This window comes from Ambystoma mexicanum, chromosome 13, assembly GCF_040938575.1.
Source record: "Ambystoma mexicanum isolate Mex_15411 chromosome 13, UKY_AmexF1_1, whole genome shotgun sequence".
Taxonomy (NCBI): Eukaryota; Metazoa; Chordata; class Amphibia; order Caudata; family Ambystomatidae; genus Ambystoma; species Ambystoma mexicanum.
In genome coordinates this window covers 308,864,039-309,008,217 of record NC_090938.1, presented here as the reverse complement: position 1 = coordinate 309,008,217, position 144,179 = coordinate 308,864,039, and positions in this window count along the sequence as shown.

Here is a 144,179-nt window from a genome sequence, read left to right as displayed (position 1 = left end):
CTCAATGCTTCTAATACCAAACCTGAGATCCTTCCTATAACATGAGATGTGATATCCAATTCCTTCCCATTCCAAACCTGAGACCCTTCCTATTGGATGAGTTGTGATATCCAACTCCTTCCCATTCCAACCCTGAGACCCTTCCTATAGCATGAGATGTGATGTCTCAATGCTTCTAATACCAAACCTGAGATCCTTCCTATAACATGAGATGTGATATCCAACTCCTTCCATTCCAATCCTGAGACCCGTCCTATAGCATGAGATGTGATATCTCAATGCTTATACCAAACCTGAGACCCTTCCTATAGCATGAGATGTGATATCCAACTACTTCCCATTCCAATCCTGAGACCCTTCCTATAGCATGAGATGTGATATCTCAATGCTTCTAATACCAAACCTGAGATCCTTCCTCTAACATGAAATGTGATATCCAACTCCTTCCCTTTCCAAACCTAAGAGCCTATCTATAGCATGAGATGTGATATCCAGGTCCTTCCTATTCCAATCCTTAGACCCTTCCTACAGCATGCAATATGATATCTCAATGATTCTAATAACAAACCTGAGACCCGTCCTATAGCATGAGATATGATATCCAAGTCCTTCCCATTCCAATCCTGAGACCCTTCCTATAACATGAAATGTGATATCCAACTCCTTCCCATTCCAACCTGAGACCCTTCCTATAGCATGAGATGGGATATCCAACTTCTTCCAAATCCAATACTGATACCCTTCCGATAGCATGAGATGTGATATCCCAATGCTTCTACCAAACCTGAGACCCATACTATGGCATGAGATGTGATATCAAACTCCTTCCCATTCCAATCCTGAGACCCTTCCTATAGCTTGAGGTGTGATATCCAACTCCTTCCCATTCCAATTCTGAGACCCTTCTTATACCATGAGACTTGATATCTCAATGCTTCTAATACCAAACCTGAGACCCGTCCTATAACATGAGATGTGATATCCAAATCCTTCCCCTTCCAAACCTTAGACCCTTCCTTTATCATGAGATGTGATATCCAACTCCTTCCCATTCCAAGCCTGAGACCCTTCCGATATCATGAGATTTGTTATCTCAATGCTTCTAATATCAAACTTGAGACCCTCCCTATAGCATGAGATGTGACATCCAAGTCCTTCCCATTCCAATCCTGAGACCCTTCCTATAGCATGAGATGTGATATCTCTATGCTTCTAATACCAAACCTGAGACCCTTCCTATAACATGAGATGGGATATCCAACTCCTTCCCATTCCAATCCTGAGACCTTTCCGATAGCAGAGATGTGATATCTCAATGCTTATACCAAACCTGAGAACCTTCCTATGGCCTGAGATGTGATATACAACTCCTTCCCATTCCAATCCTGAGACCCTTCCTTTAGCATGAGATGTGATATCTCAATGCTTATACCAAATCTGAGACCCTTCCTATAGCATGAGATGTGATATCCAATTCCTTCCCATTCCAATCCTGAGACCCTTCCTATAGCATGAGATGTGATATCTCAATGCTTATACCAAACCTGAGAGCCTACCTATAGCATGAGATGTGATATCCAAGTCCATCCCATTCCAATCCTTAGACCCTTCCTACAGCATGCGATGTGATATCTCAATGATTCTAATACCAAACCAGAGACTCTTCCTATAACATGAGATGTGATATCCAACTCCTTCCCGTTCCAAACCTGAGACACTAACTATAGCATATGTGATATCCAACTCCTTCCCATTCCAAACATGAGACCCTTCCTATAGCAAGAAAGTAATATCCAACTCCTACCCATTCCAATCCTGAGACCCTTCCTATAGCAAGAGATGTGATATCCAAATCCTTCCCATTCCAATCCTGAGACCCTTCCTATAACATGAGATGTGATATCCAACTCCTTCCCATTCCAACCTGAGACACTTCCTATAGCATGAGAAGGGATATCCAACTCCTTCCCAATCCAATCCTGAGACCCTTCCGATAGCAGAGATGTGATATCTCAATGCTTATACCAAACCTGAGACCCTTCCTAAGGCATGTGATGTGATATCCAACTCCTTGCCATTCAAATCCTGAGACCCTTCCTATAGCATGAGAAGGGATATCCAACTCCTTCCCAATCCAATCCTGAGACCCTTCCGATAGCAGAGACGTGATATCTCAATGCTTCTACCAAACCTGAGACCCTTCCTTTAGCATGAGATGTGATATCCAAATCCTTCACATTCCAATCCTGAGACCCTTCCTATAGCATGAGATGTGATATCTCAATGCTTCTAATACCAAACCTGAGATCCTTCCTATAACATGAGATGTGATATCCAATTCCTTCCTATTCCAAACCTGAGACCCTTCCTATTGGATGAGATGTGATATCCAACTCCTTCCCATTCCAACCCTGAGACCCTTCCTATAACATGAGATGTGATGTCTCAATGCTTCTAATACCAAACCTGAGATCCTTCCTATAACATGAGATGTGATATCCAACTCCTTCCATTCCAATCCTGAGACCCGTCCTATAGCATGAGATGTGATATCTCAATGCTTATACCAAACCTGAGACCCTTCCTATAACATGAGATGTGATATCCAAATCCTTCCCGTTCCAAACCTGAGACCCTTCCTTTAGCATGAGATGTGATATCCAGCTCCTTCCCATTCCAATCCTGAGACACTTCCGATAGCATGAGATGTGATATCTCAATGCTTCTAATATCAAAACTGAGACCCTCCCTATAGCATGATATGTGATATCCAACTCCTTCTCATTCCAATCCTGAGACCCTTCCTATAGCATGAGATATGATATCTCAATACTTCTAATACCAAACGTGAGATCCTTCCGATAACATGAGATGTGATATCCAAATCCTTCCCCTTCCAAACCTGAGACCCTCCCTTTAGCATGAGATGTGATATCCAACTCCTTCCTATTCCAATCCTGAGACTCTTCTGATAGCATGAGATGTGATATCTCAATGCTTCTAATACCAAACCTGAGATCCTTCCGATAGCATGAGATGTGATATCTCAATGCTTCTAATACCAAACCTGAGATCCTTCCTATAACATGAGATGTGATATCCAAATCCTTCCCCTTCCAAACCTGAGACCCTCCCTTTAGCATGAGATGTGATATCCAACTCCTTCCCATTCCATTCCTGAGACCCTTCTGATAGCATGAGATGTGATATCTCAATGCCTCTAATACCAAACCTGAGATCCTACCTCTAACATGAAATGTGATATCCAACTCTTTCCCCTTCCAAACCTGAGAGCCTTCCTATAGCATGAGATGTGATATCCAAGTCCTTCCCATTCCAATCCTGAGACCCTTCCTATAGCTTGAGATGTGATATCCAACTCCTTCCCATTCCAATTCTGAGACCCTTCCTATACTATGAGACTTGATATCTCAATACTTCTAATACCAAACCTGAGACCCGTAATATAACATGAGATGTGATATCCAAATCCTTCCCCTTCCAAACCTTAGCCCCTTCCTTTATCATGAGATGTGATATCCAACTCCTTCCCATTCCAATCCTGAGACCCTTCCGATATCATGAGATGTGATATCTCAAAGCTTCTAATATCAAACTTGAGACCCTCCCTATAGCATGAGATGTGATATCCAAGTCCTTCCCATTCCAATCCTGAGACCCTTCCTATAGCATGAGATGTGATATCTCAATGCTTATACCAAACCTGAGACCCTTCCTATAGCATGAGATGTGATATCCAACTGCTTCCCATTCCAATCCTGAGACCCTTCCTATAGCATGAGATGTGATATCTCTATGCTTCTAATACCAAACCTGAGATCCTTCCTCTAACATGAAATGTGATATCCAACTCCTTCCCTTTCCAAACCTAAGAGCCTATCTATAGCATGAGATGTGATATCCAAGTCCTTCACATTCCAACCCTTAGACCCTTCCTACAGCATGCAATATGATATCTCAATGATTCTAATAACAAACCTGAGACCCGTCCTATAACATGAGATGGGATATCCAACTCCTTCCCATTCCAATCCTGAGACTCTTCCGATAGCAGAGATGTGATATCTCAATGCTTATACCAAACCTGAGACCCTTCCTATAACATGAGATGTGATATCCAAATCCTTCCCGTTCCAAACCTGAGACCCTTCCTTTAGCATGAGATGTGATATCCAGCTCCTTCCCATTCCAATCCTGAGACACTTCCGATAGCATGAGATGTGATATCTCAATGCTTCTAATATCAAAACTGAGACCCTCCCTATAGCATGATATGTGATATCTAAGTCCTTCCCATTCCAATCCTGAGACCCTCCCTATAGCATGAGATGTGATATCCAACTCCTTCCCATTCCAATCCTGAGACCCTTCCTATAGCATGAGATATGATATCTCAATACTTCTAATACCAAACGTGAGATCCTTCCGATAACATGAGATGTGATATCCAAATCCTTCCCCTTCCAAACCTGAGACCCTCCCTTTAGCATGAGATGTGATATCCAACTCCTTCCTATTCCAATCCTGAGACTCTTCTGATAGCATGAGATGTGATGTCTCAATGCTTCTAATACCAAACCTGAGATCCTTCCGATAGCATGAGATGTGATGTCTCAATGCTTCTAATACCAAACCTGAGATCCTTCCTATAACATGAGATGTGATATCCAAATCCTTCCCCTTCCAAACCTGAGACCCTCCCTTTAGCATGAGATGTGATATCCAACTCCTTCCCATTCCATTCCTGAGACCCTTCTGATAGCATGAGATGTGATATCTCAATGCAATGCCTCTAATACCAAACCTGAGATCCTACCTCTAACATGAAATGTGATATCCAACTCTTTCCCCTTCCAAACCTGAGAGCCTTCCTATAGCATGAGATGTGATATCCAAGTCCTTCCCATTCCAATCCTGAGACCCTTCCTATAGCTTGAGATGTGATATCCAACTCCTTCCCATTCCAATTCTGAGAACCTTCCTATACTATGAGACTTGATATATCAATGCTTCTAATACCAAACCTGGGACCCGTAATATAACATGAGATGTGATATCCAAATCCTTCCCCTTCCAAACCTTAGACCCTTCCTTTATCATGAGATGTGATATCCAACTCCTTCCCATTCCAATCCTGAGACCCTTCCGATATCATGAGATGTGATATCTCAAAGCTTCTAATATCAAACTTGAGACCCTCCCTATAGCATGAGATGTGATATCCAAGTCCTTCCCATTCCAATCCTGAGACCCTTCCTATAGCATGAGATGTGATATCTCAATGCTTCTAATACCAAACCTTAGACCCTTCCTATAACATGAGATGGGAATATCCAACTCCTTCCCATTCCAATCCTGAGACCCTTCCGATAGCAGAGATGTGATATCTCAATGCTTATACCAAACCTGAGATCCTTCCTATAACATGAGATGTGATATCCAACTCCTTCCCATTCCAATCCTGAGACACTTCCTATAGCATGAGATGTGATATCTCACTGCTTATACCAAACCTGAGACCCTTCCCATAGCATGAGATGTGATATCCAACTCCTTCCCATTCCAATCCTCAGACCCTTCCTATAGCATGAGATGTGACATCTCAATGCTTCTAATATCAAACTTGAGACCCTACCAATAGCATGAGATGTGATATCCAAGTCCTTCCCATTCCAATCCTGAGACACTTCCTATAGCATGAGATGTGATATCTCACTGCTTCTAATACCAAACCTGAGACTCTTCCTATAACATGAGATGGGATATCCAACTCCTTCCCATTCCAATCCTGAGACCCTTTTGATAGCAGAGATGTGATATCTCAATGTTTATACCAAACCTGAGACCCTTCCTACGGCATGAGATGTCATATTCAACTCCTTCCCATTCCAATCCTGAGACCCTTCCTATAGCATGAGATGTGATATCCAACTCCTTCCCATTCCAATCCTGAGACCCTTCCTATAGCATGAGATGTGATGTCTCAATGCTTCTAATACCAAACCTGAGATCCTTCCTATAACATGAGATGTGATATCCAACTCCTTCCATTCCAATCCTGGACCCTTCCTATAGCATGTGATGTGATATCTCAATGCTTATACCAAACCTGAGACCCTTCCTATAGCATGAGATGTGATATCCAACTCCTTCCCATTCCAATCCTGAGACCCTTCCTATAGCCTGAGATGTGATATCTCAATGCCTCTAATACCAAACCTGAGATCCTTCCTCTAACATGAAATGTGATATCCAACTCCTTCACTTTCCAAACCTGAGAGCCTATCTATAGCATGAGATGTGATATCCAAGTCCTTCCCATTCCAATCCTTAGACCCTTCCTACAGCATGCAATATGATATCTCAATGATTCTAATAAAAAACCTGAGACCCGTCCTATAACATGAGATGGGATATCCAACTCCTTCCCATTCCAATCCTGAGACACTTCCGATAGCAGAGATGTGATATCTCAATGTTTATACCAAACCTGAGACCCTTCCTATAACATGAGATGTGATATCCAACTCCTTCCCGTTCCAAACCTGAGACCCTTCCTTTAGCATGAGATGTGATATCCAGCTCCTTCCCATTCCAATCCTGAGACACTTCCGATAGCATGAGATGTGATATCTCAATGCTTCTAATATCAAAACTGAGACCCTCCCTATAGCATGATATGTGATATCTAAGTCCTTCCCATTCCAATCCTGAGACCCTTCCTATAGCATGAGATGTGATATCTCAATGCTTCTACCAAACCTGAGACCCTTCCTTTAGCATGAGATGTGATATCCAACTCCTTCCCATTCCAATCCTGAGACCCTTCCTATAGCATGAGAGGTGATATCTCAATACTTCTAATACCAAACCTGAGATCCTTCCGATAACATGAGATGTGATATCTCAATACTTCTAATACCAAACCTGAGATCCATCCTATAACATGAGATGTGATATCCAAATCCTCCCCCTTCCAAACCTGAGACCCGCCCTTTAGCATGAGATGTGATATCCAACTCCTTCCCATTCCAATCCTGAGACCCTTCTGATAGCATAAGATATGATATCTCAATACTTCTAATACCAAACCTGAGATCCTTCCTATAACATGAGATGTGATATCCAAATCCTTATCTTCCAAACCTGAGACCCTCCCTTTAGCATGAGATGTGATATCCAACTCCTTCCCATTCCAATCCTGAGACTCTTCTGATAGCATAAGATATGATATCTCAATGCTTCTATACCAAACCTGAGATCCTTCTGATAGCATGAGATGTGATATCTCAATACTTCTAATACCAAACCTGAGATCCTACCTCTAACATGAAATGTGATATCCAACTCTTTCCCCTTGCAAACCTGAGAGCCTTCCTATAGCATGAGATGTGATATCCAAGTCCTTCCCATTCCAATCCTGAGACCCTTCCTATAACATGAGATGTGATACCCAACTCCTTCCCATTCCAACCTGAGACCCTTCCTATAGCATGAGATGGGATATCCAACCCCTTCCAAATCCAATCCCGATACCCTTCCGATAGCATGAGATCTGATATCCCAATGCTTCTACCAAACCTGAGACCCATACTATGGCATGAGATGTGATATCAAACTCCTTCCCATTCTAATCCTGAGACCCTTCCTATAGCTTGAGATGTGATATCCAACTCCTTCCCATTCCAATTCTGAGACCCTTCCTATACCATGAGACTTGATATCTCAATGCTTCTAATACCAAACCTGAGACCGGTCCTATAACATGAGATGTGATATCCAAATGCTTCCCCTTCCAAACCTTAGACCCTTCCTTTATCATGAGATGTGATAGCCAACTCCTTCCCATTCCAATCTTGAGACCCTTCCGATATCATGAAATGTGATATCTCAATGCTTCTAATATCAAACTTGAGACCCTCCCTATAACATGAGATGGGAATATCCACCTCCTTCCCATTCCAATCCTGAGACCCTTCCGATAGCAGAGATGTGATATCTCAATGTTTATACCAAACCTGAGACCCTTCCTATAACATGAGATGTGATATCCAACTCCTTCCCGTTCCAAACCTGAGACCCTTCCTTTAGCATGAGATGTGATATCCAGCTCCTTCCCATTCCAATCCTGAGACCCTTCCTATAGCATGAGAGGTGATATCTCAATACTTCTAATACCAAACCTGAGATCCTTCCGATAACATGAGATGTGATATCTCAATACTTCTAATACCAAACCTGAGATCCATCCTATAACATGAGATGTGATATCCAAATCCTTCCCCTTCCAAACCTGAGACCCGCCCTTTAGCATGAGATGTGATATCCAACTCCTTCCCATTCCAATCCTGAGACCCTTCTGATAGCATAAGATATGATATCTCAATGCTTCTATACCAAACCTGAGATCCTTCCGATAGCATGAGATGTGATATCTCAATACTTCTAATACCAAACCTGAGATCCTTCCTATAACATGAGATGTGATATCCAAATCCTTATCTTCCAAACCTGAGACCCTCCCTTTAGCATGAGATGTGATATCCAACTCCTTCCCATTCCAATCCTGAGACTCTTCTGATAGCATAAGATATGATATCTCAATGCTTCTATACCAAACCTGAGATCCTTCTGATAGCATGAGATGTGATATCTCAATACTTCTAATACCAAACCTGAGATCCTACCTCTAACATGAAATGTGATATCCAACTCTTTCCCCTTGCAAACCTGAGAGCCTTCCTATAGCATGAGATGTGATATCCAAGTCCTTCCCATTCCAATCCTGAGACCCTTCCTATAACATGAGATGTGATACCCAACTCCTTCCCATTCCAACCTGAGACCCTTCCTATAGCATGAGATGGGATATCCAACTCCTTCCAAATCCAATCCCGATACGATTCCGATAGCATGAGATCTGATATCCCAATGCTTCTACCAAACCTGAGACCCATACTATGGCATGAGATGTGATATCAAACTCCTTCCCATTCTAATCCTGAGACCCTTCCTATAGCTTGAGATGTGATATCCAACTCCTTCCCATTCCAATTCTGAGACCCTTCCTATACCATGAGACTTGATATCTCAATGCTTCTAATACCAAACCTGAGACCCGTCCTATAACATGAGATGTGATATCCAAATGCTTCCCCTTCCAAACCTTAGACCCTTCCTTTATCATGAGATGTGATAGCCAACTCCTTCCCATTCCAATCTTGAGACCCTTCCGATATCATGAAATGTGATATCTCAATGCTTCTAATATCAAACTTGAGACCCTCCCTATAACATGAGATGGGAATATCCAACTCCTTCCCATTCCAATCCTGAGACCCTTCCGATAGCAGAGATGTGATATCTCAATGCTTATACCAAACCTGAGATCCTTCCTATAACATGAGATGTGATATCCAACTCCTTCCCATTCCAATCCTGAGACCCTTCCTATAGCATGAGATGTGATATCTCAATGCTTCTAATATCAAACTTGAGACCCTCCCTAGCATGAGATGTGATACCCAAGTCCTTCCCATTCCAATCCTGAGACACTTCCTATAGCATGAGATGTGATATCCAACTGCTTCCCATTCCAATCCTGAGACCCTTCCTATAGCATGAGATGTGATATCTCTATGCTTCTAATACCAAACCTGAGATCCTTCCTCTAACATGAAATGTGATATCCAACTCCTTCCCTTTCCAAACCTAAGAGCCTATCTATAGGATGAGATGTGATATCCAAGTCCTTCACATTCCAACCCTTAGACCCTTCCTACAGCATGCAATATGATATCTCAATGATTCTAATAACAAACCTGAGACCCGTCCTATAACATGAGATGGGATATTCAACTCCTTCCCATTCCAATCCTGAGACTCTTCCGATAGCAGAGATGTGATATCTCAATGCTTATACCAAACCTGAGACCCTTCCTATAACATGAGATGTGATATCCAAATCCTTCCCATTCCAATCCTGAGACCCTCCCTATAGCATGAGATGTGATATCCAACTCCTTCCCATTCCAATCCTGAGACCCTTCCTATAGCATGAGATATGATATCTCAATACTTCTAATACCAAACGTGAGATCCTTCCGATAACATGAGATGTGATATCCAAATCCTTCCCCTTCCAAACCTGAGACCCTCCCTTTAGCATGAGATGTGATATCCAACTCCTTCCTATTCCAATCCTGAGACTCTTCTGATAGCATGAGATGTGATATCTCAATGCTTCTAATACCAAACCTGAGATCCTTCCGATAGCATGAGATGTGATATCTCAATGCTTCTAATACCAAACCTGAGATCCTTCCTATAACATGAGATGTGATATCCAAATCCTTCCCCTTCCAAACCTGAGACCCTCCCTTTAGCATGAGATGTGATATCCAACTCCTTCCCATTCCATTCCTGAGACCCTTCTGATAGCATGAGATGTGATATCTCAATGCCTCTAATACCAAACCTGAGATCCTACCTCTAACATGAAATGTGATATCCAACTCTTTCCCCTTCCAAACCTGAGAGCCTTCCTATAGCATGAGATGTGATATCCAAGTCCTTCCCATTCCAATCCTGAGACCCTTCCTATAGCTTGAGATGTGATATCCAACTCCTTCCCATTCCAATTCTGAGACCCTTCCTATACTATGAGACTTGATATCTCAATGCTTCTAATACCAAACCTGAGACCCGTAATATAACATGAGATGTGATATCCAAATCCTTCCCCTTCCAAACCTTAGACCCTTCCTTTATCATGAGATGTGATATCCAACTCCTTCCCATTCCAATCCTGAGACCCTTCCGATACCATGAGATGTGATATCTCAAAGCTTCTAATATCAAACTTGAGACCCTCCCTATAGCATGAGATGTGATATCCAAGTCCTTCCCATTCCAATCCTGAGACCCTTCCTATAGCATGAGATGTGATATCTCAATGCTTATACCAAACCTGAGACCCTTCCTATAGCATGAGATGTGATATCCAACTGCATCCCATTCCAATCCTGAGACCCTTCCTATAGCATGAGATGTGATATCTCTATGCTTCTAATACCAAACCTGAGATCCTTCCTCTAACATGAAATGTGATATCCAACTCCTTCCCTTTCCAAACCTAAGAGCCTATCTATAGCATGAGATGTGATATCCAAGTCCTTCACATTCCAACCCTTAGACCCTTCCTACAGCATGCAATATGATATCTCAATGATTCTAATAACAAACCGGAGACCCGTCCTATAACATGAGATGGGATATCCAACTCCTTCCCATTCCAATCCTGAGACTCTTCCGATAGCAGAGATGTGATATCTCAATGCTTATACCAAACCTGAGACCCTTCCTATAACATGAGATGTGATATCCAAATCCTTCCCGTTCCAAACCTGAGACCCTTCCTTTAGCATGAGATGTGATATCCAGCTCCTTCCCATTCCAATCCTGAGACACTTCCGATAGCATGAGATGTGATATCTCAATGCTTCTAATATCAAAACTGAGACCCTCCCTATAGCATGATATGTGATATCTAAGTCCTTCCCATTCCAATCCTGAGACCCTCCCTATAGCATGAGATGTGATATCCAACTCCTTCCCATTCCAATCCTGAGACCCTTCCTATAGCATGAGATATGATATCTCAATACTTCTAATACCAAACGTGAGATCCTTCCGATAACATGAGATGTGATATCCAAATCCTTCCCCTTCCAAACCTGAGACCCTCCCTTTAGCATGAGATGTGATATCCAACTCCTTCCTATTCCAATCCTGAGACTCTTCTGATAGCATGAGATGTGATATCTCAATGCTTCTAATACCAAACCTGAGATCCTTCCGATAGCATGAGATGTGATATCTCAATGCTTCTAATACCAAACCTGAGATCCTTCCTATAACATGAGATGTGATATCCAAATCCTTCCCCTTCCAAACCTGAGACCCTCCCTTTAGCATGAGATGTGATATCCAACTCCTTCCCATTCCATTCCTGAGACCCTTCTGATAGCATGAGATGTGATATCTCAATGCCTCTAATACCAAACCTGAGATCCTACCTCTAACATGAAATGTGATATCCAACTCTTTCCCCTTCCAAACCTGAGAGCCTTCCTATAGCATGAGATGTGATATCCAAGTCCTTCCCATTCCAATCCTGAGAACCTTCCTATAGCTTGAGATGTGATATCCAACTCCTTCCCATTCCAATTCTGAGACCCTTCCTATACTGTGAGACTTGATATCTCAATGCTTCTAATACCAAACCTGAGACCCGTAATATAACATGAGATGTGATATCCAAATCCTTCCCCTTCCAAACCTTAGACCCTTCCTTTATCATGAGATGTGATATCCAACTCCTTCCCATTCCAATCCTGAGACCCTTCCGATATCATGAGATGTGATATCTCAAAGCTTCTAATATCAAACTTGAGACCCTCCCTATAGCATGAGATGTGATATCCAAGTCCTTCCCATTCCAATCCTGAGACCCTTCCTATAGCATGAGATGTGATATCTCAAAGCTTCTAATACCAAACCTGAGACCCTTCCTATAACATGAGATGGGAATATCCAACTCCTTCCCATTCCAATCCTGAGACCCTTCCGATAGCAGAGTTGTGATATCTCAATGCTTATACCAAACCTGAGATCCTTCCTATAACATGAGATGTGATATCCAACTCCTTCCCATTCCAATCCTGAGACACTTCCTATAGCATGAGATGTGATATCTCACTGCTTATACCAAACCTGAGACCCTTCCCATAGCATGAGATGTGATATCCAACTCCTTCCCATTCCAATCCTCAGACCCTTCCTATAGCATGAGATGTGATATCTCAATGCTTCTAATATCAAACTTGAGACCCTACCTATAGCATGAGATGTGATATCCAAGTCCTTCCCATTCCAATCCTGAGACACTTCCTATACCATGAGATGTGATATCTCAATGCTTCTAATACCAAACCTGAGACTCTTCCTATAACATGAGATGTGATATCCAACTCCTTCCCATTCCAATCCTGAGACCCTTCCTATAGCATGAGATGTGATGTCTCAATGCTTCTAATACCAAACCTGAGATCCTTCCTATAACATGAGATGTGATATCCAACTCCTTCCATTCCAATCCTGGACCCTTCCTATAGCATGAGATGTGATATCTCAATGCTTATACCAAACCTGAGACCCTTCCTATAGCATGAGATGTGATATCCAACTCCTTCCCATTCCAATCCTGAGACCCTTCCTATAGCCTGAGATGTGATATCTCAATGCCTCTAATACCAAACCTGAGATCCTCCCTCTAACATGAAATGTGATATCCAACTCCTTCACTTTCCAAACCTGAGAGCCTATCTATAGCATGAGATGTGATATCCAAGTCCTTCCCATTCCAATCCTTAGACCCTTCCTACAGCATGCAATATGATATCTCAATGATTCTAATAAAAAACCTGAGACCCGTCCTATAACATGAGATGGGATATCCAACTCCTTCCCATTCCAATCCTGAGACACTTCCGATAGCAGAGATGTGATATCTCAATGTTTATACCAAACCTGAGACCCTTCCTATAACATGAGATGTGATATCCAACTCCTTCCCGTTCCAAACCTGAGACCCTTCCTTTAGCATGAGATGTGATATCCAGCTCCTTCCCATTCCAATCCTGAGACACTTCCGATAGCATGAGATGTGATATCTCAATGCTTCTAATATCAAAACTGAGACCCTCCCTATAGCATGATATGTGATATCTAAGTCCTTCCCATTCCAATCCTGAGACCCTTCCTATAGCATGAGATGTGATATCTCAATGCTTCTACCAAACCTGAGACCCTTCCTTTAGCATGAGATGTGATATCCAACTCCTTCCCATTCCAATCCTGAGACCTTTCCTATAGCATGAGAGGTGATATCTCAATACTTCTAATACCAAACCTGAGATCCTTCCGATAACATGAGATGTGATATCTCAATACTTCTAATACCAAACCTGAGATCCATCCTATAACATGAGATGTGATATCCAAATCCTTCCCCTTCCAAACCTGAGACCCTCCCTTTAGCATGAGATGTGATATCCAACTCCTTCCCATTCCAATCCTGAGACCCTTCTGATAGCATAAGATATGATATCTCAATGCTTCTATACCAAACCTGAGATCCTTCCGATAGCATGAGATGTGATATCTCAATACTTCTAATACCAAACCTGAGATCCTTCCTATAACATGAGATGTGATATCCAAATCCTTATCTTCCAAACCTGAGACCCTCCCTTTAGCATGAGATGTGATATCCAACTCCTTCCCATTCCAATCCTGAGACTCTTCTGATAGCATAAGATATGATATCTCAATGCTTCTATACCAAACCTGAGATCCTTCTGATAGCATGAGATGTGATATCTCAATACTTCTAATACCAAACCTGAGATCCTACCTCTAACATGAAATGTGATATCCAACTCTTTCCCCTTGCAAACCTGAGAGCCTTCCTATAGCATGAGATGTGATATCCAAGTCCTTCCCATTCCAATCCTGAGACCCTTCCTATAACATGAGATGTGATATCCAACTCCTTCCCATTCCAACCTGAGACCCTTCCTATAGCATGAGATGGGATATCCAACTCCTTCCAAATCCAATCCCGATACCCTTCCGATAGCATGAGATCTGATATCCCAATGCTTCTACCAAACCTGAGACCCATACTATGGCATGAGATGTGATATCAAACTCCTTCCCATTCTAATCCTGAGACCCTTCCTATAGCTTGAGATGTGATATCCAACTCCTTCCCATTCCAATTCTGAGACCCTTCCTATACCATGAGACTTGATATCTCAATGCTTCTAATACCAAACCTGAGACCCGTCCTATAACATGAGATGTGATATCCAAATCCTTCCCCTTCCAAACCTTAGACCCTTCCTTTATCATGAGATGTGATAGCCAACTCCTTCCCATTCCAATCTTGAGACCCTTCCGATATCATGAAATGTGATATCTCAATGCTTCTAATATCAAACTTGAGACCCTCCCTATAACATGAGATGGGAATATCCAACTCCTTCCCATTCCAATCCTGAGACCCTTCCTATAGCATGAGATATGATATCTCAATACTTCTAATACCAAACGTGAGATCCTTCCGATAACATGAGATGTGATATCCAAATCCTTCCCATTCCAATCCTGAGACCCTTCTGATAGCATGAGATGTGATATCTCAATGCTTCTAATACCAAACCTGAGATCCTTCCGATAGCATGAGATGTGATATCTCAATGCTTCTAATACCAAACCTGAGATCCTTCCTATAACATGAGATGTGATATCCAAATCCTTCCCCTTCCAAACCTGAGACCCTCTCTTTAGCATGAGATGTGATATCCAACTCCTTCCCATTCCATTCCCGAGACCCTTCTGATAGCATGAGATGTGATATCTCAATGCCTCTAATGCCAAACCTGAGATCCTACCTCTAACATGAAATGTGATATCCAACTCTTTCCCCTTCCAAACCTGAGAGCCTTCCTATAGCATGAGATGTGATATCCAAGTCCTTCCCATTCCAATCCTGAGACCCTTCCTATAGCTTGAGATGTGATATCCAACTCCTTCCCATTCCAATTCTGAGACCCTTCCTATACTCTGAGACTTGATATCTCAATGCTTCTAATACCAAACCTGAGACCAGTAATATAACATGAGATGTGATATCCAAATCCTTCCCTTCCAAAACTTAGACCCTTCCTTTATCATGAGATGTGATATCCAACTCCTTCCCATTCCAATCCTGAGACCCTTCCGATATCATGAGATGTGATATCTCAAAGCTTCTAATATCAAACTTGAGACCCTCCCTATAGCATGAGATGTGATATCCAAGTCCTTCCCATTCCAATCCTGAGACCCTTCCTATAGCATGAGATGTGATATCTCAATGCTTCTAATACCAAACCTGAGACCCTTCCTATAACATGAGATGGGAATATCCAACTCCTTCCCATTCCAATCCTGAGACCCTTCCGATAGCAGAGATGTGATATCTCAATGCTTATACCAAACCTGAGACCCTTCCTATGGCATGAGATGTGATATCCAACTCCTTGCCATTCAAATCCTGAGACCCTTCCTATAGCATGAGAAGGGATATCCAACTCCTTCCCAATCCAATCCTGAGACCCTTCCGATAGCAGAGACGTGATATCTCAATGCTTCTACCAAACCTGAGACCCTTCCTTTAGCATGAGATGTGATATCCAAATCCTTCACATTCCAATCCTGAGACCCTTCCTATAGCATGAGATGTGATATCTCAATGCTTCTAATACCAAACCTGATATCCTTCCTATAACATGAGATGTGATATCCAATTCCTTCCCATTCCAAACCTGAGACCCTTCCTATTGGATGAGTTGTGATATCCAACTCCTTCCCATTCCAACCCTGAGACCCTTCCTATAGCATGAGATGTGATGTCTCAATGCTTCTAATACCAAACCTGAGATCCTTCCTATAACATGAGATGTGATATCCAACTCCTTCCATTCCAATCCTGAGACCCGTCCTATAGCATGAGATGTGATATCTCAATGCTTATACCAAACCTGAGACCCTTCCTATAGCATGAGATGTGATATCCAACTACTTCCCATTCCAATCCTGAGACCCTTCCTATAGCATGAGATGTGATATCTCAATGCTTCTAATACCAAACCTGAGATCCTTCCTCTAACATGAAATGTGATATCCAACTCCTTCCCTTTCCAAACCTAAGAGCCTATCTATAGCATGAGATGTGATATCCAGGTCCTTCCCATTCCAATCCTTAGACCCTTCCTACAGCATGCAATATGATATCTCAATGATTCTAATAACAAACCTGAGGCCCGTCCTATAGCATGAGATATGATATCCCAGTCCTTCCCATTCCAATCCTGAGACCCTTCGTATAACATGAAAGGTGATATCCAACTCCTTCCCATTCCAACCTGAGACCCTTCCTATAGCATGAGATGGGATATCCAACTTCTTCCAAATCCAATACTGATACCCTTCCGATAGCATGAGATGTGATATCCCAATGCTTCTACCAAACCTGAGACCCATACTATGGCATGAGATGTGATATCAAACTCCTTCCCATTCCAATCCTGAGACCCTTCCTATAGCTTGAGGTGTGATATCCAACTCCTTCCCATTCCAATTCTGAGACCCTTCTTATACCATGAGACTTGATATCTCAATGCTTCTAATACCAAACCTGAGACCCGTCCTATAACATGAGATGTGATATCCAAATCCTTCCCCTTCCAAACCTTAGACCCTTCCTTTATCATGAGATGTGATATCCAACTCCTTCCCATTCCAATCCTGAGACCCTTCCGATATCATGAGATTTGTTATCTCAATGCTTCTAATATCAACTTGAGACCCTCCCTATAACATGAGATGTGACATCCAAGTCCTTCCCATTCCAATCCTGAGACCCTTCCTATAGCATGAGATGTGATATCTCTATGCTTCTAATACCAAACCTGAGACCCTTCCTATAACATGAGATGGGATATCCAACTCCTTCCCATTCCAATCCTGAGACCTTTCCGATAGCAGAGATGTGATATCTCAATGCTTATACCAAACCTGAGAACCTTCCTATGGCCTGAGATGTGATATACAACTCCTTCCCATTCCAATCCTGAGACCCTTCCTTTAGCATGAGATGTGATATCTCAATGCTTATACCAAATCTGAGACCCTTCCTATAGCATGAGATGTGATATCCAATTCCTTCCCATTCCAATCCTGAGACCCTTCCTATAGCATGAGATGTGATATCTCAATGCTTATACCAAACCTGAGAGCCTACCTATAGCATGAGATGTGATATCCAAGTCCATCCCATTCCAATCCTTAGACCCTTCCTACAGCATGCGATGTGATATCTCAATGATTCTAATACCAAACCAGAGACTCTTCCTATAACATGAGATGGGATATCCAACTCCTTCCCATTCCAATCCTGAGCCGCTTCCGATAGCAGAGATGTGATATCTCAATGCTTATACCAAACCTGAGACCCTTCCTATAACATGAGATGTGATATCCAACTCCTTCCCGTTCCAAACCTGAGACACTAACTATAGCATATGTGATATCCAACTCCTTCCCATTCCAAACATGAGACCCTTCCTATAGCAAGAAAGTAATATCCAACTCCTACCCATTCCAATCCTGAGACCCTTCCTATAGCAAGAGATGTGATATCCAAATCCTTCCCATTCCAATCCTGAGACCCTTCCTATAACATGAGATGTGATATCCAACTCCTTCCCATTCCAACCTGAGACACTTCCTATAGCATGAGAAGGGATATCCAACTCCTTCCCAATCCAATCCTGAGACCCTTCCGATAGCAGAGATGTGATATCTCAATGCTTATACCAAACCTGAGACCCTTCCTATGGCATGAGATGTGATATCCAACTCCTTGCCATTCAAATCCTGAGACCCTTCCTATAGCATGAGAAGGGATATCCAACTCCTTCCCAATCCAATCCTGAGACCCTTCCGATAGCAGAGACGTGATATCTCAATGCTTCTACCAAACCTGAGACCCTTCCTTTAGCATGAGATGTGATATCCAAATCCTTCACATTCCAATCCTGAGACCCTTCCTATAGCATGAGATGTGATATCTCAATGCTTCTAATACCAAACCTGAGATCCTTCCTATAACATGAGATGTGATATCCAATTCCTTCCTATTCCAAACCTGAGATCCTTCCTATTGGATGAGATGTGATATCCAACTCCTTCCCATTCCAACCCTGAGACCCTTCCTATAGCATGAGATGTGATGTCTCAATGCTTCTAATACCAAACCTGAGATCCTTCCTATAACATGAGATGTGATATCCAACTCCTTCCATTCCAATCCTGAGACCCGTCCTATAGCATGAGATGTGATATCTCAATGCTTATACCAAACCTGAGACCCTTCCTATAGCATGAGATGTGATATCCAACTGCTTCCCATTCCAATCCTGAGACCCTTCCTATAGCATGAGATGTGATATCTCAATGCTTCTAATACCAAACCTGAGATCCTTCCTATAACATGAGATGTGATATCCAATTCCTTCCTATTCCAAACCTGAGACCCTTCCTATTGGATGAGATTTGATATCCAACTCCTTCCCATTCCAACCCTGAGACCCTTCCTATAGCATGAGATGTGATGTCTCAATGCTTCTAATACCAAACCTGAGATCCTTCCTATAACATGAGATGTGATATCCAACTCCTTCCATTCCAATCCTGAGACCCTTCCTATAGCATGAGATGTGATATCTCAATGCTTCTAATACCAAACCTGAGATCCTTCCTATAACATGAGATGTGATATCCAACTCCTTCCCGTTCCAAACCTGAGACACTAACTATAGCATATGTGATATCCAACTCCTTCCCATTCCAAACATGAGACCCTTCCTATAGCAAGAAAGTAATATCCAACTCCTACCCATTCCAATCCTGAGACCCTTCCTATAGCAAGAGATGTGATATCCAAATCCTTCCCATTCCAATCCTGAGACCCTTCCTATAACATGAGATGTGATATCCAACTCCTTCCCATTCCAACCTGAGACACTTCCTATAGCATGAGAAGGGATATCCAACTCCTTCCCAATCCAATCCTGAGACCCTTCCGATAGCAGAGATGTGATATCTCAATGCTTATACCAAACCTGAGACCCTTCCTATGGCATGAGATGTGATATCCAACTCCTTGCCATTAAAATCCTGAGACCCTTCCTATAGCATGAGAAGGGATATCCAACTCCTTCCCAATCCAATCCTGAGACCCTTCCGATAGCAGAGACGTGATATCTCAATGCTTCTACCAAACCTGAGACCCTTCCTTTAGCATGAGATGTGATATCCAAATCCTTCACATTCCAATCCTGAGACCCTTCCTATAGCATGAGATGTGATATCTCAATGCTTCTAATACCAAACCTGAGATCCTTCCTATAACATGAGATGTGATATCCAATTCCTTCCTATTCCAAACCTGAGATCCTTCCTATTGGATGAGATGTGATATCCAACTCCTTCCCATTCCAACCCTGAGACCCTTCCTATAGCATGAGATGTGATGTCTCAATGCTTCTAATACCAAACCTGAGATCCTTCCTATAACATGAGATGTGATATCCAACTCCTTCCATTCCAATCCTGAGACCCGTCCTATAGCATGAGATGTGATATATCAATGCTTATACCAAACCTGAGACCCTTCCTATAGCATGAGATGTGATATCCAACTGCTTCCCATTCCAATCCTGAGACCCTTCCTATAGCATGAGATGTGATATCTCAATGCTTCTAATACCAAACCTGAGATCCTTCCTATAACATGAAATGTGATATCCAAATCCTTCCCCTTCCAAACCTGAGACCCTCCCTTTAGCATGAGATGTGATATCCAACTCCTTCCCATTCCATTCCTGAGACCCTTCTGATAGCATGAGATGTGATATCCAAGTCCTTCCCATTCCAATCCTGAGACCCTTCCTATAGCTTGAGATGTGATATCCAACTCCTTCCCATTCCAATTCTGAGACCCTTCCTATACTATGAGACTTGATATCTCAATGCTTCTAATACCAAACCTGAGACCCGTAATATAACATGAGATGTGATATCCAAATCCTTCCCCTTCCAAACCTTAGACCCTTCCTTTATCATGAGATGTGATATCCAACTCCTTCCCATTCCAATCCTGAGACCCTTCCGATATCATGAGATGTGATATCTCAAAGCTTCTAATATCAAACTTGAGACCCTCCCTATAGCATGAGATGTGATATCCAAGTCCTTCCCATTCCAATCCTGAGACCCTTCCTATAGCATGAGATGTGATATCTCAATGCTTATACCAAACCTGAGACCCTTCCTATAGCATGAGATGTGATATCCAACTGCTTCCCATTCCAATCCTGAGACCCTTCCTATAGCATGAGATGTGATATCTCTATGCTTCTAATACCAAACCTGAGATCCTTCCTCTAACATGAAATGTGATATCCAACTCCTTCCCTTTCCAAACCTAAGAGCCTATCTATAGCATGAGATGTGATATCCAAGTCCTTCACATTCCAACCCTTAGACCCTTCCTACAGCATGCAATATGATATCTCAATGATTCTAATAACAAACCTGAGACCCGTCCTATAACATGAGATGGGATATCCAACTCCTTCCCATTCCAATCCTGAGACTCTTCCGATAGCAGAGATGTGATATCTCAATGCTTATACCAAACCTGAGACCCTTCCTATAACATGAGATGTGATATCCAAATCCTTCCCGTTCCAAACCTGAGACCCTTCCTTTAGCATGAGATGTGATATCCAGCTCCTTCCCATTCCAATCCTGAGACACTTCCGATAGCATGAGATGTGATATCTCAATGCATCTAATATCAAAACTGAGACCCTCCCTATAGCATGATATGTGATATCTAAGTCCTTCCCATTCCAATCCTGAGACCCTCCCTATAGCATGAGATGTGATATCCAACTCCTTCCCATTCCAATCCTGAGACCCTTCCTATAGCATGAGATATGATATCTCAATACTTCTAATACCAAACGTGAGATCTTTCCGATAACATGAGATGTGATATCCAAATCCTTCCCCTTCCAAACCTGAGACCCTCCCTTTAGCATGAGATGTGATATCCAACTCCTTCCTATTCCAATCCTGAGACTCTTCTGATAGCATGAGATGTGATATCTCAATGCTTCTAATACCAAACCTGAGATCCTTCCGATAGCATGAGATGTGATATCTCAATGCTTCTAATACCAAACCTGAGATGCTTCCTATAACATGAGATGTGATATCCAAATCCTTCCCCTTCCAAACCTGAGACCCTCCCTTTAGCATGAGATGTGATATCCAACTCCTTCCCATTCCATTCCTGAGACCCTTCTGATAGCATGAGATGTGATATCTCAATGCCTCTAATACCAAACCTGAGATCCTACCTCTAACATGAAATGTGATATCCAACTCTTTCCCCTTCCAAACCTGAGAGCCTTCCTATAGCATGAGATGTGATATCCAAGTCCTTCCCATTCCAATCCTGAGACCCTTCCTATAGCTTGAGATGTGATATCCAACTCCTTCCCATTCCAATTCTGAGACCCTTCCTATACTATGAGACTTGATATCTCAATGCTTCTAATACCAAACCTGAGACCCGTAATATAACATGAGATGTGATATCCAAATCCTTCCCCTTCCAAACCTTAGACCCTTTTTTTATCATGAGATGTGATATCCAACTCCTTCCCATTCCAATCCTGAGACCCTTCCGATATCATGAGATGTGATATCTCAAAGCTTCTAATATCAAACTTGAGACCCTCCCTATAGCATGAGATGTGATATCCAAGTCCTTCCAATTCCAATCCTGAGACCCTTCCTATAGCATGAGATGTGATATCTCAATGCTTCTAATACCAAACCTGAGACCCTTCCTATAACATGAGATGGGAATATCCAACTCCTTCCCATTCCAATCCTGAGACCCTTCCGATAGCAGAGATGTGATATCTCAATGCTTATACCAAACCTGAGATCCTTCCTATAACATGAGATGTGATATCCAACTCCTTCCCATTCCAATCCTGAGACACTTCCTATAGCATGAGATGTGATATCTCACTGCTTATACCAAACCTGAGACCCTTCCCATAGCATGAGATGTGATATCCAACTCCTTCCCATTCCAATCCTCAGACCCTTCCTATAGCATGAGATGTGATATCTCAATGCTTCTAATATCAAACTTGAGACCCTCCCTATAGCATGAGATGTGATATCCAAGTCCTTCCCATTCCAATCCTGAGACCCTTCCTATAGCATGAGATGTGATATCTCAATGCTTCTAATACCAAACCTGAGACTCTTCCTATAACATGAGATGGGATATCCAACTCCTTCCCATTCCAATCCTGAGACCCTTTTGATAGCAGAGATGTGATATCTCAATGTTTATACCAAACCTGAGACCCTTCCTACGGCATGAGATGTCATATTCAACTCCTTCCCATTCCAATCCTGAGACCCTTCCTATAGCATGAGATGTGATATCCAACTCCTTCCCATTCCAATCCTGAGACCCTTCCTATAGCATGAGATGTGATGTCTCAATGCTTCTAATACCAAACCTGAGATCCTTCCTATAACATGAGATGTGATATCCAACTCCTTCCATTCCAATCCTGGACCCTTCCTATAGCATGAGATGTGATATCTCAATGCTTATACCAAACCTGAGACCCTTCCTATAGCATGAGATGTGATATCCAACTCCTTCCCATTCCAATCCTGAGACCCTTCCTATAGCCTGAGATGTGATATCTCAATGCCTCTAATACCAAACCTGAGATCCTTCCTCTAACATGAAATGTGATATCCAACTCCTTCACTTTCCAAACCTGAGAGCCTATCTATAGCATGAGATGTGATATCCAAGTCCTTCCCATTCCAATCCTTAGACCCTTCCTACAGCATGCAATATGATATCTCAATGATTCTAATAAAAAACCTGAGACCCGTCCTATAACATGAGATGGGATATCCAACTCCTTCCCATTCCAATCCTGAGACACTTCCGATAGCAGAGATGTGATATCTCAATGTTTATACCAAACCTGAGACCCTTCCTATAACATGAGATGTGATATCCAACTCGTTCCCGTTCCAAACCTGAGACCCTTCCTTTAGCTTGAGATGTGATATCCAGCTCCTTCCCATTCCAATCCTGAGACACTTCCGATAGCATGAGATGTGATATCTCAATGCTTCTAATATCAAAACTGAGACCCTCCCTATAGCATGATATGTGATATCTAAGTCCTTCCCATTCCAATCCTGAGACCCTTCCTATAGCATGAGATGTGATATCTCAATGCTTCTACCAAACCTGAGACCCTTCCTTTAGCATGAGATGTGATATCCAACTCCTTCCCATTCCAATCCTGAGACCCTTCCTATAGCATGAGAGGTGATATCTCAATACTTCTAATACCAAACCTGAGATCCTTCCGATAACATGAGATGTGATATCTCAATACTTCTAATACCAAACCTGAGATCCATCCTATAACATGAGATGTGATATCCAAATCCTTCCCCTTCCAAACCTGAGACCCGCCCTTTAGCATGAGATGTGATATCCAACTCCTTCCCATTCCAATCCTGAGACCCTTCTGATAGCATAAGATATGATATCTCAATGCTTCTATACCAAACCTGAGATCCTTCCGATAGCATGAGATGTGATATCTCAATACTTCTAATACCAAACCTGAGATCCTTCCTATAACATGAGATGTGATATCCAAATCCTTATCTTCCAAACCAGAGACCCTCCCTTTAGCATGAGATGTGATATCCAACTCCGTCCCATTCCAATCCTGAGACTCTTCTGATAGCATAAGATATGATATCTCAGTGCTTCTATACCAAACCTGAGATCCTTCTGATAGCATGAGATGTGATATCTCAATACTTCTAATACCAAACCTGAGATCCTACCTCTAACATGAAATGTGATATCCAACTCTTTCCCCTTGCAAACCTGAGAGCCTTCCTATAGCATGAGATGTGATATCCAAGTCCTTCCCATTCCAATCCTGAGACCCTTCCTATAACATGAGATGTGATACCCAACTCCTTCCCATTCCAACCTGAGACCCTTCCTATAGCATGAGATGGGATATCCAACTCCGTCCAAATCCAATCCCGATACCCTTCCGATAGCATGAGATCTGATATCCCAATGCTTCTACCAAACCTGAGACCCATACTATGGCATGAGATGTGATATCAAATTCCTTCCTATTCTAATCCTGAGACCCTTCCTATAGCTTGAGATGTGATATCCAACTCCTTCCCATTCCAATTCTGAGACCCTTCCTATACCATGAGACTTGATATCTCAATGCTTCTAATACCAAACCTGAGACACGTCCTATAACATGAGATGTGATATCCAAATGCTTCCCCTTCCAAACCTTAGACCCTTCCTTTATCATGAGATGTGATAGCCAACTCCCTCCCATTCCAATCTTGAGACCCTTCCGATATCATGAAATGTGATATCTCAATGCTTCTAATATCAAACTTGAGACCCTCCCTATAACATGAGATGGGAATATCCAACTCCTTCCCATTCCAATCCTGAGACCCTTCCGATAGCAGAGATGTGATATCTCAATGCTTATACCAAACCTGAGATCCTTCCTATAACATGAGATGTGATATCCAACTCCTTCCCATTCCAATCCTGAGACACTTCCTATAGCATGAGATGTGATATCTCACTGCTTATACCAAACCTGAGACCCTTCCTATAGCATGAGATGTGATATCCAACTCCTTCCCATTCCAATCCTGAGACCCTTCCTATAGCATGAGATGTGATATCTCAATGCTTCTAATATCAAACTTGAGACCCTCCCTATAGCATGAGATGTGATACCCAAGTCCTTCCCATTCCAATCCTGAGACACTTCCTATAGCATGAGATGTGATATCCAACTGCTTCCCATTCCAATCCTGAGACCCTTCCTATAGCATGAGATGTGATATCTCTATGCTTCTAATACCAAACCTGAGATCCTTCCTCTAACATGAAATGTGATATCCAACTCCTTCCCTTTCCAAACCTAAGAGCCTATCTATAGCATGAGATGTGATATCCAAGTCCTTCACATTCCAACCCTTAGACCCTTCCTACAGCATGCAATATGATATCTCAATGATTCTAATAACAAACCTGAGACCCGTCCTATAACATGAGATGGGATATTCAACTCCTTCCCATTCCAATCCTGAGACTCTTCCGATAGCAGAGATGTGATATCTCAATGCTTATACCAAACCTGAGACCCTTCCTATAACATGAGATGTGATATCCAAATCCTTCCCGTTCCAAACCTGAGACCCTTCCTTTAGCATGAGATGTGATATCCAGCTCCTTCCCATTCCAATCCTGAGACACTTCCGATAGCATGAGATGTGATATCTCAATGCTTCTAATATCAAAACTGAGACCCTCCCTATAGCATGATATGTGATATCTAAGTCCTTCCCATTCCAATCCTGAGACCCTCCCTATAGCATGAGATGTGATATCCAACTCCTTCCCATTCCAATCCTGAGACCCTTCCTATAGCATGAGATATGATATCTCAATACTTCTAATACCAAACGTGAGATCCTTCCGATAACATGAGATGTGATATCCAAATCCTTCCCCTTCCAAACCTGAGACCCTCCCTTTAGCATGAGATGTGATATCCAACTCCTTCCTATTCCAATCCTGAGACTCTTCTGATAGCATGAGATGTGATATCTCAATGCTTCTAATACCAAACCTGAGATCCTTCCGATAGCATGAGATGTGATATCTCAATGCTTCTAATACCAAACCTGAGATCCTTCCTATAACATGAGATGTGATATCCAAATCCTTCCCCTTCCAAACCTGAGACCCTCCCTTTAGCATGAGATGTGATATCCAACTCCTTCCCATTCCATTCCTGAGACCCTTCTGATAGGATGAGATGTGATATCTCAATGCCTCTAATACCAAACCTGAGATCCTACCTCTAACATGAAATGTGATATCCAACTCTTTCCCCTTCCAAACCTGAGAGCCTTCCTATAGCATGAGATGTGATATCCAAGTCCTTCCCATTCCAATCCTGAGACCCTTCCTATAGCTTGAGATGTGATATCCAACTCCTTCCCATTCCAATTCTGAGACCCTTCCTATACTATGAGACTTGATATCTCAATGCTTCTAATACCAAACCTGAGACCCGTATTATAACATGAGATGTGATATCCAAATCCTTCCCCTTCCAAACCTTAGACCCTTCCTTTATCATGAGATGTGATATCCAACTCCTTCCCATTCCAATCCTGAGACCCTTCCGATATCATGAGATGTGATATCTCAAAGCTTCTAATATCAAACTTGAGACCCTCCCTATAGCATGAGATGTGATATCCAAGTCCTTCCCATTCCAATCCTGAGACCCTTCCTATAGCATGAGATGTGATATCTCAATGCTTATACCAAACCTGAGACCCTTCCTATAGCATGAGATGTGATATCCAACTGCTTCCCATTCCAATCCTGAGACCCTTCCTATAGCATGAGATGTGATATCTCTATGCTTCTAATACCAAACCTGAGATCCTTCCTCTAACATGAAATGTGATATCCAACTCCTCCCCTTTACAAACCTAAGAGCCTATCTATAGCATGAGATGTGATATCCAAGTCCTTCACATTCCAACCCTTAGACCCTTCCTACAGCATGCAATATGATATCTCAATGATTCTAATAACAAACCTGAGACCCGTCCTATAACATGAGATGGGATATCCAACTCCTTCCCATTCCAATCCTGAGACTCTTCCGATAGCAGAGATGTGATATCTCAATGCTTATACCAAACCTGAGACCCTTCCTATAACATGAGATGTGATATCCAAATCCTTCCCCTTCCAAACCTGAGACCCTTCCTTTAGCATGAGATGTGATATCCAGCTCCTTCCCATTCCAATCCTGAGACACTTCCGATAGCATGAGATGTGATATCTCAATGCTTCTAATATCAAAACTGAGACCCTCCCTATAGCATGATATGTGATATCTAAGTCCTTCCCATTCCAATCCTGAGACCCTCCCTATAGCATGAGATGTGATATCCAACTCCTTCCCATTCCAATCCTGAGACCCTTCCTATAGCATGAGATATGATATCTCAATACTTCTAATACCAAACGTGAGATCCTTCCGATAACATGAGATGTGATATCCAAATCCTTCCCCTTCCAAACCTGAGACCCTCCCTTTAGCATGAGATGTGATATCCAACTCCTTCCTATTCCAATCCTGAGACTCTTCTGATAGCATGAGATGTGATATCTCAATGCTTCTAATACCAAACCTGAGATCCTTCCGATAGCATGAGATGTGATATCTCAATGCTTCTAATACCAAACCTGAGATCCTTCCTATAACATGAGATGTGATATCCAAATCCTTCCCCTTCCAAACCTGAGACCCTCCCTTTAGCATGAGATGTGATATCCAACTCCTTCCCATTCCATTCCTGAGACCCTTCTGATAGCATGAGATGTGATATCTCAATGCCTCTAATACCAAACCTGAGATCCTACCTCTAACATGAAATGTGATATCCAACTCTTTCCCCTTCCAAACCTGAGAGCCTTCCTATAGCATGAGATGTGATATCCAAGTCCTTCCCATTCCAATCCTGAGACCCTTCCTATAGCTTGAGATGTGATATCCAACTCCTTCCCATTCCAATTCTGAGACCCTTCCTATACTATGAGACTTGATATCTCAATGCTTCTAATACCAAACCTGAGACCCGTAATATATCATGAGATGTGATATCCAAATCCTTCCCCTTCCAAACCTTAGACCCTTCCTTTATCATGAGATGTGATATCCAACTCCTTCCCATTCCAATCCTGAGACCCTTCCGATATCATGAGATGTGATATCTCAAAGCTTCTAATATCAAACTTGAGACCCTCCCTATAGCATGAGATGTGATATCCAAGTCCTTCCCATTCCAATCCTGAGACCCTTCCTATAGCATGAGATGTGATATCTCAATGCTTCTAATACCAAACCTGAGACCCTTCCTATAACATGAGATGGGAATATCCAACTCCTTCCCATTCCAATCCTGAGACCCTTCCGATAGCAGAGATGTGATATCTCAATGCTTATACCAAACCTGAGATCCTTCCTATAACATGAGATGTGATATCCAACTCCTTCCCATTCCAATCCTGAGACACTTCCTATAGCATGAGATGTGATATCTCACTGCTTATACCAAACCTGAGACCCTTCCCATAGCATGAGATGTGATATCCAACTCCTTCCCATTCCAATCCTGAGACACTTCCTATAGCATGAGATGTGATATCTCAATGCTTCTAATACCAAACCTGAGACTCTTCCTATAACATGAGATGGGATATCCAATTCCTTCCCATTCCAATCCTGAGACCCTTTTGATAGCAGAGATGTGATATCTCAATGTTTATACCAAACCTGAGACCCTTCCTACGGCATGAGATGTCATATTCAACTCCTTCCCATTCCAATCCTGAGACCCTTCCTATAGCATGAGATGTGATATCCAACTCCTTCCCATTCCAATCCTGAGACCCTTCCTATAGCATGAGATGTGATGTCTCAATGCTTCTAATACCAAACCTGAGATCCTTCCTATAACATGAGATGTGATATCCAACTCCTTCCATTCCAATCCTGGACCCTTCCTATAGCATGAGATGTGATATCTCAATGCTTATACCAAACCTGAGACCCTTCCTATAGCATGAGATGTGATATCCAACTCCTTCCCATTCCAATCCTGAGACCCTTCCTATAGCCTGAGATGTGATATCTGAATGCCTCTAATACCAAACCTGAGATCCTTCCTCTAACATGAAATGTGATATCCAACTCCTTCACTTTCCAAACCTGAGAGCCTATCTATAGCATGAGATGTGATATCCAAGTCCTTCCCATTCCAATCCTTAGACCCTTCCTACAGCATGCAATATGATATCTCAATGATTCTAATAAAAAACCTGAGACCCGTCCTATAACATGAGATGGGATATCCAACTCCTTCCCATTCCAATCCTGAGACACTTCCGATAGCAGAGATGTGATATCTCAATGTTTATACCAAACCTGAGACCCTTCCTATAACATGAGATGTGATATCCAACTCCTTCCCGTTCCAAACCTGAGACCCTTCCTTTAGCATGAGATGTGATATCCAGCTCCTTCCCATTCCAATCCTGAGACACTTCCGATAGCATGAGATGTGATATCTCAATGCGTCTAATATCAAAACTGAGACCCTCCCTATAGCATGATATGTGATATCTAAGTCCTTCCCATTCCAATCCTGAGACCCTTCCTATAGCATGAGATGTGATATCTCAATGCTTCTACCAAACCTGAGACCCTTCCTTTAGCATGAGATGTGATATCCAACTCCTTCCCATTCCAATCCTGAGACCCTTCCTATAGCATGAGAGGTGATATCTCAATACTTCTAATACCAAACCTGAGATCCTTCCGATAACATGAGATGTGATATCTCAATACTTCTAATACCAAACCTGAGATCCATCCTATAACATGAGATGTGATATCCAAATCCTTCCCCTTCCAAACCTGAGACCCTCCCTTTAGCATGAGATGTGATATCCAACTCCTTCCCATTCCAATCCTGAGACCCTTCTGATAGCATAAGATATGATATCTCAATGCTTCTATACCAAACCTGAGATCCTTCCGATAGCATGAGATGTGATATCTCAATACTTCTAATACCAAACCTGAGATCCTTCCTATAACATGAGATGTGATATCCAAATCCTTATCTTCCAAACCTGAGACCCTCCCTTTAGCATGAGATGTGATATCCAACTCCTTCCCATTCCAATCCTGAGACTCTTCTGATAGCATAAGATATGATATCTCAATGCTTCTATACCAAACCTGAGATCCTTCTGATAGCATGAGATGTGATATCTCAATACTTCTAATACCAAACCTGAGATCCTACCTCTAACATGAAATGTGATATCCAACTCTTTACCCTTGCAAACCTGAGAGCCTTCCTATAGCATGAGATGTGATATCCAAGTCCTTCCCATTCCAATCCTGAGACCCTTCCTATAACATGAGATGTGATATCCAACTCCTTCCCATTCCAACCTGAGACCCTTCCTATAGCATGAGATGGGATATACAACTCCTTCCAAATCCAATCCCGATACCCTTCCGATAGCATGAGATCTGATATCCCAATGCTTCTACCAAACCTGAGACCCATACTATGGCATGAGATGTGATATCAAACTCCTTCCCATTCTAATCCTGAGACCCGGCCTATAGCTTGAGATGTGATATCCAACTCCTTCCCATTCCAATTCTGAGACCCTTCCTATACCATGAGACTTGATATCTCAATGCTTCTAATACCAAACCTGAGACCTGTCCTATAACATGAGATGTGATATCCAAATCCTTCCCCTTCCAAACCTTAGACCCTTCCTTTATCATGAGATGTGATAGCCAACTCCTTCCCATTCCAATCTTGAGACCCTTCCGATATCATGAAATGTGATATCTCAATGCTTCTAATATCAAACTTGAGACCCTCCCTATAACATGAGATGGGAATATCCAACTCCTTCCCATTCCAATCCTGAGACCCTTCCGATAGCAGAGATGTGATATCTCAATGCTTATACCAAACCTGAGATCCTTCCTATAACATGAGATGTGATATCCAACTCCTTCCCATTCCAATCCTGAGACACTTCCTATAGCATGAGATGTGATATCTCACTGCTTATACCAAACCTGTGACCCTTCCTATAGCATGAGATGTGATATCCAACTCCTTCCCATTCCAATCCTGAGACCCTTCCTATAGCATGAGATGTGATATCTCAATGCTTCTAATATCAAACTTGAGACCCTCCCTATAGCATGAGATGTGATACCCAAATCCTTCCCATTCCAATCCTGAGACACTTCCTATAGCATGAGATGTGATATCTCTATGCTTCTAATACCAAACCTGAGATCCTTCCTCTAACATGAAATGTGATATCCAACTCCTTCCCTTTCCAAACCTAAGAGCCTATCTATAGCATGAGATGTGATATCCAAGTCCTTCACATTCCAACCCTTAGACCCTTCCTACAGCATGCAATATGATATCTCAATGATTCTAATAACAAACCTGAGACCCGTCCTATAACATGAGATGGGATATTCAACTCCTTCCCATTCCAATCCTGAGACTCTTCCGATAGCAGAGATGTGATATCTCAATGCTTATACCAAACCTGAGACCCTTCCTATAACATGAGATGTGATATCCAAATCCTTCCCGTTCCAAACCTGAGACCCTTCCTTTAGCATGAGATGTGATATCCAGCTCCTTCCCATTCCAATCCTGAGACACTTCCGATAGCATGAGATGTGATATCTCAATACTTCTAATATCAAAACTGAGACCCTCCCTATAGCATGATATGTGATATCTAAGTCCTTCCCATTCCAATCCTGAGACCCTCCCTATAGCATGAGATGTGATATCCAACTCCTTCCGATTCCAATCCTGAGACCCTTCCTATAGCATGAGATATATCTCAATACTTCTAATACCAAACGTGAGATCCTTCCGATAACATGAGATGTGATATCCAAATCCTTCCCCTTCCAAACCTGAGACCCTCCCTTTAGCATGAGATGTGATATCCAACTCCTTCCTATTCCAATCCTGAGACTCTTCTGATAGCATGAGATGCGATATCTCAATGCTTCTAATACCAAACCTGAGATTCTTCCGATAGCATGAGATGTGATATCTCAATGCTTCTAATACCAAACCTGAGATCCTTCCTATAACATGAGATGTGATATCCAAATCCTTCCCCTTCCAAACCTGAGACCCTCCCTTTAGCATGAGATGTGATATCCAACTCCTTCCCATTCCATTCCTGAGACCCTTCTGATAGCATGAGATGTGATATCTCAATGCCTCTAATACCAAACCTGAGATCCTACCTCTAACATGAAATGTGATATCCAACTCTTTCCCCTTCCAAACCTGAGAGCCTTCCTATAGCATGAGATGTGATATCCAAGTCCTTCCCATTCCAATCCTGAGACCCTTCCTATAGCTTGAGATGTGATATCCAACTCCTTCCCATTCCAATTCTGAGACCCTTCCTATACTATGAGACTTGATATCTCAATGCTTCTAATACCAAACCTGAGACCCGTAATATAACATGAGATGTGATATCCAAATCCTTCCCCTTCCAAACCTTAGACCCTTCCTTTATCATGAGATGTGATATCCAACTCCTTCCCATTCCAATCCTGAGACCCTTCCGATATCATGAGATGTGATATCTCAAAGCTTCTAATATCAAACTTGAGACCCTCCCTATAGCATGAGATGTGATATCCAAGTCCTTCCCATTCCAATCCTGAGACCCTTCCTATAGCATGAGATGTGATATCTCAATGCTTCTAATACCAAACCTGAGACCCTTCTTATAACATGAGATGGGAATATCCAACTCCTTCCCATTCCAATCCTGAGACCCTTCCGATAGCAGAGATGTGATATCTCAATGCTTATACCAAACCTGAGATCCTTCCTATAACATGAGATGTGATATCCAACTCCTTCCCATTCCAATCCTGAGACACTTCCTATAGCATGAGATGTGATATCTCACTGCTTATACCAAACCTGAGACCCTTCCCATAGCATGAAATGTGATATCCAACTCCTTCCCATTCCAATCCTCAGACCCTTCCTATAGCATGAGATGTGATATCTCAATGCTTCTAATATCAAACCTGAGACCCTACCTATAGCATGAGATGTGATATCCAAGTCCTTCCCATTCCAATCCTGAGACACTTCCTATAGCATGAGATGTGATATCTCAATGCTTCTAATACCAAACCTGAGACTCTTCCTAAAACATGAGATGGGATATCCAACTCCTTCCCATTCCAATCCTGAGACCCTTTTGATAGCAGAGATGTGATAACTCAATGTTTATACCAAACCTGAGACCCTTCCTACGGCATGAGATGTCATATTCAACTCCTTCCCATTCCAATCCTGAGACCCTTCCTATAGCATGAGATGTGATATCCAACTCCTTCCCATTCCAATCCTGAGACCCTTCCTATAGCATGAGATGTGATGTCTCAATGCTTCTAATACCAAACCTGAGATCCTTCCTATAACATGAGATGTGATATCCAACTCCTTCCATTCCAATCCTGGACCCTTCCTATAGCATGAGATGTGATATCTCAATGCTTCTAATATCAAACTTGAGACCCTCCCTATAGCATGAGATGTGATACCCAAATCCTTCCCATTCCAATCCTGAGACACTTCCTATAGCATGAGATGTGATATCTCTATGCTTCTAATACCAAACCTGAGATCCTTCCTCTAACATGAAATGTGATATCCAACTCCTTCCCTTTCCAAACCTAAGAGCCTATCTATAGCATGAGATGTGATATCCAAGTCCTTCACATTCCAACCCTTAGACCCTTCCTACAGCATGCAATATGATATCTCAATGATTCTAATAACAAACCTGAGACCCGTCCTATAACATGAGATGGGATATTCAACTCCTTCCCATTCCAATCCTGAGACTCTTCCGATAGCAGAGATGTGATATCTCAATGCTTATACCAAACCTGAGACCCTTCCTATAACATGAGATGTGATATCCAAATCCTTCCCGTTCCAAACCTGAGACCCTTCCTTTAGCATGAGATGTGATATCCAGCTCCTTCCCATTCCAATCCTGAGACACTTCCGATAGCATGAGATGTGATATCTCAATACTTCTAATATCAAAACTGAGACCCTCCCTATAGCATGATATGTGATATCTAAGTCCTTCCCATTCCAATCCTGAGACCCTCCCTATAGCATGAGATGTGATATCCAACTCCTTCCGATTCCAATCCTGAGACCCTTCCTATAGCATGAGATATATCTCAATACTTCTAATACCAAACGTGAGATCCTTCCGATAACATGAGATGTGATATCCAAATCCTTCCCCTTCCAAACCTGAGACCCTCCCTTTAGCATGAGATGTGATATCCAACTCCTTCCTATTCCAATCCTGAGACTCTTCTGATAGCATGAGATGCGATATCTCAATGCTTCTAATACCAAACCTGAGATTCTTCCGATAGCATGAGATGTGATATCTCAATGCTTCTAATACCAAACCTGAGATCCTTCCTATAACATGAGATGTGATATCCAAATCCTTCCCCTTCCAAACCTGAGACCCTCCCTTTAGCATGAGATGTGATATCCAACTCCTTCCCATTCCATTCCTGAGACCCTTCTGATAGCATGAGATGTGATATCTCAATGCCTCTAATACCAAACCTGAGATCCTACCTCTAACATGAAATGTGATATCCAACTCTTTCCCCTTCCAAACCTGAGAGCCTTCCTATAGCATGAGATGTGATATCCAAGTCCTTCCCATTCCAATCCTGAGACCCTTCCTATAGCTTGAGATGTGATATCCAACTCCTTCCCATTCCAATTCTGAGACCCTTCCTATACTATGAGACTTGATATCTCAATGCTTCTAATACCAAACCTGAGACCCGTAATATAACATGAGATGTGATATCCAAATCCTTCCCCTTCCAAACCTTAGACCCTTCCTTTATCATGAGATGTGATATCCAACTCCTTCCCATTCCAATCCTGAGACCCTTCCGATATCATGAGATGTGATATCTCAAAGCTTCTAATATCAAACTTGAGACCCTCCCTATAGCATGAGATGTGATATCCAAGTCCTTCCCATTCCAATCCTGAGACCCTTCCTATAGCATGAGATGTGATATCTCAATGCTTCTAATACCAAACCTGAGACCCTTCTTATAACATGAGATGGGAATATCCAACTCCTTCCCATTCCAATCCTGAGACCCTTCCGATAGCAGAGATGTGATATCTCAATGCTTATACCAAACCTGAGATCCTTCCTATAACATGAGATGTGATATCCAACTCCTTCCCATTCCAATCCTGAGACACTTCCTATAGCATGAGATGTGATATCTCACTGCTTATACCAAACCTGAGACCCTTCCCATAGCATGAAATGTGATATCCAACTCCTTCCCATTCCAATCCTCAGACCCTTCCTATAGCATGAGATGTGATATCTCAATGCTTCTAATATCAAACCTGAGACCCTACCTATAGCATGAGATGTGATATCCAAGTCCTTCCCATTCCAATCCTGAGACACTTCCTATAGCATGAGATGTGATATCTCAATGCTTCTAATACCAAACCTGAGACTCTTCCTAAAACATGAGATGGGATATCCAACTCCTTCCCATTCCAATCCTGAGACCCTTTTGATAGCAGAGATGTGATAACTCAATGTTTATACCAAACCTGAGACCCTTCCTACGGCATGAGATGTCATATTCAACTCCTTCCCATTCCAATCCTGAGACCCTTCCTATAGCATGAGATGTGATATCCAACTCCTTCCCATTCCAATCCTGAGACCCTTCCTATAGCATGAGATGTGATGTCTCAATGCTTCTAATACCAAACCTGAGATCCTTCCTATAACATGAGATGTGATATCCAACTCCTTCCATTCCAATCCTGGACCCTTCCTATAGCATGAGATGTGATATCTCAATGCTTCTAATATCAAACTTGAGACCCTCCCTATAGCATGAGATGTGATACCCAAATCCTTCCCATTCCAATCCTGTTACACTTCCTATAGCATGAGATGTGATATCTCTATGCTTCTAATACCAAACCTGAGATCCTTCCTCTAACATGAAATGTGATATCCAACTCCTTCCCTTTCCAAACCTAAGAGCCTATCTATAGCATGAGATGTGATATCTAAGTCCTTCACATTCCAACCCTTAGACCCTTCCTACAGCATGCAATATGATATCTCAATGATTCTAATAACAAACCTGAGACCCGTCCTATAACATGAGATGGGATATTCAACTCCTTCCCATTCCAATCCTGAGACTCTTCCGATAGCAGAGATGTGATATCTCAATGCTTATACCAAACCTGAGACCCTTCCTATAACATGAGATGTGATATCCAAATCCTTCCCGTTCCAAACCTGAGACCCTTCCTTTAGCATGAGATGTGATATCCAGCTCCTTCCCATTCCAATCCTGAGACACTTCCGATAGCATGAGATGTGATATCTCAATACTTCTAATATCAAAACTGAGACCCTCCCTATAGCATGATATGTGATATCTAAGTCCTTCCCATTCCAATCCTGAGACCCTCCCTATAGCATGAGATGTGATATCCAACTCCTTCCGATTCCAATCCTGAGACCCTTCCTATAGCATGAGATATGATATCTCAATACTTCTAATACCAAACGTGAGATCCTTCCGATAACATGAGATGTGATATCCAAATCCTTCCCCTTCCAAACCTGAGACCCTCCCTTTAGCATGAGATGTGATATCCAACTCCTTCCTATTCCAATCCTGAGACTCTTCTGATAGCATGAGATGCGATATCTCAATGCTTCTAATACCAAACCTGAGATCCTTCCGATAGCATGAGATGTGATATCTCAATGCTTCTAATACCAAACCTGAGATCCTTCCTATAACATGAGATGTGATATCCAAATCCTTCCCCTTCCAAACCTGAGACCCTCCCTTTAGCATGAGATGTGATATCCAACTCCTTCCCATTCCATTCCTGAGACCCTTCTGATAGCATGAGATGTGATATCTCAATGCCTCTAATACCAAACCTGAGATCCTACCTCTAACATGAAATGTGATATCCAACTCTTTCCCCTTCCAAACCTGAGAGCCTTCCTATAGCATGAGATGTGATATCCAAGTCCTTCCCATTCCAATCCTGAGACCCTTCCTATAGCTTGAGATGTGATATCCAACTCCTTCCCATTCCAATTCTGAGACCCTTCCTATACTATGAGACTTGATATCTCAATGCTTCTAATACCAAACCTGAGACCCGTAATATAACATGAGATGTGATATCCAAATCCTTCCCCTTCCAAACCTTAGACCCTTCCTTTATCATGAGATGTGATATCCAACTCCTTCCCATTCCAATCCTGAGACCCTTCCGATATCATGAGATGTGATATCTCAAAGCTTCTAATATCAAACTTGAGACCCTCCCTATAGCATGAGATGTGATATCCAAGTCCTTCCCATTCCAATCCTGAGACCCTTCCTATAGCATGAGATGTGATATCTCAATGCTTCTAATACCAAACCTGAGACCCTTCTTATAACATGAGATGGGAATATCCAACTCCTTCCCATTCCAATCCTGAGACCCTTCCGATAGCAGAGATGTGATATCTCAATGCTTATACCAAACCTGAGATCCTTCCTATAACATGAGATGTGATATCCAACTCCTTCCCATTCCAATCCTGAGACACTTCCTATAGCATGAGATGTGATATCTCACTGCTTATACCAAACCTGAGACCCTTCCCATAGCATGAAATGTGATATCCAACTCCTTCCCATTCCAATCCTCAGACCCTTCCTATAGCATGAGATGTGATATCTCAATGCTTCTAATATCAAACTTGAGACCCTACCTATAGCATGAGATGTGATATCCAAGTCCTTCCCATTCCAATCCTGAGACACTTCCTATAGCATGAGATGTGATATCTCAATGCTTCTAATACCAAACCTGAGACTCTTCCTAAAACATGAGATGGGATATCCAACTCCTTCCCATTCCAATCCTGAGACCCTTTTGATAGCAGAGATGTGATAACTCAATGTTTATACCAAACCTGAGACCCTTCCTACGGCATGAGATGTCATATTCAACTCCTTCCCATTCCAATCCTGAGACCCTTCCTATAGCATGAGATGTGATATCCAACTCCTTCCCATTCCAATCCTGAGACCCTTCCTATAGCATGAGATGTGATGTCTCAATGCTTCTAATACCAAACCTGAGATCCTTCCTATAACATGAGATGTGATATCCAACTCCTTCCATTCCAATCCTGGACCCTTCCTATAGCATGAGATGTGATATCTCAATGCTTATACCAAACCTGAGACCCTTCCTATAGCATGAGATGTGATATCCAACTCCTTCCCATTCCAATCCTGAGACCCTTCCTATAGCCTGAGATGTGATATCTGAATGCCTCTAATACCAAACCTGAGATCCTTCCTCTAACATGAAATGTGATATCCAACTCCTTCACTTTCCAAACCTGAGAGCCTATCTATAGCATGAGATGTGATATCCAAGTCCTTCCCATTCCAATCCTTAGACCCTTCCTACAGCATGCAATATGATATCTCAATGATTCTAATAAAAAACCTGAGACCCGTCCTATAACATGAGATGGGATATCCAACTCCTTCCCATTCCAATCCTGAGACACTTCCGATAGCAGAGATGTGATATCTCAATGTTTATACCAAACCTGAGACCCTTCCTATAACATGAGATGTGATATCCAACTCCTTCCCGTTCCAAACCTGAGACCCTTCCTTTAGCATGAGATGTGATATCCAGCTCCTTCCCATTCCAATCCTGAGAAACTTCCGATAGCATGAGATGTGATATCTCAATGCTTCTAATATCAAAACTGAGACCCTCCCTATAGCATGATATGTGATATCTAAGTCCTTCCCATTCCAATCCTGAGACCCTTCCTATAGCATGAGATGTGATATCTCAATGCTTCTACCAAACCTGAGACCCTTCCTTTAGCATGAGATGTGATATCCAACTCCTTCCCATTCCAATCCTGAGACCCTTCCTATAGCATGAGAGGTGATATCTCAATACTTCTAATACCAAACCTGAGATCCTTCCGATAACATGAGATGTGATATCTCAATACTTCTAATACCAAACCTGAGATCCATCCTATAACATGAGATGTGATATCCAAATCCTTCCCCTTCCAAACCTGAGACCCTCCCTTTAGCATGAGATGTGATATCCAAATCCTTCCCATTCCAATCCTGAGACCCTTCTGATAGCATAAGATATGATATCTCAATGTTTCTATACCAAACCTGAGATCCTTCCGATAGCATGAGATGTGATATCTCAATACTTCTAATACCAAACCTGAGATCCTTCCTATAACATGAGATGTGATATCCAAATCCTTATCTTCCAAACCTGAGACCCTCCCTTTAGCATGAGATGTGATATCCAACTCCTTCCCATTCCAATCCTGAGACTCTTCTGATAGCATAAGATATGATATCTCAATGCTTCTATACCAAACCTGAGATCCTTCTGATAGCATGAGATGTGATATCTCAATACTTCTAATACCAAACCTGAGATCCTACCTCTAACATGAAATGTGATATCCAACTCTTCCCCTTGCAAACCTGAGAGCCTTCCTATAGCATGAGATGTGATATCCAAGTCCTTCCCATTCCAATCCTGAGACCCTTCCTATAACATGAGATTTGATATCCAACTCCTTCCCATTCCAACCTGAGACCCTTCCTATAGCATGAGATGGGATATCCAACTCCTTCCAAATCCAATCCCGATACCCTTCCGATAGCATGAGATCTGATATCCCAATGCTTCTACCAAACCTGAGACCCATACTATGGCATGAGATGTGATATCAAACTCCTTCCCATTCTAATCCTGAGACCCTTCCTATAGCTTGAGATGTGATATCCAACTCCTTCCCATTCCAATTCTGAGACCCTTCCTATACCATGAGACTTGAAATCTCAATGCTTCTAATACCAAACCTGAGACCCGTCCTATAACATGAGATGTGATATCCAAATCCTCCCCCTTCCAAACCTTAGACCCTTCCGATAGCAGAGATGTGATATCTCAATGCTTATACCAAACCTGAGATCCTTCCTATAACATGAGATGTGATATCCAACTCCTTCCCATTCCAATCCTGAGACACTTCCTATAGCATGAGATGTGATATCTCACTGCTTATACCAAACCTGAGACCCTTCCTATAGCATGAGATGTGATATCCAACTCCTTCCCATTCCAATCCTGAGACCCTTCCTATAGCATGAGATGTTATATCTCAATGCTTCTAATATCAAACTTGAGACCCTCCCTATAGCATGAGATGTGATACCCAAGTCCTTCCCATTCCAATCCTGAGACACTTCCTATAGCATGAGATGTGATATCTCAATGCTTCTAATACCAAACCTGAGACTCTTCCTATAACATGAGATGGGATATCCAACTCCTTTCCATTCCAATCCTGAGACCCTTTCGATAGCAGAGATGTGATATCTCAATGTTTATACCAAACCTGAGACCCTTCCTACGGCATGAGATGTCATATTCAACTCCTTCCCATTCCAATCCTGAGACCCTTCCTATAGCATGAGATGTGATATCCAACTCCTTCCCATTCCAATCCTGAGACCCTTCCTATAGCATGAGATGTGATGTCTCAATGCTTCTAATACCAAACCTGAGATATTCCTATAACATGAGATGTGATATCCAACTCCTTCCATTCCAATCCTGGACCCTTCCTATAGCATGAGATGTGATATCTCAATGCTTATACCAAACCTGAGACCCTTCCTATAGCATGAGATGTGATATCCAACTCCTTCCCATTCCAATCCTGAGACCCTTCCTATAGCCTGAGATGTGATATCTCAATGCCTCTAATACCAAACCTGAGATCCTTCCTCTAACATGAAATGTGATATCCAACTCCTTCACTTTCCAAACCTGAGAGCCTATCTATAGCATGAGATGTGGTATCCAAGTCCTTCCCATTCCAATCCTTAGACCCTTCCTACAGCATGCAATATGATATCTCAATGATTCTAATAAAAAACCTGAGACCCGTCCTATAACATGAGATGTGATATCCAACTCCTTCCCATTCCAATTCTGAGACATTTCCGATAGCAGAGATGTGATATCTCAATGTTTATACCAAACCTGAGACCCTTCCTTTAGCATGAGATGTGATATCCAGCTCCTTCCCATTCCAATCCTGAGACACTTCCGATAGCATGAGATGTGATATCTCAATGCTTCTAATATCAAAACTGAGACCCTCCCTATAGCATGATATGTGATATCTAAGTCCTTCCCATTCCAATCCTGAGACCCTTCCTATAGCATGAGATGTGATATCTCAATGCTTCTACCAAACCTGAGACCCTTCCTTTAGCATGAGATGTGATATCCAACTCCTTCCCATTCCAATCCTGAGACCCTTCCTATAGCATGAGAGGTGATATCTCAATACTTCTAATACCAAACCTGAGATCCTTCCGATAACATGAGATGTGATATCTCAATACTTCTAATACCAAACCTGAGATCCATCCTATAACATGAGATGTGATATCCAAATCCTTCCCCTTCCAAACCTGAGACCCTCCCTTTAGCATGAGATGTGATATCCAACTCCTTCCCATTCCAATCCTGAGACTCTTCTGATAGCATAAGATATGATATCTCAATGCTTCTATACCAAACCTGAGATCCTTCTGATAGCATGAGATGTGATATCTCAATACTTCTAATACCAAACCTGAGATCCTACCTCTAACATGAAATGTGATATCCAACTCTTTCCCCTTGCAAACCTGAGAGCCTTCCTATAGCATGAGATGTGATATCCAAGTCCTTCCCATTCCAATCCTGAGACCCTTCCTATAACATGAGATGTGATATCCAACTCCTTCCCATTCCAACCTGAGACCCTTCCTATAGCATGAGATGGGATCTCCAACTCCTTCCAAATCCAATCCCGATACCCTTCCGATAGCATGAGATCTGATATCCCAATGCTTCTACCAAACCTGAGACCCATACTATGGCATGAGATGTGATATCAAACTCCTTCCCATTCTAATCCTGAGACCCTTCCTATAGCTTGAGATGTGATATCCAACTCCTTCCCATTCCAATTCTGAGACCCTTCCTATACCATGAGACTTGATATCTCAATGCTTCTAATACCAAACCTGAGACCCGTCCTATAACATGAGATGTGATATCCAAATCCTTCCCCTTCCAAACCTTAGACCCTTCCTTTATCATGAGATGTGATAGCCAACTCCTTCCCATTCCAATCTTGAGACCCTTCCGATATCATGAAATGTGATATCTCAATGCTTCTAATATCAAACTTGAGACCCTCCCTATAACATGAGATGTGAATATCCAACTCCTTCCCATTCCAATCCTGAGACACTTCCGATAGCAGAGATGTGATATCTCAATGTTTATACCAAATCTGAGACCCTTCCTATAACATGAGATGTGATACCCAAATCCTTCCCATTCCAATCCTGAGACACTTCCTATAGCATGAGATGTGATATCCAACTGCTTCCCATTCCAATCCTGAGACCCTTCCTATAGCATGAGATGTGATATCTCTATGCTTCTAATACCAAACCTGAGATCCTTCCTCTAACATGAAATGTGATATCCAACTCCTTCCCTTTCCAAACCTAAGAGCCTATCTATAGCATGAGATGTGATATCCAAGTCCTTCACATTCCAACCCTTAGACCCTTCCTACAGCATGCAATATGATATCTCAATGATTCTAATAACAAACCTGAGACCCGTCCTATAACATGAGATGGGATATTCAACTCCTTCCCATTCCAATCCTGAGACTCTTCCGATAGCAGAGATGTGATATCTCAATGCTTATACCAAACCTGAGACCCTTCCTATAACATGAGATGTGATATCCAAATCCTTCCCGTTCCAAACCTGAGACCCTTCCTTTAGCATGAGATGTGATATCCAGCTCATTCCCATTCCAATCCTGAGACACTTCCGATAGCATGAGATGTGATATCTCAATACTTCTAATATCAAAACTGAGACCCTCCCTATAGCATGATATGTGATATCTAAGTCCTTCCCATTCCAATCCTGAGACCCTCCCTATAGCATGAGATGTGATATCCAACTCCTTCCCATTCCAATCCTGAGACCCTTCCTATAGCATGAGATATGATATCTCAATACTTCTAATACCAAACGTGAGATCCTTCCGATAACATGAGATGTGATATCCAAATCCTTCCCCTTCCAAACCTGAGACCCTCCCTTTAGCATGAGATGTGATATCCAACTCCTTCCTATTCCAATCCTGAGACTCTTCTGATAGCATGAGATGTGATATCTCAATGCTTCTAATACCAAACCTGAGATCCTTCCGATAGCATGAGATGTGATATCTCAATGCTTCTAATACCAAACCTGAGATCCTTCCTATAACATGAGATGTGATATCCAAATCCTTCCCCTTCCAAACCTGAGACCCTCCCTTTAGCATGAGATGTGATATCCAACTCCTTCCCATTCCATTCCTGAGACCCTTCTGATAGCATGAGATGTGATATCTCAATGCCTCTAATACCAAACCTGAGATCCTACCTCTAACATGAAATGTGATATCCAACTCTTTCCCCTTCCAAACCTGAGAGCCTTCCTATAGCATGAGATGTGATATCCAAGTCCTTCCCATTCCAATCCTGAGACCCTTCCTATAGCTTGAGATGTGATATCCAACTCCTTCCCATTCCAATTCTGAGACCCTTCCTATACTATGAGACTTGATATCTCAATGCTTCTAATACCAAACCTGAGACCCGTAATATAACATGAGATGTGATATCCAAATCCTTCCCCTTCCAAACCTTAGACCCTTCCTTTATCATGAGATGTGATATCCAACTCCTTCCCATTCCAATCCTGAGACCCTTCCGATATCATGAGATGTGATATCTCAAAGCTTCTAATATCAAACTTGAGACCCTCCCTATAGCATGAGATGTGATATCCAAGTCCTTCCCATTCCAATCCTGAGACCCTTCCTATAGCATGAGATGTGATATCTCAATGCTTCTAATACCAAACCTGAGACCCTTCTTATAACATGAGATGGGAATATCCAACTCCTTCCCATTCCAATCCTGAGACCCTTCCGATAGCAGAGATGTGATATCTCAATGCTTATACCAAACCTGAGATCCTTCCTATAACATGAGATGTGATATCCAACTCCTTCCCATTCCAATCCTGAGACACTTCCTATAGCATGAGATGTGATGTCTCACTGCTTATACCAAACCTGAGACCCTTCCCATAGCATGAAATGTGATATCCAACTCCTTCCCATTCCAATCCTCAGACCCTTCCTATAGCATGAGATGTGATATCTCAATGCTTCTAATATCAAACTTGAGACCCTACCTATAGCATGAGATGTGATATCCAAGTCCTTCCCATTCCAATCCTGAGACACTTCCTACAGCATGAGATGTGATATCTCAATGCTTCTAATACCAAACCTGAGACTCTTCCTAAAACATGAGATGGGATATCCAACTCCTTCCCATTCCAATCCTGAGACCCTTTTGATAGCAGAGATGTGATAACTCAATGTTTATACCAAACCTGAGACCCTTCCTACGCCATGAGATGTCATATTCAACTCCTCCCATTCCAATCCTGAGACCCTTCCTATAGCATGAGATGTGATATCCAACTCCTTCCCATTCCAATCCTGAGACCCTTCCTATAGCATGAGATGTGATGTCTCAATGCTTCTAATACCAAACCTGAGATCCTTCCTATAACATGAGATGTGATATCCAACTCCTTCCATTCCAATCCTGGACCCTTCCTATAGCATGAGATGTGATATCTCAATGCTTATACCAAACCTGAGACCCTTCCTATAGCATGAGATGTGATATCCAACTCCTTCCCATTCCAATCCTGAGACCCTTCCTATAGCCTGAGATGTGATATCTGAATGCCTCTAATACCAAACCTGAGATCCTTCCTCTAACATGAAATGTGATATCCAACTCCTTCACTTTCCAAACCTGAGAGCCTATCTATAGCATGAGATGTGATATCCAAGTCCTTCCCATTCCAATCCTTAGACCCTTCCTACAGCATGCAATATGATATCTCAATGATTCTAATAAAAAACCTGAGACCCGTCCTATAACATGAGATGGGATATCCAACTCCTTCCCATTCCAATCCTGAGACACTTCCGATAGCAGAGATGTGATATCTCAATGTTTATACCAAACCTGAGACCCTTCCTATAACATGAGATGTGATATCCAACTCCTTCCCGTTCCAAACCTGAGACCCTTCCTTTAGCATGAGATGTGATATCCAGCTCCTTCCCATTCCAATCCTGAGAAACTTCCGATAGCATGAGATGTGATATCTCAATGCTTCTAATATCAAAACTGAGACCCTCCCTATAGCATGATATGTGATATCTAAGTCCTTCCCATTCCAATCCTGAGACCCTTCCTATAGCATGAGATGTGATATCTCAATGCTTCTACCAAACCTGAGACCCTTCCTTTAGCATGAGATGTGATATCCAACTCCTTCCCATTCCAATCCTGAGACCCTTCCTATAGCATGAGAGGTGATATCTCAATACTTCTAATACCAAACCTGAGATCCTTCCGATAACATGAGATGTGATATCTCAATACTTCTAATACCAAACCTGAGATCCGTCCTATAACATGAGATGTGATATCCAAATCCTTCCCCTTCCAAACCTGAGACCCTCCCTTTAGCATGAGATGTGATATCCAAATCCTTCCCATTCCAATCCTGAGACCCTTCTGATAGCATAAGATATGATATCTCAATGTTTCTATACCAAACCTGAGATCCTTCCGATAGCATGAGATGTGATATCTCAATACTTCTAATACCAAACCTGAGATCCTTCCTATAACATGAGATGTGATATCCAAATCCTTATCTTCCAAACCTGAGAGCCTTCCTATAGCATGAGATGTGATATCCAAGTCCTTCCCATTCCAATCCTGAGACCCTTCCTATAACATGAGATGTGATATCCAACTCCTTCCCATTCCAACCTGAGACCCTTCCTATAGCATGAGATGGGATATCCAACCCCTTCCAAATCCAATCCCGATACCCTTCCGATAGCATGAGATCTGATATCCCAATGCTTCTACCAAACCTGAGACCCATACTATGGCATGAGATGTGATATCAAACTCCTTCCCATTCTAATCCTGAGACCCTTCCTATAGCTTGAGATGTGATATCCAACTCCTTCCCATTCCAATTCTGAGACCCTTCCTATACCATGAGACTTGAAATCTCAATGCTTCTAATACCAAACCTGAGACCCGTCCTATAACATGAGATGTGATATCCAAATCCTTCCCCTTCCAAACCTTAGACCCTTCCGATAGCAGAGATGTGATATCTCAATGCTTATACCAAACCTGAGATCCTTCCTATAACATGAGATGTGATATCCAACTCCTTCCCATTCCAATCCTGAGACACTTCCTATAGCATGAGATGTGATATCTCACTGCTTATACCAAACCTGAGACCCTTCCTATAGCATGAGATGTGATATCCAACTCCTTCCCATTCCAATCCTGAGACCCTTCCTATAGCATGAGATGTTATATCTCAATGCTTCTAATATCAAACTTGAGACCCTCCCTATAGCATGAGATGTGATACCCAAGTCCTTCCCATTCCAATCCTGAGACACTTCCTATAGCATGAGATGTGATATCTCAATGCTTCTAATACCAAACCTGAGACTCTTCCTATAACATGAGATGGGATATCCAACTCCTTTCCATTCCAATCCTGAGACCCTTTCGATAGCAGAGATGTGATATCTCAATGTTTATACCAAACCTGAGACCCTTCCTACGGCATGAGATGTCATATTCAACTCCTTCCCATTCCAATCCTGAGACCCTTCCTATAGCATGAGATGTGATATCCAACTCCTTCCCATTCCAATCCTGAGACCCTTCCTATAGCATGAGATGTGATGTCTCAATGCTTCTAATACCAAACCTGAGATCCTTCCTATAACATGAGATGTGATATCCAACTCCTTCCATTCCAATCCTGGACCCTTCCTATAGCATGAGATGTGATATCTCAATGCTTATACCAAACCTGAGACCCTTCCTATAGCATGAGATGTGATATCCAACTCCTTCCCATTCCAATCCTGAGACCCTTCCTATAGCCTGAGATGTGATATCTCAATGCCTCTAATACCAAACCTGAGATCCTTCCTCTAACATGAAATGTGATATCCAACTCCTTCACTTTCCAAACCTGAGAGCCTATCTATAGCATGAGATGTGATATCCAAGTCCTTCCCATTCCAATCCTTAGACCCTTCCTACAGCATGCAATATGATATCTCAATGATTCTAATAAAAAACCTGAGACCCGTCCTATAACATGAGATGTGATATCCAACTCCTTCCCATTCCAATTCTGAGACACTTCCGATAGCAGAGATGTGATATCTCAATGTTTATACCAAACCTGAGACCCTTCCTTTAGCATGAGATGTGATATCCAGCTCCTTCCCATTCCAATCCTGAGACACTTCCGATAGCATGAGATGTGATATCTCAATGCTTCTAATATCAAAACTGAGACCCTCCCTATAGCATGATATGTGATATCTAAGTCCTTCCCATTCCAATCCTGAGACCCTTCCTATAGCATGAGAGGTGATATCTCAATACTTCTAATACCAAACCTGAGATCCTTCCGATAACATGAGATGTGATATCTCAATACTTCTAATACCAAACCTGAGATCCATCCTATAACATGAGATGTGATATCCAAATCCTTCCCCTTCCAAACCTGAGACCCTCCCTTTAGCATGAGATGTGATATCCAACTCCTTCCCATTCCAATTCTGAGACCCTTCTGATAGCATAAGATATGATATCTCAATGCTTCTATACCAAACCTGAGATCCTTCCGATAGCATGAGATGTGATATCTCAATACTTCTAATACCAAACCTGAGATCCTTCCTATAACATGAGATGTGATATCCAAATCCTTATCTTCCAAACCTGAGACCCTCCCTTTAGCATGAGATGTGATATCCAACTCCTTCCCATTCCAATCCTGAGACTCTTCTGATAGCATAAGATATGATATCTCAATGCTTCTATACCAAACCTGAGATCCTTCTGATAGCATGAGATGTGATATCTCAATACTTCTAATACCAAACCTGAGATCCTACCTCTAACATGAAATGTGATATCCAACTCTTTCCCCTTGCAAACCTGAGAGCCTTCCTATAGCATGAGATGTGATATCCAAGTCCTTCCCATTCCAATCCTGAGACCCTTCCTATAACATGAGATGTGATATCCAACTCCTTCCCATTCCAACCTGAGACCCTTCCTATAGCATGAGATGGGATATCCAACTCCTACCAAATCCAATCCCGATACCCTTCCGATAGCATGAGATCTGATATCCCAATGCTTCTACCAAACCTGAGACCCATACTATGGCATGAGATGTGATATCAAACTCCTTCCCATTCTAATCCTGAGACCCTTCCTATAGCTTGAGATGTGATATCCAACTCCTTCCCATTCCAATTCTGAGACCCTTCCTATACCATGAGACTTGATATCTCAATGCTTCTAATACCAAACCTGAGACCCGTCCTATAACATGAGATGTGATATCCAAATCCTTCCCCTTCCAAACCTTAGACCCTTCCGATATCATGAAATGTGATATCTCAATGCTTCTAATATCAAACTTGAGACCCTCCCTATAACATGAGATGGGAATATCCAACTCCTTCCCATTCCAATCCTGAGACCCTTCCGATAGCAGAGATGTGATATCTCAATGCTTATACCAAACCTGAGATCCTTCCTATAACATGAGATGTGATATCCAACTCCTTCCCATTCCAATCCTGAGACACTTCCTATAGCATGAGATGTGATATCTCACTGCTTATACCAAACCTGAGACCCTTCCTATAGCATGAGATGTGATATCCAACTCCTTCCCATTCCAATCCTGAGACCCTTCCTATAGCATGAGATGTGATATCTCAATGCTTCTAATATCAAACTTGAGACCCTCCCTATAGCATGAGATGTGATACCCAAGTCCTTCCCATTCCAATCCTGAGACACTTCCTATAGCATGAGATGTGATATCCAACTGCTTCCCATTCCAATCCTGAGACCCTTCCTATAGCATGAGATGTGATATCTCTATGCTTCTAATACCACACCTGAGATCCTTCCTCTAACATGAAATGTGATATCCAACTCCTTCCCTTTCCAAACCTAAGAGCCTATCTATAGCATGAGATGTGATATCCAAGTCCTTCACATTCCAACCCTTAGACCCTTCCTACAGCATGCAATATGATATCTCAATGATTCTAATAACAAACCTGAGACCCGTCCTATAACATGAGATGGGATATTCAACTCCTTCCCATTCCAATCCTGAGACTCTTCCGATAGCAGAGATGTGATATCTCAATGCTTATACCAAACCTGAGACCCTTCCTATAACATGAGATGTGATATCCAAATCCTTCCCGTTCCAAACCTGAGACCCTTCCTTTAGCATGAGATGTGATATCCAGCTCCTTCCCATTCCAATCCTGAGACACTTCCAATAGCATGAGATGTGATATCTCAATGCTTCTAATATCAAAACTGAGACCCTCCCTATAGCATGATATGTGATATCTAAGTCCTTCCCATTCCAATCCTGAGACCCTCCCTATAGCATGAGATGTGATATCCAACTCCTTCCCATTCCAATCCTGAGACCCTTCCTATAGCATGAGATATGATATCTCAATACTTCTAATACCAAACGTGAGATCCTTCCGATAACATGAGATGTGATATCCAAATCCTTCCCCTTCCAAACCTGAGACCCTCCCTTTAGCATGAGATGTGATATCCAACTCCTTCCTATTCCAATCCTGAGACTCTTCTGATAGCATGAGATGTGATATCTCAATGCTTCTAATACCAAACCTGAGATCCTTCCGATAGCATGAGATGTGATATCTCAATGCTTCTAATACCAAACCTGAGATCCTTCCTATAACATGAGATGTGATATCCAAATCCTTCCCCTTCCAAACCTGAGACCCTCCCTTTAGCATGAGATGTGATATCCAACTCCTTCCCATTCCAATCCTGAGACCCTTCCTATAGCATGAGATGTGATATCTCAATGCTTCTAATATCAAACTTGAGACCCTCCCTATAGCATGAGATGTGATACCCAAGTCCTTCCCATTCCAATCCTGAGACACTTCCTATAGCATGAGATGTGATATCCAACTGCTTCCCATTCCAATCCTGAGACCCTTCCTATAGCATGAGATGTGATATCTCTATGCTTCTAATACCAAACCTGAGATCCTTCCTCTAACATGAAATGTGATATCCAACTCCTTCCCTTTCCAAACCTAAGAGCCTATCTATAGCATGAGATGTGATATCCAAGTCCTTCACATTCCAACCCTTAGACCCTTCCTACAGCATGCAATATGATATCTCAATGATTCTAATAACAAACCTGAGACCCGTCCTATAACATGAGATGGGATATTCAACTCCTTCCCATTCCAATCCTGAGACTCTTCCGATAGCAGAGATGTGATATCTCAATGCTTATACCAAACCTGAGACCCTTCCTATAACATGAGATGTGATATCCAAATCCTTCCCGTTCCAAACCTGAGACCCTTCCTTTAGCATGAGATGTGATATCCAGCTCCTTCCCATTCCAATCCTGAGACACTTCCAATAGCATGAGATGTGATATCTCAATGCTTCTAATATCAAAACTGAGACCCTCCCTATAGCATGATATGTGATATCTAAGTCCTTCCCATTCCAATCCTGAGACCCTCCCTATAGCATGAGATGTGATATCCAACTCCTTCCCATTCCAATCCTGAGACCCTTCCTATAGCATGAGATATGATATCTCAATACTTCTAATACCAAACGTGAGATCCTTCCGATAACATGAGATGTGATATCCAAATCCTTCCCCTTCCAAACCTGAGACCCTCCCTTTAGCATGAGATGTGATATCCAACTCCTTCCTATTCCAATCCTGAGACTCTTCTGATAGCATGAGATGTGATATCTCAATGCTTCTAATACCAAACCTGAGATCCTTCCGATAGCATGAGATGTGATATCTCAATGCTTCTAATACCAAACCTGAGATCCTTCCTATAACATGACATGTGATATCCAAATACTTCCCCTTCCAAACCTGAGACCCTCCCTTTAGCATGAGATGTGATATCCAACTCCTTCCCATTCCATTCCTGAGACCCTTCTGATAGCATGAGATGTGATATCTCAATGCCTCTAATACCAAACCTGAGATCCTACCTCTAACATGAAATGTGATATCCAACTCTTTCCCCTTCCAAACCTGAGAGCCTTCCTATAGCATGAGATGTGATATCCAAGTCCTTCCCATTCCAATCCTGAGACCCTTCCTATAGCTTGAGATGTGATATCCAACTCCTTCCCATTCCAATTCTGAGACCCTTCCTATACTATGAGACTTGATATCTCAATGCTTCTAATACCAAACCTGAGACCCGTAATATAACATGAGATGTGATATCCAAATCCTTCCCCTTCCAAACCTTAGACCCTTCCTTTATCATGAGATGTGATATCCAACTCCTTCCCATTCCAATCCTGAGACCCTTCCGATATCATGAGATGTGATATCTCAAAGCTTCTAATATCAAACTTGAGACCCTCCCTATAGCATGAGATGCGATATCCAAGTCCTTCCCATTCCAATCCTGAGACCCTTCCTATAGCATGAGATGTGATATCCAACTCCTTCCCATTCCAATCCTGAGACCCTTCCTATAGCCTGAGATGTGATATCTGAATGCCTCTAATACCAAACCTGAGATCCTTCCTCTAACATGAAATGTGATATCCAACTCCTTCACTTTCCAAACCTGAGAGCCTATCTATAGCATGAGATGTGATATCCAAGTCCTTCCCATTCCAATCCTTAGACCCTTCCTACAGCATGCAATATGATATCTCAATGATTCTAATAAAAAACCTGAGACCCGTCCTATAACATGAGATGGGATATCCAACTCCTTCCCATTCCAATCCTGAGACACTTCCGATAGCAGAGATGTGATATCTCAATGTTTATACCAAACCTGAGACCCTTCCTATAACATGAGATGTGATATCCAACTCCTTCCCGTTCCAAACCTGAGACCCTTCCTTTAGCATGAGATGTGATATCCAGCTCCTTCCCATTCCAATCCTGAGACACTTCCGATAGCATGAGATGTGATATCTCAATGCTTCTAATATCAAAACTGAGACCCTCCCTATAGCATGATATGTGATATCTAAGTCCTTCCCATTCCAATCCTGAGACCCTTCCTATAGCATGAGATGTGATATCTCAATGCTTCTACCAAACCTGAGACCCTTCCTTTAGCATGAGATGTGATATCCAACTCCTTCCCATTCCAATCCTGAGACCCTTCCTATAGCATGAGAGGTGATATCTCAATACTTCTAATACCAAACCTGAGATCCTTCCGATAACATGAGATGTGATATCTCAATACTTCTAATACCAAACCTGAGATCCATCCTATAACATGAGATGTGATATCCAAATCCTTCCCCTTCCAAACCTGAGACACTCCCTTTAGCATGAGATGTGATATCCAAATCCTTCCCATTCCAATCCTGAGACCCTTCTGATAGCATAAGATATGATATCTCAATGCTTCTATACCAAACCTGAGATCCTTCCGATAGCATGAGATGTGATATCTCAATACTTCTAATACCAAACCTGAGATCCTTCCTATAACATGAGATGTGATATCCAAATCCTTATCTTCCAAACCTGAGACCCTCCCTTTAGCATGAGATGTGATATCCAACTCCTTCCCATTCCAATCCTGAGACTCTTCTGATAGCATAAGATATGATATCTCAATGCTTCTATACCAAACCTGAGATCCTTCTGATAGCATGAGATGTGATATCTCAATACTTCTAATACCAAACCTGAGATCCTACCTCTAACATGAAATGTGATATCCAACTCTTTCCCCTTGCAAACCTGAGAGCCTTCCTATAGCATGAGATTTGATATCCAAGTCCTTCCCATTCCAATCCTGAGACCCTTCCTATAACATGAGATGTGATATCCAACTCCTTCCCATTCCAACCTGAGACCCTTCGTATAGCATGAGATGGGATATCCAACTCCTTCCAAATCCAATCCTGATACCCTTCCGATAGCATGAGATCTGATATCCCAATGCTTCTACCAAACCTGAGACCCATACTATGGCATGAGATGTGATATCAAACTCCTTCCCATTCTAATCCTGAGACCCTTCCTATAGCTTGAGATGTGATATCCAACTCCTTCCCATTCCAATTCTGAGACCCTTCCTATACCATGAGACTTGATATCTCAATGCTTCTAATACCAAACCTGAGACCCGTCCTATAACATGAGATGTGATATCCAAATCCTTCCCCTTCCAAACCTTAGACCCTTCCTTTATCATGAGATGTGATAGCCAACTCCTTCCCATTCCAATCTTGAGACCCTTCCGATATCATGAAATGTGATACCTCAATGCTTCTAATATCAAACTTGAGACCCTCCCTATAACATGAGATGTGAATATCCAACTCCTTCCCATTCCAATCCTGAGACCCTTCCGATAGCAGAGATGTGATATCTCAATGTTTATACCAAATCTGAGACCCTTCCTATAACATGAGATGTGATACCCAAATCCTTCCCATTCCAATCCTGAGACACTTCCTATAGCATGAGATGTGATATCCAACTGCTTCCCATTCCAATCCTGAGACCCTTCCTATAGCATGAGATGTGATATCTCTATGCTTCTAATACCAAACCTGAGATCCTTCCTCTAACATGAAATGTGATATCCAACTCCTTCACTTTCCAAACCTGAGAGCCTATCTATAGCATGAGATGTGATATCCAAGTCCTTCCCATTCCAATCCTTAGACCCTTCCTACAGCATGCAATATGATATCTCAATGATTCTAATAAAAAACCTGAGACCCGTCCTATAACATGAGATGTGATATCCAACTCCTTCCCATTCCAATTCTGAGACACTTCCGATAGCAGAGATGTGATATCTCAATGTTTATACCAAACCTGAGACCCTTCCTTTAGCATGAGATGTGATATCCAGCTCCTTCCCATTCCAATCCTGAGACACTTCCGATAGCATGAGATGTGATATCTCAATGCTTCTAATATCAAAACTGAGACCCTCCCTATAGCATGATATGTGATATCTAAGTCCTTCCCATTCCAATCCTGAGACCCTTCCTATAGCATGAGAGGTGATATCTCAATACTTCTAATACCAAACCTGAGATCCTTCCGATAACATGAGATGTGATATCTCAATACTTCTAATACCAAACCTGAGATCCATCCTATAACATGAGATGTGATATCCAAATCCTTCCCCTTCCAAACCTGAGACCCTCCCTTTAGCATGAGATGTGATATCCAACTCCTTCCCATTCCAATTCTGAGACCCTTCTGATAGCATAAGATATGATATCTCAATGCTTCTATACCAAACCTGAGATCCTTCCGATAGCATGAGATGTGATATCTCAATACTTCTAATACCAAACCTGAGATCCTTCCTATAACATGAGATGTGATATCCAAATCCTTATCTTCCAAACCTGAGACCCTCCCTTTAGCATGAGATGTGATATCCAACTCCTTCCCATTCCAATCCTGAGACTCTTCTGATAGCATAAGATATGATATCTCAATGCTTCTATACCAAACCTGAGATCCTTCTGATAGCATGAGATGTGATATCTCAATACTTCTAATACCAAACCTGAGATCCTACCTCTAACATGAAATGTGATATCCAACTCTTTCCCCTTGCAAACCTGAGAGCCTTCCTATAGCATGAGATGTGATATCCAAGTCCTTCCCATTCCAATCCTGAGACCCTTCCTATAACATGAGATGTGATATCCAACTCCTTCCCATTCCAACCTGAGACCCTTCCTATAGCATGAGATGGGATATCCAACTCCTACCAAATCCAATCCCGATACCCTTCCGATAGCATGAGATCTGATATCCCAATGCTTCTACCAAACCTGAGACCCATACTATGGCATGAGATGTGATATCAAACTCCTTCCCATTCTAATCCTGAGACCCTTCCTATAGCTTGAGATGTGATATCCAACTCCTTCCCATTCCAATTCTGAGACCCTTCCTATACCATGAGACTTGATATCTCAATGCTTCTAATACCAAACCTGAGACCCGTCCTATAACATGAGATGTGATATCCAAATCCTTCCCCTTCCAAACCTTAGACCCTTCCTTTATCATGAGATGTGATAGCCAACTCCTTCCCATTCCAATCTTGAGACCCTTCCGATATCATGAAATGTGATATCTCAATGCTTCTAATATCAAACTTGAGACCCTCCCTATAACATGAGATGGGAATATCCAACTCCTTCCCATTCCAATCCTGAGACCCTTCCGATAGCAGAGATGTGATATCTCAATGCTTATACCAAACCTGAGATCCTTCCTATAACATGAGATGTGATATCCAACTCCTTCCCATTCCAATCCTGAGACACTTCCTATAGCATGAGATGTGATATCTCACTGCTTATACCAAACCTGAGACCCTTCCTATAGCATGAGATGTGATATCCAACTCCTTCCCATTCCAATCCTGAGACCCTTCCTATAGCATGAGATGTGATATCTCAATGCTTCTAATATCAAACTTGAGACCCTCCCTATAGCATGAGATGTGATACCCAAGTCCTTCCCATTCCAATCCTGAGACACTTCCTATAGCATGAGATGTGATATCCAACTGCTTCCCATTCCAATCCTGAGACCCTTCCTATAGCATGAGATGTGATATCTCTATGCTTCTAATACCAAACCTGAGATCCTTCCTCTAACATGAAATGTGATATCCAACTCCTTCCCTTTCCAAACCTAAGAGCCTATCTATAGCATGAGATGTGATATCCAAGTCCTTCACATTCCAACCCTTAGACCCTTCCTACAGCATGCAATATGATATCTCAATGATTCTAATAACAAACCTGAGACCCGTCCTATAACATGAGATGGGATATTCAACTCCTTCCCATTCCAATCCTGAGACTCTTCCGATAGCAGAGATGTGATATCTCAATGCTTATACCAAACCTGAGACCCTTCCTATAACATGAGATGTGATATCCAAATCCTTCCCGTTCCAAACCTGAGACCCTTCCTTTAGCATGAGATGTGATATCCAGCTCCTTCCCATTCCAATCCTGAGACACTTCCAATAGCATGAGATGTGATATCTCAATGCTTCTAATATCAAAACTGAGACCCTCCCTATAGCATGATATGTGATATCTAAGTCCTTCCCATTCCAATCCTGAGACCCTCCCTATAGCATGAGATGTGATATCCAACTCCTTCCCATTCCAATCCTGAGACCCTTCCTATAGCATGAGATATGATATCTCAATACTTCTAATACCAAACGTGAGATCCTTCCGATAACATGAGATGTGATATCCAAATCCTTCCCCTTCCAAACCTGAGACCCTCCCTTTAGCATGAGATGTGATATCCAACTCCTTCCTATTCCAATCCTGAGACTCTTCTGATAGCATGAGATGTGATATCTCAATGCTTCTAATACCAAACCTGAGATCCTTCCGATAGCATGAGATGTGATATCTCAATGCTTCTAATACCAAACCTGAGATCCTTCCTATAACATGAGATGTGATATCCAAATCCTTCCCCTTCCAAACCTGAGACCCTCCCTTTAGCATGAGATGTGATATCCAACTCCTTCCCATTCCAATCCTGAGACCCTTCCTATAGCATGAGATGTGATATCTCAATGCTTCTAATATCAAACTTGAGACCCTCCCTATAGCATGAGATGTGATACCCAAGTCCTTCCCATTCCAATCCTGAGACACTTCCTATAGCATGAGATGTGATATCCAACTGCTTCCCATTCCAATCCTGAGACCCTTCCTATAGCATGAGATGTGATATCTCTATGCTTCTAATACCAAACCTGAGATCCTTCCTCTAACATGAAATGTGATATCCAACTCCTTCCCTTTCCAAACCTAAGAGCCTATCTATAGCATGAGATGTGATATCCAAGTCCTTCACATTCCAACCCTTAGACCCTTCCTACAGCATGCAATATGATATCTCAATGATTCTAATAACAAACCTGAGACCCGTCCTATAACATGAGATGGGATATTCAACTCCTTCCCATTCCAATCCTGAGACTCTTCCGATAGCAGAGATGTGATATCTCAATGCTTATACCAAACCTGAGACCCTTCCTATAACATGAGATGTGATATCCAAATCCTTCCCGTTCCAAACCTGAGACCCTTCCTTTAGCATGAGATGTGATATCCAGCTCCTTCCCATTCCAATCCTGAGACACTTCCAATAGCATGAGATGTGATATCTCAATGCTTCTAATATCAAAACTGAGACCCTCCCTATAGCATGATATGTGATATCTAAGTCCTTCCCATTCCAATCCTGAGACCCTCCCTATAGCATGAGATGTGATATCCAACTCCTTCCCATTCCAATCCTGAGACCCTTCCTATAGCATGAGATATGATATCTCAATACTTCTAATACCAAACGTGAGATCCTTCCGATAACATGAGATGTGATATCCAAATCCTTCCCCTTCCAAACCTGAGACCCTCCCTTTAGCATGAGATGTGATATCCAACTCCTTCCTATTCCAATCCTGAGACTCTTCTGATAGCATGAGATGTGATATCTCAATGCTTCTAATACCAAACCTGAGATCCTTCCGATAGCATGAGATGTGATATCTCAATGCTTCTAATACCAAACCTGAGATCCTTCCTATAACATGAGATGTGATATCCAAATCCTTCCCCTTCCAAACCTGAGACCCTCCCTTTAGCATGAGATGTGATATCCAACTCCTTCCCATTCCATTCCTGAGACCCTTCTGATAGCATGAGATGTGATATCTCAATGCCTCTAATACCAAACCTGAGATCCTACCTCTAACATGAAATGTGATATCCAACTCTTTCCCCTTCCAAACCTGAGAGCCTTCCTATAGCATGAGATGTGATATCCAAGTCCTTCCCATTCCAATCCTGAGACCCTTCCTATAGCTTGAGATGTGATATCCAACTCCTTCCCATTCCAATTCTGAGACCCTTCCTATACTATGAGACTTGATATCTCAATGCTTCTAATACCAAACCTGAGACCCGTAATATAACGAGATGTGATATCCAAATCCTTCCCCTTCCAAACCTTAGACCCTTCCTTTATCATGAGATGTGATATCCAACTCCTTCCCATTCCAATCCTGAGACCCTTCCGATATCATGAGATGTGATATCTCAAAGCTTCTAATATCAAACTTGAGACCCTCCCTATAGCATGAGATGCGATATCCAAGTCCTTCCCATTCCAATCCTGAGACCCTTCCTATAGCATGAGATGTGATATCCAACTCCTTCCCATTCCAATCCTGAGACCCTTCCTATAGCCTGAGATGTGATATCTGAATGCCTCTAATACCAAACCTGAGATCCTTCCTCTAACATGAAATGTGATATCCAACTCCTTCACTTTCCAAACCTGAGAGCCTATCTATAGCATGAGATGTGATATCCAAGTCCTTCCCATTCCAATCCTTAGACCCTTCCTACAGCATGCAATATGATATCTCAATGATTCTAATAAAAAACCTGAGACCCGTCCTATAACATGAGATGGGATATCCAACTCCTTCCCATTCCAATCCTGAGACACTTCCGATAGCAGAGATGTGATATCTCAATGTTTATACCAAACCTGAGACCCTTCCTATAACATGAGATGTGATATCCAACTCCTTCCCGTTCCAAACCTGAGACCCTTCCTTTAGCATGAGATGTGATATCCAGCTCCTTCCCATTCCAATCCTGAGACACTTCCGATAGCATGAGATGTGATATCTCAATGCTTCTAATATCAAAACTGAGACCCTCCCTATAGCATGATATGTGATATCTAAGTCCTTCCCATTCCAATCCTGAGACCCTTCCTATAGCATGAGATGTGATATCTCAATGCTTCTACCAAACCTGAGACCCTTCCTTTAGCATGAGATGTGATATCCAACTCCTTCCCATTCCAATCCTGAGACCCTTCCTATAGCATGAGAGGTGATATCTCAATACTTCTAATACCAAACCTGAGATCCTTCCGATAACATGAGATGTGATATCTCAATACTTCTAATACCAAACCTGAGATCCATCCTATAACATGAGATGTGATATCCAAATCCTTCCCCTTCCAAACCTGAGACACTCCCTTTAGCATGAGATGTGATATCCAAATCCTTCCCATTCCAATCCTGAGACCCTTCTGATAGCATAAGATATGATATCTCAATGCTTCTATACCAAACCTGAGATCCTTCCGATAGCATGAGATGTGATATCTCAATACTTCTAATACCAAACCTGAGATCCTTCCTATAACATGAGATGTGATATCCAAATCCTTATCTTCCAAACCTGAGACCCTCCCTTTAGCATGAGATGTGATATCCAACTCCTTCCCATTCCAATCCTGAGACTCTTCTGATAGCATAAGATATGATATCTCAATGCTTCTATACCAAACCTGAGATCCTTCTGATAGCATGAGATGTGATATCTCAATACTTCTAATACCAAACCTGAGATCCTACCTCTAACATGAAATGTGATATCCAACTCTTTCCCCTTGCAAACCTGAGAGCCTTCCTATAGCATGAGATTTGATATCCAAGTCCTTCCCATTCCAATCCTGAGACGCTTCCTATAACATGAGATGTGATATCCAACTCCTTCCCATTCCAACCTGAGACCCTTCCTATAGCATGAGATGGGATATCCAACTCCTTCCAAATCCAATCCCGATACCCTTCCGATAGCATGAGATCTGATATCCCAATGCTTCTACCAAACCTGAGACCCATACTATGGCATGAGATGTGATATCAAACTCCTTCCCATTCTAATCCTGAGACCCTTCCTATAGCTTGAGATGTGATATCCAACTCCTTCCCATTCCAATTCTGAGACCCTTCCTATACCATGAGACTTGATATCTCAATGCTTCTAATACCAAACCTGAGACCCGTCCTATAACATGAGATGTGATATCCAAATCCTTCCCCTTCCAAACCTTAGACCCTTCCTTTATCATGAGATGTGATAGCCAACTCCTTCCCATTCCAATCTTGAGACCCTTCCGATATCATGAAATGTGATATCTCAATGCTTCTAATATCAAACTTGAGACCCTCCCTATAACATGAGATGTGAATATCCAACTCCTTCCCATTCCAATCCTGAGACCCTTCCGATAGCAGAGATGTGATATCTCAATGTTTATACCAAATCTGAGACCCTTCCTATAACATGAGATGTGATACCCAAATCCTTCCCATTCCAATCCTGAGACACTTCCTATAGCATGAGATGTGATATCCAACTGCTTCCCATTCCAATCCTGAGACCCTTCCTATAGCATGAGATGTGATATCTCTATGCTTCTAATACCAAACCTGAGATCCTTCCTCTAACATGAAATGTGATATCCAACTCCTTCCCTTTCCAAACCTAAGAGCCTATCTATAGCATGAGATGTGATATCCAAGTCCTTCACATTCCAACCCTTAGACCCTTCCTACAGCATGCAATATGATATCTCAATGATTCTAATAACAAACCTGAGACCCGTCCTATAACATGAGATGGGATATTCAACTCCTTCCCATTCCAATCCTGAGACTCTTCCGATAGCAGAGATGTGATATCTCAATGCTTATACCAAACCTGAGACCCTTCCTATAACATGAGATGTGATATCCAAATCCTTCCCGTTCCAAACCTGAGACCCTTCCTTTAGCATGAGATGTGATATCCAGCTCCTTCCCATTCCAATCCTGAGACACTTCCGATAGCATGAGATGTGATATCTCAATACTTCTAATATCAAAACTGAGACCCTCCCTATAGCATGATATGTGATATCTAAGTCCTTCCCATTCCAATCCTGAGACCCTCCCTATAGCATGAGATGTGATATCCAACTCCTTCCCATTCCAATCCTGAGACCCTTCCTATAGCATGAGATATGATATCTCAATACTTCTAATACCAAACGTGAGATCCTTCCGATAACATGAGATGTGATATCCAAATCCTTCCCCTTCCAAACCTGAGACCCTCCCTTTAGCATGAGATGTGATATCCAACTCCTTCCTATTCCAATCCTGAGACTCTTCTGATAGCATGAGATGTGATATCTCAATGCTTCTAATACCAAACCTGAGATCCTTCCGATAGCATGAGATGTGATATCTCAATGCTTCTAATACCAAACCTGAGATCCTTCCTATAACATGAGATGTGATATCCAAATCCTTCCCCTTCCAAACCTGAGACCCTCCCTTTAGCATGAGATGTGATATCCAACTCCTTCCCATTCCATTCCTGAGACCCTTCTGATAGCATGAGATGTGATATCTCAATGCCTCTAATACCAAACCTGAGATCCTACCTCTAACATGAAATGTGATATCCAACTCTTTCCCCTTCCAAACCTGAGAGCCTTCCTATAGCATGAGATGTGATATCCAAGTCCTTCCCATTCCAATCCTGAGACCCTTCCTATAGCTTGAGATGTGATATCCAACTCCTTCCCATTCCAATTCTGAGACCCTTCCTATACTATGAGACTTGATATCTCAATGCGTCTAATACCAAACCTGAGACCCGTAATATAACATGAGATGTGATATCCAAATCCTTCCCCTTCCAAACCTTAGACCCTTCCTTTATCATGAGATGTGATATCCAACTCCTTCCCATTCCAATCCTGAGACCCTTCCGATATCATGAGATGTGATATCTCAAAGCTTCTAATATCAAACTTGAGACCCTCCCTATAGCATGAGATGTGATATCCAAGTCCTTCCCATTCCAATCCTGAGACCCTTCCTATAGCATGAGATGTGATATCTCAATGCTTCTAATACCAAACCTGAGACCCTTCTTATAACATGAGATGGGAATATCCAACTCCTTCCCATTCCAATCCTGAGACCCTTCCGATAGCAGAGATGTGATATCTCAATGCTTATACCAAACCTGAGATCCTTCCTATAACATGAGATGTGATATCCAACTCCTTCCCATTCCAATCCTGAGACACTTCCTATAGCATGAGATGTGATATCTCACTGCTTATACCAAACCTGAGACCCTTCCCATAGCATGAAATGTGATATCCAACTCCTTCCCATTCCAATCCTCAGACCCTTCCTATAGCATGAGATGTGATATCTCAATGCTTCTAATATCAAACTTGAGACCCTACCTATAGCATGAGATGTGATATCCAAGTCCTTCCCATTCCAATCCTGAGACACTTCCTATAGCATGAGATGTGATATCTCAATGCTTCTAATACCAAACCTGAGACTCTTCCTAAAACATGAGATGGGATATCCAACTCCTTCCCATTCCAATCCTGAGACCCTTTTGATAGCAGAGATGTGATAACTCAATGTTTATACCAAACCTGAGACCCTTCCTACGCCATGAGATGTCATATTCAACTCCTTCCCATTCCAATCCTGAGACCCTTCCTATAGCATGAGATGTGATATCCAACTCCTTCCCATTCCAATCCTGAGACCCTTCCTATAGCATGAGATGTGATGTCTCAATGCTTCTAATACCAAACCTGAGATCCTTCCTATAACATGAGATGTGATATCCAACTCCTTCCATTCCAATCCTGGACCCTTCCTATAGCATGAGATGTGATATCTCAATGCTTATACCAAACCTGAGACCCTTCCTATAGCATGAGATGTGATATCCAACTCCTTCCCATTCCAATCCTGAGACCCTTCCTATAGCCTGAGATGTGATATCTGAATGCCTCTAATACCAAACCTGAGATCCTTCCTCTAACATGAAATGTGATATCCAACTCCTTCACTTTCCAAACCTGAGAGCCTATCTATAGCATGAGATGTGATATCCAAGTCCTTCCCATTCCAATCCTTAGACCCTTCCTACAGCATGCAATATGATATCTCAATGATTCTAATAAAAAACCTGAGACCCGTCCTATAACATGAGATGGGATATCCAACTCCTTCCCATTCCAATCCTGAGACACTTCCGATAGCAGAGATGTGATATCTCAATGTTTATACCAAACCTGAGACCCTTCCTATAACATGAGATGTGATATCCAACTCCTTCCCGTTCCAAACCTGAGACCCTTCCTTTAGCATGAGATGTGATATCCAGCTCCTTCCCATTCCAATCCTGAGAAACTTCCGATAGCATGAGATGTGATATCTCAATGCTTCTAATATCAAAACTGAGACCCTCCCTATAGCATGATATGTGATATCTAAGTCCTTCCCATTCCAATCCTGAGACCCTTCCTATAGCATGAGATGTGATATCTCAATGCTTCTACCAAACCTGAGACCCTTCCTTTAGCATGAGATGTGATATCCAACTCCTTCCCATTCCAATCCTGAGACCCTTCCTATAGCATGAGAGGTGATATCTCAATACTTCTAATACCAAACCTGAGATCCTTCCGATAACATGAGATGTGATATCTCAATACTTCTAATACCAAACCTGAGATCCATCCTATAACATGAGATGTGATATCCAAACCCTTCCCCTTCCAAACCTGAGACCCTCCCTTTAGCATGAGATGTGATATCCAAATCCTTCCCATTCCAATCCTGAGACCCTTCTGATAGCATAAGATATGATATCTCAATGTTTCTATACCAAACCTGAGATCCTTCCGATAGCATGAGATGTGATATCTCAATACTTCTAATACCAAACCTGAGATCCTTCCTATAACATGAGATGTGATATCCAAATCCTTATCTTCCAAACCTGAGACCCTCCCTTTAGCATGAGATGTGATATCCAACTCCTTCCCATTCCAATCCTGAGACTCTTCTGATAGCATAAGATATGATATCTCAATGCTTCTATACCAAACCTGAGATCCTTCTGATAGCATGAGATGTGATATCTCAATACTTCTAATACCAAACCTGAGATCCTACCTCTAACATGAAATGTGATATCCAACTCTTCCCCTTGCAAACCTGAGAGCCTTCCTATAGCATGAGATGTGATATCCAAGTCCTTCCCATTCCAATCCTGAGACCCTTCCTATAACATGAGATGTGATATCCAACTCCTTCCCATTCCAACCTGAGACCCTTCCTATAGCATGAGATGGGATATCCAACTCCTTCCAAATCCAATCCCGATACCCTTCCGATAGCATGAGATCTGATATCCCAATGCTTCTACCAAACCTGAGACCCATACTATGGCATGAGATGTGATATCAAACTCCTTCCCATTCTAATCCTGAGACCCTTCCTATAGCTTGAGATGTGATATCCAACTCCTTCCCATTCCAATTCTGAGACCCTTCCTATACCATGAGACTTGAAATCTCAATGCTTCTAATACCAAACCTGAGACCCGTCCTATAACATGAGATGTGATATCCAAATCCTTCCCCTTCCAAACCTTAGACCCTTCCGATAGCAGAGATGTGATATCTCAATGCTTATACCAAACCTGAGATCCTTCCTATAACATGAGATGTGATATCCAACTCCTTCCCATTCCAATCCTGAGACACTTCCTATAGCATGAGATGTGATATCTCACTGCTTATACCAAACCTGAGACCCTTCCTATAGCATGAGATGTGATATCCAACTCCTTCCCATTCCAATCCTGAGACCCTTCCTATAGCATGAGATGTTATATCTCAATGCTTCTAATATCAAACTTGAGACCCTCCCTATAGCATGAGATGTGATACCCAAGTCCTTCCCATTCCAATCCTGAGACACTTCCTATAGCATGAGATGTGATATCTCAATGCTTCTAATACCAAACCTGAGACTCTTCCTATAACATGAGATGGGATATCCAACTCCTTTCCATTCCAATCCTGAGACCCTTTCGATAGCAGAGATGTGATATCTCAATGTTTATACCAAACCTGAGACCCTTCCTACGGCATGAGATGTCATATTCAACTCCTTCCCATTCCAATCCTGAGACCCTTCCTATAGCATGAGATGTGATATCCAACTCCTTCCCATTCCAATCCTGAGACCCTTCCTATAGCATGAGATGTGATGTCTCAATGCTTCTAATACCAAACCTGAGATCCTTCCTATAACATGAGATGTGATATCCAACTCCTTCCATTCCAATCCTGGACCCTTCCTATAGCATGAGATGTGATATCTCAATGCTTATACCAAACCTGAGACCCTTCCTATAGCATGAGATGTGATATCCAACTCCTTCCCATTCCAATCCTGAGACCCTTCCTATAGCCTGAGATGTGATATCTCAATGCCTCTAATACCAAACCTGAGATCCTTCCTCTAACATGAAATGTGATATCCAACTCCTTCACTTTCCAAACCTGAGAGCCTATCTATAGCATGAGATGTGATATCCAAGTCCTTCCCATTCCAATCCTTAGACCCTTCCTACAGCATGCAATATGATATCTCAATGATTCTAATAAAAAACCTGAGACCCGTCCTATAACATGAGATGTGATATCCAACTCCTTCCCATTCCAATTCTGAGACACTTCCGATAGCAGAGATGTGATATCTCAATGTTTATACCAAACCTGAGACCCTTCCTTTAGCATGAGATGTGATATCCAGCTCCTTCCCATTCCAATCCTGAGACACTTCCGATAGCATGAGATGTGATATCTCAATGCTTCTAATATCAAAACTGAGACCCTCCCTATAGCATGATATGTGATATCTAAGTCCTTCCCATTCCAATCCTGAGACCCTTCCTATAGCATGAGAGGTGATATCTCAATACTTCTAATACCAAACCTGAGATCCTTCCGATAACATGAGATGTGATATCTCAATACTTCTAATACCAAACCTGAGATCCATCCTATAACATGAGATGTGATATCCAAATCCTTCCCCTTCCAAACCTGAGACCCTCCCTTTAGCATGAGATGTGATATCCAACTCCTTCCCATTCCAATTCTGAGACCCTTCTGATAGCATAAGATATGATATCTCAATGCTTCTATACCAAACCTGAGATCCTTCCGATAGCATGAGATGTGATATCTCAATACTTCTAATACCAAACCTGAGATCCTTCCTATAACATGAGATGTGATATCCAAATCCTTATCTTCCAAACCTGAGACCCTCCCTTTAGCATGAGATGTGATATCCAACTCCTTCCCATTCCAATCCTGAGACTCTTCTGATAGCATAAGATATGATATCTCAATGCTTCTATACCAAACCTGAGATCCTTCTGATAGCATGAGATGTGATATCTCAATACTTCTAATACCAAACCTGAGATCCTACCTCTAACATGAAATGTGATATCCAACTCTTTCCCCTTGCAAACCTGAGAGCCTTCCTATAGCATGAGATGTGATATCCAAGTCCTTCCCATTCCAATCCTGAGACCCTTCCTATAACATGAGATGTGATATCCAACTCCTTCCCATTCCAACCTGAGACCCTTCCTATAGCATGAGATGGGATATCCAACTCCTACCAAATCCAATCCCGATACCCTTCCGATAGCATGAGATCTGATATCCCAATGCTTCTACCAAACCTGAGACCCATACTATGGCATGAGATGTGATATCAAACTCCTTCCCATTCTAATCCTGAGACCCTTCCTATAGCTTGAGATGTGATATCCAACTCCTTCCCATTCCAATTCTGAGACCCTTCCTATACCATGAGACTTGATATCTCAATGCTTCTAATACCAAACCTGAGACCCGTCCTATAACATGAGATGTGATATCCAAATCCTTCCCCTTCCAAACCTTAGACCCTTCCTTTATCATGAGATGTGATAGCCAACTCCTTCCCATTCCAATCTTGAGACCCTTCCGATATCATGAAATGTGATATCTCAATGCTTCTAATATCAAACTTGAGACCCTCCCTATAACATGAGATGGGAATATCCAACTCCTTCCCATTCCAATCCTGAGACCCTTCCGATAGCAGAGATGTGATATCTCAATGCTTATACCAAACCTGAGATCCTTCCTATAACATGAGATGTGATATCCAACTCCTTCCCATTCCAATCCTGAGACACTTCCTATAGCATGAGATGTGATATCTCACTGCTTATACCAAACCTGAGACCCTTCCTATAGCATGAGATGTGATATCCAACTCCTTCCCATTCCAATCCTGAGACCCTTCCTATAGCATGAGATGTGATATCTCAATGCTTCTAATATCAAACTTGAGACCCTCCCTATAGCATGAGATGTGATACCCAAGTCCTTCCCATTCCAATCCTGAGACACTTCCTATAGCATGAGATGTGATATCCAACTGCTTCCCATTCCAATCCTGAGACCCTTCCTATAGCATGAGATGTGATATCTCTATGCTTCTAATACCAAACCTGAGATCCTTCCTCTAACATGAAATGTGATATCCAACTCCTTCCCTTTCCAAACCTAAGAGCCTATCTATAGCATGAGATGTGATATCCAAGTCCTTCACATTCCAACCCTTAGACCCTTCCTACAGCATGCAATATGATATCTCAATGATTCTAATAACAAACCTGAGACCTGTCCTATAACATGAGATGGGATATTCAACTCCTTCCCATTCCAATCCTGAGACTCTTCCGATAGCAGAGATGTGATATCTCAATGCTTATACCAAACCTGAGACCCTTCCTATAACATGAGATGTGATATCCAAATCCTTCCCGTTCCAAACCTGAGACCCTTCCTTTAGCATGAGATGTGATATCCAGCTCCTTCCCATTCCAATCCTGAGACACTTCCAATAGCATGAGATGTGATATCTCAATGCTTCTAATATCAAAACTGAGACCCTCCCTATAGCATGATATGTGATATCTAAGTCCTTCCCATTCCAATCCTGAGACCCTCCCTATAGCATGAGATGTGATATCCAACTCCTTCCCATTCCAATCCTGAGACCCTTCCTATAGCATGAGATATGATATCTCAATACTTCTAATACCAAACGTGAGATCCTTCCGATAACATGAGATGTGATATCCAAATCCTTCCCCTTCCAAACCTGAGACCCTCCCTTTAGCATGAGATGTGATATCCAACTCCTTCCTATTCCAATCCTGAGACTCTTCTGATAGCATGAGATGTGATATCTCAATGCTTCTAATACCAAACCTGAGATCCTTCCGATAGCATGAGATGTGATATCTCAATGCTTCTAATACCAAACCTGAGATCCTTCCTATAACATGAGATGTGATATCCAAATCCTTCCCCTTCCAAACCTGAGACCCTCCCTTTAGCATGAGATGTGATATCCAACTCCTTCCCATTCCATTCCTGAGACCCTTCTGATAGCATGAGATGTGATATCTCAATGCCTCTAATACCAAACCTGAGAGCCTACCTCTAACATGAAATGTGATATCCAACTCTTTCCCCTTCCAAACCTGAGAGCCTTCCTATAGCATGAGATGTGATATCCAAGTCCTTCCCATTCCAATCCTGAGACCCTTCCTATAGCTTGAGATGTGATATCCAACTCCTTCCCATTCCAATTCTGAGACCCTTCCTATACTATGAGACTTGATATCTCAATGCTTCTAATACCAAACCTGAGACCCGTAATATAACATGAGATGTGATATCCAAATCCTTCCCCTTCCAAACCTTAGACCCTTCCTTTATCATGAGATGTGATATCCAACTCCTTCCCATTCCAATCCTGAGACCCTTCCGATATCATGAGATGTGATATCTCAAAGCTTCTAATATCAAACTTGAGACCCTCCCTATAGCATGAGATGCGATATCCAAGTCCTTCCCATTCCAATCCTGAGACCCTTCCTATAGCATGAGATGTGATATCCAACTCCTTCCCATTCCAATCCTGAGACCCTTCCTATAGCCTGAGATGTGATATCTGAATGCCTCTAATACCAAACCTGAGATCCTTCCTCTAACATGAAATGTGATATCCAACTCCTTCACTTTCCAAACCTGAGAGCCTATCTATAGCATGAGATGTGATATCCAAGTCCTTCCCATTCCAATCCTTAGACCCTTCCTACAGCATGCAATATGATATCTCAATGATTCTAATAAAAAACCTGAGACCCGTCCTATAACATGAGATGGGATATCCAACTCCTTCCCATTCCAATCCTGAGACACTTCCGATAGCAGAGATGTGATATCTCAATGTTTATACCAAACCTGAGACCCTTCCTATAACATGAGATGTGATATCCAACTCCTTCCCGTTCCAAACCTGAGACCCTTCCTTTAGCATGAGATGTGATATCCAGCTCCTTCCCATTCCAATCCTGAGACACTTCCGATAGCATGAGATGTGATATCTCAATGCTTCTAATATCAAAACTGAGACCCTCCCTATAGCATGATATGTGATATCTAAGTCCTTCCCATTCCAATCCTGAGACCCTTCCTATAGCATGAGATGTGATATCTCAATGCTTCTACCAAACCTGAGACCCTTCCTTTAGCATGAGATGTGATATCCAACTCCTTCCCATTCCAATCCTGAGACCCTTCCTATAGCATGAGAGGTGATATCTCAATACTTCTAATACCAAACCTGAGATCCTTCCGATAACATGAGATGTGATATCTCAATACTTCTAATACCAAACCTGAGATCCATCCTATAACATGAGATGTGATATCCAAACCCTTCCCCTTCCAAACCTGAGACCCTCCCTTTAGCATGAGATGTGATATCCAAATCCTTCCCATTCCAATCCTGAGACCCTTCTGATAGCATAAGATATGATATCTCAATGTTTCTATACCAAACCTGAGATCCTTCCGATAGCATGAGATGTGATATCTCAATACTTCTAATACCAAACCTGAGATCCTTCCTATAACATGAGATGTGATATCCAAATCCTTATCTTCCAAACCTGAGACCCTCCCTTTAGCATGAGATGTGATATCCAACTCCTTCCCATTCCAATCCTGAGACTCTTCTGATAGCATAAGATATGATATCTCAATGCTTCTATACCAAACCTGAGATCCTTCTGATAGCATGAGATGTGATATCTCAATACTTCTAATACCAAACCTGAGATCCTACCTCTAACATGAAATGTGATATCCAACTCTTCCCCTTGCAAACCTGAGAGCCTTCCTATAGCATGAGATGTGATATCCAAGTCCTTCCCATTCCAATCCTGAGACCCTTCCTATAACATGAGATGTGATATCCAACTCCTTCCCATTCCAACCTGAGACCCTTCCTATAGCATGAGATGGGATATCCAACTCCTTCCAAATCCAATCCCGATACCCTTCCGATAGCATGAGATCTGATATCCCAATGCTTCTACCAAACCTGAGACCCATACTATGGCATGAGATGTGATATCAAACTCCTTCCCATTCTAATCCTGAGACCCTTCCTATAGCTTGAGATGTGATATCCAACTCCTTCCCATTCCAATTCTGAGACCCTTCCTATACCATGAGACTTGAAATCTCAATGCTTCTAATACCAAACCTGAGACCCGTCCTATAACATGAGATGTGATATCCAAATCCTTCCCCTTCCAAACCTTAGACCCTTCCGATAGCAGAGATGTGATATCTCAATGCTTATACCAAACCTGAGATCCTTCCTATAACATGAGATGTGATATCCAACTCCTTCCCATTCCAATCCTGAGACACTTCCTATAGCATGAGATGTGATATCTCACTGCTTATACCAAACCTGAGACCCTTCCTATAGCATGAGATGTGATATCCAACTCCTTCCCATTCCAATCCTGAGACCCTTCCTATAGCATGAGATGTTATATCTCAATGCTTCTAATATCAAACTTGAGACCCTCCCTATAGCATGAGATGTGATACCCAAGTCCTTCCCATTCCAATCCTGAGACACTTCCTATAGCATGAGATGTGATATCTCAATGCTTCTAATACCAAACCTGAGACTCTTCCTATAACATGAGATGGGATATCCAACTCCTTTCCATTCCAATCCTGAGACCCTTTCGATAGCAGAGATGTGATATCTCAATGTTTATACCAAACCTGAGACCCTTCCTACGGCATGAGATGTCATATTCAACTCCTTCCCATTCCAATCCTGAGACCCTTCCTATAGCATGAGATGTGATATCCAACTCCTTCCCATTCCAATCCTGAGACCCTTCCTATAGCATGAGATGTGATGTCTCAATGCTTCTAATACCAAACCTGAGATCCTTCCTATAACATGAGATGTGATATCCAACTCCTTCCATTCCAATCCTGGACCCTTCCTATAGCATGAGATGTGATATCTCAATGCTTATACCAAACCTGAGACCCTTCCTATAGCATGAGATGTGATATCCAACTCCTTCCCATTCCAATCCTGAGACCCTTCCTATAGCCTGAGATGTGATATCTCAATGCCTCTAATACCAAACCTGAGATCCTTCCTCTAACATGAAATGTGATATCCAACTCCTTCACTTTCCAAACCTGAGAGCCTATCTATAGCATGAGATGTGATATCCAAGTCCTTCCCATTCCAATCCTTAGACCCTTCCTACAGCATGCAATATGATATCTCAATGATTCTAATAAAAAACCTGAGACCCGTCCTATAACATGAGATGTGATATCCAACTCCTTCCCATTCCAATTCTGAGACACTTCCGATAGCAGAGATGTGATATCTCAATGTTTATACCAAACCTGAGACCCTTCCTTTAGCATGAGATGTGATATCCAGCTCCTTCCCATTCCAATCCTGAGACACTTCCGATAGCATGAGATGTGATATCTCAATGCTTCTAATATCAAAACTGAGACCCTCCCTATAGCATGATATGTGATATCTAAGTCCTTCCCATTCCAATCCTGAGACCCTTCCTATAGCATGAGAGGTGATATCTCAATACTTCTAATACCAAACCTGAGATCCTTCCGATAACATGAGATGTGATATCTCAATACTTCTAATACCAAACCTGAGATCCATCCTATAACATGAGATGTGATATCCAAATCCTTCCCCTTCCAAACCTGAGACCCTCCCTTTAGCATGAGATGTGATATCCAACTCCTTCCCATTCCAATTCTGAGACCCTTCTGATAGCATAAGATATGATATCTCAATGCTTCTATACCAAACCTGAGATCCTTCCGATAGCATGAGATGTGATATCTCAATACTTCTAATACCAAACCTGAGATCCTTCCTATAACATGAGATGTGATATCCAAATCCTTATCTTCCAAACCTGAGACCCTCCCTTTAGCATGAGATGTGATATCCAACTCCTTCCCATTCCAATCCTGAGACTCTTCTGATAGCATAAGATATGATATCTCAATGCTTCTATACCAAACCTGAGATCCTTCTGATAGCATGAGATGTGATATCTCAATACTTCTAATACCAAACCTGAGATCCTACCTCTAACATGAAATGTGATATCCAACTCTTTCCCCTTGCAAACCTGAGAGCCTTCCTATAGCATGAGATGTGATATCCAAGTCCTTCCCATTCCAATCCTGAGACCCTTCCTATAACATGAGATGTGATATCCAACTCCTTCCCATTCCAACCTGAGACCCTTCCTATAGCATGAGATGGGATATCCAACTCCTACCAAATCCAATCCCGATACCCTTCCGATAGCATGAGATCTGATATCCCAATGCTTCTACCAAACCTGAGACCCATACTATGGCATGAGATGTGATATCAAACTCCTTCCCATTCTAATCCTGAGACCCTTCCTATAGCTTGAGATGTGATATCCAACTCCTTCCCATTCCAATTCTGAGACCCTTCCTATACCATGAGACTTGATATCTCAATGCTTCTAATACCAAACCTGAGACCCGTCCTATAACATGAGATGTGATATCCAAATCCTTCCCCTTCCAAACCTTAGACCCTTCCTTTATCATGAGATGTGATAGCCAACTCCTTCCCATTCCAATCTTGAGACCCTTCCGATATCATGAAATGTGATATCTCAATGCTTCTAATATCAAACTTGAGACCCTCCCTATAACATGAGATGGGAATATCCAACTCCTTCCCATTCCAATCCTGAGACCCTTCCGATAGCAGAGATGTGATATCTCAATGCTTATACCAAACCTGAGATCCTTCCTATAACATGAGATGTGATATCCAACTCCTTCCCATTCCAATCCTGAGACACTTCCTATAGCATGAGATGTGATATCTCACTGCTTATACCAAACCTGAGACCCTTCCTATAGCATGAGATGTGATATCCAACTCCTTCCCATTCCAATCCTGAGACCCTTCCTATAGCATGAGATGTGATATCTCAATGCTTCTAATATCAAACTTGAGACCCTCCCTATAGCATGAGATGTGATACCCAAGTCCTTCCCATTCCAATCCTGAGACACTTCCTATAGCATGAGATGTGATATCCAACTGCTTCCCATTCCAATCCTGAGACCCTTCCTATAGCATGAGATGTGATATCTCTATGCTTCTAATACCAAACCTGAGATCCTTCCTCTAACATGAAATGTGATATCCAACTCCTTCCCTTTCCAAACCTAAGAGCCTATCTATAGCATGAGATGTGATATCCAAGTCCTTCACATTCCAACCCTTAGACCCTTCCTACAGCATGCAATATGATATCTCAATGATTCTAATAACAAACCTGAGACCTGTCCTATAACATGAGATGGGATATTCAACTCCTTCCCATTCCAATCCTGAGACTCTTCCGATAGCAGAGATGTGATATCTCAATGCTTATACCAAACCTGAGACCCTTCCTATAACATGAGATGTGATATCCAAATCCTTCCCGTTCCAAACCTGAGACCCTTCCTTTAGCATGAGATGTGATATCCAGCTCCTTCCCATTCCAATCCTGAGACACTTCCAATAGCATGAGATGTGATATCTCAATGCTTCTAATATCAAAACTGAGACCCTCCCTATAGCATGATATGTGATATCTAAGTCCTTCCCATTCCAATCCTGAGACCCTCCCTATAGCATGAGATGTGATATCCAACTCCTTCCCATTCCAATCCTGAGACCCTTCCTATAGCATGAGATATGATATCTCAATACTTCTAATACCAAACGTGAGATCCTTCCGATAACATGAGATGTGATATCCAAATCCTTCCCCTTCCAAACCTGAGACCCTCCCTTTAGCATGAGATGTGATATCCAACTCCTTCCTATTCCAATCCTGAGACTCTTCTGATAGCATGAGATGTGATATCTCAATGCTTCTAATACCAAACCTGAGATCCTTCCGATAGCATGAGATGTGATATCTCAATGCTTCTAATACCAAACCTGAGATCCTTCCTATAACATGAGATGTGATATCCAAATCCTTCCCCTTCCAAACCTGAGACCCTCCCTTTAGCATGAGATGTGATATCCAACTCCTTCCCATTCCATTCCTGAGACCCTTCTGATAGCATGAGATGTGATATCTCAATGCCTCTAATACCAAACCTGAGAGCCTACCTCTAACATGAAATGTGATATCCAACTCTTTCCCCTTCCAAACCTGAGAGCCTTCCTATAGCATGAGATGTGATATCCAAGTCCTTCCCATTCCAATCCTGAGACCCTTCCTATAGCTTGAGATGTGATATCCAACTCCTTCCCATTCCAATTCTGAGACCCTTCCTATACTATGAGACTTGATATCTCAATGCTTCTAATACCAAACCTGAGACCCGTAATATAACATGAGATGTGATATCCAAATCCTTCCCCTTCCAAACCTTAGACCCTTCCTTTATCATGAGATGTGATATCCAACTCCTTCCCATTCCAATCCTGAGACCCTTCCGATATCATGAGATGTGATATCTCAAAGCTTCTAATATCAAACTTGAGACCCTCCCTATAGCATGAGATGCGATATCCAAGTCCTTCCCATTCCAATCCTGAGACCCTTCCTATAGCATGAGATGTGATATCCAACTCCTTCCCATTCCAATCCTGAGACCCTTCCTATAGCCTGAGATGTGATATCTGAATGCCTCTAATACCAAACCTGAGATCCTTCCTCTAACATGAAATGTGATATCCAACTCCTTCACTTTCCAAACCTGAGAGCCTATCTATAGCATGAGATGTGATATCCAAGTCCTTCCCATTCCAATCCTTAGACCCTTCCTACAGCATGCAATATGATATCTCAATGATTCTAATAAAAAACCTGAGACCCGTCCTATAACATGAGATGGGATATCCAACTCCTTCCCATTCCAATCCTGAGACACTTCCGATAGCAGAGATGTGATATCTCAATGTTTATACCAAACCTGAGACCCTTCCTATAACATGAGATGTGATATCCAACTCCTTCCCGTTCCAAACCTGAGACCCTTCCTTTAGCATGAGATGTGATATCCAGCTCCTTCCCATTCCAATCCTGAGACACTTCCGATAGCATGAGATGTGATATCTCAATGCTTCTAATATCAAAACTGAGACCCTCCCTATAGCATGATATGTGATATCTAAGTCCTTCCCATTCCAATCCTGAGACCCTTCCTATAGCATGAGATGTGATATCTCAATGCTTCTACCAAACCTGAGACCCTTCCTTTAGCATGAGATGTGATATCCAACTCCTTCCCATTCCAATCCTGAGACCCTTCCTATAGCATGAGAGGTGATATCTCAATACTTCTAATACCAAACCTGAGATCCTTCCGATAACATGAGATGTGATATCTCAATACTTCTAATACCAAACCTGAGATCCATCCTATAACATGAGATGTGATATCCAAATCCTTCCCCTTCCAAACCTGAGACCCTCCCTTTAGCATGAGATGTGATATCCAAATCCTTCCCATTCCAATCCTGAGACCCTTCTGATAGCATAAGATATGATATCTCAATGCTTCTATACCAAACCTGAGATCCTTCCGATAGCATGAGATGTGATATCTCAATACTTCTAATACCAAACCTGAGATCCTTCCTATAACATGAGATGTGATATCCAAATCCTTATCTTCCAAACCTGAGACCCTCCCTTTAGCATGAGATGTGATATCCAACTCCTTCCCATTCCAATCCTGAGACTCTTCTGATAGCATAAGATATGATATCTCAATGCTTCTATACCAAACCTGAGATCCTTCTGATAGCATGAGATGTGATATCTCAATACTTCTAATACCAAACCTGAGATCCTACCTCTAACATGAAATGTGATATCCAACTCTTTCCCCTTGCAAACCTGAGAGCCTTCCTATAGCATGAGATTTGATATCCAAGTCCTTCCCATTCCAATCCTGAGACCCTTCCTATAACATGAGATGTGATATCCAACTCCTTCCCATTCCAACCTGAGACCCTTCCTATAGCATGAGATGGGATATCCAACTCCTTCCAAATCCAATCCCGATACCCTTCCGATAGCATGAGATCTGATATCCCAATGCTTCTACCAAACCTGAGACCCATACTATGGCATGAGATGTGATATCAAACTCCTTCCCATTCTAATCCTGAGACCCTTCCTATAGCTTGAGATGTGATATCCAACTCCTTCCCATTCCAATTCTGAGACCCTTCCTATACCATGAGACTTGATATCTCAATGCTTCTAATACCAAACCTGAGACCCGTCCTATAACATGAGATGTGATATCCAAATCCTTCCCCTTCCAAACCTTAGACCCTTCCGATAGCAGAGATGTGATATCTCAATGCTTATACCAAACCTGAGATCCTTCCTATAACATGAGATGTGATATCCAACTCCTTCCCATTCCAATCCTGAGACACTTCCTATAGCATGAGATGTGATATCTCACTGCTTATACCAAACCTGAGACCCTTCCTATAGCATGAGATGTGATATCCAACTCCTTCCCATTCCAATCCTGAGACCCTTCCTATAGCATGAGATGTGATATCTCAATGCTTCTAATATCAAACTTGAGACCCTCCCTATAGCATGAGATGTGATACCCAAGTCCTTCCCATTCCAATCCTGAGACACTTCCTATAGCATGAGATGTGATATCTCAATGCTTCTAATACCAAACCTGAGACTCTTCCTATAACATGAGATGGGATATCCAACTCCTTTCCATTCCAATCCTGAGACCCTTTCGATAGCAGAGATGTGATATCTCAATGTTTATACCAAACCTGAGACCCTCCCTACGGCATGAGATGTCATATACAACTCCTTCCCATTCCAATCCTGAGACCCTTCCTATAGCATGAGATGTGATATCCAACTCCTTCCCATTCCAATCCTGAGACCCTTCCTATAGCATGAGATGTGATGTCTCAATGCTTCTAATACCAAACCTGAGATCCTTCCTATAACATGAGATGTGATATCCAACTCCTTCCATTCCAATCCTGAGACCCTTCCTATAGCATGAGATGTGATATCTCAAGACCCTTCCTATAGCATGAGATGTGATATCCAACTCCTTCCCATTCCAATCCTGAGACCCTTCCTATAGCCTGAGATGTGATATCTGAATGCCTCTAATACCAAACCTGAGATCCTTCCTCTAACATGAAATGTGATATCCAACTCCTTCACTTTCCAAACCTGAGAGCCTATCTATAGCATGAGATGTGATATCCAAGTCCTTCCCATTCCAATCCTTAGACCCTTCCTACAGCATGCAATATGATATCTCAATGATTCTAATAAAAAACCTGAGACCCGTCCTATAACATGAGATGGGATATCCAACTCCTTCCCATTCCAATCCTGAGACACTTCCGATAGCAGAGATGTGATATCTCAATGTTTATACCAAACCTGAGACCCTTTCTATAACATGAGATGTGATATCCAACTCCTTCCCTTTCCAAACCTGAGACCCTTCCTTTAGCATGAGATGTGATATCCAGCTCCTTCCCATTCCAATCCTGAGACACTTCCGATAGCATGAGATGTGATATCTCAATGCTTCTAATATCAAAACTGAGACCCTCCCTATAGCATGATATGTGATATCTAAGTCCTTCCCATTCCAATCCTGAGACCCTTCCTATAGCATGAGATGTGATATCTCAATGCTTCTACCAAACCTGAGACCCTTCCTTTAGCATGAGATGTGATATCCAACTCCTTCCCATTCCAATCCTGAGACCCTTCCTATAGCATGAGAGGTGATATCTCAATACTTCTAATACCAAACCTGAGATCCTTCCGATAACATGAGATGTGATATCTCAATACTTCTAATACCAAACCTGAGATCCATCCTATAACATGAGATGTGATATCCAAATCCTTCCCCTTCCAAACCTGAGACCCTCCCTTTAGCATGAGATGTGATATCCAAATCCTTCCCATTCCAATCCTGAGACCCTTCTGATAGCATAAGATATGATATCTCAATGCTTCTATACCAAACCTGAGATCCTTCCGATAGCATGAGATGTGATATCTCAATACTTCTAATACCAAACCTGAGATCCTTCCTATAGCATGAGATGTGATATCTCAATGCTTCTACCAAACCTGAGACCCTTCCTTTAGCATGAGATGTGATATCCAACTCCTTCCCATTCCAATCCTGAGACCCTTCCTATAGCATGAGAGGTGATATCTCAATACTTCTAATACCAAACCTGAGATCCTTCCGATAACATGAGATGTGATATCTCAATACTTCTAATACCAAACCTGAGATCCATCCTATAACATGAGATGTGATATCCAAATCCTTCCCATTCCAATCCTGAGACCCTTCTGATAGCATAAGATATGATATCTCAATGCTTCTATACCAAACCTGAGATCCTTCCGATAGCATGAGATGTGATATCTCAATACTTCTAATACCAAACCTGAGATCCTTCCTATAACATGAGATGTGATATCCAAATCCTTATCTTCCAAACCTGAGACCCTCCCTTTAGCATGAGATGTGATATCCAACTCCTTCCCATTCCAATCCTGAGACTCTTCTGATAGCATAAGATATGATATCTCAATGCTTCTATACCAAACCTGAGATCCTTCTGATAGCATGAGATGTGATATCTCAATACTTCTAATACCAAACCTGAGATCCTACCTCTAACATGAAATGTGATATCCAACTCTTTCCCCTTGCAAACCTGAGAGCCTTCCTATAGCATGAGATGTGATATCCAAGTCCTTCCCATTCCAATCCTGAGACCCTTCCTATAACATGAGATGTGATATCCAACTCCTTCCCATTCCAACCTGAGACCCTTCCTATAGCATGAGATGGGATATCCAACTCCTTCCAAATCCAATCCCGATACCCTTCCGATAGCATGAGATCTGATATCCCAATGCTTCTACCAAACCTGAGACCCATACTATGGCATGAGATGTGATATCAAACTCCTTCCCATTCTAATCCTGAGACCCTTCCTATAGCTTGAGATGTGATATCCAACTCCTTCCCATTCCAATTCTGAGACCCTTCCTATACCATGAGACTTGATATCTCAATGATTCTAATACCAAACCTGAGACCCGTCCTATAACATGAGATGTGATATCCAAATCCTTCCCCTTCCAAACCTTAGACCCTTCCGATAGCAGAGATGTGATGTCTCAATGCTTATACCAAACCTGAGATCCTTCCTATAACATGAGATGTGATATCCAACTCCTTCCCATTCCAATCCTGAGACACTTCCTATAGCATGAGATGTGATATCTCACTGCTTATACCAAACCTGAGACCCTTCCTATAGCATGAGATGTGATATCCAACTCCTTCCCATTCCAATCCTGAGACCCCTCCTATAGCATGAGATGTGATATCTCAATGCTTCTAATATCAAACTTGAGACCCTCCCTATAGCATGAGATGTGATACCCAAGTCCTTCCCATTCCAATCCTGAGACACTTCCTATAGCATGAGATGTGATATCTCAATGCTTCTAATACCAAACCTGAGACTCTTCCTATAACATGAGATGGGATATCCAACTCCTTTCCATTCCAATCCTGAGACCCTTTCGATAGCAGAGATGTGATATCTCAATGTTTATACCAAACCTGAGACCCTCCCTACGGCATGATATGTCATATACAACTCCTTCCCATTCCAATCCTGAGACCCTTCCTATAGCATGAGATGTGATATCCAACTCCTTCCCATTCCAATCCTGAGACCCTTCCTATAGCATGAGATGTGATGTCTCAATGCTTCTAATACCAAACCTGAGATCCTTCCTATAACATGAGATGTGATATCCAACTCCTTCCATTCCAATCCTGAGACCCTTCCTATAGCATGAGATGTGATATCTCAAGACCCTTCCTATAGCATGAGATGTGATATCCAACTCCTTCCCATTCCAATCCTGAGACCCTTCCTATAGCCTGAGATGTGATATCTGAATGCCTCTAATACCAAACCTGAGATCCTTCCTCTAACATGAAATGTGATATCCAACTCCTTCACTTTCCAAACCTGAGAGCCTATCTATAGCATGAGATGTGATATCCAAGTCCTTCCCATTCCAATCCTTAGACCCTTCCTACAGCATGCAATATAATATCTCAATGATTTTAATAAAAAACCTGAGACCCGTCCTATAACATGAGATGGGATATCCAACTCCTTCCCATTCCAATCCTGAGACACTTCCGATAGCAGAGATGTGATATCTCAATGTTTATACGAAACCTGAGACCCTTCCTATAACATGAGATGTGATATCCAACTCCTTCCCGTTCCAAACCTGAGACCCTTCCTTTAGCATGAGATGTGATATCCAGCTCCTTCCCATTCCAATCCTGAGACACTTCCGATAGCATGAGATGTGATATCGCAATGCTTCTAATATCAAAACTGAGACCCTCCCTATAGCATATGTGATATCTAAGTCCTTCCCATTCCAATCCTGAGACCCTTCCTATAGCATGAGATGTGATATCCAACTCCTTCCCGTTCCAAACCTGAGACCCTTCCTTTAGCATGAGATGTGATATCCAGCTCCTTCCCATTCCAATCCTGAGACACTTCCGATAGCATGAGATGTGATATCTCAATGCTTCTAATATCAAAACTGAGACCCTCCCTATAGCATATGTGATATCTAAGTCCTTCCCATTCCAATCCTGAGACCCTTCCTATAGCATGAGATGTGATATCTCAATGCTTATCCTTGATTCCTGTAGTAAATTGCTTTCCTTTGCAGGCCGACTCCTCTCACGAATGCCTTGTCTGCATGCATTCTCTCCTGGCCATTCTCTCACCGTGGCTATTTGCCTACCCCCTTCCTCTCTCAGTGGATGGACTTCTCCATCCCAGCCTCCTACCACTCAACTCCGCCTACTTGGAGAATTCAACATGAACCTGTATGCTTCCTGACCTGGACTTTTACGAGATCTGCAACTCTTCATGTCGCTGGCCCTACACACTGCAGGGAATACTCAGGATTTTCTGATCTCAGACCTCCCCCTCTGTAACCCTCTCAACAATCCTCTCCCGTGGTGATCAAGTTCTCATCTCCAAAGAAGGCTAACTGCCAGCTGTTCCTCCTCAGAGGAGTTCTCCCTTTCTGTCCCTGCTCCCTGCGCGTTGCAAACACTCGCTTCCCTGCTCTCTGGTTTAGACTCTTTTCCTTCTCAGAGGCCTTCTTCCTTTCTGCCCTTTTCGCGTTGCAAGTACTCGCTTCCCAGCTCTCTGGTTTAGACGCGTGTTCCCTGCCTTCTCTCCTCTTCCCGCTGCCTTCAAATCAAAAAATGAGCTCCAAAAGATACACAGTGCTCAGAATGCTCTATAACACCCATTATTCAACATATAGCCGTAACCCGCTAGACGTATTGAAACGTGCTGTAAACTAGCAAAAACAGCTAGAAAATGTACTTTCCTCGCGTTTTTGTAAATGCTAATTCTGATGGGTTCCCATGTATGTACTGTCCGTGCGTTTGTTGTCGAATCCTGAAGTTTTTAACCACTGTTCTCCCATACAAGGGGTGGGTCAACGTCTACTGCTGTTCACAGGCTGAATGTATACGGTTGAAATCTTCAAGGCATTATCAGCTTTCCTGACTGTTTTGGAACGTGTATTTGCCATCTGTTAATGCAGTCGCCCTGTGTTCATCGTCCCTTCTACTTTACAGGCTGCACTCCCCTGGTGATCACATTCTCCTCTCTCCAGAGCAGGCTGACTACCAGCTGCTCCTCCTCATAGGCGTTCATCCTTTCTGTCCCTGCTCCCTGCACCGTTTCGCGTTGCATGTACTCGCTTCCCAGCTCTCTGGTTTAGATGCGTGTTCCCTGCCTTCTCTCCTCTTCCTACAGCCTTCCAATGAGCTCCACAAGATACAGTGTTCAGAATGCTTTATAACACCCATTATTCAACATATAGCTGTAACCCGCTAGACGTATTGAAACGTGCTAAAAACGAGCAGAAACAGCTAGAAAATGTACTTTCCTCGCGTTTTGGTAAATGCGAAATTCTGGTGGATTCTCATTTTGTACTCTGTTCGTGCGTTTGTTCAGTCGAATCCTGGTCTTTCGAACCACTCTTCTCCCATACAAGGGAGGGTCAAAATGTGTTGTTCACAGGCTGAATTTATACTGCTGAAATGCTCGCTTGCCTGCTCTCTGGTTTAGACGCGTGTACCCTGCATTTACCAAAACGCGAGGGAAGTACATTTTCTAGCTGTTTTTGCTAGTTTTTAGCACGTTTCAATACGTCTAGCTGGTTACAGCTATATGTTGAATAATGGGTGTTATAAAGCATTCTGAACACTGTATCTTGTGGAGCAAATTGGAAGGCTGTAGCAAGAGGAGAGAAGGCAGGGAACACGCATCTCAACCAGAGAGCTGGGAAGCGAGTACATGCAACGCGAAACGGTGCAGGGAGCAGGGACAGAAAGGATGAACACCTATGAGGAGGAGCAGCTGGTAGTTAGCCTGCATAGGAGAGAAGAATGTGATCACTAGGGGAGTGCAGCCTGTAAACTAGAAGGAACGATGAACAAAGGGCGACTGCATTAACAGATGGCAAATACACGTTCCAAAACAGGAAAGCTGATAATGCCTTGAAGATTTCAGCCGTATACATTCAGCCTGTGAACAGCAGTAGATGTTGACCCCCCCCCCCTAGTATGGGAGAACAGTGGTTAAAAACTTCAGGATTCGACACAAACGCACGGACACAGTACATACAACATGGGAACCCACCAGAATTCGCATTTACAAAAACGCGAGGGAAGTACATTTTCTCGCTATTTTTGCTAGTTTTTAGCACGTTTCAAATCAATACGTCTAGCGGGTTACAGCTATATGTTGAATAATGGGGTTATAAAGCATTCTGAACACTATCTTGTGGAGCTCATTGGAAGGCTGTAGGAAGAGGAGAGAAGGCAGGGAACACGCATCTAAACCAGAGAGCTGGGAAGCGAGTACATGCAACGCGAAACGGTGCAGAGAGCAGGGACAGAAAGGGAGAAAGGTGGAACGCCTCTGAGGAGGAGCAGCTGGTAGTTAGCCTGCTCTGGAGAGGAGAATGTGATCACCACGGGAGTGCAGCCTTGAAACAAGAAGGGACGATGAAAACATGCTGACTGGAATAACAGATGGCAAATACACTTTCCAGAACAGTCGGTTTACCCGATAATGCATTGACGATTTCAGCCGTATACATTCAGCCTGTGAACAGTAGATTTTGATCCCCCCCTTGCATGGGTGACGAGTGGTTAAAAACATCAGGATTCGACTGAACAAATGCACGAACAGAGTACAAAATGGGAATCCACCAGAATTCGTATTTACCAAAACGCGAGGAAAGAACATTTTCTAGCTAGTTTTGGTAGTTTTTAGCACTTTTCAATACGTCTAGCGGGTTACAGCTATATCTTGAATAATGGGTGTTATAAAGCATTCTGAGCACCGTGTATCTTTTGAAGCTCATTTGTTGATTTGAAGGCAGCGGGAAGAGAGAAGGCCGGGAACACACGTCTAAACCAGAGAGCTGGGAAGCGAGTTGTTCTCTGCAACGCGAAACGATGCAGAGAACAAGCACAGAAAGGAAGAAGGAAAAGCGTCTAAACCAGAGAGCAGGGAAGCGAGTGTTTGCAACGCGAAACGGTGCAGAGAGCAGGGACAGAAAGGGAGAACTCCACTGAGGAGGAACAGCTGGTAGTTAGCCTTCTTTGGAGATGAGAACTTGATCACCACGGGAGAGGATTGTTGAGAGGGTTACATAGGGGGATGTCTGAGATCAGAAAATCCTGAGTATTCCCTGCAGTGTGTAGGGCCAGAGACAGGAAGAGTTGCAGATCTCGTAAAAGTCCAGGTCAGGAAGCATACAGGTTCATTTTGAATTCTCCAAGTAGGCGGAGTTGAGTGGTAGGAGGCTAGGATGGAGAAGTCCATCCACTGAGAGAGGAAGGGGGTAGGCAAATAGCCACGGTGAGAGAATGGCCAGGAAAGAGAGAATGCATGCAGACAAGGCATTCGTGAGAGGAGTCGGCCTGCAAAGGAAAGCAATTTACTACAGGAATCAAGGATACTCCCCCTCAAGAATGGTTGGATCTGGGCATGGAGAGGAACTTGTCATCAGGGAGGAAAGTGTCAGAGCTCGAGACAGCGCTGGCCGTCATCCATGTCTCGGTTAGACCAAGGACATCAAGGTCGGGTTCTTCCAGGAAATGGCAGATGTCAGATGAGTGTTAACTGAGTGAGAGTTGAGAGTGGGGAGGGGTACAAATCAGTAATCCTTGCGGAGGTGTAGAAGGAGCCTGACCTAGGGCACTGTTAAGACGGATTTCTGAACTCTGTCCTGGTGGCGCAGAAGTTCAGGAGGCCAACCTAATTACTTGGAACAGGGTAACCTCTGGACAAGCCAGACCAATCAAGGTAGCGATCGCGGCGGTCAAGACTAGGTCTCAAGAGGGGTGAGGGTGACTGAAAGCCCGCAATGAGCACACAAAGCAAGAGCGCTTACAAACTACTCCAAACAGTTGTTTATATCAAAAATAGATACACATTTATTATAAGGCCTTGAAACTAATAACCACAGTAAAAGCAGCAATATACAACGATATTAAACCAACACATACACTATCCACCCAATATATATACAGAATACACAGTTTCACAGCATTAGCAGCACGAAATATGTTATCCACCTGTAGGGGAAGGAAAACAGGCAGTGCGAACCAATGCGTGTGATATGTCCGCCTTCTGAGGCCCCTAACTAGATGGTAGTCCAATCCCTACGAAGAGTGGAGCCTAGCGCTCAAAAGTACCTGCACACGCCGGTGCCAATGGGCAGAAGGTGAAGCTCTTCGGAGGACGTTGGACAGCTCTGTAGGGTGCCCTAATGAAGGAGAACACGGTCCGCGACTCTAGCGCAGCCTCCACTGTGAGGCAGAAGTAGGGCGCGAGTACGGACAAGGGGAGCTGTATTTACAGCGGGGAAAAGCAAGGGGCACTGCAGGAGGGCGACCGGATCCTAGCTAATCTACTCACCGGTCCCCGAAGCAAGCAGGCCCGAGCTTCTCCTCGATAGATGCAGCTTCTGGCAGGTTCTGAAGAGCAGGGAACGTCTCGTCGTCGTGCAGAGTAAAAAGACGTCCCGATCGAAGAATCCTGCACAGTTTTGTCGCCACGGCAGGGCAACGGAACGGCCGGGTGTATTCAAGCCAAACGAGCACCGTTCACCTCTAGCTTAGGGTTGCTAAGCAAACGAAGCGTGTGAGCGTGCCCCGGACTCAGAATACCACCCAACCTGTCGGCGATTACAGAGCAGGACTCCTTAGTAAGCTGGTCAGTCAACTGGATGGCCCAGAGACACTTCCGAAGGCTTACGGCAGGAGTTGATGAAGGTGCCGGGAATAGCTGGTCCTGCTATTCCAATAGGTCGAAGCGCCAGTACAGGCCTTCTTGTTCGATCTTAGGTGGAAAGGGCTTCAACGGACGACAGCAATGAGGAGCAGAAGTTCTTCAGGGGGTCACCAGCGATTCCTCGGTCCAGCCTCGTGTTCGCAGGATACTTGGCTCCTGTATCCCTGGGTTTGTAAGAACTCAGGAGATCGACATGGTAGTGGTGTTTCCAGCTCCCTCTTATCCACGGTTCCCTTCGCGCCAAAACGGAGGGGAGCCAATGGGAGATCCGCTCATCAACACACATACCATACGTGGACCAATCACGGACCACAGTGGTCCCAGGCATTCACACCACCCTAGACTCTCTGGCACCCAGGATGTGTATTGGGACCAGACAGCCCAGCCCACATCCTGGGGGCACTCAAACGACATGTAGAAGCCCGCGAAAGCAACCGTGTTTCGCGGGAAACTACATGCCCAAATAAGGAAGGCCCCGGGTCGCCTGACCCGGGGGGAAGGTAAAGGGAGCAAGACGGACAGTGGACGAGACAAAGGAGCCTCGTGGTCCGGCCATTTTGGGTAGCCGGGCCACCCTTTTGTGTTCGCGGCAAAAAGGTGCTCAGAACGGCAAAAGGAGCTCAAAATAAACCAAATGATCGCTGCCACCAGCCCAGTCCCTGAATGACTTGCACCGATCCAAAAACCATCCTACAAGAGTGTCTAGGGTCTGTAGAAGGCTAGAGACCCAAGAGAGCTGTAAGTTAGCTTACAGTGCCCTCTTGTGTCGTGTTGCACTAAAATGGCGACACGATAAAAGAAACTACGGGAAACAGCGTTCCCCGGTACTGACTGTCTTAAGGGCATGTCAGTTTCCCCGTAAGAAAGGAGCGAAAGCCCAGAGGAGTACGGCAGAAGGCTGCACTTCTCTGGCAAAGTCAAGAAAACAGGTTGAAAACAATAGCAAAAAGTTTAGGGGTTGCCACATGGAAGGAAAGTTCCCTACAATAACGAAATCTTTCCTAACACTCGCCCCTCCCAGACTATGGACAGGGGGAACTAATCCACCCCTGGATGAGTCTCTTGTTCAGGTCGGTAAAACATTCTGGACAACCCATCAGCATTGCTATGTTGGACACCTGGCCTATGCTCAATAGTGAAGTCGAAGCCTTGTAGACTTATGGACCACCTAAGCAACTTTGGATTCTCCCCCTTCATGTTCATTAGCCACTTTAACGGCTTATGGTCAGTCTGCACAGTGAAGTGGGTCCCATAGAGGTAGGGCCGCAGCTTCCTTAGGGCCCACACAACAGAGAAACATTCTTTCTCTACCGTGGACCATCTGAGCTCTCTGTCCTTAAGCTGGCGACTAATAAAACCGATAGGGTGTTCCTTACCCTTCTCATCTACTTGTGATAGTACAGCTCCTATCCCAGTGTCAGAGGCATCCGTCTGCACGATAAAAGGTCTTTGATAATCAGGGGCCCTGAGCACAGGGGCCTGGCACAAGGAGTCTTTCAAGCCATTGAAGGCCTTCTCACACTCGTCAGTCCAAGTTACCTTCTTGGGTTTCTTCGGAGTTGTGAGGGCAGTCAGAGGAGCAGCTATGGTGCCATAGTCTGCCATAAAATTGCGGTAATAACCCGTGAGTCCTAAGAAGGCTCTCACTTGGGTTTGTGTAGTGGGGGTAGGCCAGTCTTGTACTACTTGTACTTTACTGGGGAGAGGCTGTATCCTTCCTCCACCTACTTCATGCCCAAGGTAAACCACTGAGCCTTGTCCAATCTGGCATTTACTCGCCTTGATGGTCAAGTGGGCTTTCTGAAGAGCCTGGAGCACAATCCCGAGGTGTTTCACATGGTCTTCCCAGGTGGCACTGAAAACTGCTATATCGTCCAGATATGCAAGACAGAATTCGTCCAACCCATTCAACACATGATTCACAAGCCTCTGGAAAGTGGCAGGTGCATTCTTCAATCCGAACGGCATTACCCGGAATTGGTAAAGCCCGTCGGGAGTTGAAAATGCTGTCTTCTCCTTGGCATGTTCTGCTAAAGCTATTTGCCAATAGCCCGCAGTCAGGTCAAACGTGCTGAGGTACTTGGAGGCACCCAAGGTATCCACCAGCTCGTCAGTTCGAGGCAAGGGGTGAGCGTCTGTCTTGGTGACAGCATTCAGAGCCCTGTAATCCACGCAGAACCTCAATTCAGAGGTGCCTGCCTTTGGAACCAATACCACAGGACTGGACCAAGGACTACTAGAGGGTTCAATCACCCCAAGGTCTAACATCTTGTTGACCTCGGTCTTAATATAAGACCGTACTTTATCCGACATCCTGTATCCCCTACTTTTGGTAGGTACACTGTCTCCTGTGTCAATGTTATGTTTGCACCAAGGTGTCAAACCAGGCGACTGTGAAAACAGGGGGGAAAACTGCCTAAGCAAACTTTTCACCTCAGCCTGCTGATCAGAAGTCAGGTGAGGGGCCACTCGGACACCCTCAACGGAGCTATCTGAAGGACCGCTTTGGAACAGGTCGGGAAGAGGTTCTGACTCCTCTTCCTCAACGTCTGACGCCAGTAGCAGTGCTGCGATTTCGACTCTTGGGACGAAAGCCTTCAGCCTATTTACGTGGAACACTTTTGGAGCCTGTCCAGGCCTTCCAAGGTCCACTAAATAGTTCACCTCACTGTTAGGAAAGATTTCGTTATTGTAGGGAACTTTCCTTCCATGTGGCAACCCCTAAACTTTTTGCTATTGTTTTCAACCTGTTTTCTTGACTTTGCCAGAGAAGTGCAGCCTTCTGCTGTACTTCTCTGGGCTTTCGCTCCTTTCTTACGGGGAAACTGACATGCCCTTAAGACAGTCAGTACCGGGGAACGCTGTTTCCCGTAGTTTCTTTTATCGTGTCGCCATTTTAGTGCAACACGACACAAGAGGGCACTGTAAGCTAAGTTACAGCTCTCTTGGGTCTCTAGCCTTCTACAGACCCTAGACACTCTTGTAGGATGGTTTTTGGATCGGTGCAAGTCATTCAGGGACTGGGCTGGTGGCAGCGATCATTTGGTTTATTTTGAGCTCCTTTTGCCGTTCTGAGCACGTTTTTGCCGCGAACACAAAAGGGTGGCCCGGCTACACAAAATGGCCGGACCACGAGGCTCCTTTGTCTAGTCCACTGTCCGTCTTGCTCCCTTTACCTTCCCCCAGGTCAGGCGACCCGGGGCCTTCCTTATTTGGGCATGTAGTTTCCCGCGAAACACGGTTGCTTTCGCGGGCTTCTACATGTCGTTTGAGTGCCCCCAGGATGTGGGCTGGGCTGTCTGGTCCCAATACACATCCTGGGTGCCAGAGAGTCTAGGGTGGTGTGAATGCCTGGGACCACTGTGGTCCGTGATTGGTCCACGTATGGTATGTGTGTTGATGAGCGGATCTCCCATTGGCTCCCCTCCGTTTTGGCGCGAAGGGAACCGTGGATAAGAGGGAGCTGGAAACACCACTGCCATGTCGATCTCCTGAGTTCTTACGAACCCAGGGATACAGGAGCCAAGTATCCTGCGAACACGAGGCTGGACCGAGGAATCACTGGTGACCCCCTGAAGAACTTCTGCTCCTCATTGCTGTCGTCCGGTGAAGCCCTTTCCACCTAAGATCGAACAAGAAGGCCTGTACTGGCGCTTCGACCTATTGGAATAGCAGGACCAGCTATTCCCGGCACCTTCATCAACTCCTGCTGTAAGCCTTCGGAAGTGTCTCTGGGCCATCCAGTTGACTGACCAGCTTACTAAGGAGGTCTGCTCTGTAATCGCTGACAGGTTGGGTGGTATTCTGAGTCCGGGGCATGCTCACACGCTTCGTTTGCTTAGCAGTCCTAAGCTAGAGGTGAGCGGTGCTCGTTTGGCTTGAATACACCCGGCCGTTCCGTTGCCCTGCTGTGGCGACAAAACTGTGCTTGTTTCTTCGATCGGGACGTCTTTTTACTCTGCACGACGACGAGACGTTCCCTGCTCTTCAGAACCTGCCAGAAGCTGCATCTATCGAGGAGAAGCTCGGGCCTGCTTGCTTCGGGGACCGGTGAGTAGATTAGCTAGGATCTGGTCGCCCTCCTGCAGTGCCCCTTGCTTTTCCCCGCTGTGAATACAGCACCCCTTGTCCGTACTCGCGCCCTGCTTCTGCCTCACAGTGGAGGCTGCGCTAGAGTCGCGGACCGTGTTCTCCTTCATTAGAGCTCCCTACAGAGCTGTTCAACGTCCTCCGAAGAGCTTCACCTTCTGCCCATTGGCACCGGCGTGTGCAGGTACTTTTGAGCGCTAGGCTCCACTCTTCGTAGGGATTGGACTACCATCTAGTTAGGGGCCTCAGAAGGCGGACATATCACACGCATTGGTTCGCACTGCCTGTTTTCCTTCCCCTGCAGGTGGATAACATATTTCGTGCTGCTAATGCTGTGAAACTGTGTATTCTGTATATATATTGGGTGGATAGTGTATGTGTTGGTTTAATATCGTTGTATATTGCTGCTTTTACTGTGGTTATTAGTTTCAAGGCCTTATAATAAATGTGTATCTATTTTTGATATAAACAACTGTTTGGAGTAGTTTGTAAGCGCTCTTGCTTTGTGTGCTCACTGTGGGCTTTCAGTCACCCTCACCCCTCTTGAGACCTAGTCTTGACCGCCGCGATCGCTACCTTGATTGGTCTGGCTTGTCCAGAGGTTACCCTGTTCCAAGTAATTAGGTTGGCCTTCTGAACTTCTGCGCCACCAGGACAGAGTTCAGAAATCCGTCTTAACAAATTGGTGTACAGCGGTGGGATACGACTGAAGGTATCCAGTGTTGCGCTCGAACTAAGGCATTTCAGGTTATTCCAACCAGGACACGCAGTAAAGTATTGAATATAACGTTAAAAAGGCCATAGTCCTATCAACAGTATGGAAACGAATACTTTATTAACCTTAAATGCTTCGAAATCTGAAACATTGAAGAAGATGTGTGCGGAGAGAGGGGTTTCCTCTCAAGGCACTAAATTGGAAATGATCCAGAGAATCGTGGCGTGGCAAGAAGCGCAGCTTGACGCTATAACTTCCGAGGACAGTGCAGAAGGTGGTGGGGCTGCTCTCACTGGCAGAACCGACGGTTCTGCCGCTGCACTGATCCATCACGACCACGAGGACAGGGAGGATGTAATGTCTAACGTTTCCTCTGCCAGTGTTGATGGGGAGGCTATGCTTGAATTCAAGAAGCAAGAGCTGCGGTTTAGGCAGCAGGAGCTTGAATTCAGCATAGCCAAACTGAAAATCGACCAGGCAGAAAAACAAAAAGACAGGGATCACCAGTTGGAACTGGCCAAGCTTCAGTTCGCAAATGGGTCCAAGGGTCCTGGACATGGTTCTGGGGCTTCCTCTCATCCACGGTTTCCAAAAGATCTGCTCAGTGTGTATGAGGAACGAAATGACATTATGGACTGGTTAAATGCGTTTGAGTATGCATGCGAGGTTCAAGAGGTTGATAATGCGGATAAGATTGCATGGTTACTCAGCAGACTGCCCCATTCTGGTTGCAGTGCCATTATGGAAATGTCGAAGGCTGAGCGCGCTGATTTTGCAATGTTGAAGCAGACTCTCATTTTAAAGTTTGGGAAGACTCCGACCCAATATTTAAAAAGGTTTAGAGAGTATAAGAAAAAGGAAGGTGGTACTTGGGTGTCGTATGTAGCTGAGTCCCTGAAAAACTTGACTGGCTGGGTTGAAGGTTATAAGGTTTCTACCTTCGAAGGCATGATCAATCTGGTCATGCTGGAACACATTTTTGCTTCTTCTTCCCCGGAGCTTAAGCAGCATTTGGCCGATTCGAAGGAGATAGATCCTAAGAAGCTGGCCATTGCAGCAGACTTATGGGTGTCACATCGAGTGTCCCATAAGGACAAAACTCATCCTGGTAAGCAGGAGGAAGGGAAAAAGACCAAAGATATGGAGGGTGGGGAATCTGCTAAATCATCTTCCCATAAGGGCCACAAAAAGAAAAATAAGGGTAAGCCATCCGAGAACTCACAGGGTAGTGGAGGTTCGCCTCCGAAACAGAACTCTGGTTATAATAAGCCTCCCTACGTAAACAGACCCAATGGGGCTTGTTTTTCTTGTGGAGCAACTGACCATGTGAAGGGGGATCCCCGTTGTAAGGTTAGACCTTTGGGGGTCCACTCCGCTAATCTGGCCTTCTCCTCCTACGAGGAAGAAGAGATTACAGGAGCATCCTTCTCCTCAGACTCATTTCCCAGCGGAATAGAGGCTGAGGTAGTTTTAGTGTCCCTGGGTTCCTGGGAGCCTAAAGTCGCAGAGGCGTATGCTAGGATTCCGGATAATACCAAGCACTACTTTAAAGACAGTGTGCTGATCAATGGAGTGGATACTCCAGCTCTTAGGGATAGTGGGTGCAGTCGAACTGTAGTGGATTCTACCTTGGTAGACTCAGAGGAAGTTGCCAGAGCTACTCTGATGCCCACTAAGTTGGCTGACGGCCCCCTCCGTATGTTTCCCGTGATCCCTGTTAATCTAACTTTAAATGGTACAGCAGTTAGGATTCCAGTGAGCATTCAGAGAAACGTCCCGGGAAAGGTCTTGTTGGGCAATGATCTCAGAGCTCTAGGGCTCGTAGGAGACACTGCCGAAAGACCCTACACACGGTCTCAAGCACGGGCAGCATTGGCCAAGTCCAATACGCCGCCCCAGCCGAAGGGGAAACCCAAGGCGAAAGGAGTCAACAAGTCCCGACGGGGGAAAGAGAATATTCCCCCGAGCTCGCCTACCACTGCGGTGGAGGGAGTTGGTCAATCGCCCGAGCCTGACGAGGAGGTGGCGATGCCTGAAGTGTTCGACCCCAACGACCATCCTGAACTAAAAGACTTGTTAGTTGAAGGAGGTCCTGATAGGGACGACTTCAGTAAGGGCCAACGTGAGTGCCCATCTCTGGAAGGCCTAAGGAGACAGGCCTGCTCCCAGCTTGAGGGTGAACCTCCTGGGAAGCATCGGATTTATTGGGAAGGTGGACTCCTGTACAGTGAGCCCACAGAGTCTACAGAAGGAGACCATAGGAGGTTGGTGGTTCCCCTTGCTGTTAGACCCTTCCTCCTGCAGTTGGCGCATGAAGTTCCCCTTGCTGGTCACCTTGGAATGAAGAGGACCAAGCAAAGGTTATCTATGCACTTCTACTGGCCCAAGATGGGGGTGCAAGTAGAAAGTCACTGCAGGAGTTGTGCCTCCTGCCAGTTGTCTGGTAAGGTTGGCGCGACAATCCAAGCTCCGTTGGTACCGCTCCCAGTTGTGGGGGTACCATTTGAAAGGGTAGGGATCGACATCGTTGGTCCCCTTGACCCGCAAACATCCTCAGGCAATAGGTTTATCCTGGTGCTGGTCGACCATGCAACCAGGTATCCTGAGGCCATCCCATTAAAGACTGTAACTGCCAAGTCAGTTGCAAAAGCTTTACTCGGCATATTTACTAGGGTTGGCTTCCCTAAAGAAGTTGTGTCAGATCGTGGCAGCAACTTTATGTCGAAGTATATGCAGGCTATGTGGAAAGAATGTGGGGTCACCTACAAGTTCTCTTCTGCATACCACCCCCAGACCAATGGTCTGGTGGAGCGTTTCAACAGAACGCTAAAGAGCATGATTGGGGCTCTGGAGGAGCCCCAGAGGAGGAAATGGGACCTTCTTTTACCATGCTTGTTGTTTGCCTACAGAGAGGTACCACAGGAGGGTGTTGGCTTCAGCCCCTTCGAACTTCTGTTCGGTCATCCCGTACGGGGACCCTTAGCCATCGTCAAAGAGGGATGGGAGATGCCCACTCCCCCTGTTACTACCAATGTAGTTGACTATGTGCTAGGGCTCAGAAAACGGATGGTACTCCTGATGGGCTTGGCTAGTGAAAAGTTGAAGGCAGGACAAGCGCTGGTGAAACATTGGTACGACCAGAAAGCTTCCTTAATTCACTTTACCCCTGGTCAGCAAGTCCTGATCATGAACCCTATAAGGCCTCGCGCTTTACAGGACAAATGGTCAGGCCCTTACACAGTGGTGGAGCCCCTGGGTGAGGTGAACTATTTAGTGGACCTTGGAAGGCCTGGACAGGCTCCAAAAGTGTTCCACGTAAATAGGCTGAAGGCTTTCGTCCCAAGAGTCGAAATCGCAGCACTGCTACTGGCGTCAGACGTTGAGGAAGAGGAGTCAGAACCTCTTCCCGACCTGTTCCAAAGCGGTCCTTCAGATAGCTCCGTTGAGGGTGTCCGAGTGGCCCCTCACCTGACTTCTGATCAGCAGGCTGAGGTGAAAAGTTTGCTTAGGCAGTTTTCCCCCCTGTTTTCACAGTCGCCTGGTTTGACACCTTGGTGCAAACATAACATTGACACAGGAGACAGTGTACCTACCAAAAGTAGGGGATACAGGATGTCGGATAAAGTACGGTCTTATATTAAGACCGAGGTCAACAAGATGTTAGACCTTGGGGTGATTGAACCCTCTAGTAGTCCTTGGTCCAGTCCTGTGGTTCTGGTTCCAAAAGCAGGCACTTCTGAATTGAGGTTCTGCGTGGATTACAGGGCTCTGAATGCTGTCACCAAGACAGACGCTCACCCCTTGCCTCGAACTGACGAGCTGGTGGATACCTTGGGTGCCTCCAAGTACCTCAGCACGTTTGACCTGACTGCGGGCTATTGGCAAATAGCTTTAGCAGAACATGCCAAGGAGAAGACAGCATTTTCAACTCCCGACGGGCTTTACCAATTCCGGGTAATGCCGTTCGGATTGAAGAATGCACCTGCCACTTTCCAGAGGCTTGTGAATCATGTGTTGAATGGGTTGGACGAATTCTGTCTTGCATATCTAGACGATATAGCAGTTTTCAGTGCCACCTGGGAAGACCATGTGAAACACCTCGGGATTGTGCTCCAGGCTCTTCGGAAAGCCCACTTGACCATAAAGGCGAGTAAATGCCAGATTGGACACGGCTCAGTGGTTTACCTTGGGCATGAAGTAGGTGGAGGAAGGATACAGCCTCTCCCCAGTAAAGTACAAGCAGTACAAGACTGGCCTACCCCCACTACACAAACCCAAGTGAGAGCCTTCTTAGGACTCACGGGTTATTACCGCAATTTTATGGCAGACTATGGCACCATAGCTGCTCCTCTGACTGCCCTCACAACTCCGAAGAAACCCAAGAAGGTAACTTGGACTGACGAGTGTGAGAAGGCCTTCAATGGCTTGAAAGACTCCTTGTGCCAGGCCCCTGTGCTCAGGGCCCCTGATTATCAAAGACCTTTTATCGTGCAGACGGATGCCTCTGACACTGGGATAGGAGCTGTACTATCACAAGTAGATGAGAAGGGTAAGGAACACCCTATCGGTTTTATTAGTCGCCAGCTTAAGGACAGAGAGCTCAGATGGTCCACGGTAGAGAAAGAATGTTTCTCTGTTGTGTGGGCCCTAAGGAAGCTGCGGCCCTACCTCTATGGGACCCACTTCACTGTGCAGACTGACCATAAGCCGTTAAAGTGGCTAATGAACATGAAGGGGGAGAATCCAAAGTTGCTTAGGTGGTCCATAAGTCTACAAGGCTTCGACTTCACTATTGAGCATAGGCCAGGTGTCCAACATAGCAATGCTGATGGGTTGTCCAGAATGTTTTACCGACCTGAACAAGAGACTCATCCAGGGGTGGATTAGTTCCCCCTGTCCATAGTCTGGGAGGGGCGAGTGTTAGGAAAGATTTCGTTATTGTAGGGAACTTTCCTTCCATGTGGCAACCCCTAAACTTTTTGCTATTGTTTTCAACCTGTTTTCTTGACTTTGCCAGAGAAGTGCAGCCTTCTGCTGTACTTCTCTGGGCTTTCGCTCCTTTCTTACGGGGAAACTGACATGCCCTTAAGACAGTCAGTACCGGGGAACGCTGTTTCCCGTAGTTTCTTTTATCGTGTCGCCATTTTAGTGCAACACGACACAAGAGGGCACTGTAAGCTAAGTTACAGCTCTCTTGGGTCTCTAGCCTTCTACAGACCCTAGACACTCTTGTAGGATGGTTTTTGGATCGGTGCAAGTCATTCAGGGACTGGGCTGGTGGCAGCGATCATTTGGTTTATTTTGAGCTCCTTTTGCCGTTCTGAGCACGTTTTTGCCGCGAACACAAAAGGGTGGCCCGGCTACACAAAATGGCCGGACCACGAGGCTCCTTTGTCTAGTCCACTGTCCGTCTTGCTCCCTTTACCTTCCCCCAGGTCAGGCGACCCGGGGCCTTCCTTATTTGGGCATGTAGTTTCCCGCGAAACACGGTTGCTTTCGCGGGCTTCTACATGTCGTTTGAGTGCCCCCAGGATGTGGGCTGGGCTGTCTGGTCCCAATACACATCCTGGGTGCCAGAGAGTCTAGGGTGGTGTGAATGCCTGGGACCACTGTGGTCCGTGATTGGTCCACGTATGGTATGTGTGTTGATGAGCGGATCTCCCATTGGCTCCCCTCCGTTTTGGCGCGAAGGGAACCGTGGATAAGAGGGAGCTGGAAACACCACTGCCATGTCGATCTCCTGAGTTCTTACGAACCCAGGGATACAGGAGCCAAGTATCCTGCGAACACGAGGCTGGACCGAGGAATCACTGGTGACCCCCTGAAGAACTTCTGCTCCTCATTGCTGTCGTCCGGTGAAGCCCTTTCCACCTAAGATCGAACAAGAAGGCCTGTACTGGCGCTTCGACCTATTGGAATAGCAGGACCAGCTATTCCCGGCACCTTCATCAACTCCTGCTGTAAGCCTTCGGAAGTGTCTCTGGGCCATCCAGTTGACTGACCAGCTTACTAAGGAGGTCTGCTCTGTAATCGCTGACAGGTTGGGTGGTATTCTGAGTCCGGGGCATGCTCACACGCTTCGTTTGCTTAGCAGTCCTAAGCTAGAGGTGAGCGGTGCTCGTTTGGCTTGAATACACCCGGCCGTTCCGTTGCCCTGCTGTGGCGACAAAACTGTGCTTGTTTCTTCGATCGGGACGTCTTTTTACTCTGCACGACGACGAGACGTTCCCTGCTCTTCAGAACCTGCCAGAAGCTGCATCTATCGAGGAGAAGCTCGGGCCTGCTTGCTTCGGGGACCGGTGAGTAGATTAGCTAGGATCTGGTCGCCCTCCTGCAGTGCCCCTTGCTTTTCCCCGCTGTGAATACAGCACCCCTTGTCCGTACTCGCGCCCTGCTTCTGCCTCACAGTGGAGGCTGCGCTAGAGTCGCGGACCGTGTTCTCCTTCATTAGAGCTCCCTACAGAGCTGTTCAACGTCCTCCGAAGAGCTTCACCTTCTGCCCATTGGCACCGGCGTGTGCAGGTACTTTTGAGCGCTAGGCTCCACTCTTCGTAGGGATTGGACTACCATCTAGTTAGGGGCCTCAGAAGGCGGACATATCACACGCATTGGTTCGCACTGCCTGTTTTCCTTCCCCTGCAGGTGGATAACATATTTCGTGCTGCTAATGCTGTGAAACTGTGTATTCTGTATATATATTGGGTGGATAGTGTATGTGTTGGTTTAATATCGTTGTATATTGCTGCTTTTACTGTGGTTATTAGTTTCAAGGCCTTATAATAAATGTGTATCTATTTTTGATATAAACAACTGTTTGGAGTAGTTTGTAAGCGCTCTTGCTTTGTGTGCTCACTGTGGGCTTTCAGTCACCCTCACCCCTCTTGAGACCTAGTCTTGACCGCCGCGATCGCTACCTTGATTGGTCTGGCTTGTCCAGAGGTTACCCTGTTCCAAGTAATTAGGTTGGCCTTCTGAACTTCTGCGCCACCAGGACAGAGTTCAGAAATCCGTCTTAACACTCACCCAGGGGCTCCACCACTGTGTAAGGGCCTGACCATTTGTCCTGTAAAGCGCGAGGCCTTATAGGGTTCATGATCAGGACTTGCTGACCAGGGGTAAAGTGAATTAAGGAAGCTTTCTGGTCGTACCAATGTTTCACCAGCGCTTGTCCTGCCTTCAACTTTTCACTAGCCAAGCCCATCAGGAGTACCATCCGTTTTCTGAGCCCTAGCACATAGTCAACTACATTGGTAGTAACAGGGGGAGTGGGCATCTCCCATCCCTCTTTGACGATGGCTAAGGGTCCCCGTACGGGATGACCGAACAGAAGTTCGAAGGGGCTGAAGCCAACACCCTCCTGGGGTACCTCTCTGTAGGCAAACAGCAAGCATGGTAAAAGAAGATCCCATTTTCTTCTCTGGGGCTCCTCCAGAGCCCCAATCATGCTCTTTAACGTTCTGTTGAAACGTTCCACCAGACCATTGGTCTGGGGGTGATATGCAGAAGAGAACTTGTAGGTGACCCCACATTCTTTCCACATAGCCTGCATATACTTCGACATAAAGTTGCTGCCACGATCTGACACAACTTCTTTAGGGAAGCCAACCCTAGTAAATATGCCGAGTAAAGCTTTTGCAACCGACTTGGCAGTTACAGTTTTCAATGGGATGGCCTCAGGATACCTGGTTGCATGGTCGACCAGCACCAGGATAAACCTATTGCCTGAGGATGTTTGCGGGTCAAGGGGACCAACGATGTCGATCCCTACCCGTTCAAATGGTACCCCCACAACTGGGAGCGGTACCAACGGAGCTTGGATTGTCGCGCCAACCTTACCAGACAACTGGCAGGAGGCACAACTCCTGCAGTGACTTTCTACTTGCACCCCCATCTTGGGCCAGTAGAAGTGCATGGATAACCTTTGCTTGGTCCTCTTCATTCCAAGGTGACCAGCAAGGGGAACTTCATGCGCCAACTGCAGGAGGAAGGGTCTAACAGAAAGGGGAACCACCAACCTCCTATGGTCTCCTTCTGTAGACTCTGTGGGCTCACTGTACAGGAGTCCACCTTCCCAATAAATCCGATGCTTCCCAGGAGGTTCACCCTCAAGCTGGGAGCAGGCCTGTCTCCTTAGGCCTTCCAGAGATGGGCACTCACGTTGGCCCTTACTGAAGTCGTCCCTATCAGGACCTCCTTCAACTAACAAGTCTTTTAGTTCAGGATGGTCGTTGGGGTCGAACACTTCAGGCATCGCCACCTCCTCGTCAGGCTCGGGCGATTGACCAACTCCCTCCACCGCAGTGGTAGGCGAGCTCGGGGGAATATTCTCTTTCCCCCGTCGGGACTTGTTGACTCCTTTCGCCTTGGGTTTCCCCTTCGGCTGGGGCGGCGTATTGGACTTGGCCAATGCTGCCCGTGCTTGAGACCGTGTGTAGGGTCTTTCGGCAGTGTCTCCTACGAGCCCTAGAGCTCTGAGATCATTGCCCAACAAGACCTTTCCCGGGACGTTTCTCTGAATGCTCACTGGAATCCTAACTGCTGTACCATTTAAAGTTAGATTAACAGGGATCACGGGAAACATACGGAGGGGGCCGTCAGCCAATTTAGTGGGCATCAGAGGAGCTCTGGCAACTTCCTCTGAGTCTACCAAGGTAGAATCCACTACAGTTCGACTGCACCCACTATCCCTAAGAGCTGGAGTATCCACTCCATTGATCAGCACACTGTCTTTAAAGTAGTGCTTGGTATTATCCGGAATCCTAGCATACGCCTCTGCGACTTTAGGCTCCCAGGAACCCAGGGACACTAAAACTACCTCAGCCTCTATTCCGCTGGGAAATGAGTCTGAGGAGAAGGATGCTCCTGTAATCTCTTCTTCCTCGTAGGAGGAGAAGGCCAGATTAGCGGAGTGGACCCCCAAAGGTCTAACCTTACAACGGGGATCCCCCTTCACATGGTCAGTTGCTCCACAAGAAAAACAAGCCCCATTGGGTCTGTTTACGTAGGGAGGCTTATTATAACCAGAGTTCTGTTTCGGAGGCGAACCTCCACTACCCTGTGAGTTCTCGTATGGCTTACCCTTATTTTTCTTTTTGTGGCCCTTATGGGAAGAAGATTTAGCAGATTCCCCACCCTCCATATCTTTGGACTTTTTCCCTTCCTCCTGCTTACCAGGATGAGTTTTGTCCTTATGGGACACTCGATGTGACACCCATAAGTCTGCTGCAATGGCCAGCTTCTTAGGATCTATCTCCTTCGAATCGGCCAAATGCTGCTTAAGCTCCGGGGAAGAAGAAGCAAAAATGTGTTCCAGCATGACCAGATTGATCATGCCTTCGAAGGTAGAAACCTTATAACCTTCAACCCAGCCAGTTAAGTTTTTCAGGGACTCAGCTACATACGACACCCAAGTACCACCTTCCTTTTTCTTATACTCTCTAAACCTTTTCAAGTATTGGGTCGGAGTCTTCCCAAACTTTAAAATGAGAGTCTGCTTCAACATTGCAAAATCAGCGCGCTCAGCCTTCGACATTTCCATAATGGCACTGCAACCAGAATGGGGCAGTCTGCTGAGTAACCATGCAATCTTATCCGCATTATCAACCTCTTGAACCTCGCATGCATACTCAAACGCATTTAACCAGTCCATAATGTCATTTCGTTCCTCATACACACTGAGCAGATCTTTTGGAAACCGTGGATGAGAGGAAGCCCCAGAACCATGTCCAGGACCCTTGGACCCATTTGCGAACTGAAGCTTGGCCAGTTCCAACTGGTGATCCCTGTCTTTTTGTTTTTCTGCCTGGTCGATTTTCAGTTTGGCTATGCTGAATTCAAGCTCCTGCTGCCTAAACCGCAGCTCTTGCTTCTTGAATTCAAGCATAGCCTCCCCATCAACACTGGCAGAGGAAACGTTAGACGTTACATCCTCCCTGTCCTCGTGGTCGTGATGGATCAGTGCAGCGGCAGAACCGTCGGTTCTGCCAGTGAGAGCAGCCCCACCACCTTCTGCACTGTCCTCGGAAGTTATAGCGTCAAGCTGCGCTTCTTGCCACGCCACGATTCTCTGGATCATTTCCAATTTAGTGCCTTGAGAGGAAACCCCTCTCTCCGCACACATCTTCTTCAATGTTTCAGATTTCGAAGCATTTAAGGTTAATAAAGTATTCGTTTCCATACTGTTGATAGGACTATGGCCTTTTTAACGTTATATTCAATACTTTACTGCGTGTCCTGGTTGGAATAACCTGAAAACGCCTTAGCTCGTGCGCAACACTGGATACCTTCAGTCGTATCCCACCGCTGTACACCAATTTGTTAAGACGGATTTCTGAACTCTGTCCTGGTGGCGCAGAAGTTCAGGAGGCCAACCTAATTACTTGGAACAGGGTAACCTCTGGACAAGCCAGACCAATCAAGGTAGCGATCGCGGCGGTCAAGACTAGGTCTCAAGAGGGGTGAGGGTGACTGAAAGCCCGCAATGAGCACACAAAGCAAGAGCGCTTACAAACTACTCCAAACAGTTGTTTATATCAAAAATAGATACACATTTATTATAAGGCCTTGAAACTAATAACCACAGTAAAAGCAGCAATATACAACGATATTAAACCAACACATACACTATCCACCCAATATATATACAGAATACACAGTTTCACAGCATTAGCAGCACGAAATATGTTATCCACCTGTAGGGGAAGGAAAACAGGCAGTGCGAACCAATGCGTGTGATATGTCCGCCTTCTGAGGCCCCTAACTAGATGGTAGTCCAATCCCTACGAAGAGTGGAGCCTAGCGCTCAAAAGTACCTGCACACGCCGGTGCCAATGGGCAGAAGGTGAAGCTCTTCGGAGGACGTTGGACAGCTCTGTAGGGTGCCCTAATGAAGGAGAACACGGTCCGCGACTCTAGCGCAGCCTCCACTGTGAGGCAGAAGTAGGGCGCGAGTACGGACAAGGGGAGCTGTATTTACAGCGGGGAAAAGCAAGGGGCACTGCAGGAGGGCGACCGGATCCTAGCTAATCTACTCACCGGTCCCCGAAGCAAGCAGGCCCGAGCTTCTCCTCGATAGATGCAGCTTCTGGCAGGTTCTGAAGAGCAGGGAACGTCTCGTCGTCGTGCAGAGTAAAAAGACGTCCCGATCGAAGAATCCTGCACAGTTTTGTCGCCACGGCAGGGCAACGGAACGGCCGGGTGTATTCAAGCCAAACGAGCACCGTTCACCTCTAGCTTAGGGTTGCTAAGCAAACGAAGCGTGTGAGCGTGCCCCGGACTCAGAATACCACCCAACCTGTCGGCGATTACAGAGCAGGACTCCTTAGTAAGCTGGTCAGTCAACTGGATGGCCCAGAGACACTTCCGAAGGCTTACGGCAGGAGTTGATGAAGGTGCCGGGAATAGCTGGTCCTGCTATTCCAATAGGTCGAAGCGCCAGTACAGGCCTTCTTGTTCGATCTTAGGTGGAAAGGGCTTCACCGGACGACAGCAATGAGGAGCAGAAGTTCTTCAGGGGGTCACCAGCGATTCCTCGGTCCAGCCTCGTGTTCGCAGGATACTTGGCTCCTGTATCCCTGGGTTCGTAAGAACTCAGGAGATCGACATGGTAGTGGTGTTTCCAGCTCCCTCTTATCCACGGTTCCCTTCGCGCCAAAACGGAGGGGAGCCAATGGGAGATCCGCTCATCAACACACATACCATACGTGGACCAATCACGGACCACAGTGGTCCCAGGCATTCACACCACCCTAGACTCTCTGGCACCCAGGATGTGTATTGGGACCAGACAGCCCAGCCCACATCCTGGGGGCACTCAAACGACATGTAGAAGCCCGCGAAAGCAACCGTGTTTCGCGGGAAACTACATGCCCAAATAAGGAAGGCCCCGGGTCGCCTGACCCGGGGGGAAGGTAAAGGGAGCAAGACGGACAGTGGACGAGACAAAGGAGCCTCGTGGTCCGGCCATTTTGGGTAGCCGGGCCACCCTTTTGTGTTCGCGGCAAAAAGGTGCTCAGAACGGCAAAAGGAGCTCAAAATAAACCAAATGATCGCTGCCACCAGCCCAGTCCCTGAATGACTTGCACCGATCCAAAAACCATCCTACAAGAGTGTCTAGGGTCTGTAGAAGGCTAGAGACCCAAGAGAGCTGTAAGTTAGCTTACAGTGCCCTCTTGTGTCGTGTTGCACTAAAATGGCGACACGATAAAAGAAACTACGGGAAACAGCGTTCCCCGGTACTGACTGTCTTAAGGGCATGTCAGTTTCCCCGTAAGAAAGGAGCGAAAGCCCAGAGGAGTACGGCAGAAGGCTGCACTTCTCTGGCAAAGTCAAGAAAACAGGTTGAAAACAATAGCAAAAAGTTTAGGGGTTGCCACATGGAAGGAAAGTTCCCTACAATAACGAAATCTTTCCTAACAGGCACATGAGGAAGGAGAGAGGAAAGGAAGCAGAAGAAGGGAGAGAAGACACAGCAGGAGTGCATTATCAATCCGGGAGCTAGGAGTGGTGAGGTTAGACGGGGAGGTCTGAGTCTCAGGATTTGAATGGGAAGTTCGATATCACATGTCATGCTATAGGAAGAGTCTCAGGATTGGAATGGGAAGGAGTTGGATATGATATCTCTTGTTATAGGGAGGATCTCAGGTTTGGTATTAGAAGCACTGAGATATCAAATCACATCCTATCGGAAGGGTCTCGGGTTTGGTATTGGAAGAAATGAGATTTCAAATCTCAGGCTGTGGGAATGGTCTAGGCTAGGGTATGGTATTGGAAGGGGTGAAAAATCACATTTCATGCTACAGGAAGGGTCACAAGTTTGGAATGGGAAGGAGTTGGATTTCACATATACTACGGGAAGGGCCTCAGGTTTGGTATTAGAAGCATAGAGATATCACATCTCATGTTATAGGAAGGGTCTCGATTGGAATGGGAAGGAGTTGGATATCACATCTCATGTTATAGGGAGGGTCTCAGTTTTGATATTAGAAGCATTGAGATATCACATATGCTATTGGAAGGGTCTCAGTATTGGAATGGGAAGGAGTTGGATATCACATCTCATGTTAGAGGGAGGGTCTCAGTTTTGATATTAGAAGCATTGAGATATCACATATGCTATTGGAAGGGTCTCAGTATTGGAATTGGAAGGAGTTGGATATCACATATGCTAAAGGAAAGGTCTCAGGTTTGGAATGGGAAGGAGTTGGATATCACGTCTCATGTTATAGGAAGGGTCTCAGGTTTGGAATGGGAAGGAGTTGAATATCACATCTCATGCTAAAGGAAGGGTCATCAGGTTCGGTATAAGCATTGAGATATCACATCTCTGCTATCGGAAGGGTCTCAGGATAGGAATGGGAAGGACTTAGAATTCACATCTCATACTATAGGGAGGGTCTCAGTTTTGATATTAGAAGCATTGAGCTATCACATCTCATGCTATCGGAAGGGTCTCAGGATTGGAATGGGATGGAGTTGGATATCACATCTCAAGCTATCTCAGGATTGGAATGGGAAGGAGTTTGATATTTCATCTCAAGCTATAGGAAGGGTCTCAGGTTTGGAAAGGGAAGGATTTGGATATCACATCTCATTCTATAGGAAGGCTCTCAGGGTTGGAAGGGGAAGGAGTTGGATATCACATTTCATGTTAGAGGTAGGATCTCAGGTTTGGTTTTAGAGGCATTGAGATATCACATCTCATGCCATCAGAAGGGTCTCAGGATTTGAATGGGAAGGAGTTGGATATCAAATCTCATGCTAAAGGGATGGTCTAAGGTTTGGAAGGGGTTGGATTTGGACATCATATCTCATGTTATTGGAAGGATCTCAGGTTTGGTATTAGAAGCATTGAGATATCACATCTCATGCTATCGGAACGGTCTTAGGTTTGGTATAAGCATTGAGATATCACATCTCTGCTATCGGAAGGGTCTCAGGATTGGAATGGGAAGGATTTGGATATCACAATTCATGTTATAGGAAGGGTCTCAGGTTTGGTATTAGAAGCATTGAGATATCACATCTCATGCTATAGGAAGGGTCTCAGGATTGGAATGGGAAGGACTTGGATATCACATCTCATGTTATAGGAAGGGTCTCAGGTTTGGTATTAGAAGCATTGAGATATCACATCTCATGCTATAGGAAGGGTCTCAGGAATGGAATGGGAAGGACTTGGATATCACATCTCATGATAAAGGAAGGGTCTAAGGTTTGGAAGGGGAAGGATTTGGATATCACATCTCATGTTATTGGACCGGTCTCAGGTTTGGTATTAGAAGCATTGAGATATCAAGTCTCATGGTATAGGACGGGAGTTTGATATCACATCTCATGCCATGGTATGGGTCTCAGGTTTTGTAGAAGCATTTGGATATCACATCTCATGCTATCGGAAGGGTATCAGGATTGGATTTGGAAGGAGTTGGATATCCCATCTCATGCTATAGGAAGGGTCTCAGGTTGGAATAGAAGGAGTTGGATATCACATCTCATGTTATAGGAAGGATCTCAGGATTGGAATGGGAAGGACTTGGATATCACATCTCATGCTGTAGGAAGGGTCTCAGGTTTGGAAAAGGAAGGAGTTGGATATCACATTTCATGTTAGAGGTAGGATCTCAGGTTTGGTATTAGAGGCATTGAGATATCACATCTCATGCTATCAGAAGGGTATCAGGATTGGAATGGGAAGGAGTTGGATATCACATCTCATGCTAAAGGGAGGGTCTCAGGTTTGGAATGGGAAGGATTTGGATATCACATCTCATGTTATAGGAAGGACCTTAGGTTTGGTATTAGAAGCATTGAGATATCACATCTCATGCTATAGGAAGGGTCTCGGGATTGGAATGGGAAGGAGTTGGATATCACATCTCATGTTATAGGAAGGATCTCAGGTTTGGTATTAGAAGCATTGAGATATCACATCTCATGCTATAGGAAGGGTCTCAGGATTGGAATGGGAAGGAGTTGGATATCACATCTCATGCTATGGGAAGGGTCTCAGGTTTGGTATAAGCATTGAAATATCACATCTCTGCTATCGGAAGGGTCTCAGGATTGGAATGGGAGGAGCTGAATATCACATCTCATGCCTGCTATGGGAAGGGTCTCAGGTTTGGTATAAGCATTGAAATATCACATCTCTGCTATCGGAAGGGTCTCAGGATTGGAATGGGAGGAGCTGGATATCACATCTCATGCTAAAGGAAGGGTCTCAGGTTTGGAAGGGGAAGGAGTTGGATATCACATCTCATGCTAAAGGGAGGGTCTCAGGTTTGGAATGGGAAGGATTTGGATATCACATCTCATGTTATAGGAAGGACCTTAGGTTTGGTATTAGAAGCATTGAGATATCACATCTCATGCTATAGGAAGGGTCTCGGGATTGGAATGGGAAGGAGTTGGATATCACATCTCATGTTATTGGAAGGATCTCAGGTTTGGTATTAGAAGCATTGAGATATCACATCTCATGCTATCGGAAGGGTCTTAGGTTTGGTATAAGCATTGAGATATCACATCTCTGCTATCGGAAGGGTCTCAGGATTGGAATGGGAAGGATTTGGATATCATAATTCATGTTATAGGAAGGGTCTCAGGTTTGGTATTAGAAGCATTGAGATATCACATCTCATGCTATAGGAAGGGTCTCAGGATTGGAATGGGAAGGACTTGGATATCACATCTCATGTTATAGGAAGGGTCTCAGGTTTGGTATTAGAAGCATTGAGATATCACATCTCATGCTATAGGAAGGGTCTCAGGAATGGAATGGGAAGGACTTGGATATCACATCTCATGATAAAGGAAGGGTCTAAGGTTTGGAAGGGGAAGGATTTGGATATCACATCTCATGTTATTGGACCGGTCTCAGGTTTGGTATTAGAAGCATTGAGATATCAAGTCTCATGGTATAGGACGGGAGTTTGATATCACATCTCATGCCATGGTATGGGTCTCAGGTTTTGTAGAAGCATTGGTATATCACATCTCATGCTATCGGAAGGGTATCAGGATTGGATTTGGAAGGAGTTGGATATCCCATCTCATGCTATAGGAAGGGTCTCAGGTTGGAATAGAAGGAGTTGGATATCACATCTCATGTTATAGGAAGGGTCTCAGGATTGGAATGGGAAGGACTTGGATATCACATCTCATGCTGTAGGAAGGGTCTCAGGTTTGGAAAAGGAAGGAGTTGGATATCACATTTCATGTTAGAGGTAGGATCTCAGGTTTGGTATTAGAGGCATTGAGATATCAGATCTCATGCTATCAGAAGGGTATCAGGATTGGAATGGGAAGGAGTTGGATATCACATCTCATGCTAAAGGGAGGGTCTCAGGTTTGGAATGGGAAGGATTTGGATATCACATCTCATGTTATAGGAAGGACCTTAGGTTTGGTATTAGAAGCATTGAGATATCACATCTCATGCTATAGGAAGGGTCTCGGGATTGGAATGGGAAGGAGTTGGATATCACATCTCATGTTATAGGAAGGATCTCAGGTTTGGTATTAGAAGCATTGAGATATCACATCTCCTGCTATAGGAAGGGTCTCAGGATTGGAATGGGAAGGAGTTGGATATCACATCTCATGCTATGGGAAGGGTCTCAGGTTTGGTATAAGCATTGAAATATCACATCTCTGCTATCGGAAGGGTCTCAGGATTGGAATGGGAGGAGCTATATATCACATCTCATGCTAAAGGAAGGGTCTCAGGTTTGGAAGGGGAAGGATTTGGATATCACATCTCATGTTATAGGACGGGTCTCAGGTTTGGTATTAGAAGCATTGTGATATCACATCTCATGCTATAGGATGTGTCTCAGGATTGGAATGGGAAGGAGTTGGATATCACATCTCATGCTATAGGAAGGGTTTCAGGTTTGGTAGAAGCATTGAGATATCACATCTCATGCTATAGGAAGAGTCTCAGGTTTGGGAAGGGAAGGATTTGGATTTCACATCTCATGTTATAGGATGGTTCTCATGTTTGGTTTTTGAAGCATTGAGATATCACATCTCATGCTATCGGAAGGGTCTCAGGTTTGGAATGGGAAGGAGTTGGATATCAGATCTCATGTTATAGGAAGGGTCTCAGGTTTGGAATGGGAAGGAGTTGGATATGACATCTCTTGTTATAGGGAGGGTCTCAGGATTTGAATGGTAAGGAGTTGGATATCACATCTCATGCTATAGGAAGGGTCTCAGGTTGGAATGGGAAGGAGTTGGATATCACATCTCATGTTATATACAGGAAGGGTCTCAGGATTGGAATGGGAAGGATTTGGATATCACATCTCTTGCTATAGGAAGGGTCTCAGGTTTTTTATTAGAAACATTGAGATATCACATCTCATGCTATAGGAAGGGTTTTAGGATTGGAATGGGAAGTATTTGGATATCACATCTCATGCTAAAGGAAGAGTCTCAGGTTTGGAAGGGGAAGGATTTGGATATCACATCTCATCCAATAGGAAGGGTCTCAGGTTTGGAATGGGAAGGAATTGGATATCACATCTCATGTTATAGGAAGGGTCTCAGGTTTTTTATTAGAAACATTGAGATATCGCATCTCATGTTATAGGACGGTTCCCAGGTTTGGTATTAGAAGCATTGAGATATCACATATCATGGTATAGGAAGGGTCTCAGGGTTGGAATGGGAAGGAGTTGGATATCACATCTCATCCAATAGGAAGGGTCTCAGGTTTGGAATGGGAAGGAATTGGATATCACATCTCATGTTATAGGAAGGATCTCAGGTTTGGTATTAGAAGCATTGAGATATCACATCTCATGCTATATGAAGGGTCTCAGGATTGGAATGTGAAGGATTTGGATATCACATCTCATGCTAAAGGAAGGGTCTCAGGTTTGGTAGAAGCATTGAGATATCACATCTCATGCTATAGGAAGGGTCTCAGGATTTGAATGGCAAGGAGTTGGATATCACATCTCATGCCATAGGAAGCGTCTCAGGTTTGGTATAAGCATTGAGATATCACATCTCTGCTATCGGAAGGTTCTCAGGATTGGATTGGGAAGGAGTTGGATATCCCTTCCCATGCTATAGGAAGTGTCTCAGGTTGGAATGGGAAGGAGTTGAATATCACATCTCATGTTATAGGAAGGGTCTAAGGATTGGAATGGGAAGGATTTGGATATCACATCTCTTGCTATAGGAAGGGTCTCAGGATTGGAATGGGAAGGATTTGGATATCACATCTCATGTCATAGGAAGGATCTCAGGTTTGGTATTAGAAGCATTGATATATCACATCTCATGCTATAGGAATGGTCTCAGGATTGGAATGGGTAGGAGTTGGATATTACATTCTTGCTATAGTAAGGGTCTCATGTTTGGAATGGGAAGGAGTTGGATATCACATATGCTATAGGAAGTGTCTCAGGTTTGGAACGGGAAGGAGTTGGATATCACATCTCATGTTATAGGAAGGGTCTCAGGTTTGGTATAAGCATTGAGATATCACATCTCTGCTATCAGGAGTGGCTCAGGATTGGAATGGGAAGGAGTTGGATATCCCATCTCATGTTAAAGGACGGGTCTCTGGTTTGGTATTAGAATCATTGAGATATCACATCGCATGCTGTAGGAAGGGTCTAAGGATTGGAATGGGATGGACTTGGATATCACATCTCATGCTATAGGTAGGCTCTCAGGTTTGGTATAAGCATTGAGATATCACATCTCATGCTATAGGAAGGGTCTCAGGATTGGAATGGGAAGGATTTGGATATCACATCTCATGCTATAGGAAGGGTCTCAGATTTGGTATAAGCATTGAGATATCACATCTCATGCTATAGGAAGGGTCTCAGGATTGGAATGGGAAGGAGTTGTATATGACATCTCAAGCCTTAGGAAGGGTCTCAGGTTTGGTATAAGCATTGAGATATCACATCTCTGCTATCGGAAGGGTCTCAGGATTGGAATGGGAAGGAGTTGGATATCCCATCTCATGTTATAGGAAGGGTCTCAGGTTTGGTATTAGAAGCATTGAGATATCACATCTCATGCTATAGGAAGGGTCTCAGGATTGGAATGGGAAGGACTTGGATGTCACATCTCATGCTATAGGGAGGGTCTCAAGTTTGATATTAGAAGCATTGAGATAACAAATCTCATGATATCGGAAGGGTCTCAGGATTGGAATGGGAAGGAGTTGGATATCACATCTCATTATAAAGGAAGGGTCTAAGGTTTGGAAGGGGAAGGATTTGGATATCACATCTCATGTTATAGGACGGGTCTCAGGTTTGGTATTAGAAGCATTGAGATATCAAGTCTCATGGTATAAGAAGGGTCTCAGAATTGGAATGGGAAGGAGTTGGATATCACATCTCAAGCTATAGGAAGCGTCTCAGGATTGGAATGGGAAGGCGTTTGATATCAGATCTCATGCCATAGTATGGGTCTCAGGTTTGGTAGAAGCATTGGGATATCACATCTCATGCTATAGGAAGGGTCTCAGGATTGGAATGGGAAGAAGTTGGATATCACATCTCAAGCTATAGGAAGGGTCTCAGGTTTGGTATAAGCATTGAGATATCACATCTCATGCTATAGGAAGGGTCTCAGGGTTGGAATGGGAAGGAGTTGTATATGACATCTCATGCCATAGGAAGGGTCTCAGGTTTGGTATAAGCATTGAGATATCACATCACATGCTATAGGAAGGGTCTCAGGATTGGAATGGGAAGGACTTGGATATCACATCACATGCTATAGGAAGGGTCTCAGGATTGGAAGGGGAAGGACTTGGATATCACATCTCATGCTATAGGCAGGGTCTCAGGTTTGGAAAGGGAAGGAGATGGATATCACATTTCATGTTAGAGGTAGGATCTCAGGTTTGGTATTAGAGGCAATGAGATATCACATCTCATGCTATCAGAAGGGTCTCAGGATTGGAATGGGAAGGAGTTGGATATCACATTTCATGCTAAAGGGAGGGTCTCAGGTTTGGAAGGGGAAGGATTTGGAAATCACATCTCATATTATAGGAAGGATCTCAGGTTTGGTATTAGAAGCATTGAGATATCACATCTCATGCTATCGGAAGGATCTCAGGTTTGGTATAAGAGGCATTGAGATATCACATCTCATGCTATCATAAGGGTCTCAGGATTGGAATGGGAAGGAGTTGGATATCACATCTCATGATATAGGAAGGATCTCAGGTTTGGTATTAGAAGCATTGAGACATCACATCTCATGCTATAGGAAGGGTCTCAGGATTGGAATGGGAAGGAGTTGGATATCACATCTCATGCTATAGGAAGGGTCTCAGGTTTGGTATAAGCATTGAGATATCACATCTCATGCTATAGGAAGGGTCTCAGGATTGGAATGGGAAGGATTTGGATATCACATCTTATGCTATAGGAAGGGTCTCAGGTTTGGTATAAGCACTGAGATAACACATCTCATGCTATAGGAAGGGTCTCAGGATTGGAATGGGAAGAAGTTGGATATCACATCTCATGCTATAGGAAGGGTCTCAGGTTTGGTATAAGCATTGAGATATCACATCTCATGCTATAGGAAGGGTCTCAGGGTTGGAATTGGAAGGAGTTGTATATGACATCTCATGCCATAGGAAGGGTCTCAGGTTTGGTATAAGCATTGAGATATCACATCACATGCTATAGGAAGGGTCTCACGATTGGAATGGGAAGGACTTGGATATCACATCTCATGCTATAGGCAGGGTCTCAGGTTTGGAAAGGGAAGGAGATGGATATCACATTTCATGTTAGAGGTAGGATCTCAGGTTTGGTATTAGAGGCATTGAGATATCACATCTCATGCTATCAGAAGGGTCTCAGGATTGGAATGGGGAGGAGTTGGATATCACATTTCATGCTAAAGGGAGGGTCTCAGGTTTGGAAGGGGAAGGATTTGGAAATCACATCTCATATTATAGGAAGGATCTCAGGTTTGGTATTAGAAGCATTGAGATATCACATCTCATGCTATCGGAAGGATCTCAGGTTTGGTATAAGAGGCATTGAGATATCACATCTCATGCTATCATAAGGGTCTCAGGATTGGAATGGGAAGGAATTGGATATCACATCTCATGTTATAGGAAGGATCTCAGGTTTGGTATTAGAAGCATTGAGACATCACATCTCATGCTATAGGAAGGGTCTCAGGATTGGAATGGGAAGGAGTTGGATATCACATCTCATGCTATAGGAAGGGTCTCAGGTTGGAATGGGAAGGAGTTGGATATCACATTTCATGTTATAGGAAGGGTCTCAGGATTGGAATGGGAAGGACTTGGATATCATATCTCATGCTATAGGAAGGCTCTCAGGTTTGGAAGGGGAAGGAGTTGGATATTACATTTCATGTTAGAGGAAGGATCTCAGGTTTGGTATTAGAGGCCTTGAGATATCACATCTCATGCTATAGGAAGGGTCTCAGGATTGGAATGGGAAGGAGTTGGATATCACATCTCAAGCTATAGGAAGGGTCTCAGGTTTGGTATAAGCATTGAGATATCACATCTCATGCTATAGGAAGGGTCTCCTGATTGGAATGGGAGGAAGTTGGATATCACATCTCATGCTATAGGAAGGGTCTCAGGTTTGGTATAAGCATTGAGATATCACATCTCATGTTATAGGAAGGGTCTCAGGATTGGAATGGGAAGGAGTTGTATATGCCATCTCATGCCATAGGAAGGGTCTCAGGTTTGGTATAAGCATTGAGATATCACATCACATGCTATAGGAAGGGTCTCAGGATTGGAATGGGAAGGACTTGGATATCACATATCATGCTATAGGCAGGGTCTCAGGTTTGGAAAGGGAAGGAGATGGATATCACATTTCATGTTAGAGGTAGGATCTCAGGTTTGGTATTAGAGGCATTGAGAAATCACATCTCATGCTATCAGAAGGGTCTCAGGATTGGAATGGGAAGGAGTTGGATATCACATCTCATGCTAAAGGGAGGGTCTCAGGTTTGGAAGGGGAAGGATTTGGAAATCACATCTCATATTATAGGAAGGATCTCAGGTTTGGTATTAGAAGCATTGAGATATCACATCTCATGCTATCGGAAGGATCTCAGGTTTGGTATAAGAGGCATTGAGATATCACACCTCATGCTATCATAAGGGTCTCAGGATTGGAATGGGAAGGAGTTGGATATCACATCTCATGTTATAGGAAGGATCTCAGGTTTGGTATTGGAAGCATTGAGACATCACATCTCATGCTATAGGAATGGTCTCAGGATTAGAATGGGTAGGAGTTGGATATTACATTCTTGCTATAGGAAGGGTCTCATGTTTGGAATGGGAAGGAGTTGGATATCACATATGCTATAGGAAGTGTCTCAGGTTTGGAACGGGAAGGAGTTGGATATCACATCTCATGTTATAGGAAGGGTCTCAGGTTTGGTATAAGCATTGAGATATCACATCTCTGCTATCAGGAGTGGCTCAGGATTGGAATGGGAAGGAGTTGGATATCCCATCTCATGTTAAAGGACGGGTCTCTGGTTTGGTATTAGAATCATTGAGATATCACATCGCATGCTGTAGGAAGGGTCTAAGGATTGGAATGGGATGGATTTGGATATCACATCTCATGCTATAGGTAGGCTCTCAGGTTTGGTATAAGCATTGAGATATCACATCTCATGCTATAAGAAGGGTCTCAGGATTGGAATGGGAAGGATTTGGATATCACATCTCATGCTATAGGAAGGGTCTCAGGTTTGGTATAAGCATGGAGATATCACTTCTCATGCTATAGGAAGGGTCTCAGGATTGGAATGGGAAGGTGTTGGATATCACATCTCATGCTATAGGAAGGGTCTCAGATTTTGTATAAGCATTGAGATATCACATCTCATGCTCTAGGAAGGGTCTCAGGATTGCAATGGGAAGGAGTTGTATATGACATCTCAGGCCTTAGGAAGGGTCTCAGGTTTGGTATAAGCATTGAGATATCACATCTCTGCTATCGGAAGGGTCTCAGGATTGGAATGGGAAGGAGTTGGATATCCCATCTCATGTTATAGGAAGGATCTCAGGTTTGGTATTAGAAGCATTGAGATATCACATCTCCTGCTATAGGAAGGGTCTCAGGATTGGAATGGGAAGGAGTTGGATATCACATCTCATGCTATGGGAAGGGTCTCAGGTTTGGTATAAGCATTGAAATATCACATCTCTGCTATCGGAAGGGTCTCAGGATTGGAATGGGAGGAGCTATATATCACATCTCATGCTAAAGGAAGGGTCTCAGGTTTGGAAGGGGAAGGATTTGGATATCACATCTCATGTTATAGGACGGGTCTCAGGTTTGGTATTAGAAGCATTGTGATATCACATCTCATGCTATAGGATGTGTCTCAGGATTGGAATGGGAAGGAGTTGGATATCACATCTCATGCTATAGGAAGGGTTTCAGGTTTGGTAGAAGCATTGAGATATCACATCTCATGCTATAGGAAGAGTCTCAGGTTTGGGAAGGGAAGGATTTGGATTTCACATCTCATGTTATAGGATGGTTCTCATGTTTGGTTTTTGAAGCATTGAGATATCACATCTCATGCTATCGGAAGGGTCTCAGGTTTGGAATGGGAAGGAGTTGGATATCAGATCTCATGTTATAGGAAGGGTCTCAGGTTTGGAATGGGAAGGAGTTGGATATGACATCTCTTGTTATAGGGAGGGTCTCAGGATTTGAATGGTAAGGAGTTGGATATCACATCTCATGCTATAGGAAGGGTCTCAGGTTGGAATGGGAAGGAGTTGGATATCACATCTCATGTTATATACAGGAAGGGTCTCAGGATTGGAATGGGAAGGATTTGGATATCACATCTCTTGCTATAGGAAGGGTCTCAGGTTTTTTATTAGAAACATTGAGATATCACATCTCATGCTATAGGAAGGGTTTTAGGATTGGAATGGGAAGTATTTGGATATCACATCTCATGCTAAAGGAAGAGTCTCAGGTTTGGAAGGGGAAGGATTTGGATATCACATCTCATCCAATAGGAAGGGTCTCAGGTTTGGAATGGGAAGGAATTGGATATCACATCTCATGTTATAGGAAGGGTCTCAGGTTTTTTATTAGAAACATTGAGATATCGCATCTCATGTTATAGGACGGTTCCCAGGTTTGGTATTAGAAGCATTGAGATATCACATCTCATGGTATAGGAAGGGTCTCAGGGTTGGAATGGGAAGGAGTTGGATATCACATCTCATCCAATAGGAAGGGTCTCAGGTTTGGAATGGGAAGGAATTGGATATCACATCTCATGTTATAGGAAGGATCTCAGGTTTGGTATTAGAAGCATTGAGATATCACATCTCATGCTATATGAAGGGTCTCAGGATTGGAATGTGAAGGATTTGGATATCACATCTCATGCTAAAGGAAGGGTCTCAGGTTTGGTAGAAGCATTGAGATATCACATCTCATGCTATAGGAAGGGTCTCAGGATTTGAATGGCAAGGAGTTGGATATCACATCTCATGCCATAGGAAGCGTCTCAGGTTTGGTATAAGCATTGAGATATCACATCTCTGCTATCGGAAGGTTCTCAGGATTGGATTGGGAAGGAGTTGGATATCCCTTCCCATGCTATAGGAAGTGTCTCAGGTTGGAATGGGAAGGAGTTGAATATCACATCTCATGTTATAGGAAGGGTCTAAGGATTGGAATGGGAAGGATTTGGATATCACATCTCTTGCTATAGGAAGGGTCTCAGGATTGGAATGGGAAGGATTTGGATATCACATCTCATGTCATAGGAAGGATCTCAGGTTTGGTATTAGAAGCATTGATATATCACATCTCATGCTATAGGAATGGTCTCAGGATTGGAATGGGTAGGAGTTGGATATTACATTCTTGCTATAGTAAGGGTCTCATGTTTGGAATGGGAAGGAGTTGGATATCACATATGCTATAGGAAGTGTCTCAGGTTTGGAACGGGAAGGAGTTGGATATCACATCTCATGTTATAGGAAGGGTCTCAGGTTTGGTATAAGCATTGAGATATCACATCTCTGCTATCAGGAGTGGCTCAGGATTGGAATGGGAAGGAGTTGGATATCCCATCTCATGTTAAAGGACGGGTCTCTGGTTTGGTATTAGAATCATTGAGATATCACATCGCATGCTGTAGGAAGGGTCTAAGGATTGGAATGGGATGGACTTGGATATCACATCTCATGCTATAGGTAGGCTCTCAGGTTTGGTATAAGCATTGAGATATCACATCTCATGCTATAGGAAGGGTCTCAGGATTGGAATGGGAAGGATTTGGATATCACATCTCATGCTATAGGAAGGGTCTCAGATTTGGTATAAGCATTGAGATATCACATCTCATGCTATAGGAAGGGTCTCAGGATTGGAATGGGAAGGAGTTGTATATGACATCTCAAGCCTTAGGAAGGGTCTCAGGTTTGGTATAAGCATTGAGATATCACATCTCTGCTATCGGAAGGGTCTCAGGATTGGAATGGGAAGGAGTTGGATATCCCATCTCATGTTATAGGAAGGGTCTCAGGTTTGGTATTAGAAGCATTGAGATATCACATCTCATGCTATAGGAAGGGTCTCAGGATTGGAATGGGAAGGACTTGGATGTCACATCTCATGCTATAGGGAGGGTCTCAAGTTTGATATTAGAAGCATTGAGATAACAAATCTCATGATATCGGAAGGGTCTCAGGATTGGAATGGGAAGGAGTTGGATATCACATCTCATTATAAAGGAAGGGTCTAAGGTTTGGAAGGGGAAGGATTTGGATATCACATCTCATGTTATAGGACGGGTCTCAGGTTTGGTATTAGAAGCATTGAGATATCAAGTCTCATGGTATAAGAAGGGTCTCAGAATTGGAATGGGAAGGAGTTGGATATCACATCTCAAGCTATAGGAAGCGTCTCAGGATTGGAATGGGAAGGCGTTTGATATCAGATCTCATGCCATAGTATGGGTCTCAGGTTTGGTAGAAGCATTGGGATATCACATCTCATGCTATAGGAAGGGTCTCAGGATTGGAATGGGAAGAAGTTGGATATCACATCTCAAGCTATAGGAAGGGTCTCAGGTTTGGTATAAGCATTGAGATATCACATCTCATGCTATAGGAAGGGTCTCAGGGTTGGAATGGGAAGGAGTTGTATATGACATCTCATGCCATAGGAAGGGTCTCAGGTTTGGTATAAGCATTGAGATATCACATCACATGCTATAGGAAGGGTCTCAGGATTGGAATGGGAAGGACTTGGATATCACATCACATGCTATAGGAAGGGTCTCAGGATTGGAATGGGAAGGACTTGGATATCACATCTCATGCTATAGGCAGGGTCTCAGGTTTGGAAAGGGAAGGAGATGGATATCACATTTCATGTTAGAGGTAGGATCTCAGGTTTGGTATTAGAGGCAATGAGATATCACATCTCATGCTATCAGAAGGGTCTCAGGATTGGAATGGGAAGGAGTTGGATATCACATTTCATGCTAAAGGGAGGGTCTCAGGTTTGGAAGGGGAAGGATTTGGAAATCACATCTCATATTATAGGAAGGATCTCAGGTTTGGTATTAGAAGCATTGAGATATCACATCTCATGCTATCGGAAGGATCTCAGGTTTGGTATAAGAGGCATTGAGATATCACATCTCATGCTATCATAAGGGTCTCAGGATTGGAATGGGAAGGAGTTGGATATCACATCTCATGATATAGGAAGGATCTCAGGTTTGGTATTAGAAGCATTGAGACATCACATCTCATGCTATAGGAAGGGTCTCAGGATTGGAATGGGAAGGAGTTGGATATCACATCTCATGCTATAGGAAGGGTCTCAGGTTTGGTATAAGCATTGAGATATCACATCTCATGCTATAGGAAGGGTCTCAGGATTGGAATGGGAAGGATTTGGATATCACATCTTATGCTATAGGAAGGGTCTCAGGTTTGGTATAAGCACTGAGATATCACATCTCATGCTATAGGAAGGGTCTCAGGATTGGAATGGGAAGAAGTTGGATATCACATCTCATGCTATAGGAAGGGTCTCAGGTTTGGTATAAGCATTGAGATATCACATCTCATGCTATAGGAAGGGTCTCAGGGTTGGAATTGGAAGGAGTTGTATATGACATCTCATGCCATAGGAAGGGTCTCAGGTTTGGTATAAGCATTGAGATATCACATCACATGCTATAGGAAGGGTCTCACGATTGGAATGGGAAGGACTTGGATATCACATCTCATGCTATAGGCAGGGTCTCAGGTTTGGAAAGGGAAGGAGATGGATATCACATTTCATGTTAGAGGTAGGATCTCAGGTTTGGTATTAGAGGCATTGAGATATCACATCTCATGCTATCAGAAGGGTCTCAGGATTGGAATGGGGAGGAGTTGGATATCACATTTCATGCTAAAGGGAGGGTCTCAGGTTTGGAAGGGGAAGGATTTGGAAATCACATCTCATATTATAGGAAGGATCTCAGGTTTGGTATTAGAAGCATTGAGATATCACATCTCATGCTATCGGAAGGATCTCAGGTTTGGTATAAGAGGCATTGAGATATCACATCTCATGCTATCATAAGGGTCTCAGGATTGGAATGGGAAGGAATTGGATATCACATCTCATGTTATAGGAAGGATCTCAGGTTTGGTATTAGAAGCATTGAGACATCACATCTCATGCTATAGGAAGGGTCTCAGGATTGGAATGGGAAGGAGTTGGATATCACATCTCATGCTATAGGAAGGGTCTCAGGTTGGAATGGGAAGGAGTTGGATATCACATTTCATGTTATAGGAAGGGTCTCAGGATTGGAATGGGAAGGACTTGGATATCATATCTCATGCTATAGGAAGGCTCTCAGGTTTGGAAGGGGAAGGAGTTGGATATTACATTTCATGTTAGAGGAAGGATCTCAGGTTTGGTATTAGAGGCCTTGAGATATCACATCTCATGCTATAGGAAGGGTCTCAGGATTGGAATGGGAAGGAGTTGGATATCACATCTCAAGCTATAGGAAGGGTCTCAGGTTTGGTATAAGCATTGAGATATCACATCTCATGCTATAGGAAGGGTCTCCTGATTGGAATGGGAGGAAGTTGGATATCACATCTCATGCTATAGGAAGGGTCTCAGGTTTGGTATAAGCATTGAGATATCACATCTCATGTTATAGGAAGGGTCTCAGGATTGGAATGGGAAGGAGTTGTATATGCCATCTCATGCCATAGGAAGGGTCTCAGGTTTGGTATAAGCATTGAGATATCACATCACATGCTATAGGAAGGGTCTCAGGATTGGAATGGGAAGGACTTGGATATCACATATCATGCTATAGGCAGGGTCTCAGGTTTGGAAAGGGAAGGAGATGGATATCACATTTCATGTTAGAGGTAGGATCTCAGGTTTGGTATTAGAGGCATTGAGAAATCACATCTCATGCTATCAGAAGGGTCTCAGGATTGGAATGGGAAGGAGTTGGATATCACATCTCATGCTAAAGGGAGGGTCTCAGGTTTGGAAGGGGAAGGATTTGGAAATCACATCTCATATTATAGGAAGGATCTCAGGTTTGGTATTAGAAGCATTGAGATATCACATCTCATGCTATCGGAAGGATCTCAGGTTTGGTATAAGAGGCATTGAGATATCACACCTCATGCTATCATAAGGGTCTCAGGATTGGAATGGGAAGGAGTTGGATATCACATCTCATGTTATAGGAAGGATCTCAGGTTTGGTATTGGAAGCATTGAGACATCACATCTCATGCTATAGGAATGGTCTCAGGATTAGAATGGGTAGGAGTTGGATATTACATTCTTGCTATAGGAAGGGTCTCATGTTTGGAATGGGAAGGAGTTGGATATCACATATGCTATAGGAAGTGTCTCAGGTTTGGAACGGGAAGGAGTTGGATATCACATCTCATGTTATAGGAAGGGTCTCAGGTTTGGTATAAGCATTGAGATATCACATCTCTGCTATCAGGAGTGGCTCAGGATTGGAATGGGAAGGAGTTGGATATCCCATCTCATGTTAAAGGACGGGTCTCTGGTTTGGTATTAGAATCATTGAGATATCACATCGCATGCTGTAGGAAGGGTCTAAGGATTGGAATGGGATGGATTTGGATATCACATCTCATGCTATAGGTAGGCTCTCAGGTTTGGTATAAGCATTGAGATATCACATCTCATGCTATAAGAAGGGTCTCAGGATTGGAATGGGAAGGATTTGGATATCACATCTCATGCTATAGGAAGGGTCTCAGGTTTGGTATAAGCATGGAGATATCACTTCTCATGCTATAGGAAGGGTCTCAGGATTGGAATGGGAAGGTGTTGGATATCACATCTCATGCTATAGGAAGGGTCTCAGATTTTGTATAAGCATTGAGATATCACATCTCATGCTCTAGGAAGGGTCTCAGGATTGCAATGGGAAGGAGTTGTATATGACATCTCAGGCCTTAGGAAGGGTCTCAGGTTTGGTATAAGCATTGAGATATCACATCTCTGCTATCGGAAGGGTCTCAGGATTGGAATGGGAAGGAGTTGGATATCCCATCTCATGTTATAGGAAGGGTCTCAGGTTTGGTATTAGAAGCATTGAGATATCACATCTCATGCTATAGGAAGGGTCTCAGGATTGGAATGGGAAGGACTTGGATGTCACATCTCATGCTATAGGGAGGGTCTCAAGTTTGATATTAGAAGCATTGAGATAACAAATCTCATGATATCGGAAGGGTCTCAGGATTGGAATGGGAAGGAGTTGGATATCACATCTCATTATAAAGGAAGGGTCTAACGTTTGGAAGGGGATGGATTTGGATATCACATCTCATGTTATAGGACGGGTCTCAGGTTTGGTATTAGAAGCATTGAGATATCAAGTGTCATGGTATAAGAAGGGTCTCAGAATTGGAATGGGAAGGAGTTGGATATCACATCTCAAGCTATAGGAAGCGTCTCAGGATTGGAATGGGAAGGAGTTTGATATCACATCTCATGCCATAGTATGGGTCTCAGGTTTGGTAGAAGCATTGGGATATCACATCTCATGCTATCGGAAGGGTATCAGTATTGGATTTGGAAGGAGTTGGATATCCCATCTCATGCTATAGGAAGGGTCTCAGGTTAGAATGGGAAGGAGTTGGATATCACATTTCATGTTATAGGAAGGGTCTCAGGATTGGAATGGGAAGGACTTGGATATCATATCTCATGCTATAGGAAGGCTCTCAGGTTTGGAAGGGGAAGGAGTTGGATATCACATTTCATGTTAGAGGAAGGATCTCGGGTTTGGTATTAGAGGCCTTGAGATATCACATCTCATGCTATAGGAAGGGTCTCAGGATTGGAATGGGAAGGAGTTGGATATCACATCTCAAGCTATAGGAAGGGTCTCAGGTTTGGTATAAGCATTGAGATATCACATCTCATGCTATAGGAAGGGTCTCAGGATTGGAATGGGAAGAAGTTGGATATCACATCTCATGCTATAGGAAGGGTCTCAGGTTTGGTATAAGCATTGAGATATCACATCTCATGCTATAGGAAGGGTCTCAGGGTTGGAATGGGAAGGAGTTGTATATGACATCTCATGCCATAGGAAGGGTCTCAGGTTTGGTATAAGTATTGAGATATCACATCACATGCTATAGGAAGGGTCTCAGGATTGGAATGGGAAGGACTTGGATATCACATCTCATGCTATAGGCAGGGTCTCAGGTTTGGAAAGGGAAGGAGATGGATATCACATTTCATGTTAGAGGTAGGATCTCAGGTTTGGTATTAGAGGCATTGAGATATCACATCTCATGCTATCAGAAGGGTCTCAGGATTGGAATGGGAAGGAGTTGGATATCAAATCTCATGCTAAAGGGATGGTCTAAGGTTTGGAAGGGGAGGGATTTGGACATCATATCTCATGTTATTGGAAGGATCTCAGGTTTGGTATTAGAAGCATTGAGATATCACATCTCATGCTATCGGAAGGGTCTTAGGTTTGGTATAAGCATTGAGATATCACATCTCTGCTATCGGAAGGGTCTCAGGATTGGAATGGGAAGGATTTGGATATCACAATTCATGTTATAGGGAGGGTCTCAGTTTTCATATTAGAAGCATTGAGAAATCACATATGCTATTGGAAGGGTCTCAGTATTGGAATGGGAAGGAGTTGGATATCACATCTCATGTTATAGGGAGGGTCTCAGTTTTGATATTAGAAGCATTGAGATATCACATATGCTATTGGAAGGGTCTCAGTATTGGAATTGGAAGGAGTTGGATATCACATATGCTAAAGGAAAGGTCTCAGGTTTGGAATGGGAAGGAGTTGAATATCACATCTCATGCTAAAGGAAGGGTCATCAGGTTCGGTATAAGCATTGAGATATCACATCTCTGCTATCGGAAGGGTCTCAGGATAGGAATGGGAAGGACGTAGATTTCACATCTCATACTATAGGGAGGGTCTCAGTTTTGATATTAGAAGCATTGAGCTATCACATCTCATGCTATCGGAAGGGTCTCAGGATTGGAATGGGATGGAGTTGGATATCACATCTCAAGCTATCTCAGGATTGTAATGGGAAGGAGTTTGATATCACATATCAAGCTATAGGAAGGGTCTCAGGTTTGGAAGGGGAAGGATTTGGATCTCACATCTCAAGCTATCTCAGGATTGGAATGGGAAGGAGTTTGATATTTCATCTCAAGCTATAGGAAGGGTCTCAGGTTTGGAAAGGGAAGGATTTGGATTTCACATCTCATGTTATAGGATGGTTCTCATGTTTGGTTTTAGAAGCATTGAGATATCACATCTCATACTATGGGAAGGGTCTCAGGTTTGGAATGGGAAGGAGTTGGTTATCACATCTCATGCTAAAGGAAAGGTCTCAGGTCTGGAAGGGGAAGGATTTGGATCTCACATCTCATGTTTTAGGACGGGTCTCAGGTTTGGTATTAGAAGCATTGAACTATCGCATCTCATGGTATAGGAAGTGTCCCAGGATTGGAATGGGAAGGAGTTGGATATCACATTGAATCGGAAGGAGTTTGACATCACATCTCAAGCTATAGGAAGGGCCTCATGTTTGGAATGGGAATGATTTGGATTTCACATCTCATGTTATAGGATGGTTCTCATGTTTGGTTTTAGAAGCATTGAAATATCACATCTCATGCTATCTGAAGGGTCTCAGGTTTGGAATGGGAAGGAGTTTGATATCACATCTCATGTTAGAGGTAGGATCTCAGGTTTGGTATTAGAGGCATTGAGATATGACATCTCATGCCATCAGAAGGGTCTCAGGATTGGAATGGGAAGGAGTTGGATATCACATCTCATGCTAAAGGGAGGGTCTAAGGTTTGGAAGGGGAAGTATTTGGACATCACATCTCATGTTATTGGAAGGATCTGAGGTTTGGTATTAGAAGCATTGAGATATCACATCTCATGCTATCGGAAGGGTCTCAGGTTTGGTATAAGCATTGAGATATCACATCTCTGCTATCGGAAGGGTCTCAGGATTGGAATGGGAAGGATTTGGATATCACATCTCATGTTATATAGGAAGGGTCTCAGGTTTGGTATTAGAAGCATTGAGATATCACATCTCATGCTATATTAAGGGTCTCAGGAATGGAATGGGAATGACTTGGATATCACATCTCATGATAAAGGAAGGGTCTAAGGTTTGGAAGGGGAAGGATTTGGATATCACATCTCATGTTATTGGACCGGTCTCAGGTTTGGTATTAGAAGCATTGAGATATCAAGTCTCATGGTATAGGACGGGAGTTTGATATCACATCTCATGCCATGGTATGGGTCTCAGGTTTTGTAGAAGCATTGGGATATCACATCTCATGCTATTGGAAGGGTATCAGGATTGGATTTGGAAGGAATTGGATATCCCATCTCATGCTATAGGAAGGGTCTCAGGTTGGAGTAGAAGGAGTTGGATATCACATCTCATGTTATAGGAAGGGTCTCAGGATTGGAATGGGAAGGACTTGGATATCACATCTCATGTTATAGGAAGGATCTCAGGTTTTGTATTAGAATCATTGAGATATCACATCTCATGCTATAGGAAGGGTCTCAGGATTGGAATGTGAAGCATTTGGATATCACATCTCATGCTAAAGGAAGGGTCTCAGGTTTGGTATAAGCATTGAGATATCACATCTCTGCTATCGGAAGGGTCTAAGGATTGGATTGGGAAGGAATTGGATATCCCTTCTCATGCTATAGGAAGGGTCTCAGGTTGGAATGGGTAGGAGTTGGATATCACATCTCATGTTATAGGAAGGGTCTCAAGATTGAAATGGGAAGGATTTGGATATCACATCTCTTGCTATAGGAAGGGTCTCAGGTTTTCTATTAGAAACATTGAGATATGACATCTCATGCTATAGGAAGGGTTTCAGTATTGGAATGGGAAGGATTTGGATATCACATCTCATGCTAAAGGAAGGGTCTCAGGTTTGGAAGGGGAAGGATTTGGATATCATATCTCATGTTATAGGACATATCTCATGTTATAGGACGGGTCCCAGGTTTGGTATTAGAAGTATTGAGATATCACATCTCATGGTATAGGAAGGGTCTCAGGATTGGAATGGGAAGGAGTTGGATCTCCCTTCTCATGCTACAGGAAGGGTCTCAGGTTGGAATGGGAAGGAGTTGGATATCACATCTCGTTATAGGAAGGGTCTCAGGATTGCAATGGGAAGGAATTGGATATCACATCTCTTGCTATAGGAATGGTCTCAGGTTTGGAAGGGGAAGGATTTGGATATCATATCTCATGTTATAGGACCGGTCCCAGGTCTGGTATTAGAAGCATTGAGATATCACATCTCATGCTATAGGAGGAGTCTCAGGATTGGAATGGGAAGGAGTTGGATATCACGTCTCATGATATAGGAAGGGTCTCAGGATTGGAATGGGAAGGAGTTGGATATCACATCTAATGCCATAGGAAGGGTCATCAGGTTTGGTATAAGCATTGAGATATCACATCTCTGCTATCGGAAGGGTCTCAGGATAGGAATGGTAAGGACTTAGAATTCACATCTCATACTATAGGGAGGGTCTCAGTTTTGATATTAGAAGCATTGAGCTATCACATCTCATGCTATCGGAAGGGTCTCAGGATTGGAATGGGATGGAGTTGGATATCACATCTCAAGCTATCTCAGGATTGGAATGGGAAGGAGTTTGATATTTCATCTCAAGCTATAGGAAGGGTCTCAGGTTTGGAAAGGGAAGGATTTGGATTTCACATCTCATGTTATAGGATGGTTCTCATGTTTGGTTTTAGAAGCATTGAGATATCACATCTCATGCTATCGGAAGGGTCTCAGGTTTGGAAAGGGAAGGATTTGGATTTCACATGTTATAGGATGGTTCTCAGGTTTGGTTTTAGAAGCATTAAATTATAACATCTCATGCTATGGGAAGGGTCTCAGGTTTGGAATGGGAAGGAGTTGGATATCACATCTCTGCTATCTGAAGGGTCTCAGGATTGGAATGGGAAGGAGTTGGATATCCCATCTCGTTATAGGAAGGGTCTCAGGTTTGGTATTAGAAGCAATGAGATATCACATCTCATGCTATAGGAAGGGTCTAAGGTTTGGAAGGGGACGGATTTGGGTATCACATCTCATGTTATAGGACCGGTCTCAGGTTTGGTATTTGAAGCATTGAGATATCAAGTCTCATGGTATAGGACGGGTCTCAGAATTGGAATGAGAAGGAGTTGGATATCACATCTCAAGCTATAGGAAGGGTCTCATGATTGGAATGGGAAGGAGTTGGATATCACATCTCATGTTATAGGAAGGGTCTCAGGATTGGAATGGGAAGGACTTGGATATCACATCTCATTCTATAGGAAGGCTCTCAGGTTTGGAAGGGGAAGGAGTTGGATATCACATTTCATGTTAGAGGTAGGATCTCAGGTTTGGTTTTAGAGGCATTGAGATATCACATCTCATGCCATCAGAAGGGTCTCAGGATTGGAATGGGAAGGAGTTGGATATCAAATCTCATGCTAAAGGGATGGTCTAAGGTTTGGAAGGGGAGGGATTTGGACATCATATCTCATGTTATTGGAAGGATCTCAGGTTTGGTATTAGAAGCATTGAGATATCACATCTCATGCTATCGGAAGGGTCTTAGGTTTGGTATAAGCATTGAGATATCACATCTCTGCTATCGGAAGGGTCTCAGGATTGGAATGGGAAGGATTTGGATATCACAATTCATGTTATAGGAAGGGTCTCAGGTTTGGCATTAGAAGCATTGAGATATCACATCTCATGCTATAGGAAGGGTCTCAGGATTGGAATGGGAAGGACTTGGATATCACATCTCATGTTATAGGAAGGGTCTCAGGTTTGGTATTAGAAGCATTGAGATATCACATCTCATGCTATAGGAAGGGTCTCAGGAATGGAATGGGAAGGACTTGGATATCACATCTCATGATAAAGGAAGGGTCTAAGCTTTGGAAGGGGAAGGATTTGGATATCACATCTCATGTTATTGGACCGGTCTCAGGTTTGGTATTAGAAGCATTGAGATATCAAGTCTCATGGTATAGGACGGGAGTTTGATATCACATCTCATGCCATGGTATGGGTCTCAGGTTTTGTAGAAGCATTGGGATATCACATCTCATGCTATCGGAAGGGTATCAGGATTGGATTTGGAAGGAGTTGGATATCCCATCTCATGCTATAGGAAGGGTCTCAGGTTGGAATAGAAGGAGTTGGATATCACATCTCATGTTATAGGAAGAGTCTCAGGATTGGAATGGGAAGGACTTGGATATCACATCTCATGCTGTAGGAAGGGTCTCAGGTTTGGAAAAGGAAGGAGTTGGATATCACATTTCATGTTAGAGGTAGGATCTCAGGTTTGGTATTAGAGGCATTGAGATATCACATCTCATGCTATCAGAAGGGTATCAGGATTGGAATGGGAAGGAGTTGGATATCACATCTCATGCTAAAGGGAAGGTCTCAGGTTTGGAATGGGAAGGATTTGGATATCACATCTCATGTTATAGGAAGGACCTTAGGTTTGGTATTAGAAGCATTGAGATATCACATCTCATGCTATAGGAAGGGTCTCGGGATTGGAATGGGAAGGAGTTGGATATCACATCTCATGTTATAGGAAGGATCTCAGGTTTGGTATTAGAAGCATTGAGATATCACATCTCATGCTATAGGAAGGGTCTCAGGATTGGAATGGGAAGGAGTTGGATATCACATCTCATGCTATGGGAAGGGTCTCAGGTTTGGTATAAGCATTGAAATATCACATCTCTGCTATCGGAAGGGTCTCAGGATTGGAATGGGAGGAGCTGGATATCACATCTCATGCTATGGGAAGGGTCTCAGGTTTGGTATAAGCATTGAAATATCACATCTCTGCTATCGGAAGGGTCTCAGGATTGGAATGGGAGGAGCTGGATATCACATCTCATGCTAAAGGAAGGGTCTCAGGTTTGGAAGGGGAAGGAGTTGGATATCACATCTCATGCTAAAGGGAGGGTCTCAGGTTTGGAATGGGAAGGATTTGGATATCACATCTCATGTTATAGGAAGGACCTTAGGTTTGGTATTAGAAGCATTGAGATATCACATCTCATGCTATAGGAAGGGTCTCGGGATTGGAATGGGAAGGAGTTGGATATCACATCTCATGTTATTGGAAGGATCTCAGGTTTGGTATTAGAAGCATTGAGATATCACATCTCATGCTATCGGAAGGGTCTTAGGTTTGGTATAAGCATTGAGATATCACATCTCTGCTATCGGAAGGGTCTCAGGATTGGAATGGGAAGGATTTGGATATCATAATTCATGTTATAGGAAGGGTCTCAGGTTTGGTATTAGAAGCATTGAGATATCACATCTCATGCTATAGGAAGGGTCTCAGGATTGGAATGGGAAGGACTTGGATATCACATCTCATGTTATAGGAAGGGTCTCAGGTTTGGTATTAGAAGCATTGAGATATCACATCTCATGCTATAGGAAGGGTCTCAGGAATGGAATGGGAAGGACTTGGATATCACATCTCATGATAAAGGAAGGGTCTAAGGTTTGGAAGGGGAAGGATTTGGATATCACATCTCATGTTATTGGACCGGTCTCAGGTTTGGTATTAGAAGCATTGAGATATCAAGTCTCATGGTATAGGACGGGAGTTTGATATCACATCTCATGCCATGGTATGGGTCTCAGGTTTTGTAGAAGCATTGGTATATCACATCTCATGCTATCGGAAGGGTATCAGGATTGGATTTGGAAGGAGTTGGATATCCCATCTCATGCTATAGGAAGGGTCTCAGGTTGGAATAGAAGGAGTTGGATATCACATCTCATGTTATAGGAAGGGTCTCAGGATTGGAATGGGAAGGACTTGGATATCACATCTCATGCTGTAGGAAGGGTCTCAGGTTTGGAAAAGGAAGGAGTTGGATATCACATTTCATGTTAGAGGTAGGATCTCAGGTTTGGTATTAGAGGCATTGAGATATCAGATTTCATGCTATCAGAAGGGTATCAGGATTGGAATGGGAAGGAGTTGGATATCACATCTCATGCTAAAGGGAGGGTCTCAGGTTTGGAATGGGAAGGATTTGGATATCACATCTCATGTTATAGGAAGGACCTTAGGTTTGGTATTAGAAGCATTGAGATATCACATCTCATGCTATAGGAAGGGTCTCGGGATTGGAATGGGAAGGAGTTGGATATCACATCTCATGTTATAGGAAGGATCTCAGGTTTGGTATTAGAAGCATTGAGATATCACATCTCATGCTATAGGAAGGGTCTCAGGATTGGAATGGGAAGGAGTTGGATATCACATCTCATGCTATGGGAAGGGTCTCAGGTTTGGTATAAGCATTGAAATATCACATCTCTGCTATCGGAAGGGTCTCAGGATTGGAATGGGAGGAGCTATATATCACATCTCATGCTAAAGGAAGGTTCTCAGGTTTGGAAGGGGAAGGATTTGGATATCACATCTCATGTTATAGGACGGGTCTCAGGTTTGGTATTAGAAGCATTGTGATATCACATCTCATGCTATACGATGTGTCTCAGGATTGGAATGGGAAGGAGTTGAATATCACATCTCATGCTATAGGAAGGGTTTCAGGTTTGGTAGAAGCATTGAGATATCACATCTCATGCTATAGGAAGAGTCTCAGGTTTGGGAAGGGAAGGATTTGGATTTCACATCTCATGTTATAGGATGGTTCTCATGTTTGGTTTTTGAAGCATTGAGATATCACATCTCATGCTATCGGAAGGGTCTCAGGTTTGGAATGGGAAGAAGTTGGATATCACATCTCATGCTATAGGAAGGGTCTCAGGTTGGAATGGGAAGGAGTTGGATATCACATCTCATGTTATATACAGGAAGGGTCTCAGGATTGGAATGGGAAGGATTTGGATATCACATCTCTTGCTATAGGAAGGGTCTCAGGTTTTTTATTAGAAACATTGAGATATCACATCTCATGCTATAGGAAGGGTTTTAGGATTGGAATGGGAAGTATTTGGATATCACATCTCATGCTAAAGGAAGGGTCTCAGGTTTGGAAGGGGAAGGATTTGGATATCACATCTCATCCAATAGGAAGGGTCTCAGGTTTGGAATGGGAAGGAATTGGATATCACATCTCATGTTATAGGAAGGGTCTCAGGTTTTTTATTAGAAACATTGAGATATCACATCTCATGTTATAGGACGGTTCCCAGGTTTGGTATTAGAAGCATTGAGATATCACATCTCATGGTATAGGAAGGGTCTCAGGGTTGGAATGGGAAGGAGTTGGATATCACATCTCATCCAATAGGAAGGGTCTCAGGTTTGGAATGGGAAGGAATTGGATATCACATCTCATGTTATAGGAAGGATCTCAGGTTTGGTATTAGAAGCATTGAGATATCACATCTCATGCTATAGGAAGGGTCTCAGGATTGGAATGTGAAGGATTTGGATATCACATCTCATGCTAAAGGAAGGGTCTCAGGTTTGGTAGAAGCATTGAGATATCACATCTCATGCTATAGGAAGGGTCTCAGGATTTGAATGGCAAGGAGTTGGATATCACATCTCATGCCATAGGAAGGGTCTCAGGTTTGGTATAAGCATTGAGATATCACATCTCTGCTATCGGAAGGTTCTCAGGATTGGATTGGGAAGGAGTTGGATATCCCTTCCCATGCTATAGGAAGTGTCTCAGGTTGGAATGGGAAGGAGTTGAATATCACATCTCATGTTATAGGAAGGGTCTCAGGATTGGAATGGGAAGGATTTGGATATCACATCTCTTGCTATAGGAAGGGTCTCAGGATTGGAATGGGAAGGATTTGGATATCACATCTCATGTCATAGGAAGGATCTCAGGTTTGGTATTAGAAGCATTGATATATCACATCTCATGCTATAGGAATGGTCTCAGGATTGGAATGGGTAGGAGTTGGATATTACATTCTTGCTATAGTAAGGGTCTCATGTTTGGAATGGGAAGGAGTTGGATATCACATATGCTATAGGAAGTGTCTCAGGTTTGGAACGGGAAGGAGTTGGATATCACATCTCATGTTATAGGAAGGGTCTCAGGTTTGGTATAAGCATTGAGATATCACATCTCTGCTATCAGGAGTGGCTCAGGATTGGAATGGGAAGGAGTTGGATATCCCATCTCATGTTAAAGGACGGGTCTCTGTTTTTGGTATTAGAATCATTGAGATATCACATCGCATGCTGTAGGAAGGGTCTAAGGATTGGAATGGGATGGACTTGGATATCACATCTCATGCTATAGGTAGGCTCTCAGGTTTGGTATAAGCATTGAGATATCACATCTCATGCTATAGGAAGGGTCTCAGGATTGGAATGGGAAGGATTTGGATATCACATCTCATGCTATAGGAAGGGTCTCAGATTTGGTATAAGCATTGAGATATCACATCTCATGCTATAGGAAGGGTCTCAGGATTGGAATGGGAAGGAGTTGTATATGACATCTCAAGCCTTAGGAAGGGTCTCAGGTTTGGTATAAGCATTGAGATATCACATCTCTGCTATCGGAAGGGTCTCAGGATTGGAATGGGAAGGAGTTGGATATCCCATCTCATGTTATAGGAAGGGTCTCAGGTTTGGTATTAGAAGCATTGAGATATCACATCTCATGCTATAGGAAGGGTCTCAGGATTGGAATGGGAAGGACTTGGATGTCACATCTCATGCTATAGGGAGGGTCTCAAGTTTGATATTAGAAGCATTGAGATAACAAATCTCATGATATCGGAAGGGTCTCAGGATTGGAATGGGAAGGAGTTGGATATCACATCTCATTATAAAGGAAGGGTCTAAGGTTTGGAAGGGGAAGGATTTGGATATCACATCTCATGTTATAGGACGGGTCTCAGGTTTGGTATTAGAAGCATTGAGATATCAAGTCTCATGGTATAAGAAGGGTCTCAGAATTGGAATGGGAAGGAGTTGGATATCACATCTCAAGCTATAGGAAGCGTCTCAGGATTGGAATGGGAAGGAGTTTGATATCACATCTCATGCCATAGTATGGGTCTCAGGTTTGGTAGAAGCATTGGGATATCACATCTCATGCTATAGGAAGGGTCTCAGGATTGGAATGGGAAGAAGTTGTATATCACATCTCAAGCTATAGGAAGGGTCTCAGGTTTGGTATAAGCATTGAGATATCACATCTCATGCTATAGGAAGGGTCTCAGGGTTGGAATGGGAAGGAGTTGTATATGACATCTCATGCCATTGGAAGGGTCTCAGGTTTGGTATAAGCATTGAGATATTACATCACATGCTATAGGAAGGGTCTCAGGATTGGAATGGGAAGGACTTGGATATCACATCACATGCTATAGGAAGGGTCTCAGGATTGGAATGGGAAGGACTTGGATATCACATCTCATGCTATAGGCAGGGTCTCAGGTTTGGAAAGGGAAGGAGATGGATATCACATTTCATGTTAGAGGTAGGATCTCAGGTTTGGTATTAGAGGCAATGAGATATCACATCTCATGCTATCAGAAGGGTCTCAGGATTGGAATGGGAAGGACTTGGATATCACATTTCATGCTAAAGGGAGGGTCTCAGGTTTGGAAGGGGAAGGATTTGGAAATCACATCTCATATTATAGGAAGGATCTCAGGTTTGGTATTAGAAGCATTGAGATATCACATCTCATGCTATCGGAAGGATCTCAGGTTTGGTATAAGAGGCATTGAGATATCACATCTCATGCTATCATAAGGGTCTCAGGATTGGAATGGGAAGGAGTTGGATATCACATCTCATGTTATAGGAAGGATCCCAGGTTTGGTATTAGAAGCATCGAGACATCACATCTCATGCTATAGGAAGGGTCTCAGGATTGGAATGGGAAGGAGTTGGATATCACATCTCATGCTATAGGAAGGGTCTCAGGTTTGGTATAAGCATTGAGATATCACATCTCATGCTATAGGAAGGGTCTCAGGATTGGAATGGGAAGGATTTGGATATCACATCTTATGCTATAGGAAGGGTCTCAGGTTTGGTATAAGCACTGAGATATCACATCTCATGCTATAGGAAGGGTCTCAGGATTGGAATGGGAAGAAGTTGGATATCACATCTCATGCTATAGGAAGGGTCTCAGGTTTGGTATAAGCATTGAGATATCACATCTCATACTATAGGAAGGGTCTCAGGGTTGGAATGGGAAGGAGTTGTATATGACATCTCATGCCATAGGAAGGGTCTCAGGTTTGGTATAAGCATTGAGATATCACATCACATGCTATAGGAAGGGTCTCACGATTGGAATGGGAAGGACTTGGATATCACATCTCATGCTATAGGCAGGGTCTCAGGTTTGGAAAGGGAAGGAGATGGATATCACATTTCATGTTAGAGGTAGGATCTCAGGTTTGGTATTAGAGGCATTGAGATATCACATCTCATGCTATCAGAAGGGTCTCAGGATTGGAATGGGAAGGAGTTGGATATCACGTTTCATGCTAAAGGGAGGGTCTCAGGTTTGGAAGGGGAAGGATTTGGAAATCACATCTCATATTATAGGAAGGATCTCAGGTTTGGTATTAGAAGCATTGAGATATCACATCTCATGCTATCGGAAGGATCTCAGGTTTGGTATAAGAGGCATTGAGATATCACATCTCATGCTATCATAAGGGTCTCAGGATTGGAATGGGAAGGAGTTGGATATCACATCTCATGTTATAGGAAGGATCTCAGGTTTGGTATTAGAAGCATTGAGACATCACATCTCATGTTATAGGAAGGGTCTCAGGATTGGAATGGGAAGGAGTTGGATATCACATCTCATGCTATAGGAAGGGTCTCAGGTTTGGTATAAGCATTGAGATATCACATCTCATGCTATAGGAAGGGTCTCAGGATTGGAAAGGGAAGGATTTGGATATCACATCTTATGCTATAGGAAGGGTCTCAGGTTTGGTATAAGCATGGAGATATCACTTCTCATGCTATAGGAAGGGTCTCAGGATTGGAATGGGAAGGAGTTGGATATCACATCTCATGCTATAGGAAGGGTCTCAGATTTGGTATAAGCATTGAGATATCACATCTCATGCTATAGGAAGGGTCTCAGGATTGGAATGGGAAGGAGTTGTATATGACATCTCAGGCCATAGGGAGGGTCTCAGATTTGGTATAAGCATTGAGATATCACATCTCATGATATCGGAAGGGTCTCAGGATTGGAATGGGAAGGAGTTGGATATCACATTTCATGATAAAAGAAGGGTCTAAGGTTTGGAAGGGGAAGGATTTGGATATCACATCTCATGTTATAGGACGGGTCTCAGGTTTGGTATTAGAAGCATTGAGATATCAAGTCTCATGGTATAAGAAGGGTCTCAGGATTGGAATGGGAAGGAGTTTGATATCACATCTCATGCCATAGTATGGGTCTCAGGTTTGGTAGAAGCATTGGGATATCACATCTCATGCTATCGGAAGGGTATCAGTATTGGATTTGGAAGGAGTTGGATATCCCATCTCATGCTATAGGAAGGGTCTCAGGTTGGAATGGGAAGGAGTTGGATATCACATTTCATGTTATAGGAAGGGTCTCAGGATTGGAATGGGAAGGACTTGGATATCATATCTCATGCTATAGGAAGGCTCTCAGGTTTGGAAGGGGAAGGAGTTGGATATCACATTTCATGTTAGAGGAAGGATCTCAGGTTTGGTATTAGAGGCCTTGAGATATCACATCTCATGCTATAGGAAGGGTCTCAGGATTGGAATGGGAAGGAGTTGGATATCAGATCTCAAGCTATAGGAAGGGTCTCAGGTTTGGTATAAGCATTGAGATATCACATCTCATGCTATAGGAAGGGTCTCCTGATTGGAATGGGAAGAAGATGGATATCACATCTCATGCTATAGGAAGGGTCTCAGGTTTGGTATAAGCATTGAGATATCACATCTCATGCTATAGGAAGGGTCTCAGGATTGGAATGGGAAGGAGTTGTATATGCCATCTCATGCCATAGGAAGGGTCTCAGGTTTGGTATAAGCATTGAGATATCACATCACATGCTATAGGAAGGGTCTCAGGATTGGAATGGGAAGGACTTGGATATCACATATCATGCTATAGGCAGGGTCTCAGGTTTGGAAAGGGAAGGAGATGGATATCACATTTCATGTTAGAGGTAGGATCTCAGGTTTGGTATTAGAGGCATTGAGAAATCACATCTCATGCTATCAGAAGGGTCTCAGGATTGGAATGGGAAGGAGTTGGATATCACATCTCATGCTAAAGGGAGGGTCTCAGGTTTGGAAGGGGAAGGATTTGGAAATCACATCTCATATTATAGGAAGGATCTCAGGTTTGGTATTAGAAGCATTGAGATATCACATCTCATGCTATCGGAAGGATCTCAGGTTTGGTATAAGAGGCATTGAGATATCACATCTCATGCTATCATAAGGGTCTCAGGATTGGAATGGGAAGGAGTTGGATATCACATCTCATGTTATAGGAAGGATCTCAGGTTTGGTATTGGAAGCATTGAGACATCACATCTCATGCTATAGGAATGGTCTCAGGATTGGAATGGGTAGGAGTTGGATATTACATTCTTGCTATAGGAAGGGTCTCATGTTTGGAATGGGAAGGAGTTGGATATCACATATGCTATAGGAAGTGTCTCAGGTTTGGAACGGGAAGGAGTTGGATATCACATCTCATGTTATAGGAAGGGTCTCAGGTTTGGTATAAGCATTGAGATATCACATCTCTGCTATCAGGAGTGGCTCAGGATTGGAATGGGAAGGAGTTGGATATCCCATCTCATGTTAAAGGACGGGTCTCTGGTTTGGTATTAGAATCATTGAGATATCACATCGCATGCTGTAGGAAGGGTCTAAGGATTGGAATGGGATGGACTTGGATATCACATCTCATGCTATAGGTAGGCTCTCAGATTTGGTATAAGCATTGAGATATCACATCTCATGCTATAGGAAGGGTCTCAGGATTGGAATGGGAAGGATTTGGACATCACATCTCATGCTATAGGAAGGGTCTCAGGTTTGGTATAAGCATGGAGATATCACTTCTCATGCTATAGGAAGGGTCTCAGGATTGGAATGGGAAGGTGTTGGATATCACATCTCATGCTATAGGAAGGGTCTCAGATTTGGTATAAGCATTGAGATATCACATCTCATGCTCTAGGAAGGGTCTCAGGATTGCAATGGGAAGGAGTTGTATATGACATCTCAGGCCTTAGGAAGGGTCTCAGGTTTGGTATAAGCATTGAGATATCACATCTCTGCTATCGGAAGGGTCTCAGGATTGGAATGGGAAGGAGTTGGATATCCCATCTCATGTTATAGGAAGGGTCTCAGGTTTGGTATTAGAAGCATTGAGATATCACATCTCATGCTATAGGAAGGGTCTCAGGATTGGAATGGGAAGGACTTGGATGTCACATCTCATGCTATAGGGAGGGTCTCAAGTTTGATATTAGAAGCATTGAGATAACAAATCTCATGATATCGGAAGGGTCTCAGGATTGGAATGGGAAGGAGTTGGATATCACATCTCATTATAAAGGAAGGGTCTAAGGTTTGGAAGGGGAAGGATTTGGATATCACATCTCATGTTATAGGACGGGTCTCAGGATTGGTATTAGAAGCATTGAGATATCAAGTGTCATGGTATAAGAAGGGTCTCAGAATTGGAATGGGAAGGAGTTGGATATCACATCTCAAGCTATAGGAAGCGTCTCAGGATTAGAATGGGAAGGAGTTTGATATCACATCTCATGCCATAGTATGGGTCTCAGGTTTGGTAGAAGCATTGGGATATCACATCTCATGCTATCGGAAGGGTATCAGTATAGGATTTGGAAGGAGTTGGATATCCCATCTCATGCTATAGGAAGGGTCTCAGGTTAGAATGGGAAGGAGTTGGATATCACATTTCATGTTATAGGAAGGGTCTCAGGATTGGAATGGGAAGGACTTGGATATCATATCTCATGCTATAGGAAGGCTCTCAGGTTTGGAAGGGGAAGGAGTTGGATATCACATTTCATGTTAGAGGAAGGATCTCAGGTTTGGTATTAGAGGCCTTGAGATATCACATCTCATGCTATAGGAAGGGTCTCAGGATTGGAATGGGAAGGAGTTGGATATCACATCTCAAGCTATAGGAAGGGTCTCAGGTTTGGTATAAGCATTGAGATATCACATCTCATGCTATAGGAAGGGTCTCAGGATTGGAATGGGAAGAAGTTGGATATCACATCTCATGCTATAGGAAGGGTCTCAGGTTTGGTATAAGCATTGAGATATCACATCTCATGCTATAGGAAGGGTCTCAGGTTTGGAATGGGAAGGAGTTGTATATGACATCTCATGCCATAGGAAGGGTCTCAGGTTTGGTATAAGCATTGAGATATCACATCACATGCTATAGGAAGGGTCTCAGGATTGGAATGGGAAGGACTTGGATATCACATCTCATGCTATAGGCAGGGTCTCAGGTTTGGAAAGGGAAGGAGATGGATATCACATTTCATGTTAGAGGTAGGATCTCAGGTTTGGTATTAGAGGCATTGAGATATCACATCTCATGCTATCAGAAGGGTCTCAGGATTGGAATGGGAAGGAGTTGGATATCAAATCTCATGCTAAAGGGATGGTCTAAGGTTTGGAAGGGGAGGGATTTGGACATCATATCTCATGTTATTGGAAGGATCTCAGGTTTGGTATTAGAAGCATTGAGATATCACATCTCATGCTATCGGAAGGGTCTTAGGTTTGGTATAAGCATTGAGATATCACATCTCTGCTATCGGAAGGGTCTCAGGATTGGAATGGGAAGGATTTGGATATCACAATTCATGTTATAGGAAGGATCTCAGGTTTTGTATTAGAAGCATTGAGATATCACATCTCATGCTATAGGAAGGGTCTCAGGATTGGAATGCGAAGGATTTGGATATCACATCTCATGCTAAAGGAAGGGTCTCAGGTTTGGTATAAGCATTGAGATATCACATCTCTGCTATCGGAAGGGTCTCAGGATTGGAATGGGAAGGATTTGGATATCACAATTCATGTTATAGGAAGGATCTCAGGTTTTGTATTAGAAGCATTGAGATATCACATCACATGCTATAGGAAGGGTCTCAGGATTGGAATGGGAAGGACTTGGATATCACATCTCATGCTATAGGCAGGGTCTCAGGTTTGGAAAGGGAAGGAGATGGATATCACATTTCATGTTAGAGGTAGGATCTCAGGTTTGGTATTAGAGGCATTGAGATATCACATCTCATGCTATCAGAAGGGTCTCAGGATTGGAATGGGAAGGAGTTGGATATCAAATCTCATGCTAAAGGGATGGTCTAAGGTTTGGAAGGGGAGGGATTTGGACATCATATCTCATGTTATTGGAAGGATCTCAGGTTTGGTATTAGAAGCATTGAGATATCACATCTCATGCTATCGGAAGGGTCTTAGGTTTGGTATAAGCATTGAGATATCACATCTCTGCTATCGGAAGGGTCTCAGGATTGGAATGGGAAGGACTTGGATATCACATCTCATGTTATAGGAAGGATCTCAGGTTTTGTATTAGAAGCATTGAGATATCACATCTCATGCTATAGGAAGGGTCTCAGGATTGGAATGCGAAGGATTTGGATATCACATCTCATGCTAAAGGAAGGGTCTCAGGTTTGGTATAAGCATTGAGATATCACATCTCTGCTATCGGAAGGGTCTAAGGATTGGATTGGGAAGGAATTGGATATCCCTTCTCATGCTATAGGAAGGGTCTCAGGTTGGAATGGGTAGGAGTTGGATATCACATCTCATGTTATAGGAAGGGTCTCAAGATTGAAATGGGAAGGATTTGGATATCACATCTCATGCTAAAGGAAGGGTCTCAGGTTTGGAAGGGGAAGGATTTGGATATCATATCTCATGTTATAGGACGTATCTCCTGTTATTGAGATATCACATCTCATGCTATAGGAAGGGTCTCAGGATTGGAATGTGAAGGATTTGGATATCACATCTCATGCAAAAGGAACGGTCTCAGGTTTGGTAGAAGCATTGAGATATCACGTCTCTGCTATCGGAAGGGTCTCAGGATTGGATTGGGAAGGAGTTGGATATCCCTTCTCATGCTATAGGAAGGGTCTCAGGATTTGAATGGCAAGGAGTTGGATATCACATCTCATGCCATAGGAAGGGTCTCAGGTTTGGTATAAGCATTGAGATATCACATCTCTGCTATCGGAAGGGTCTCAGGATTGGAATGGGAAGGCGTTGGATATCAGATCTCATGTTATAGGAAGGGTCTCAGGTTTGGTATTAGAAGCATTGAGATATCACATCTCATGCTATAGGAAGGGTCTCCTGATTGGAATGGGAAGAAGATGGATATCACATCTCATGCTATAGGAAGGGTCTCAGGTTTGGTATAAGCATTGAGATATCACATCTCATGCTATAGGAAGGGTCTCAGGATTGGAATGGGAAGGAGTTGTATATGCCATCTCATGCCATAGGAAGGGTCTCAGGTTTGGTATAAGCATTGAGATATCACATCACATGCTATAGGAAGGGTCTCAGGATTGGAATGGGAAGGACTTGGATATCACATATCATGCTATAGGCAGGGTCTCAGGTTTGGAAAGGGAAGGAGATGGATATCACATTTCATGTTAGAGGTAGGATCTCAGGTTTGGTATTAGAGGCATTGAGAAATCACATCTCATGCTATCAGAAGGGTCTCAGGATTGGAATGGGAAGGAGTTGGATATCACATCTCATGCTAAAGGGAGGGTCTCAGGTTTGGAAGGGGAAGGATTTGGAAATCACATCTCATATTATAGGAAGGATCTCAGGTTTGGTATTAGAAGCATTGAGATATCACATCTCATGCTATCGGAAGGATCTCAGGTTTGGTATAAGAGGCATTGAGATATCACATCTCATGCTATCATAAGGGTCTCAGGATTGGAATGGGAAGGAGTTGGATATCACATCTCATGTTATAGGAAGGATCTCAGGTTTGGTATTGGAAGCATTGAGACATCACATCTCATGCTATAGGAATGGTCTCAGGATTGGAATGGGTAGGAGTTGGATATTACATTCTTGCTATAGGAAGGGTCTCATGTTTGGAATGGGAAGGAGTTGGATATCACATATGCTATAGGAAGTGTCTCAGGTTTGGAACGGGAAGGAGTTGGATATCACATCTCATGTTATAGGAAGGGTCTCAGGTTTGGTATAAGCATTGAGATATCACATCTCTGCTATCAGGAGTGGCTCAGGATTGGAATGGGAAGGAGTTGGATATCCCATCTCATGTTAAAGGACGGGTCTCTGGTTTGGTATTAGAATCATTGAGATATCACATCGCATGCTGTAGGAAGGGTCTAAGGATTGGAATGGGATGGACTTGGATATCACATCTCATGCTATAGGTAGGCTCTCAGATTTGGTATAAGCATTGAGATATCACATCTCATGCTATAGGAAGGGTCTCAGGATTGGAATGGGAAGGATTTGGACATCACATCTCATGCTATAGGAAGGGTCTCAGGTTTGGTATAAGCATGGAGATATCACTTCTCATGCTATAGGAAGGGTCTCAGGATTGGAATGGGAAGGTGTTGGATATCACATCTCATGCTATAGGAAGGGTCTCAGATTTGGTATAAGCATTGAGATATCACATCTCATGCTCTAGGAAGGGTCTCAGGATTGCAATGGGAAGGAGTTGTATATGACATCTCAGGCCTTAGGAAGGGTCTCAGGTTTGGTATAAGCATTGAGATATCACATCTCTGCTATCGGAAGGGTCTCAGGATTGGAATGGGAAGGAGTTGGATATCCCATCTCATGTTATAGGAAGGGTCTCAGGTTTGGTATTAGAAGCATTGAGATATCACATCTCATGCTATAGGAAGGGTCTCAGGATTGGAATGGGAAGGACTTGGATGTCACATCTCATGCTATAGGGAGGGTCTCAAGTTTGATATTAGAAGCATTGAGATAACAAATCTCATGATATCGGAAGGGTCTCAGGATTGGAATGGGAAGGAGTTGGATATCACATCTCATTATAAAGGAAGGGTCTAAGGTTTGGAAGGGGAAGGATTTGGATATCACATCTCATGTTATAGGACGGGTCTCAGGATTGGTATTAGAAGCATTGAGATATCAAGTGTCATGGTATAAGAAGGGTCTCAGAATTGGAATGGGAAGGAGTTGGATATCACATCTCAAGCTATAGGAAGCGTCTCAGGATTAGAATGGGAAGGAGTTTGATATCACATCTCATGCCATAGTATGGGTCTCAGGTTTGGTAGAAGCATTGGGATATCACATCTCATGCTATCGGAAGGGTATCAGTATAGGATTTGGAAGGAGTTGGATATCCCATCTCATGCTATAGGAAGGGTCTCAGGTTAGAATGGGAAGGAGTTGGATATCACATTTCATGTTATAGGAAGGGTCTCAGGATTGGAATGGGAAGGACTTGGATATCATATCTCATGCTATAGGAAGGCTCTCAGGTTTGGAAGGGGAAGGAGTTGGATATCACATTTCATGTTAGAGGAAGGATCTCAGGTTTGGTATTAGAGGCCTTGAGATATCACATCTCATGCTATAGGAAGGGTCTCAGGATTGGAATGGGAAGGAGTTGGATATCACATCTCAAGCTATAGGAAGGGTCTCAGGTTTGGTATAAGCATTGAGATATCACATCTCATGCTATAGGAAGGGTCTCAGGATTGGAATGGGAAGAAGTTGGATATCACATCTCATGCTATAGGAAGGGTCTCAGGTTTGGTATAAGCATTGAGATATCACATCTCATGCTATAGGAAGGGTCTCAGGTTTGGAATGGGAAGGAGTTGTATATGACATCTCATGCCATAGGAAGGGTCTCAGGTTTGGTATAAGCATTGAGATATCACATCACATGCTATAGGAAGGGTCTCAGGATTGGAATGGGAAGGACTTGGATATCACATCTCATGCTATAGGCAGGGTCTCAGGTTTGGAAAGGGAAGGAGATGGATATCACATTTCATGTTAGAGGTAGGATCTCAGGTTTGGTATTAGAGGCATTGAGATATCACATCTCATGCTATCAGAAGGGTCTCAGGATTGGAATGGGAAGGAGTTGGATATCAAATCTCATGCTAAAGGGATGGTCTAAGGTTTGGAAGGGGAGGGATTTGGACATCATATCTCATGTTATTGGAAGGATCTCAGGTTTGGTATTAGAAGCATTGAGATATCACATCTCATGCTATCGGAAGGGTCTTAGGTTTGGTATAAGCATTGAGATATCACATCTCTGCTATCGGAAGGGTCTCAGGATTGGAATGGGAAGGATTTGGATATCACAATTCATGTTATAGGGAGGGTCTCAGTTTTCATATTAGAAGCATTGAGATATCACATATGCTATTGGAAGGGTCTCAGTATTGGAATGGGAAGGAGTTGGATATCACATCTCATGTTATAGGGAGGGTCTCAGTTTTGATATTAGAAGCATTGAGATATCACATATGCTATTGGAAGGGTCTCAGTATTGGAATTGGAAGGAGCTGGATATCACATATGCTAAAGGAAAGGTCTCAGGTTTGGAATGGGAAGGAGTTGGATATCACGTCTCATGTTATGGGAAGGGTCTCAGGTTTGGAATGGGAAGGAGTTGAATATCACATCTCATGCTAAAGGAAGGGTCATCAGGTTCGGTATAAGCATTGAGATATCACATCTCTGCTATCGGAAGGGTCTCAGGATAGGAATGGGAAGGACGTAGATTTCACATCTCATACTATAGGGAGGGTCTCAGTTTTGATATTAGAAGCATTGAGCTATCACATCTCATGCTATCGGAAGGGTCTCAGGATTGGAATGGGATGGAGTTGGATATCACATCTCAAGCTATCTCAGGATTGTAATGGGAAGGAGTTTGATATCACATATCAAGCTATAGGAAGGGTCTCAGGTTTGGAAGGGGAAGGATTTGGATCTCACATCTCAAGCTATCTCAGGATTGGAATGGGAAGGAGTTTGATATTTCATCTCAAGCTATAGGAAGGGTCTCAGGTTTGGAAAGGGAAGGATTTGGATTTCACATCTCATGTTATAGGATGGTTCTCATGTTTCTTTTTAGAAGCATTGAGATATCACATCTCATGCTATGGGAAGGGTCTCAGGTTTGGAATGGGAAGGAGTTGGTTATCACATCTCATGCTAAAGGAAAGGTCTCAGGTCTGGAAGGGGAAGGATTTGGATCTCACATCTCATGTTTTAGGACGGGTCTCAGGTTTGGTATTAGAAGCATTGAACTATCACATCTCATGGTATAGGAAGGGTCCCAGGATTGGAATGGGAAGGAGTTGGATATCACATTGAATGGGAAGGAGTTTGATATCACATCTCAAGCTATAGGAAGGGCCTCATGTTTGGAATGGGAATGATTTGGATTTCACATCTCATGTTATAGGATGGTTCTCATGTTTGGTTTTAGAAGCATTGAAATATCACATCTCATGCTATCTGAAGGGTATCAGGTTTGGAATGAGAAGGAGTTTGATATCACATCTCATGTTAGAGGTAGGATCTCAGGTTTGGTATTAGAGGCATTGAGATATGACATCTCATGCCATCAGAAGGGTCTCAGGATTGGAATGGGAAGGAGTTGGATATCACATCTCATGCTAAAGGGAGGGTCTAAGGTTTGGAAGGGGAAGGATTTGGACATCACATCTCATGTTATTGGAAGGATCTGAGGTTTGGTATTAGAAGCATTGAGATATCACAT